The sequence below is a fragment of the Carettochelys insculpta genome, chromosome 13 (assembly GCF_033958435.1).
Source record: "Carettochelys insculpta isolate YL-2023 chromosome 13, ASM3395843v1, whole genome shotgun sequence".
Lineage (NCBI taxonomy): Eukaryota > Metazoa > Chordata > Testudines > Carettochelyidae > Carettochelys > Carettochelys insculpta.
This window is the reverse complement of record NC_134149.1, coordinates 4,782,502-4,926,680: the sequence shown is the minus strand read 5'-3', so window position 1 is coordinate 4,926,680 and position 144,179 is coordinate 4,782,502. Positions and strand designations below refer to the sequence as shown.

Genomic DNA, 144,179 nt, shown 5'->3' with positions numbered 1-144,179 from the left:
TTCTAACCAGCAGCAACCACAAGTCCAACTTGTTACCTTTCTCACTGCAGGGATTGTTTTAGAAGGGGACTATTTGTTCAGCCTAACAGGGCCTTCAGCACTGCACAGAAGAAAGAGAGACAGTCCCTGTATTCAGGGAGAGGACAGCCAGTCTGAAGAGTCAGCCAACATCACTCCTGTTTCTACACTGATGTTAAGTCCCTGGAAATGTTTCACAGCCGGAGGCATACAACACATTCATGAAGACTTACAGACCATTTTCCTAACACACACACACACAGCACAGGCAACGTTACTGACACCTTTGCAAAGTGCATTGAGACCTGTGGATGAAACGCACTATGTAAAAGCTCTCTGATTATTAGTGCATAGAATAGAGGTGGCGTAGGGTAGAAAAGGCTGTATTTGCACTCATTTTGGGTGACCTCCGTCACTTACCCATGGCTTGTGAATAAGTAGCCATGACAAATGTGTGCCAGCATAACAGTTATGTACTACACCATCCTATGTTCCCTTTTACACATACATGCACACCCCTCTGCTGCCCTTGGAAATTAACAAATCACAAAAACCAACTGACTCACGATGGGTCAGAACTGCAAGGCTTACGCAGGTAAAAGTCCCTTTGAAGGAAAGGGGGCATTAGCCAGCTTAAGGACTGTAGGATTAGGTCCCATATTTAGAAGTAGCTACTTATATCTAATGTTTTGTGCTCTTGTGTGCCCTCTTGTGCTCTCGAGGTTTATTACCAGACTACAGCTGGCAATCACAAAGCTGTATTTCTGCTGAACTCAGCTGTGATGCAATTGCACTTACACATCAGGCAGTCAAAACACAAGAAGTTAATTTCAGAGCAATGAGAGAATTCAGTAAAAGATGTTGATCTTGGCCAAACAGAAGAAGAGAAAGGGACATACCCTGGCTTCAGTGGGTGTTTCACCTAACATCTGCAGGGTTAGGTCCCTCACTAACAGAGAATGCTTTCTGTTTCTTTCCAGCAGGTCTAAAAAGTGATCTAAAAACTAAATGCATGAAAATTAAATGAACCACAAAATATTTGGCTGGAGAATAGTTGCATAAGACAAAATAGCTGAGGGACACATATAGGACACTGGTTATTTACCGACCAATAACATTTCAGGCCCAACTCTGCACTGCCTCACGCCTTGTGCCATCACTGACAGCTGTGCAAAGTGGACTTTAACAAGCTGCTGTGTTAGAACGGAAGTGTTTTGCATGGATATGTGGGGTGCTATAAAGGCACTTGAGTGAAGACTCAGGCCCTTGGTCAGTCTTCCCTCTATTTTTTTTTATTCCATTCACATGCAGAATAAATTTTGTTACATGCATGGAAGCATGTGTGAATGTGCACCACCAATAGAAACATATGCCTCTGACTGAGTGTGCTGCTAATCAGCCGGGAAGCATTTGAATCTCTCCTGTGTGGCTGCCCAAATGCTCAGCTTACAGGGAAGACTATCCTTGGGATGCAAAAGTAACAAAGGCCCAAATTTTGCTCTCCTTAATCCAGTAAAAGCTGGGTGAAGTCAATAAGAGCTGACAGAATTTGGGCCCCCATATTTGAATACAAGAACTGATTTGAAGGTAGCCCAGGTTGTGCTCCCTGTTCTGCACCTTCTCACTTTGTCCAGTGAACTTACTTGCTAGCAAAGTCCTGCTGCTTCTTGGTTTGAATTAAATAGTGACCAGTGTAGCTATGTCTAACAAAAAGCATTGCTTTGCTGCAGCCATTGTTAAAGTGTTAACTAATGACCGAGTTATTGGGAGTTCCACTCTCCATTCCGCAACAGAGAGCTGCTAAGATGCCTCCTTGACTAAGGTGAAGCACGTTTATTGCTGGAGTTCCCTGGCCTCGGCCCAGCCTGGGGGAGGGCCGAGTTGGGAATGGAGATGGATCTTGCGCTGATTCTTCCAAGCCTAATGGGCTTTGGAAAAAGGCTTCTGTTGATTTTCTGTTGTGCCATGGGGATTGGACATGCCAGCACCTCTGGGTGCTGCTGTTCAGATATCCTAGCAGTCCCCGGTCATGAGGACTGACTGCCAGGAGTGACTGACAATGCACCCACCATTAGCAAAGCAGTAAAGCAATACCCATGTGTCATTCCACCCCCCACACACTTCTTCTTCCCACAACCTGGCAGCCATCCTTACCAAGTGGGGTGCCTGACTCAGAATGCTGTTGCTCTACGCTCAGCCACTGTTAGCTTGTGCACTGAGCCCAGTCCCAGAATAACAAGGAGGTGTGAAGGGACCACGGGAGAGTGGGAATAATTGATTAGTCCCGCTTTGCAATGTGCTCGCTGTCTGGCGTGGCCAGGCACGGCTGCTTCCTCCCTCGATGGCACATCCTGTCCCACCCCCAACCTCCCAGCACTCCTGCAAGCACCAGTGACTGCAAGTGTGGCTGTTCCTGATGCAGGCTACTCACAGTGGGGGGCAGGAGGGAGTTTGCACCCTCCTACACCACTGCAGAATGGCACAATCCAGCTATTAGAGAGACAGAAGAATTCATGTCCACAAGGCACTGGAGCAGGCCTCCCAGGTGGGGTATGCCAGCGTGGGGCTCTAGAAGCCATCAGACCTAGGCTGATTTATGACAGCTGGCCCCAAGTCATCTGGGTCCCAAGTCACCACAAGTCCCCATGAATACACATTTTCCCTCCTTATGGCAATATTGCTACTTGGTGGGAAAAGGGTTTACCAGCTCTCTCCCCAAAATAATAAAGCCCCCCTCCCAACCTCTCAAATGTGCCAGAGAACCACAGCAGGAATTATTTTAGACTCTTTAAAACAAATGAAGCAAAGAAAGGTCTTGATCCCCACAAAGTCCCTGGCAAATGAGAAGCCCTGTCTCTGGAGAGTAGTTCCAGAGAAACCAATGTTCACCATCAATTGGCTACCCAAGGGCTTGAGTAAAAGTCGCTAGAGTCTCTGTGAAGACTCCCATTGGCTCTGGATCCAGCCTCTATGCCCTAGGGAGTGAGGACTATGTGGGTTTGCAGGACTGAGTCCAACAAGTTACTGCTTCTAAGGGCACAGGTCAATCCTCTCGGATTTCATTTAGGATGCCTGTTGGTGATGCACGAAATTGAACCCTCAGGGCTTGACAGTTGACCTTGGTACTCCTCATTCTCAGGAGGAGTAGGGAAGGTTGACAGGAGAAATTCTATGAGCGAAACTCTGTCCCTCTGTGCAGACAGCCTGATAAGTCAATCTTAGATACATCCACTGCATCTACACAATTGTCGTAGCTGGAAGTGCATGTCTAGGATTGACTTTCAGGTCTAACGTAGACTTCCCCTCAGTGCTAGCCAGTGTTCCCTGTAAGCTGAGCCCTTGGGCGGCCACCCAGAAGAGAGTCAGGTGCCGCCCACATAATTAGCAGAACGCCCACAGCCACGCACAGCTGGCAGCGTGTGTTTCCATTGGTGGTGGACATCCATACATGCCTTGGTGCACATCACAAAATTTATTCCGATCATGGATGGAAAAAATAATCGGAAACACTGGTGCTGGCCTAATCATGTACCTCCCTACTGCCAGGAGTAGGAGGCCTGAGTACTGGGGGTAGGATCAGGCCCTAAAATGGCAAGATGAGAGATTTTCAATTTGCAACATTTCTGATTAGCGGTGCTGGTTGGTTAGTTACTCTTAGTGGTGGCTGCACATGCCAGTGCTTGTGGATTCATCCTTCTGCACACTTTCATCTAATTTTCAAGCTGTTTGTCAGAGCACATGGTTTCTCTTTCAAACAAGAGTAACGTGCTCTGAAAATAACTAATTCAATGGTTCGACTACACAACAAAGCCTCGTTTTCCTCTGTGCTTATGGCTACCTGCCCACTGCACTCCCAGGGGTGGAGAGGCAGAGGCTGCCAAAAGGGAGGTGAGTGCCTCCAGTTTGTAAACTGCAGGAGCTGGAACAAGAAATATAGCATGCTTTTTGGATGGTATAAACGCAGCTGATGTCTCTGCAGACGTAGGCTTTTTATGACATTTCCCATGACAATTCCCATTAGAACGTAGACATGTAAAACACTGACTTCTCCCCACCCCAAAACAGAGACAGAAAGTGATCCCTGTGGCCTGATTCTCATGGTTAGTAACATTCACTTTGTGGTAGTATTCAAAGGCCCCAAGCAGGACCACTTTGTGCTGTACTGGTTCCCATCCCCGGGAGTGATCATTCTCTTCCAGCTGGGCAATGAGCTGGGCTTTGGTGCATTAGCCACTGGGCAGCCCTCTCACTTTGCATAGCTCCACTGTGTCCAGTTCTGGGCCCCCAGTTATAGGAAAGATGTGGATACACTGGAGAGGGTCCAGCGGAGGGCCACCAAAATAATTAGGGGGCTGGAGCATATGACTTATGAAGAAAGCTTGAGGGAATTGGGACTGTTTAGTCTGCAGAAGAGAAGACTGAGGGGGGACTTGATAACAGCCTTCAACTTACTGAAGGGAGGCTGGAGAGAGGCTGTTCACAGTGGTCACGGATGGCAGAACATGGAACAATGGTCTTAAGTTGGGGCTGGAAAGGTCCAGGTTGAACATTAGGAAAACATTTTTCACTAGGAGGGTGGTGAAGCATTGGAATGGTCTAACCAGGGAAGTAGTGGAGTCTCCATCCCTGGAGGTGTTTAAGTCTCGCCTCGACAAAGCCCTGGCGGGGCTGAGCTGATGGGTTTGGTCCTGCTTAGAGCAGGGGGCTGGACTTGAAAGATTTTTTAGGTCTCTTCCAGCTCTACTGTTCTATGATTCTATGATTCTAAGAAGACAGTTGTAGGCCATCTCCTCGCTGTTCCCAGGGGCTACAGACTCACAGGCTAATGCTCGTAGCTCCCCATGATTCCTGGAAGAAGCCTTTCAGTGTGCCAGCTTCCTTGTGGGTCACAACTGTGCCATGGTTTAGGCCTTAGGGCCCTCTGACTTATTCCAGTGGGTTCCAGGTGTAACCAATCCTTGGATGAGACACTCACTCTTGAGGACCACAACCACACACTCTTGGGTTAAGCCATAGGTCCTTCCACCTCTGGGAACCACACCTTACTGCCCTTAATCATGCCTGGATCACACTAGCCGCCCCCTTCTTGCTCCTGCACCCTAGCCACTTACTGCCAGATGCTCCTTCCATGGGGTGCCACAGAGTGCAGTATATCCCACTACTACCATCAGATGTCACGATGTGTGGAGGTCCCCAGTCCCTGCACCCTGCATCCACAGTCAGATGTGACTTTCATTCAACAAATAACATACTGAATCAGTTGACAGAGGTACAGCAGAGAACAGATTTGTCAGTACAAAATAGAAACAGTGAGTACAATCCATTTTGGGCACATGGGGCCTGGCCCCCTTTCCTCCCTCTCCAGCCAGACAAGAGTCCTCACCCAAATGCCCAGTTCCAATTCAAACCAGCCAGGGCAAGACAATCCCTGTCCCCAAGGCATTACATTCCAAATGGTTCAAACTGGAGTAAAGGTGGGGGCTGAGGCTAGAGCACACAAGCAAATTCAGAGGGAGGTGGAATTGGCAGAGCTCTGGAAGTTTTGTATTGTGCTGGTGTTTGGGTTTTTAATGGGGGGCAGGGGAAAAGGGATGGAAGGCAGGCATAGGGAAGTTAGAAACAAGACTGGGCAGAAGAGAACCAGTGCTCACCACCTCCCTAGCACTGGACAGCAGGCAGCATTGTGTGTCATGACAAAGGTGGGCCTTAAGGAGGGATCCAGAAGCTCAGTGTTACCTACCCCATTTGTTCCAATTTATGTGCCAACTTTAGAAGTGCCAGGGAGCGCTCTACCTCCAGCTCTGCCCCAGACTCTGCCCCCACTCCACTCCTCCCACCAAAGCCCCGCCTCTGCTCCACCTCTTTGCACCCCCAGACTACCCACTCTGCACCTCTTCCTGCTCACTTCCACTCTGCCCCTGAACATGCTGCATCCTTGTTTCTCCCTCTCAAATGCCACCAAACAGCTGATTGGAGTAAGTGGAAGGCAGAGGTTGAGGCAAGGGGCCCAATGGCAGTTGGGCTGCACTGGGGGATGTAGGGCAGCTGATGTGGGGCTGACAGTGGCATCCATTGAGTCAGCAAGTATGTGTTCCAGAATCAAGCCAGGACCCCAAACTCATTCATTTTTAAACCCCTAAACATTTGGCTCATTTGATTTGCCTCCTGCCTTGTGCGGCTGTTGAGCACACATGGGGAATGTTTTCAAACTTTTCACCTCATCCCTAGGGCCAGAACCCTTTTAAAAGCAAGCTGAGCTTCTCCTCTCTCCAGAGCACTCCAGGGGTTGGGGCTTTATTCAGAAAAATGAGCTAACTAAATATTGGCAGGCCTGGGATAAAAGTGCAAGAACTGGCAACACTGCAGTTTCCTAGTTTCACCAGATAATTTTCCCCAGTCACACCAGAAGGTGTAGGACATAGCATGGAGGTGCCTGTGAGTGAACCTGACCAGTGAGGTTAGAAGCTGGTGGAGCAAAGTCACAGTTGATGGTGTACTGTGTTCCTGGAACATCTAGGGATGGCAGGCCTGACTTAGGTGAAGGGCCTTAAAGGTACAGCCAAGAAGCTCGTGTGTGCTGCAGAGGTGAAAGAGGAGCCCTTGCAAGGACTCGGAGAGGTGGTTGGTGTGGTCAGAGCTGTGAGCCAGGAAGCTGAGCTTTGCAGAAACCTTTGGAAAAGACGTGAGGGGCCAGGTTGCCATAGTCAATGCCAGGAAAGAGGTGATGGCTGTACTCAAGATGGAAAACAGGGAGGGCCTGGGGAGATTTTTAGCTCTATGACCAGAGGAAGAGCCAAGCTTCTGAGATGTTGCCCTAGAAAAAACCAGCAGGATTAGACATGTGACTGTAGTGCAGGGGTGAGCAAGGTGGGGAAAGGGCGTCAGGCCCCCTCGGGGTGCATGAAATTTCGTAATGGGTAGGGTGACCATCCATCCCATATTGGGCGGGACGGTCCCGTATTTGGGACACTAGAAAGGCGTCCTTATTTTTTAAAAGGGACTCATTGTCCCCTGTTTCGGCCCTCCCTGTCCGCTGACCTTTTCTGCCAGCAGCTGCCAGGCACAGCTGCTGGCTGGAGTCTCTTCCCAGAGCCTCAGGGAAGCAGGGGGAGTTTGGGCAGCTGCTACTTCCCCAGGGCTTGGAGAGCATGGGGGGTTGATGCTTCCCTGGGGCTCTGGGGGAGGGCTGGTGGCTGCTGCTTTCTTGGAGCTCCCAGGGAAGCTGGCAGTTGCCTTTTGCCTGCGGATCCAGGGGATCACCAGCGGCTGCCTCTTCCCTGGGCTCCTGGGGAGTGCTGGCAGCTGTGGCTTCCCTGGGGCTCCAGGGCAGGGCCAGCAGCTGCTGCTTCTCTGGGGCTCTAGGGGAATGCCAGTAGCTTCTGCCTCTGTCCCAGCTCCCCGGGGCTGGGTGGAGCCAAGAAGAACCAAACTTCCCTGCCCCCTGTATCTCCCTGTTCTGTATTTGGGACAGGGAGATATGGTTGCCCTAATAATGGGCAGTGCAGCATGATCAGCTGCTCAATCTCAGGCTCCTCCATCTCATTAAAACTGTTGAAATACGTTACTGGTTTTATGTCTGTGTATTCACATGCATATACCAATTAATAAAACTTTGACATTCTATAGACTTCTTCTATTACATGTGCTGAAAGAAAAAGCAGTCAAGGAGCACTTTAAAGACTAGCAAAATAGTTTATGAAAGAGGGTTTTTTTTTCTTATGAACATAACCCAAATCTCCATTGGTCTGGTTTACATTAGACAAGTTGGGGGGAGGGAGCGGCTCATCGCAGGGATGAAAGTGAAGCCTGTCATAAGAAGGTTGATCACCTCTGCTCTAGAAAGGCCCCTTAGGTCCTAGGTGTGAGTGACTATGATGATTCTCTTGGCCACGGTGACAGGGAGAGAGAGTGGGTCAAGGGGGTGGGAAGTTCCAAAGTGCAGTTTTGGCCACATTGAATTTGAGATGATGCCTGGACATTTCTGACGAGGTGTCAGGTGGGTAGGTTGAGATGATGGACTGCCTGGAGGAAGGCAGCCCAGGAGGGGTTAAAGGCAATATATCTGCCAAACAGGACATTTAAAGTTAGTGTTCGGAGACCTGATGTTTTAAATGGTCTGACCCAGAAATAGCTTTTGAGGTTAAGTTCTCTTCTCCAGCCCCATGCCCAGGGAATAGGCCTCTCTGCTTGAAGAGTGTATTTCAGGATCTGTGACTGACAAGCGAGAGTGAGAAATCAATAGAAGTCGTAAAGAGGCGAGATAAGGACTGGCTGCCACTCAGTTACCAGTTATCTGCCAGAGAACTACGGCTCTCTCTAGTTGTTGCCACTCTAATGAAAGATTAACTCAGAGCTGTCACAGTGGAAATTCAGGGTGTATTAACATTTCAGCAAGAGATCCTCAGAATGCAGTGAGACAGAAAAGATATTTAGCAGCTAAGGAAGGAAAAAATCAACAGCTGGTTCAGAGTGTGAGTCCTTACTCTTTCTTTCAGATGAAAAAACACTAAAATATAAGAAGACCAAGTTTAACCCATAAAACACCCATACACATTTTTTTGAGGCAGGGACAAATGTTTGCACAGCACCTGGCACCATGTGACTGCAAACTCAGTCAAGTCTTCAAGATGCAATTGTGACACAAGCAACAATGACAACTGAAAATGAAGACCTTGGCAAAGACTGTGTAATGGCTGTTTCTGACTCACTCCCTTTGGTTGCCTTTAATTGGAGTTGCTGATCAATAGTCCACTACACCATTGCCGACCACAACATCTTGTCATTTACAGCCATGCAAAATGGAGGGGTTGTTATGGAATTAGAGCCAGACTGGACTCAGCACGACTTTTGCAAAACTTCTCTGGTTGCAATTCACATGGATTTCTACTTCAGTTCACACTATGGAATTTTCAGCAGGGTTTGGAGTTCACATGGTGTGAGCATGCTCTGCACAGACTCCTCATGAAGTCACCTACACCAAACCCTTTCATATTCAGCAACCCTGGGACCGGGAGTTTGCTGGGCATTCAAATATTCTGGATAATAGATAGGTATACCTAGCAATACCTAATGCTGAAGAAAAACAAACAAAAATGTATGCAGAGTACTTCATTTACCAACAACAGTAGTATTGTACACTGTAAATTTATACTGTATTTGCTGTATTTATTTGTATTTAATTTCACTAGACTGTACTTATGGAGAACGTAGCTAGAATGTACTCATGGTTAAAATGTTGGTTATTTGGGAGTTTTGGATGAGAGAATGCCGGTGATTAAAACATTTACTGTATTAGGGCTGCACATGCCATGAGTGTGGGGAATCAGGCCCTTTAGCTTACACTGATTTAGAGCAGCGAGGCATATAAATGTAAATTAGGAAAGGTTCCTTTACCATGACTGGACAGCTGTCAGTATCACATGAGCTAAATGGTACAGGGCAACAGTACAGGGGTCAGATCACGTCAAAGAGTCTCTCTGTTAAAACTAGCAAGTGCGCTTGAAACTGTGGTTGGTTTCTTCACACCATAATCCAATTGTCATTAAATTGATGCCATTTACCTTCCAAGTCTTCATACGCTTTATTTATTTTGGCTCAACTTTTTTTGGTTGACGACGTCTGCTCTTCTTGGGGCTCACTGGGACATGTGGCTACATGTTTTTAGCAACCAAGACTATTGCTATACCTGTCCTGAAATGGATCCTGGCTTACATGTATTTGGCTCTTTTTTTTTTTTTTTTTTGTCTAGAAGATGAAATATGACATCTGAACTGTGCTGAATGGGTCTTTACTAATTACAAGAGCAAGGTTGGCAACCAAATAAAACCTGATGTTTCAACAGCTTTCAAATTCAGATTAGAAATAAAACCTGGACAAATGTTCTTTTCTTAAGAAGCAGACACCCATAGCAGCAGACTTTTGGAGCCTGTATCCCAGGGCTGGACCTGTCAGTAATCAGGCATTATTTTGCAGCTGTAAATAACTATTTTTTTAAAAAATAGTTTAGTTTTCTCTTACTTTGTCTTCTTTTAGCATCAGCATCGTCAATAACACGATAGTAATAAACTGCTTTCACTTTTCCTTTTTTTTTTAAATGAGGACCTTAGTGCAAGAAACCACAAGTGCTGAATTAACTGAAAGTGTAAAAGAAACAGGGCAGTGATGGTAAAAGTTTCCCAGCTAAAGACTTATAAATGAAAACAACATGCACTTTTTACATCATTTAAAATAGTCCCATTTTCTCTTAGAGACGTACACCTCTGTTTCATTCCTCCCAGAAGCAAATGCAGAAGTAGGTAAGTACCCCTAAACTGACAATCAAAGAGCTATACTTTCCTTGGTGTATGTTTTTCTTTACACCTGCATTTTCATGTTGCATGTTATAATAAGATCACAGTGGAAAAATATGTTTATTACGACAATATCGCTGTATATTAAGAAGAAGAAACAAATAACCTTTGGGGAAGACTCTGCAATGAATTTCTTCCCCCAAGTTTTTCCAAAACCAGATGTAGACATGTTTAACTACCCCTCCTTTCTCTCCCGCACTCCATCCCCATCACCCTGGTCTGTGCTAAGTGTGTCCCTAAGTGGCTCAGAGGAACGGGAGAGGTAGAAACCCTGTTTAGTTTCAGTGAAACTCATGGTGGATTTCTCAATGCATAGTATCATTCACTGATACAATGAAACTAATTTGGGCTTTTCCTTTTGTCTCTTTACAATTAGGTATTTCCCCCAGACAGCTAAAATCTCTGACTTTAAGACAAAATTGGCTTTCTTTCCTGTAAGATGTAAAGAAATGCAGATCCTGTTCCCAGAATCAATGTTTCTTTTATTATATATTATTAAAATATATTTATTAGGAGGTGATCATAGTGCTCTTGCAAACAAACAAACAAACAAAACAAACAAGCAAAAACTAACCCCTTTGGTAGGCTAGCTGGCAGGCACTGTATGTCACAAATGGCATATTCAGATGACAAACTTATTCCATAAACAAAGTACAAGGGGTTTATTTCCTGTCAGTAATAATCTTTGTCACTTACCGCTGGCATAGTGCTATTTGTAACTGTCAATGTGCTTCACTTGCTGACATATTTGGAAACAGCCAAGAACCTTTCAGAACAGAAAATACAGCCTTCTGCTAGAGGTAGCACCCACTCTCCTGCATGCTATGAACACCTCGAACAGCCTAACGTAACTAAACAAAACCCAGGGTCGGGATTCGGCAGCTCCCAATGCATGTGTGTGTGTGATGGGGGAGGAAGAATGTGAGCATACGCTGGCAGTTCTGCCTCCTAGCAACAGTCAGGTTGTTCTCGTACAGAGTTGCTAGTTGCAGGTCATTTAATGCTTGATTTATGACTTGGACTTCGTGTCCACATGGGAAGAGGGAATAAATGCCTCTCCATTTCTGTATGGGCTGTCTGGATTGTGCCATGCCCCTACATACTGCCAAAGCCCCTCCAGCCAGGAGGAGTAAGTGGTTTTAATCCCAGCTCCAACCTTCTAACACACTAACCAGTAGAGCTGTGCCATTGCAGGGAGTACCCGAATTTGCTGCTGCTACTTTTTCACCTTCGTCCTCTCGTGAGGCACAACCTGTCCTTTGTAAAGTGAAAAACTACTAAAGGGTGCAAAACTAACTCTGGCGTTGGCATGCTCATTTTCTAAGGCCAGATCCCACTTCACTGAAGTCAGAGGAACTTTTGTCACTGACTTGGGTGGAGGAAGGATTGGGCTCGTATTACTTGCTCACTTAAGTAGCAACCCGTATGTTAGAGTCATTTTTGTCAGTGACAGTGAAATCCTGGAGTCCTGCGTGGATACAAAATTGGCACCCACGTCTGAATCTGTTAAAAGGGGTCCACGGATATCCACAGCCACGGATGCGGATACTCATGGATATCTGCAAATGTGCAGTGTTCTAGATGCAAAATTTATGTCTGCAGCTCTATCCATAAAAATAAGCCAAGGATGTTGGCACCCTCATTCGCAGCTGCAGATATGTGTGAATATAAAGCAGATTTAATTGCAAAGTTTAGAATTTTCATTGCATTGCTTCAATTCCACAAATGTGTTGCAAGTTGAAAAAGAGAAAATTTCATGAGGGCGGAAGGAAAACCCAGGCTTAGGGAAACTCTGCTCCAAGTATTTCACTTAGCTCTCATATTCAGACATTTGTAGTTAAGAGTTCAGGCAACCTGAACAAGATCTCATTGTTAAGGGACCAAATGGCATTTACAGTTATTTTCGCTAAACTTTTATGCTGTTATTTATCATCATTCTTGCATACTGGCATGACAGTATCAAGATCAGGCACCTGTGCAAGGTGCTGTACATATACAAAGTACAAGACAATCCATGTCTACAAGATCAAAACAAAAAGCAGTCAAGTAGCACTTCCAGAAGTCACAATCTAAATCAACTAAGGAAGAAAGAAAGGAATGATTATTCCCAGTTTACAGAATGAGAACTGAACCACAGCAAGGTTAAACTATTTGCTAAATAAGGGAGTTTGCCTCAGAACCAGGAACTGAATTAATATGTCCTGAGTGCCAGTTTAATGCTTGAGCCAAAAGACCGACTCTCTTCCTTGGGACGTTAATATGTGTATTAGCAGTACAGCTCCAAGTATCCGTTTCTGCTGCTCATTACAAAACTAGCGTTTTTACTACGCAAATTCCCCTAACAACAAAACAATGTTTCAGGGAAGTTTTTTTCAAACTAGGCCAAACTATTGAATCACTGTGACTTTTCCTTTCTTCCCTGCTTGCTGTTGTAAAGCTGCAAGTCGTAACGTTGAAGTAAGCATTTCACATACATAAGATCAGGGGAATGACAGCAGCTTCATACTCTCTATATCAGACCCCACTCGTGCAGCAGGAATGACTCGTTCGATGGCTGAAGACAAGCTGAAATGTCATTTTTGCTGGGGAGGAAATGCAGAAACCCAGTGGGCTGTTTCAATATGTGATTCTGCTGGTGAAACCACAGCAGCACAGAGCCTGGTGTTTGCTTCCTTGTACTCACTGCCTCTGAAATGACTTCAAGCGATCAATTAAGCAAACGAGGAAAAAATACAATGATATAAGCACCCTCTCCTCAGTAGGCTTTCTTTCGAGTTGCTGCTGATGACCAAAGGCATAAGTCTATTTGCATAGAGTTTGAGCCAAATATTTTGCTCTCCCTTTGGGGGCGGAGGGGAGCACTCCAGAATTCTGATATACTGCTCGTATCTAAAACTGGTAGGCAATCCCAATATGGCAAATGCCACTTCCCAACCAGCCGTATCTCCTTTTGCTGGATCCCATCCCTGAGTTCTTCCAGAGCATCCACTCATCACACCCCCACCTTTCAACACCTGTTTGCAGAGTCTAGGCATCTGGTTGGGTCCCAGCTTCACTTCTGTGAGGTGAGAATGTGTCAGATTTGAGTGAGTAGCAGCAGCAAGCCTTACAAAAGGAGAGGAGCTGACCCCAGCCCAGCTTCACTGTAGGAACACCAGCCCGCCTCCCAGAAGCTGCCCATCTTCCACAAAAGTCACTCGGGGCCCAAAACTCACAACCCTTTGCACACACAAGGGACTGTGGTACACAGTGCGATGATTTTTTTCAGCCACTCGGGGGGGGGAGGGGGCATGTACCAAAACAGGGTTGAGGCCCATGTCTGGTCACACCTTCTAGACAATTCCCCAAGATGCGCTCCTGAATTTGCTCACCGGGCTCGTGGTTGTTGTTGTCTTTCCACACGCGGACTGATGGTACACATTCTTGAGCTGCATTGCCCTGAAGCAAAGGGAGTGTAACCCCTGCATCAGGCTCCCTGCCTGTTCTCACTCTCTGCCTACCCACGCTGAAGAGCCAGCAGCTAACCACAGGCTAAAGATAGTAAGAAAGAAGCCGAATCTCAAGTGTCTTTCACGTGACAATACTCTTGTCATTTACTCTTCCCACTTCTTTAATCAACTAGGCGAGGACTCTGGGATGGCAGGAAATCCTGTCAACATGCTTCCCACTATGGTCACTGCACCCCAAATTGAAGCAAGTTAGGAGACCTCTGCTGGACCATAAGCTGAACCTGACAAAACAATGTAGCAAAGTGGGGCATGAGCCATGTTGGGGCTACTCTTCATTATTTGTCTGAGCACAACAAGTCTTTCTTTTTTAAAACCTACTTGCTATTTTTGGAGAGAGGCCATGAGGACGAGGGAATCAATGGCAGATATGCTGTTCTGATTACGTGACTGTAGACAGCCATCACATTTCCTCTGGGGAAGGTCAAGCTGTTCCAGTCCAACACCTTGGGGTCTGCAGCTGCAAACAAGTCCATGCAAGAATAAGTCGGGGTTGCTCACCTGAGTAAACCAACTCACATAAGTAGGAGTTAGCAGGATCAGGCTCTGAGCAGGTCTGAGTCTGATTCACGGGGTCAAGAAGGGGTCCTATGCTACTCTGCCCCAATCCATGATTTAGGCCACATGTTGGCGGAGGTGGGGTCAGAGTGGTAGTGGAGCCCTGTGTTTTGGTTGTTTGCCAGTGGCCGCATGTGAGGGCAACTGGAACAGCCAGGCAAAGAATCAGGGTGCTGGCATCAAAGCTGTTGGATCTCGGATTTTTGGTGTCCATACAGGAAGCAAATACAGATGTTATCGGCATCATTTGCAAACGTGAGTTCCCACAATATCATTCCTTTCAAGGATGATCATAACAGTTCCTTCTGGCTCTACATTCTATGACTCTATTAAATTCCTTCTGTGTCTCATTTATTTTTAAGTGTCAGCTTAACCGACAGTGATAAACATAGGACCTCCAGAATCAAACTGAGGCTATGTCTACACTAAGAGATAATATTGATTTTAAGTCAGTAAGCTTGATTTTTACCAAGTGCCTGTCTTCACTGTAAATTCCATTAGCTTGATTTATGGTGCACTAAAATCGACTTAATATCGATATCATAATATCGTAGTAACCTGAGGGGTTCAGGTTCAGTTCGAATTTAAAATTCTGAATGAAGAGAGTTCAGGAAGCACCATATCTTTAAATCGAATTCATTAGCCTCCAGTGATGTCCCGTATGTGTTCCACAATGCCCCACAGTTCTCTGCTCTGGCCTCTTCCATCTCCACTGCTCTCAGGTGTGGAGAAATTAGACAACAGGAAGACCATTTCAGCTTGGCACCTGGAAGCCTGTAACTGTAGTGATGTGAGAGGCTGAAAAATCTTCTTTTTGTTTGCTATTAGTGCGGCTGTGGAGTCCATGATTCTGTTTCTACCGCTGCTAGCTGCCTTTTTATTTTTTCTGCACTGCCTGGTGCCAGCTGCTGCCCCTTGGCACCATATGGCAGGTTAGGCTGTGCAGGGGGATTGTGTTTGTATGATAGGATGAGAAACTTCTTTTCAGCTGTTTACATGTTGTCCTGCCCCCCACATCTCCTCCCTTTCCTCCCCCAGAGGCACCATGCATTCTGGAACGTTCCCTCACCCGCATCATGTGGCAACTAGTCTGTGGGTGGGGGTTGTGTTTGGACAAAAAACATCTTTTCAGCCTATTACACTTTGTCCTGACCCCCACATCCCCCCCATCCCTCCCCTCTGGAGGTGCCACGCAGTCTAGAACTTTCCAGAACCCAGACAAATCATGTGGCTTGACCCCGAACCAATAAAAAAGGATGTGCTGCACCAGGTGCCAGGCAGCTTGCATGCGGTGAGGGTCCTGTAGCCAGGCAGGGGAAGTCTCCCTGGGTAGTCATGATTTTTGGGCAACAGAAGAAAATATTTTGTCACTAGGGTGGCTGTCCTCTCAGAGGAAATTCTTGCATGGGCTTTAGCCAAATGCCAATGGGCTGGCTAGAGTCAAGGGTCTTTTAGCTGCCTGAAGCTGTAACTGTTTCAATGATTCATTGCCGTTTCAGTGGAGCTCCTGTGTCTACGTGAACAAATTCTTGTTCTAAGGGTCTTCTTTTCCAGAAGGTCTACATCTTTGCCAGGTCCAAATCTAGGTCCAAGCCTGGGCATGCTGTTAATAGGGGCGGGTGGTGGGTCTTTCTGGGTAGTCCATATTTTCGGGTGCTGGCTGTAGTCTGGGGCCTTTCAGCTATCTGGGGAAGTCTCCATTGGCAGCCACAATTTTCAGAGGTTGACAGCTGCCCAGGGAAAGTCTCTGGTGGCTGATATAGTCGGGGGGGTGGGGTCAGGGCAGCGGAGCATCAAGTGCCCACAGGCAGGGGCTGGGACTAGGCTTGCCATCCAGTGGATCATTGTTAAAGGATTTAAACTGTACTCATTCCAATCTGGCAGCTGTTTCTCAGGCTCCCTCTCCATAATTAACCCCTGGTTCCCCATGGCACACACAGTGCCATTGAAAGTTGACCAGGCAGACATTCAGTGTAATGTCCGTGGGCACTTAGATGTACATTTCTAAATTATGGATTGGATGCAAGGGTTTTGCAGTAGTTGCAGGGACAAACATTCTTGTTCTGAGGGTCAGACTCCACTTCGAAAAAGGGACATTTGTTTAACACGGTAGGCGAATGAGAGAAATGAAACGTAGGAAATGAAATGTGGGAAGAAGTCATCAGATACCCACATTCACTTGCGGGGCATTTTTTTCCCATGCTGCACCAGTGAAAATAGCCAGAATGCTATGGGGCTCAGGGAATTCTGGGATAGGTTCCCACAATACACTGCTGCATCAGTCAATTTACGCTACTTGTGTGTGGCAGCAATAAGTCAATTTTGTGGGGAGCATGTGGGAATGTTAGGGTGCTCAAAATTGAATTGATAAAACACAGCGTTAATAAATCAGTTTTAATAGATTTGATTTTAGCTTGTAGTGTAGAAGTAGCCTGAGTCTGGGACCAATCCACCATTGAAGGCGACAGGAGTTTTGTCTACAGTAGGATTTCAGGAAACACACATAAACTTGTAGGGGAACACTTTAACCTCTTGGGACATACAATAATGGTCCTTAAAGTGGCCATCCTCTTACAAAAGGATTTTACCACAAGATTACATAGGGAGATATCTGACTTGGAATTCATTTGCAAGTCTGACACATTTAAACCATGACTTAACAGCGATCTCCATTATCTTACACATTACGACATTTTCCCACCTTTGATATTCCCAGAAATGGCACCCATCCCACTTAATTTATTCCTTCCATAGGTCCTGTTAATGAGAGGTGACTCTTCCACCCTCTTTTTTCCCTCCTCTTCATCTTCCTCCTGGCTATATAAACCCTGGATTCTTATTTTTGCTCCCAATCTGAAGAAGTGAGTCTCGTTATCTAATAAATAAAATTGTTAGTCTTTAAGGTGCTACAGGACTGCTTGTTTTTAATTTTTATCTCTGAGCACAGCCACTTCTAGATCTTATCCCAAATTAAAGACTCCGCTTCAAGAAGAGTGTCACACATTTCATGGGACTGTTCAGTGAATGACTACCATAGTTCTGGCCTGTGAAGTTACTGGCAATATAGAAACATATTTTTAATTTTCAGTGTCAAAAGCTGGTTTATTTTTGATAGTCACTTTCTGGAGTTAAAAGCCAGATAGAATAGTTCTCTATATTCCTCAGATTATTTAATATTTGTACATAGCCCTCTAGATCTGCATGAAGATTTACAAAAGGACTGAAGAAACTGAATAAAATTTTCCACAATACCTAAGGGTGTCTTTGCTACCCAGAAGATTGACCCGCTCAGGATCAATCTTCTGGGATTTGATTTTGTGTGCCTAGTAGGGTTGTAGGAAGTTGAACTACCAGGGGTTGACAGTCTACCCCTGTGCTCCTCAATATCACGAGAAGGGAGGTCGACAAAAGAATTTCTCCAATCAACCTCCCTCTGTGTGGATGGACAGATAAGTTGATTGAAGATAAGTAAATTTCAGCTATGCAATTGCCGTAGCTGGAATTGTGTATCTACAATTGACTTTAAGGTCTAGTGTAGACCTGACCTAAGAGATTTAAGCTCTCAATGTCCCTTCCAGTTCTAGTGTTCTATAATTCTATTCTATGAATAATAAAAGTGCAAGCGACATAAATAATAATTAATTAGTTATGAATTAGCTCAGTTAGTATTATGGGAGCTCCCATTTATCTCTTCCACTGTTTCTCTTTTCAGCAGTTGTCTTTTCTCCCCTCCTTATCCCACACAACTTTCTTCTTTTCTTTGCCGAGGGTGGAGGTGTGAATCCTACTGGGACTTATTGTCTGGGTCACAGTTTCCGTCAGCCCCATATTATGCCATCACTCTTGGGTGCAGGTCAAGAGATTAACCACTTTACCAAACCCAGAGTTTTTTGGCTGCACTACATTTAAGCATTGAAAATCAGTGTGAGTGGGGTACCAAAGTCATTTTGGGTGCATTATAATAAATTTATAATGATCCTCTTTCAAGGCACCTGTAGAGTGGATGTGACACACTATGAGGGTGAAATGACAATGGACAGCAAGGTGAGAAGGAGGCTTGCGCCAAATAGAGCTCTGAGGTTGCTGGGTTGGGAAAAGGAAAGCATCCTAGGAGTTCCTTTGTGATGTGTGTTTTAACAAGCTGGGCTGTTCAGGGAGTAACTGTGACACTATCTGATGCATGCAGCAGAAAGGGGAATTGCTCTTGCCTGTTTTTTCCTTCAGCAAAACCCAGGTTTTAGTCTCTTGCCCATACATAAACAGGCTGAGAAATAGTAGGTGCCTACATTATTTTGGCCTATTTCTGGAGGGATTTTTTTTAACAACAAAGATGGTGAATAAGCATTACTGGCCCTGCTTGTTGTTGCTCTGCATGTTTCATAGTTATTTATACTGCTGCAAGATAAGCGCAAAACATGATTACAACCGAACAGGAGACTTTAACGCTCTTTCTACAAGTGATGATAACTTAGACAGTGTAGAGAAGTAATGATTGAGGGCAACATTGCAAATATGCTTTGAAGACATATTTTATATGGTCTCACATGATCTTATGAATAAGCTAGGCAAATACTATTTAGATGGGGCTACTATAAGGGGGGTGCATAACTGGCTGGACGACCATTCTCAAAGAGTAGTTATTAACAGTTCACAGTCATGCTGGAAGGGCATAACAAGTGGGGTTCTGCAGTGATCTGTTTGGAACTGGTTCTATTCAATATCTTCATCAACAATTTAGATATTGGCATAGAGCACACTTATTAAGTTTGCAGATGATACCAACCTGGGAGGGGTAGCAACTGCTTTGGAGGACAGGGTCAGAATTCAAAATGATCTGCACAAACTGGAGAAATGGTCTGCGGGAAAGATGAAGTTTATTACAGACATATGCAAAGTACTCCACTTAGGAAGGAACAATCAGCTTCACACATACAGAATGGGAAGTGACTGTCTAGGAAGGAGTACTGCGGAAAGGGATTTAGTAGTCATGGTGAGCCACAAGTTAAATATGAGTCAACAGTGTGATGCTTTTGCAAAAAAAAAAAAAATCAAACATGATTCTGGGATGCATGAACAGGAATGTTGAGAGCAGGAAATCGGAACTCATTCTTTTGCTCTACTCAGTGCTCATTAGGCCTCAGTAGGAGTATTGTGTCCAGTTCTGGGCACCATATTTCAGGAAAGATGTGGAGAAATTGGAGAAGGTCCAGAGAGGAGCAACAGAATGATTAAAGGTCTAGAGAACATGAGCTATGAGGGAAGACTGAAAGAACTGGGCTTGTTTAGTTTAGAAAATAGAAGACTGAGATGGTACGTGACAATAGTTTTCAAGTACCAAAAAGAGGGTTACAAGGTGGAGGGAGAAAAATTGTTCTCCTTGGCCTCTGAGGATAGGACAAGGCACAATGGGCTTAAACTGCAGTAAGGGAGGTTTAGGTTGGACATTGGGAAAAACTTCCTAACTGTCAGGGTGGTTAAACACTGGAATAAATTACCTAGGGAGGTTGTGGAATCTCCATCACTGGAGATATTTCAGAGCAGGTTAGATAGACATCTTTTGGGGATAGTCTAGACGATATTTGGTCCTGCCATGAGTGCAGGGACTGGACTCGATGACCTTGCGAGGTCCCTTCCAGTTTTAGTGTTCTATAATTCTATCCTATGAATAATAAAAGTGAAAGCAATATAAATAAGAATTAATTAGCTACGAATTAGCTCAATTAGTATTATGGGAGCTCCCACTTCTTATCTCTTCCACTGCTTCTCTTTTCAGCAGTTGTCTTTTCTCCCCTTTTTATCCCACACAACTTTCTTCTTTTCTTTGCCGAGGGTGGAGGTGTGAATCCTACTGGGACTTTTCGTCTGGGTCACAGGTTCCGTCAGCCCCATATTATGCCATCACACTTGGGTGCAGGTCAAGAGATTAACCACTTTACCAAACCCAGAGTGTTTGGCTGCACTACATTCTACTCTGCCTCCAGAGGCCTGTGTTTATAATAAATATAGACTTCAGTGGAGTCACGTCTTATGCATGTGCCAGGTTTGATCATGTCCACAAAAATACAGCAGCATCACAGACGGAAGAAATGAATGCGGCTCTCCAGAGACAGATAAGGTCCCACAAAGAAGTTAAAAACAAATTATTATTGCAAAAACACAGGAGTCTTACAGTGCCATATTGCATTCTTACACTGGCTCTTTCTCTATAGTTTGCATTTGCAGTGGAAAAGTCTAAGCCTCTTATTAGATTTCACTGGAACTTGGCCAGTTTGCACCAGCTGGAAGTCTGGCCCCATGTTCCAACCTTCCCATTTGAAACTGATTTAGAACTTGGTATTTACTTAGCGTGATAAAAAGAAACCTCAATGTGATATATGATACAGCATCTCCTCTTTTTTGGGGTTCCTTAGGTTGCTGCTTTTCTCGGCATTGGAGCAAGATGCAAAATATGTTTTTATTTATGCCTTGCTTTAGTTCTTTGTTGTGCACAGGCCAAAATTTGTTTCTGGTGTGAGTGAGCAGCCTTACAGGAGGGATGAATTTGGCCCTGTGGGGTTAAGCTTTGACTCATTCCTGCAGTCCTTGCTCAGAGGGAAATCCTGGGGGCCACAGCAGGCGCATAGCACAGTGGAGCTGGTGGTTCTGTTGTTCAGAGACAAGCTGGGATAGAGAGGGCATGTACAAGCTGTGTGCAGAGAAGCACTGGCTCAGCTGGTATGCTCCAGGGCTGAGTTCTGCAGCAGCCACTCACCAGGTGCATGGGAGGGAAAGGCTATGGTGCATGGTTATGGCGATGGGTGAGGAGAAAACGGACTCACAAGCCCACAAAGATGCCTACAGGGGCCGTCGCAGGCATAACCTGCAGCAGTGGTCAGGAAGGCTAAGGAATTGTTACCTCAGTCCCTGTGTGGGGGCACCAGAGCACAGCCCATGTTAGCAGTGGTTGGTCTTTTGCTCTTCACACAAACAAATGTAACCATACAGACAAAGTGGGGCCCACAGAACTATGGGTGATGTGCAAGACCCGGCTCCCCACACATGCTGCAGCTTTGGCCAGGTTTCCTGGAAACAGTGAGCGCCGCTGGAAGGCTCAGGACAATTTAAAGAGGTACTACCCCAGTTTCCATAGACTATACTCAAGCTGGCTGCTCTTCTCCCTCAGTCAGACAAAACTTCACTCGGGTTACCCTATTTGAACTTTCAAAAAAGAGAATTATTAATGTCAAAACAAAAAAAAATTATAAAAAGTATTTATGTACTAAATTGGCCCATTAAAAGATTTTTCCTCACCTACCTTATCTCTCTCATCCTGGGACCAATGTGGCTGTAACACCACTGCAAAACTTTTACAATCTAGGCACTAAATTACTATGAGTAGGGATGAATTTATCACTTCTTCCTCTGAAGGCAGAATGTTGCATTATGGCAGGAGCAGCTAGCAGGGGTTCAGCATGGGTTGCACCTTCTCCCAGCCCTTAAATTCACACCCCAGGTGCACACATAGTAGTGAGAGCTGGCTGCCAGCATCAGTGGAATGAATCCTTGTACTTGACCTGGAATCTCAGTACAGGACTGGACTGAAAGCGAAAATCTCCTCAGTGAGTTGCTGGGCGGCTCGGCAGTGAGCTGGACCACAAAACACTTTACTCCTGTAGGTGAAACACTGACCGGTCCTTGGGGTATGGCTAAACTACAGGGATTTTAGGTCTGGGCATCTGTGGGCAAAGAGGGATTCAAACCTGATCCTGTGTCCCGCACTCCCAGTGCTGCTTGGCTCTGAACGTGACTGTGCCCACTGCTGTAGGTCCCTGCATGGTTGTTCTACCTTGAAAGGCCACTGATGGGCAGAATGTTTTCCACCTATGCCAGCTGCAGCTGGAGAAGGCCTTCGCCGGCTTGTGCCACTAAAAGACCAGTAGCTGTGGGCCCTGACCCAAAGAGAGGTGTATCAAAAAGCAGCCATAACACAGTGGAGAATCTGGCTTGAGTCCTCATTTTTCTTCAGAAAGAAGCATTCCACCTCAGAGCAGGCCTGTCCTTCACAAGGGCTCAGAAAGAGGCATGTACTCAGTAGGCCCATTGGCACAGAAATCGTGAAAAAGAGCAGCACACAGCTGTGAAAATGCATGGAAATTATGGTGCTTACTGTCTCCAGTCATTCTGCAATGGCGTTTTCAGGAATTAGATGGTGTACAGTTGAGGAAGCATTTGTATATTTCTTCCTCTCTGCTGTTTTCAGGATACCAGAAATGAGTGGACAAGGGGACGGTAGCCAGAATTAATTCAATTTTAGTTCAAACTCAAATCTAAGGTACTTATATGCTTCCCTGCCCCCCAGCCCCGTCAACAAAATGTCTGATGGCCTTGCAGAGCTCTGACCCCATCTTGCAGACAGGGAAGTGAGGTAGAAGCATGAGTGATATGCCCAGAGTTACACAGGAAAACTGTGTCAGAACACAGAATTGAAAGCAGGTCTCCCAACTCCTGGTCTAGTGCCTTATTCCCTGCCCAGTCTTTATACTCAAGCATCTTAAAGTTACACAAGATTTAAACAATTTAAAAAGGTGCCTTCCATGTACATATCTCTACCCATATCTCCTTACAATGCACGGAACTTGAACTGTAGCAAAGTAGATATGTTTGGGCTGAGCCCATTCATGCCATAGCTTTAATGGCAGAAAATTGTTTTTGACAGTCCTAGCCCTCCGTTGCTCTCAACAAAAGCTTTCCAGTGGAAATCCTGAGACAATGTTAAACTGTAGGGGTGTAAATGATGCTGCTCAGATGGGCTACGTCTACACGTGCACGCTACATCGAAATAGCTAATTTCGAAGTAGCGACATCGAAATAGCCTATTTCGATGAATAACGTCTACACGTCCTCCAGGGCTGGCAACGTCGATGTTCAACTTCGACGTTGCTCAGCCCAACATCGAAATAGGCGCAGCAAGGGAACGTCTACACGCCAAAGTAGCACACATCGAAATAAGGGAGCCAGGCACAGCTGCAGACAGGGTCACAGGGCGGACTCAACAGCAAGTCGCTCCCTTAAAGGGCCCCTCCCAGACACACTTTCATTAAACAGTGCAAGATACACAGAGCCAACAACTAGTTGCAGACCCTGTATATGCAGCACGGACCCCCAGCTGCAGCAGCAGCAGCCAGAAGCCCTGGGCTAAGGGCTGCTGCCCACGGTGACCACAGAGCCCCGCAAGGGCTGGAGAGAGAGTATCTCTCAACCCCCCAGCTGATGGCCGCCATGGAGGACCCCGCTATTTCGATGTTGCGGGACGCGGATCGTCTACACGTCCCTACTTCGATGTTGAACGTCGAAGTAGGGCGCTATTCCCATCCCCTCATGGGGTTAGCAACTTCGACGTCTCGCCGCCTAACGTCGAAGTTAACTTCGAAATAGCGCCCGACGCGTGTAGACGCGACGGGCGCTATTTCGAAGTTGGTGCCGCTACTTCGAAGTAGCGTGCACGTGTAGACGCAGCCATGGAGTGGGAAATGCTTTGTTATATAGTTGGCCCTTGCTATTAAATCCTTTTGGGAAAAAAAATAAGCTATTTATGGTTATACTGCACAGCAACTTTCACCCTAGTTAAAGTTAATCCCTGAGACCAATGCTTTCTGCCTGATAAAACTTGGATGATGAGTTGACTAGCTCAGATAGCCTGCTCTTTCAGTCTTGTGATTTCCTAGGATTATTTTAACACGAGAAAACAACTGGGCTCACATGCAGGGTTCCCTATAAGTTGAACACTTGGGCGGCCAGCCAGGAGAGGTTCAAACACCACCCAGATGATTAGCAAAGCACCCATAATGCCCACAGCTGCCAACCTATGTTTTTACTCATGGTGCACATCCACACATCCTTTTGGGCACATAACACAATTTATTCCACTCATGGATGGTAGAAGTTAGAGGGGACATTGCTCACATGCTTTTGCAGAAAGTAGTGACAACACGTTTGCTACAAGGCCAATTTAAATCTCTGCAGGCCTCTGGCACAGATTACCTATCACTCTGTGCAGAAAAGGAGCTACAATGGTGTGATAACAAAGCTCAGATGATGTCTGAGTGGGATTCCATCTAGCCTGATAATTGGCCTCCATTTTGATCCTCCAAAGAGCAATGACCACAAACTGACAGTGGATGGAACAACATCTTCTGTAAGGGTGTCTTTCACAAAGTGGAGGTAGGAAAAAAGAAAAAACCCTAGAGGTACGGTCAGAAAGGCGCAGACAGAAGACCTCTGCCACTCATTCCAGCAGCAGTCACAACTGTCTTTTGGCCTCTGGTCTCCAGTCTTTGGAGATAATGGACTCACTTAGCAGGGCAGCTCAGCAGACACCTTTGTTACAAGTGTTTCTTCCTCAGCAAATTGAGGTTGCAAATGAAAAATGAGGGTTTAGGATTGTCAGCGATGCATCCAGGAGGTAAGCACCCAAATCACACTTGGAAAATATCAGTGGGCCCTCAAAGTCGAATTTGCAAAAGTGGCAGTGACCTAGGTTGCGAAATCGCCTCAAAAGTCAGTGGAACTTAGGCCAGGTCTCCATGAGGGGTGAAAGTTGATCTCAGATACGCATCTCCAGCTATGAGAATAGTGTAGCTGGAGTCGACATACCTTAGGTTGAGTTTCTCCACTGTCCACACAAGCAGGCAGTCAACTTCCCGCTGTGGAGGAGGTGTTAAAATTCTCCCATTGACTTCCAACTGCAAGGAGCACCGAGTTTACGGGAGCACCCTCAGCATTTGATTTAGCACATCTCTCGTTGACCAACCCCAGAAGATCAACCTCTAGCGTGTTGACTCTCCGGTAAGTATAGATGAGGCCATAGTCACTTCCCAGTGTTGGCTGCATCTGAACCCTCACCTTTATACCAGCTGTATTTCTACTATGGCCTCTATTTTACTTGAACAAACTTCCAGGGACTCAGTCCCAGGAATCTAGTTTGCCAGAGATTTACAAAGGTTCCCCCTACTGGATAGGGGCACCTGATGCCCTGCCTGGATGGGTGGCTTTGAAAGCAGTTATTTCTAAAGTATTCCTCTACTTAAAGAGTGCCATGAAAGATCCCATCACAATAAAAACTACAGCCTAAGACCAGCAAGCACACGAGTTGAAGCAGTTGTGAGGAATAAAGGGATAGGTGCTGTTGGAACTGCCAACAGGCAGACTCAAACCTTGGACCTCCAGAGCTTAGTGCAGGAGCCTCAATAGTTTGAGCTAAAGGCCAGTGGCCTCTCAGCTCAGCCTGTGGTGGAGATTCAGGGGACATCTATATGGAAGAACTTTTAGCATTTGATTTTGCACACCTGGTAGAGACACATGAAATTGATTTATCTGAGGTTGGCAGTTGACCCCTGTATTCCTCAATATCGTGAGGAGTAAGGGAGGTCGATGGGAGAGTTTCTCCCTTCAACTTCCCTCTGCAAAGATGGCCAGGTAAGTGGAATGCAGATAAGTCAATTCTAGCTATGCAATTTCCATAGCTAGAATTGTGTATCTGCAATCGACTTACCTGCCTAATGTAGATCAAACCTGTAAGTGGTCTAAGTGACACTACGTGGGACAGTGATGCACACCCATTAGGGGTGTGGGTTACACTGTCACTGACAGGCAAACTAAAGACACCTGGAAATAAAGAGCTGCCCAGCATGTCTTCAAAAACAGGACTGGTTGGACTGAAACCATGTCAGGGAGGAGTAAAACTCCAGGCCTCAGAGCTGCTGCAGCAAAGGTTCAATCGTGCTAATGTAAGGCATGAAAGACAGATTGTGTCCAGGCAAACTGCAGGGTTTTAGGGGCAGGGCTGGGGTTGGACTGACTAGATCAGAGGTTCCCAACCTTTTCACTCGTGCAGACCTCCAATCACCCCCCCAAAACCATTCACGGACCCCTATTCACCCCCCAAACCATTTTCCATCACCCAATCACTGCCCCAAAGCATTCACAGACCTCCATCAAAGCCAGTTCTAACCTCAATGTGCACTTAATTGAATGAAAAAGGAAACCATAACATAGATTTTCAGACAGCAATTAATAACATTATTTGAAGAGATTTAATTTAAAAATAATTGATTGTAACTTTGCAATGTATTTAAAACTTATTAGCTATGTTCATTTTTATTTACATTTTACATTTTTTCATTGGACTGTTGCAATACCCTCATGGACCCCAAGTTGGGAACTAGTGGACTAGAGAACTGAGCCACAAAATGCCTTGAAATTAACAGGGATTGACTGCGTGGTGATTTTCCTACTCCTTTTTGCTGGTCCCAAGCTAAGCTTTGGTGGGTGCCTTAGCCTTATAGGTAAACAGTGCCTGATGGAGCTTCCCTTCTCTCAACAGCAGTGTCAGAGGTGCAGTCATGAGGCAGCTGGCAATATTCAACCCCCCAGCAAACACAGTACCCAAAAGGGGTGGGGGGAATAGGCAGCTGTAGCTCTGGCTGGCATCCCACAAACAACCATCACAGCTGGAAGGAAAGCAGACAAGGAGCAGGATGCTGCCACCCACCCCCGCAGGGGATCAAACCAGCCAACCCAGAAGACCAGGAGCAACTTTGGCAAAAACTGAGTTAAACTCATCAGGGTGAAAGTGAGCAAGGATGAGACCTAATTCCCAGTACTCCTGTTTCACCTTGCTCTCCCCTGGCACAGATGCGCTGCAGCAAACATCTCAGAGGGCAGTGCTCCACAGCCAGGTGCTGAGCCTATCATGGGTTGGGAATCCCTTTGTTTAGGAAACTGGTATTGTTTTATGCTAATAAAAATTCCCTCCCGCTGATCCTTGCTGCTTAATTTCTGCTGAGTCACCCCACCACATCACAGTCCCCAGTGAACTAATAGCTCTGCCAAATGCAAAGCCAGGAGCCCACTTCTTCCTTGAAAAGAGTACAGCAAACTCAGCCATTGGTTATTTCTAAAGCACCACTCACTATGCAAGAGCCTCCTATGGGGGAACTGCCATGAAACGTGCAGCATGTGCCTTCTTATACAGCATAGTCTATATTGCATGGTCTCTCGCAAGAACCTTTAGGCTGAGTCAGGAATGCGCTACAAGAAATATTAAGTGAAAATATGTAGTGACTTTTCTACATCAGCATTATACACACATTGGCAAAGGCCTAATGTACACATTGATTCATATTGCAGATGTTTCTGTCTTATCAACAACATCTTATTAAACAGCATACTATAATGGCATTTTGCTTTGCTGGTAGAGCAGAATATATTTAAATATTTATGCCCCCCCCCCAAAAAGTTTTAAAACTACAGGTTTTGGAGAAATGTTATGAAAATGAATTGATGCAGCAGCTCTCACAGTGGAGATCAAGCTGTCATATACTTCATAAATAATGTAAATTTAGGTCACAATAAATTACAGGAACTCGCAATTAGAAGAGTAAGACTCATGTATTAAACAATCTCTTGATTCTGCCCAACTCTCTTTTAAAAATAAGGCTGAAAGTGGCATTCAGTTTCTAAACTTTAATCCATAGCCGCTCTGCTGGCCTGTCCTCATTTTAGCTTTGCCAAAGACACAGGCTTGAATTTTTGAAGTGATTTGATTTGTCTGGGCTGGCGTCTCTAGGGGAGAGAGCGTGAGGGTTTCTACACTTTTCTCCGGTTGTTTTAACTGCGTTTCTGTGCTGGTTAAAGGGATAGTAGCAGGATAAAATACTCCCTTGCAGAATTCTTGCTGGGCCTTTCATGAATGATTTGGCAAGGAGACAGGCCAGCTGCTCTCCCCCAACTCCGTGGAACTGGCACACTGCATCTCCTTTGTGCTGCTGCTGCAAATCCACAGAGCTCTGCAGAAGACAGCAGAACCAAGCTAATTTACACCAGGTGAGAACATGGCCCCTCATGCACCAGGGGGTGCATGCCCTGTGCAGGCTCCCTGCAGAGGGGTGATCTTACCTAAGATGAGGCTACAGGAAGGGATTAGTAATGTTATCACAGGAGATGGGTGCCTGCTCTGTGTAATTTACAGCTTGGCTTCAAATAGGAAACTAGCTGGTCCTGAAAACTGCTGTGCTAAGAACTCTTCCCATGTAGTCTTTTTCTTTTTAACTCTTCAGGAAGTGAGGAGCTTCACACTGAAACATGCAGTCCTTCTCCCCTCTGCTGCAGTCCCACCCCAAGCTGTAAGCCTCCCATCCTGCCCCCGCAGTGCTGCCAGCACAGACTCCCTGTGACTCCAATGGCATAAGATCAAGGCCTAAGTCAGTATGTTTAGGGCACGACTGGGTCAATTCAGACAGTCCACAACCTGACCTCCTCCTAACTACCATCTGTTGCAATGCCTCCAGCAGGCAGGAAGCTGGTGCACTGGGACGGCTGCTTATCATGCTGACCAGCCACGTCTGTTTCCTTGCGAAGCTCCCCGGGTTGTTTCACTTGTGGTCTCTCATCTTCTTCTTCAACTGTAAACTCTTTGGGGCAAGGACTGTCTCGTTCTTCGTGTTTGCTCAGCAACTGGAACAATGGGCACCTGGTCCAGGAGAGTGACCTCTAGCATCAACCACATTTCTGGCTTCCTCCCATGCACGTTGTGCTGGTTAGTGTAGTTTTCCTCCTTGTTGTCAGTTTGGGGCGGAGGGGAGGGGAGGTTAGGTCTGAAAAAGGAATCCAGCTCACCAGGAAGTAGAACATTTCCGTTCTCACACAGACAGACAGACAGACAGACACACCCCAAGCTTGTTCCCCTCTATTTTAATTACTGGGCATAACCAATATTCATGAGCTAAGTTCGCTCTAAGCTGCCTGGCTGCACAGAAACCCATTAGATGCCACGCAGATGCTCAGGGCAGCAGCGGGGAGAAATTCCTCTTCCCCAGCCCTGTCATGGTGGCTAGAGATGCTCTGGCCCCAAGCAAACCCAGCTCCAGACCTGCTGTGGCCAGGGGGGAAGTGCCCCTTCTGTGGCCTCAACCTAGCCTGGCCAATACCTGCCACAGCCAGGGGAGAGATGCCCTTCCCCCTGCCCAGCTTGGACCTGCTGTGGCCTGGGTGGGAGAGAGGTCTCTCTCCCTGCAGGCCAGGTGCAGCTGTGGGGAGCGAAATCTGGGGGAATCTTTTCTCCCCAACACAGCCCCAAGGCAGCTTGCACCATAAATCTCTCTTCCACACCCCCATTCCATAGCCAGTACCCCCAGCTGGAGCCCTCCCCCCATGCACTTCAGCCCCCTGGCCCCACCCCCCCATGAACTTTGTTAGATGCACCAGTACGATGTGTTGCATTACACATCCCCCCATATCAGTGCACATAACAAAATTCATTCTACACAGGGGCAGGGAAAACGAGGGATCCTGAGTACGTTTGGCTCCCAGCGGTTTAGGCTTCTCATAGAGCGGAGCATGAGAGTTGCTTGTTATGGATTTGTTCTGTTGAAAGAACAAACATCCAGCGAAGCGAAGCGATGAAAGTTGTTCAGTTTGAGTTGCTTCCCCCCTCCCCCCATGACATCAAATGCTAGCTACTGAGATTATTTTTAAAACAGTTTTTGGAATGTGGCCAGAACCAACATATTTGTCAGAAATTAGGAGAGCGGGAAGGGAAATCCAACTCAAAACTGCTGGGTACGACTACGCCACCACTTGGCCAGGGAGACGGGCAGGGAGGACAACTGATTAAACTATAACATAAAATGTGGGCCTTAATCAATTCCCTGTTTGCTTTCAGGAGCAGACACAGCTTTACTACAACAAAGTAAAACTAATTTCCAGCCACACTGTGCTCTTGCTTGCATCACCAAAATATTGACTTCTGCCTTGTTCCATGAACTATGCCCTCCTTTGGAAGCCCTGAGTAATGGGGCATTCTCTATTTACCTGAGACAAAAACAAATGCACCCAAGTATTAGGTGAGGCCTGTTTGCATTAGAACAAATGCAAGAACAGATTTCCAGGCTCAGTAAGGTTGTTCTCTCGCTTGCCCTAAGGAGAACAGCAGGCTGGCTTCTGCTTTGCACTGCAAAGAAAACAAACTACAAAATGTTTTAGCCCTTTTCTCTGTGACCTTGAATTGTGTGCCTCCTTCCCCTCCCCCACCCCTCTGTTTTGTGTAGCCTGCCACTGTCCCCTGTCTCAAACGGGCTCTAAACCTCAGAGGTACTTTCACATCTCAGCTCACTCAGTAGCACTTCCTCCTCCCTCCCACGAGATGCTGCAACACTCTCCTCTACAGACTCGGTTCAAGCTCACAGGGTGAGGGATTCCCAGCAACCAGGGGGTTTAAGCCCCTCCAGTTTTTACAAATATACACCTGCCCACCACTTCCCTCCCGCTCCCACTTCTTCCTGGCTCCATCAGCCTTGCTTTACCCATCCCAGCCCAGGGCCAACTCGCTCTCTGTTCTGCATTTTTGCAGGGTTTGTTCTCCAATTCTTACACTTGGCCTTTGCAAACAACAAGCAGTCCTGGGGCACCTTAGAGATTCACAGAGACCCACGCAATCTTTCTCCCCACTTCCTTGCAGCTCCCTCCTCTCCTTCGCAGTTCTTCAGTGCCTCATTTCCCCACCCATTTCCTTTCTGACACCAGCCCCTCCCCCCTCCCCCAGTTCCAATTCCCTTGGCCTGTCTCTGTTTCCTCTTCTGTACTTTCTTTCCCCTTCCTTTTCTGGCTTTGCTGTCTTTTCTCACTCTCCTTTGTGGGCTTCCCTTCTGACCCTGCCATGCATGAGAAAGCCTGTCATTGCTTCTGCGCTGACTGTAGAGAACCGTGCCTTACCGCCAATGAGCACGGTTTGCCACCAGTTCCAGTGGCAATATGAGCCAGGGGCAGATTCAAAATCTTCTGGCCTCCCTGAGAAGTAGACCTGGCTGAAATGAGACATGCACAGGTGCCGTCACATTCAACACCTGCACCCTGAATGCTCACGGATTGTCACTTCTTAGACAACCTGGTCCTTTTGCTTCCATGGACTAGTGAAAAGAGACAATGCTCTGGCCCATTTGAATGGTACAATACCTTCCTTCTCTGACTGGTCCTCAAAGCCTCCATGGAGAAGTACCCACCACACTAGAACTGAGCACAGCAAGTGAAAACATGACCCCTGAGGCTGCCTTGGCTCAAGATGTGGAAAATATTAAACCTCTGGGACTGTTAACCAGGGTAATTTTCATGGTGAACTCTCAATCTTCTTATGAAACGTTTCCCTATGTCAGTATTACATGAAAGATTAACCTAAGTGGAAAACTTGATACCAGGAACCAGGCAGACAGATACCAATGGGCTAAATAGGGTGTCCACCTGTGCAGTGAGGCTATGTCTACACTAGAGAGTTTTATTGACAAAACTGGTGTTTTGTCAACAAAACCCAGGAAGCATCCATATTCCCAAGACGCTCTGTCGACAATAAATCAGCAGAATGAAGCACTTCGGTCAACAGTCTTATCCCGCTCCCCATGAAGCATAAGACCTCTGTTGACAGAAACCTGCCAACAGAAAGCTGGTCTGGACATTCCAGGGGCCCTCTGTCAACAGACAGGGCTTCCAGGACACTGAGCAGCCCTGTCTTCTGTGCTTCCAGTTGGCCGTTTTGTCAAGAGAGCGGCCAGGCTGTCTGGCCACTCTTTGTCAACAGAGTAGATCACACTTGCGATCCACTTGGGAATTTGGCAGCAATCTGTCGACAGAAGGTTCCTCGGAAGGTATCTTCCGACAAAAACGTCTGTCAACAAACCCATGTAATCTAGACATTGCTTGAGATAGCCAAATTTACGTAGAATTCAAAAGCTGTTCAGATCTGGGATTCTAGATAGGCCCATGGTTGCATGCAAATCTCTAATGGGGTTGTGTGTCTAAGGCTACGTCTACACGTGCCCCAACCTTCGAAATGGCCACGCAAATGGCCATTTCGAAGTTTACTAATGAAGCGCTGAAATGCATATTCAGCGCTTCATTAGCATGCGGGCGGCAGCGGCGCTTCGAAATTGATGCTCCTTGCCGCCGCGCGTCGCGTCCAGACGGTGCTCCTTTTCGAAAGGACCCCGCCTACTTCGAAGTCCCCTTGGGAATAAGGGGACTTCGAAGTAGGCGGGGTCCTTTCGAAAAGGAGCACCGTCTGGACGCGACGCGCGGCGGCAAGGAGCATCAATTTCGAAGCGCCGCTGCCGCCCGCATGCTAATGAAGCGCTGAATATGCATTTCAGCGCTTCATTAGTAAACTTCGAAATGGCCATTTGAGTGGCCATTTCGAAGTTTGGGGCACATGCAGACACGGCCTAAAGCTGGTTAGGAAATGTGGAATTCTCTCTTTTTCCAACCCTGCCTGGAAAATGTTTTAATTTTTTTAATTTATTACTTACTTGTGTGCACGTGCATGTTTTTAAATCAAAACTCCTCCAAGAATTCAGTTTTACACACCAAAAGTTTCAGCCGGTCAGGCAGAAAATGTCAGTGAAACCAGATTTGAGGGTTTCACCTGCCCCAAACCACCAGGGCTTTTTTGTGCAGCTGGCCAAAAAATACAAATTTTACCATCGCCCCCGATTAATTAAAAGGGACATTTATCCTGGATTTTTTTTTCAGTAAAATAGCTATCTTCCATTAAAACTAACGGGCCTTTGACAAAAATATTTCGACCAGATCTAGTTAGGTTTATAAGTCCATTTCTACTTTACAGGTGGAACTCAAAAGCACATCTCATTGTAGGGACAGAATGCTCCACTAAAATGCAGCCACTTCCAGACAGGAAAACACAGTGTTGACCAAGGACCGCTATGAAGTTGACCTATATATACCAAACAAGACGACTGTATATAAATTGACTGGGAAATGCGTCTACAGTGAAATACAGAACACATTCAAAATATGTGCGACAAATTGCAATGACAAGGTTGTGTTGGCAGGTTGTGTAGTTGGGTAATGAAATCCCCATCCGGACAGTGCTATGCTGCAGACATTCACTGAGCCTGGAGAGGAAAGCGGATGTGCCCCGAAGTGCACAGTGACCACACCCAGCTGCTTCAATTGGATTAGCAGCTAAAACCTTTACAAGTAATGAGAATGCAGGAAGGACAGAGGCTGAGACCTCTAGACAATGCACAAAAGTGAAATAGTGGGGGATGTTGAGACAGGTGCAGGAGGTCACCAGTTAGAGGATGACAATGTAGAAGGAGGCCTGCAAAGAAATGGAATGTGAAAACAATTCTTCAATCAGGCTATGAGGAACTGAAATACAAGGCCAGTGACCGTTTGAGGGGGAATAAAAAGATGGTGTCCAGGATGGGTATGGATTTACTGGCTTATGTGGGAGAAATGAAAAGGTCACAGCACGAGACAAAACTACCTCAAAGACTGGACTGAGCATTAACAAGGGAAAGTCCAAGACAACGAGGAGCAACCAGTTCAACACCACCACCATCGCACCGGGAGGGGATGCTCTGGAAGATGAGGAGCAGTTCACCTACCTGGGGAGTATTATGGGCATAGATGGAGAAACAGATAAGGACATCAGTGCCAGGACAGGGAAAGCAACAGCTTCATTCAAGACTCTCTGGTCCATAGGGAGTTCACAAATAATATATGTGAAGATGAAACTGAGGATCTTCAACACAAATGTGGAGAGTGAGCTCTTGTGTGGATGCGAGACCTGGCATACTAAAAAGCTTTCAAATCACAACTTACAGACATTCATAAACAGATGCCTGAGGTACATCCTTCATACCAAATGGCAAGACTTGTTCACAAATGAGGAGCTTTGGAACAGAGCAGGACAAGGACCAATTGACTTTGAAATCAAGAGAAGTGGGGATGGCTAGGCCACACTCTTAGAAAACCATCATTCAGCATAGTCTGTCAAGCTGTCACCTGGAACCCACAAGGAAAACACAAAAGAGGAAGACCTCGGACAATGTGGAGAAGGTCTACTGAGATTGAAGGACAACAGCTGGGGTACTCCTGGAGCCTGCTAGAAGTTTTGTCCCAAGACAGAGTGAAGTGCAGGAGACTTGTAGATGACCCGTGCCCCATGCGGAGTACAAGGGTTAAGCAGTAATAGTAGAAGTGGGGGAAATGCAAACAAAAACCCATCTCTCCCTACACTTTGGGAAACAAGAACTGCTGCCCTGCAAAGACCTAAACAATCAATTGATACAGAAAACCTGGCAAACATTTCAGCTGCAAACCTTTCCTGTTCTCTGCAGTTAATCTGGCAAAGCTCCTTCTGACAAATGAGAATTTAGATTGTGCAAGGAGAACTTTATATTCACCAGTTTGCACCTTCTACCTTCAGTAGCAAGGTGGTCAGACAGTCAGTCTCCTTCAGGTATCTGCCCTGCCTCTTTTCCTCTCCCATCCTTTCAAGTCATGACCCTCAGTTAGTGACATCAATTATTTCTCCAGCCATCAGTTCTGATGTCGCAGCCAGCTACAGGCCATCATCACTTCAAAGACGAAGGAACAGGTGAGCTCTCAAGAAGCAACAATCTTGCTTTAAACTTGCATCCCCAACACCATGGTGGGATCCAGTTTGGTAATGTGTTCATTGGGCTACCTTTTAATGAAGAGCACGATGATGATGATGATGACGACGACTACTTTGGGCTCCTCATGGAGTATAGGGCCTCCACAGTCATTCTCTTGCAATCCTTGGCTATAGTCTTGATTTGATCCCATGTTAAGCCAGCTGCTTTTACTTCATCCAGGAAACTTTATCACCATGTTTGTTTAGGACATCCCCCTTCCCTCTTTCCTTTTGGATTCTATTCTAACCCTTGTCTCGTGATACATTCTTTGCAGTCCTTACGCAGGATATGGCCTGCCCATCACCATTTTCTCTTCTTGATCTGGACCTCCATTGTCTTCTGATTTGTTTTGGTCCACAAGGTTTCATTTGCCATTCTACTGTACCACTTTAGCTGGAGATTATATCTAGGGTATTTATTGACAAACATCTGAATTTTCTTAATGTTGCTCTGGACAACACACCATATCTCTGAGCCATATAGCAGCACTGATTTCACATTGGATGTGAAAACATGTAGTTTGGTTCTTGTTGAAATGGCTCCCACCAGCACAGCTCTGAGGGTTCCTGAGACACACAAACCGGAACCACGTAAAGGTAGCGATCCCATTGGGCACTGTAAAGGTGGCCAAAAGACGTGAATTAAGAGCATAAAAGCTGAATAAAATGCCCAGGGGCCTGGACTACCCTTTAAACTTTCCACTCTCTAGCCCAGGGGTCAGCAACCCCCAGCACGGCTGCCAAGAGTGGCATGTGAGCTGATTTTCATTGGCACATGAGGCGGGAGCTCCACCTCGCTCCTCCTCCCCCATGCAGCCGGGAGCTTGCTCAAAGCCAGGCTGCCCATGGATTAACAAAAGACCAACCAATGCCACCAACCAGCATCTAAAGGGCTCTGCATCTTCATTTATTTATTAAAGAAGCTGTTGTGAGTAGGACTATTGGCGACTCTAACAAGCATGACTGGTACTTGGACCATACAGAGGTCAAAAAGTCAAATTTTATCCTTTGCCTCGGAAAGGTTGCTGACCCGTTTCTAGCTACAGTCAGAAACTGAGAGGGGAGGGAGCCGACATAAGAATTCCTCTCCCCACAGAAAAATATTGTCATTAGAGTGCAGGTGTGACTGCTGGGCTAGCAGCAGTCAAAAGTTTTCAGAAATCCACCCAGCTACCTCTCAGACATGATCTTTGTCTTCAGGGTCACTGGTGTCTCCCCTAGCAACCTTCACAGGTGATGTAAAGCCACCAAGAGTTTTGCCTTGTCCTTTTCCCACCTGCTGATAGGAAAATATACACCCTCTCTCTGAGCTGGCACAATGAGACATGCTGGCAAAACAGAATCATGCCTTAAAAAGAGGAACATTTCATATACTGTTCCAGGAGACAGCAGTAATTCATCCTAGTGCTGGTTGCAGGGAGGGGTTGCAAAAACTGGTAGTGATGCAAACATAGCCACCTCACAAACACACAAGAGAAGTTTTATCGTTGCTTCAGAAATGATTCTGGGATACATTTCAGACACGTTGGTCATGTTGAGTTTGTGAATGAATGCCACATTCTATTATCAAGATGATAGATATTGCACTATTATGTTATAAATAAACAAAGATCAGTTCATTCAAGACATAGACATCAGTTAATCTCCCATGCCCGGGGGCGTGCAAAAAGTGGGTTGAAACTATGTTTTGGATGTGTCATTTATTATGCAATGTCTAGGACCATAATCATGGACTATGACCCCTTTGTGCTAGGTGCTGTACAGACACTGAATAAAAAGATGGAAAGAACTTGCAGCCCCTGTTCCTCTAGCACCTGTTGGTCCAGGCCTCTGCTGTCTGTATCTCCATCATTCTTTACTCCTGCGGAAACATCAACAGAATCTACGCAGCCACATCTTTCCTGTAATTTTTTCCTCTTTAAATGCCCAGTTGGCAGCAGGATCTGGTTTCACCGTGTTCCAGGTGGCAGCTGTTAAGAGAGATGGAGCAATAAGCTATGTTGAAAGGAAGGAGAAAAGTCTGGCACTTGTCACTCATGGTAGTATCATATGAGTTGCAGATGATTTCTGTAAAGGAAGCATTTCTGAATGCAGGGAACTAAGCAACAGCCTGACTCGACATTTGTATTCTCCAAGGTAGGAAAAATCAGCAGGTCTTGTGCTACATTTTAAACTTCTACTGCGTGAAAAACTACTAGTGCCAACAGTTTTTCTCACAATACTAGGAGAAGCAATTCAGCCTTTTCACCATCCATAAAATGGTCAAACCAGTCTGTCCCAGAACAACCACTGCAGGGTCAAGCTTTTTGCTTTCAGCATGAGAGATCTGTAGCTATTCTCTCTGCTTTAGGGCAACACTCACAGAGCAATCACCTGAAAAACTTGTCCATCGTTTTGGATATTTTTCCTCTTTCTTCTGCTAACGATATTCATTCTTTGCTCTGCGTGTGAATACCACGTGCTGAGTCCTTGCTCCCCAGGAGAATTCTCCTTTTACAAAGTAAGATCATAAAGCAGTGACGTGATCCAAGCTTGGCAAACTCTTTGGCTGATGTTAAGCCAGTGCCTTTCATGGTTCTCACTGCTGCTTTTTAGCCTGTGATGTAGGTGCCGCAACCAACGGACCACATGTGCAAGAGCCTCCCATGATACCATTACATATGAAATGCTGACATTTATATCTGACATCCCATTGGGTCTGCTTGTGTGTGTTTTAACAAATGTTAATACTTGCAAAAGGCACTGCCTTGACTACCCTATAAACTGAAACCCGCTATTCCTCCACTGAATGGATACAGTACAGACAATTGTAAAGACAGCTTCCCTATTTAATCTTCATGCTCATTCAGTCTCTGCACACGTCTATTGAGGCGCTCTCCCCTCAGTAAATGAGATCTGGGACTCTGAAGCTAAAAATCACCAAGGCTTGCATCTACACGAGCAAGTTCTTTAGGGAAAAAAAAACAAAAAAAGGGACTCTTCCGGAAGAACCAGCAGAGCATCTACACACAAAATGCGTTCTTTCAATCTGAAATCAAACGAACACAGCACTTTTTCCCACGGCCCTCTTCCTCTCCCAGCTCCTTCTCTGAAAGATTCTTTCTGAAAGAAATGTGTGTAGACCCCCTGGGGCCCTGCTTCCAAAAGAGCAGTCCTCGTGGCACTGGCTTTTCCAATCCCCTGCCTGTTCTTTCGAAAGAGCAGGGGCTGTGTGGATGCTCACTATCGAAAGAGCGGAATGGTTTTTTGATCTACTTTTTTGTGTCTGGACGTGCTCTTTCAAAAGAAGGCTTTTTTTCAGATGAGATCTTCCAGAAGAACATCTTTTGAAAGATCTCTATAGTGTAGACACAGCCCAATTGTTTTACAAGCCCCATTGTTCCTCCCTTTTAACAGGGCCTCACAGAATCGGCCCCAAGGTCTGTAAAGTGCTTTGGGACTCTCAGATGAAAGGCACTATGAAAATTAAAAGTGCTGTGTACATATAATTATTAAATGCCCTAAAGCAGCCCTGTCCACATTATTCCCATGGCATATGGGGAAAAGGCGACAGATTGATTAAGTGACCTGCCCAAGATCACAGAAGCCAGTGTCAAAGTCCAGTGCTTAAGAACCCAGGAGAACTACTCTAATCACTAGATTATAAACTCCTTTAGGCTTTCCCTATGTGTATGCAACAACCTCCTCCAAAAATGTTACCCACTTGGAGATGTCTTCTTTACTATGAGGTTCCCAGAAATATAAATTTCCCTTGCAAGCCTCCCTCCCTTTTAGCATTTAGCTTCCTCTCAAATTACTGTCTCCCCTGCTTCTCTACTCCTTCAGTCTCTGAAAGCCTGGTCATTCTTCCTTATCACACACCCAACAGTCCACCTTTTATGTGCTCCTCTAAAGTCCCCAAGTCTCCCTCTGCCCATCAGATCTCCCCAAAACTGACACTCCATCCCTCCAAAATGGTTTTTATCCCCCCAGCCCCTGGCCCCCTACCTCCCAGCCTTCATTGTTACTCTTTCACCCCACTCTCAAGATTCTGACTTCAGGAAGCTATGGATTGGACTCCCGGTCCAGTGTGTTCATGTGCTGGGATAGTCCCAGGAGGACTGCTCTGGTGGTTAAAATACCACACCTGGCTGCAGCTTCTTGGGCTGCCACAGCCTTGCTTGGGCAAGTCCCTCTGTGGCCCACTGGGAAAGTGTGGACAGTAATATGTCCGGAGCTTACAGGTAAGGCAAAGGAGGACACAGACACTAGGAACCCTTCCCCCGCAGCTCCTGAGTCAGAGCAGGGTCTGGCTGATGACTGAGCACAGGACCACACACTGAATGACAAGAATAAAATAATCAATTTTGAATGTCTGTCTCATTCACTAAGCACCATCCATTACTGTGCACTGAGTAAGGCAGGAGTCCTGAGGGAGGAGAAACAGCACATGATCCTATAAAAATTGGCTGTGAGATAAAGCATGACCACACATGGGCAGAATTAAGGCCACCCAGCCAACCTTAACTTTATTTTAATGTAATAACTTCCAAGTTTTCAAACACTCTGCAATCTTATTATTTTGTACCTTTTTTGTTGATGTGCAGCTATTTATTTATTCACTGAGGCTTTTGGGCTGTGAGGACCTGTGGCTGACCCAGGGAAACAACCTCTGACTCTTAACCTAGGAAAGTAGACACCATTATAGGGAGAAAGAGAGGAGATAGCTCCACCTGGCATGGATGGTCTAGATCAGTGGTTCCCAACCTTTTCACTAATGGGGATCCCCAGTCATCCCCCCACAAAACCATTCGCAGACTCCCATCAAAGCCAATTCTAGCCGATAGGTAGACTTCATTAAATGAAAAAGGAAACCACAACATAGATTTTCAGGCAGCAATTAATAGCATTTTTGGAAGATATTTAAATTAAAAATTACCTACTTTGAAGGTAATTTTGAAGTAAAGGAAAATGTGTGTAGACCCTCTGCTGGCTACTTCAAAGTAGTGCCTAACTTCAAAGTTAACTTCAGAGTTAGTTCCTAGTGTAGATGCACCCCTAGTGTTCCATCATGGACCAACTGGGGTATTAGCTGCTAGCAGCTACAGTTCAGCTGTGTGCCCCTGGAGGCTGCCTCATCATCCCATCCCCTCCTCTTCCCTCCCCAAAATTAGCAAGCTCTGCCTTGCAGCCAGTTATGGTTTTTTGCCCCCAGTGGCTTTCAGACTGTCCAGTGGTTGCTGGACAGAACATGAGATGAGCCAGTGGTGTCAGTCTGCTTCCTGCCAGAGGAGGTAAGTGTTACTAACTCCACTGGGCTCCACCCCCAGTTGGCTGAGTAAGGGGCAGGACTCTTTCCGAGGCCTAGCGGCACTGCCCTTGCTGCCGTGTGGGCTCCAGCCCTGTCCTGTAGGCACAGTCTGCAAGGCTCGCACTTATCCCTATGCTTCGCTGCTAGGCCCCAGCTGGGAGGAAGGGTGGCACGCCCCCGGTGGGCTTTTCAGAGGAGGAGCAGTGGTTCTCAAACCCCATTTTAATGGGATTGCCAGGGCTGGTGCTAGACTTGCTGGGGCCTGAGGCCAAAGCCTAAGGGCTTCAGCAGCAGGCAGTGGGGCTCTGGCTCTGGCTCCAGCCATGGGTGATGGGGCTCAGGTTGCAGACCCCCTTCTTCCCACAGCCCAGGGCAGCAGGTCTCGGGCTTCCCCTCCTTCTGGGGTCAGGGAGCTGTAACGAAGCTTGAGAACCCCTGGAGGGAAGGAATAAAGCATCCAGGTCAGGAAGCAGCATTCCCCAGTGAGAACACATTGCATCAGGCATGCTGGCATGAATCCTCAGCACCCCGCCTTCCTCTCCCTACAGGGCCTAGCTGCTGCCCAGTTTACCCTGCACCTCTCCAGGAGGCCCCTATACACGATTCCCCCAGCTACTCCCCATGCACAAATGCCCAGCTCTGAGAGCACGATGCTTCCCCCCACACCACCTCCAAGCAGACCCCCCCATTGTACACCCCAGTTCCCCAGGGTAAAGCATACCCCAGTGCAAAATCCCACCAGCTCCCCCAATGCAATAATCCATCTCTCTGAGCAAAAGTGTCCTCCCCATCCCCCAAATGACCCCCACCTCTCTGGAGCCCCGGAAAGAGAGAGCACATACAGTAAAGCCCTACCTCATGGAGCCCGCAACCCCAGGGATCAGCACTGAGTGGCACAGCTTCTGGCTTCAACCAGCTCACCCACCTGGGGGTTCTTTCTGGCTGCAGCTACTTCATGGCAACCCGCAAAGCCAATGACACAGCTCCATTTCTCCACACATATTCCCCCGGTGCACAGCCTCACTCCATGTTATCCCCCCAAAGCACACAACCCCATTGCCTCCTCCCCAAGGCATCACCCCCCAGCACACAGCCCCGCCTCTCCCAGGACAACAATCTCCCATCAATTCACAGCTCTGCTTCCCCCAGGGCATTACCTCTTCCCCATCACACATTCCTGCTCTCCCCAGGGCATCACACACACACACACGTGCGCACGCATGCAATAGTATCTCACAACGATGGTAAAAGCAGCTATGAAAACTGAACAATTTTGAAACAGCAAGTCCAACAAATTTGTATCTAACAGTTTTAAAGAAGCAGGCCACACTGCTCTCTGACCCATACATTTTCATTTCCAACTGGTCTTGGACTGCAGGGGATGCTCCAGAGGACTGGATCAAACAGTGGGGTTGATGAAAAGAATGGTGGTGGCCAGAGCTCCAGGCCCCTTTGAAATGCCAGGTCCTGAGGCAACATCCCCCTTTGATTTTCCCACCACCACCACTGTCAACTGTGGACCTGGGATCAAAGCTTATGCTTTGCCAATATTGAAATGGGATGATCTGGCTAATTATAGCCTGTCAGCCTAAGATATATCCCAAGCAAACTAGAGATTCAAAACTGGGTAATGAAATGTCAATCAATGTTGGTTTGTGGAAAAAAGGTTTTCTCAGACCAACCTGACATAACTTTTAGATGAGATTACAAGACTGATAAAAGTAGTACAGGTTGAACCTCTCTAATCTGTCACTCTCATCCAGCAACATCTGTAATCTGGCATGATTTTATGTAGCTGGACTACATCATGGGTGCCGCCAAACTTCCTGTGGTTCCTTAAAGTTTGTTTACAGCCACCAGTCCTGGCTCTCAGTGTTCTGTGCTGTTATTTGGCTGTAATTTACCCCTAAATGTCTTCTAAGAGCCTAGCAAGCAGTGGAAATGTTGGTAATGCTACTAGACAATATTGACCTCCTGTGGTCCAGCAAATTCTCTTGTTCAGCACCACTCTGGTCCCAGTGGTGGTGGACTAGAGAGGTTCAACATGTAGCGTTTAGGTCATATACTTCAACTACTTTCAGGCGTTCACTTTGCACCACGTATCTTCCTGCTTAAAAGATTAGAATAATACAAACTTAATATCACACATTAATAACCTGGCAAACTGATTTATCCCAAATGTACATCTGTTACCATCATGTAGTGGATGTGTTTTTAATAGGGTCCTGCAGAGAACGGGTTCTTGGTTCTACACTGTTTAACATCTTCATCTATGACCTGGAAAAAAAAATCATTACAGATGAACTCTGCAGATGACAGAAAGATGGAGCAGGGAGAGTGAGGAAGAAGGCAGGTCACAGACACAGAGCAATCTGGATAGTTTGGTAAACCGGGAGAAAGTAAACAATATCCATTTCAATATGTCTAACTGTAAAGCTGCACATGGAGGAACAAAGCACGTATGCCATACTTAAAACATAGGCAACCTCTCTCTGGAAAGTGAAAAAGACTTGCAAAATCACGATGGATAATCAGTTGAATGTGAGGCATGCAATGCTGTGGCCCAAAGGGTTGACATGATCCTTGGATGCACAGAGAAGATAGAGTAGGAGTGGAGAGATTAAATTACCTCTCTGTTAGGCACTGGGGGTCACCAGTGGAACACCGCAGCCAGCACTGCTATTCATACTTCAAGGCTGTTGATAAACTGGAGTAGGTTCAGAGGTCAGAACAATTAAAGGACTGGAAAAGAAGCCTTCCTGGGATATATTCAAGGAGATGGGTTTAGTTTAGAAAGTTGATGGGTGAAGCAGTCAGCCTATAAGTGCCTAGGCAGGAATAAGAAACATGAGGATTGAGGGTTCTTCAGTCCAGCAGACAAAGGCTGGCAACCAAATTCAGACTTGAAATAACATGCAAATTGTTAACCGTGAGGGTACTTAACTATTGGAACAACTTACCCACAGCTGAAGTGAATTCTCCATCACTGGAAATTTATTTCTCCAGCCTGCAGGTTTTCCAACAGCTCTGCTCTAATGCAGCTGCCGCTCTTCGACTGGAAGCAGGAACTAATACAGAGAAGTCCTGTGGCTGGTGTCTTGCAGCACGTCAGGCTAGAAATGGGCCCTTCTGGCCTTAGAAGCTTTGACTCAGGGCTCAGTCCTGCTTCTTAGAGGGGCATCCTCCCACCAGGGCACAGCCTGCTCCCCATGGCCATCCCTGCTCCCTAGGGCACAGGCTTCTTGCTTCATACCAGTCAGCGTCACTCACCCACCACCTGCACCAGCCTGGCTGCCCTGGCCAGTGCCCAGCCCAGATTTCCCTCTCCCTGCACCATCATCTTCTCAGTGTCCCCATCCCAGTTCTTCCCACCACATATCACCTAGCCTTGCCCCCCTCAGCACCACCCATCCCCCCCACACTACACCCAGGCTGGCCTCCACTCAGAACCATCATGCCCCAGTGCTAGCCGGGCCCCCCATCCAGAGTCCAGCCAGCTTTCCCCATCCCAGCACCATCACCCCCAGCCCAGTCTCCCCCCACCACAAGCCTGGCCCCTCCCAGCACCATCACCCCCAGCCCAGTCTCTCCCCCCCCACAAGTTTGACCCCTCCCAGCACCATCACCCCCAGCCCAGGGCCCCCCCCACAAGCCTGACCCCTCCCAGCGCCATCACCCCCAGCCTAGTCCCCCCCCCGCACCAAGCCTGGCCCCTCCCAGCGCCATCACCCCCAGCCTAGTCCCCCCCCCACCAAGCCTGCCCCCCCCAGCGCCATCACCCCCAGCCCAGTTTCCCCCAATGCCATCACTGCGGGAGCCCCCCCCCGCAACATACCAGCACTAGCCTAGCCCACAGCCCCTCCCCGCCGGCCCAGCCGGTCCCGTCCCGCGCGCAGCCCCCGGTCTGGGCGCAGCGCGGGCGGAGCCGAGCCGAGCCGGGCCGAGTCGAGCCGGGGGCGGCGCCTCCCCCCAGCCCCTCTCCCAGCAGCCCTTGCAAACGCCTACAATGAAATTTGCGAAGTTTTTTCGGTTTCGGCGCCATTTTCGAGTGGACACGGAGGTGAGGCGGGAGGGGGGCGCGGGGAGCCGCCGGCCAGGCTTGGGGGGGCGCCGGCAGCCGGCAGCCGGGGCGGGGGAGCAGAGAGCGGCCCCCGCAGCCAGCTGGGAAGCGGCTTAAAAACTTTCCGGGGGACGAGGGAGCCCCAAACTTTCTGTGTGCGGAAAAAATGCAGCCCCTCCCCCCGCAGCCGGGGGGGGGTCGGGTCGGGTCGGGTCGGGTCGCACATACCCAGCGCGGGGGGGGGGGGGGGGGGTCAGCGAGCGCGAGGAGTAAACAACTTCCTGGGGGTGGGGGGGGTAAAGAAAATCCGGCTCCCGCCGTGCAAAACTCCCAGGGGAGCAAAGGGTTAACGTGCAGCCTCCTTGCACACTGCCGCGCTCACACGCAGCCCCGCTTGTGCCCCCGCTTTCCACGCCAACCCCGCTTGTGCCCCGCGCCTTGCACGCTTCCCCGCTCACACCGAGCCCCGCTTGTGCCCCGCGCCTTGGACACTGCTCCGCTCACACCGAGCCCCGCGCCTTGGACGCTGCCCCGCTCACCCTAGTTCCGCTTGTGCCCCGCGCCTTGCACGCTGTCCCGCTCACACCTAGCCGTGTTTTCCACACTGTCCCGCTTGTGCCCCCGCTTTGCAGTCCCGCTCACACCCAGCCCCGCTTGTGTCCCGCGCCTTGCACGCTTCTCCGCTCACACCCAGCCCCGCTTGTGTCCCGCGCCTTGCACGCTTCTCCGCTCACACCCAGCCCCGCTTGTGTCCCGCGCCTTGCACGCTTCTCCGCTCACACCCAGCCCCGCCTTACACGTTGCCCCGCTCACACCCCGCGGCCGCACGGCTCGCCCAGCCCCCACTGCAATTGTTGACACTCGGCCTGCGCTCGGTGCCCTCGCTATTGTATCACCAAATGACGCAGCTGAGCGGTGACAGGAGACACTTTGTAACCTGCCGCTCCGGGGGGCCCGGGCAGCCCCCCACCGCCAGCCGGGCGGGGCTGGGGCTGAGCGGCAGGCCGCCGGGAGGGGAGGGGTTAAAAACGGGACGAGCTAATTCAATCCAAGCGGCTGCGAAGTTGCAACAGGGCTGGGGAGGGAAACTCGGCCGCGTGTGGACACGTTCCACCCGGGGCGGCTACGCGTCGGCTTTTGTCCTCCGCGCGGGTGTGTGCGGCAACCTCGTTGGAGTCAGGGCGCTGGGGGGTCAGCCCCGTCGCCTGCTCGGGTGCACGTTACTGGGGTATCAGCTTTGGGTTTGTTTGTTTGTTTTTGGGGGGGGGGGAGTCTGTTTTTCAAGCTGTAGGGTTTTTTGTTTCATTAAGGGCGAACGTCAGCAATTTCTATTGGTAACAATACCAAAGAGTTTGTAATTATTTGATTGGATTCGGGACTTAAAAATTTTATTTAAATTCTGCAGTTCTGCTTCTAACGTGCATAGAGCTGGATTTTATAGTGTTTTTAAAAGTATTGTGTTTTGTGGGATGACCTGCGGGACTCTGTTAACTTTTGTTTTGACAGCCTGGAAATGGGCAAAGTGACACTTTAATTTTTAGATTTAAGACTCCCATTCGTTCCCCAAATTCAGTTTTGAAAAATATGATTTTCGAATAACAGCCAACTCGTAACCATTTAATTTTTACTGTACTAAAGTTTAGTTTCAAATATTATTGTTTGTCTTGAGATAACATACTTATTGTAGAAATATCAAATGTAACTTATTTATGAACTTATATTTCATATCTAATTGGGTATAATTTAAAATATTGGATTGTTTAGTACACATTAAACTCACAATAATTTATAGAATTAAAATTATATAAAGCAAGTTCTTGGTGGAAAGGTTGATGAAAGATATGACATCCAATAAAATATTAATCACATGAATTTATACAAAGTAGATTATCATCATTTAAGGTCTAAAGTGTCCAGTAACTGAAATGAGGGGAGAAACAGGGAAAAAAAAAGTCCCTCAGTATTTAACAGTTTTCTACCAACCTGTTTCATACAGGAAATATGAATATCCTGGCAAGCCTGTGAACCTCTGTATTTTTTGTTTTGCGTAGATCAACTACTGTCTTTCTGCCTGTATACAGTGAGGAGAGTAATGTGTATTATTTGTGCCTTTTTTTTAAAACTGCATGGAAACATGCAAAAGCATTTTGTCAGTGTATAGAAAAACAACTTTCCAAAGGTACAATAATAAAAGTGCAAAGTAAATATTTTTTAAAAATAATGCACTATTAATAGACATAGGAGGTGTGCCAGTATCTGTCTAGGTTAAGCATAATATGAAGAAATCAAAAGAACTCCATTGCTCATAATTTTTATTAATATTAAGTAATCCATAAAGAGACCATTTTGCTGGTAACAGTGAACTGCTAATACAGTAAACGATTATGGAATATAGGAGGGAAGCTTTAAGCAAAATGACTCAAATGTTAAAAATATATTTAAATTATTGTGTGTTCATTATGCTTTGAATAAATATTCATCTGGCAAAAACAAAAAAAACCCAAACCCCATAGTTTTTCTTTTTCCTTCTCTTCTTAAATAAACATTTAGGAATACAGGTTCCAGATGTTTACCTTATAATTCACAGTTGGACAAGATGATGGTGAAAAAAGTGAAAGCAAGAAGCATCACAAACTGTTCTTCAACTCTGCACTTTGGAGAAAAAACAATCCTGGGAATTCATTGGCATCCTGAAGTACGGTAAGTTAAGATCTGATCTTAACAGGCCTCTTGCTAGCACAAGTAGTCCTTTCTCACATGAATAGACTCATGTAAATAAATGAGATTAGTCATGTCAGGGTTTGCAGGATCAGGCTCTTAATTTTGTAAAACTGGAAGTTTTATTTTTTTTTAATTAAATGTTATGTACTTTATTGTAACAGTTTGGTATCTGATTTTCTGTTTCATACCCAATACCACCTTAAAAGAGAATTTGAGTACTTAACAGTGTAACTTTTAAAGGAAGAATATCCAAAGCTTAGGTTGTAGCTCTGTATGTATGTTCATATAATGCTTATAATCCTTATTTATTTTAAGAAAAATAGTAGAAGTTTGCTTGTGTTGGTGAGAGGATACATATAGTATTTTCAGGACAAATGCACTGGAAAAGATCAGTCTATTATCTCCACCCAGTTTTATAGGTACCAGAAGTTGAAAATTATTTTACTTTGTTCGCTTTTATACGGGCTTGTTGCTACCCAGTAAAGCATGCTTCATAATGATAGTTGCAGGATACTCTGTGCAGAGATTAGTTTCACTAGAGATATTGGTGCAAAGAAAAACAATTTCACTATGATTCATCGAGTCATACAGTAAGCTGTTAATATCATAAGTAATTTCTCTTTATACATCTTCAGCTCAATTTCGGCAGTCTGGGAGTTGAATTGTTTACAAAATGTAATAGTGTGTAATAGTATAATAGGGTGTGTTTCTACCTGTTTTTAACACCTGTGAATATTAATATCCAACACCACTTAAATTCCACTGTTCAATTTAAAACTGAACTGAAAATGACTGACTTACAGGCACAGTCAGTTCTGAACTGTTGAAGTGGGCGGGGCTCACCACCTTAGCATTGTTTCATTATCGTATTCAAAATTAGTGGTATCGTCTTTGTTGGATGTCTGTTTTCAAGTTGCAGTCAGGTTTTAAATATTTTTTAGAAAGTAAATGCCTTGTCTAACATTTTTTCCAAAATAGGAGAAATTCAGTGTTTTTGCTGTGTCAAATGTACCCTAAACAAGCATTTGATAATCTTTTTCACTCTGAGTACCTATGAAACAGTGCTTTTTGGGGGTTGGTTTTGCCTTGTATTGAAATGGAGACAGTGCAAATTAGCAAAGGAGACGGGTGTCTGTTTTTCTTACCACCCACCTCACCCTTGAGCCTAATACTTACACCTTTCTGTCATTTTTTTTAATAGGGTACACCTTGTTTCCACCAGGTTTTATATATATAAAAGAGATACCTTCTTATTTTTAAAGAGAATTTTCATATAACACCCCATTGTACCTTGGCAAGCAGGCATGGTATAGCTGTGGTCCTAGAGACAGCATTATAGTGGACTTCAGCATATCCAAAATGCCCAGTTATCCAGAAATATTAACTGTGCCTGTATACATTGCTGCCATGAATGTGTCACCCACAGAAATTTCTGCCTCAGTATTTTCTGGAGTTTGTTATACCAGTTATGGTCTCCTGCTTGCTGGTAGAAAATGCAGTTGGCAAGTGACCAAACTCTGATAAATCTCACTCTCTCTGTAAAATTAATGGAATATGAAGAGTCTTAATTTGATGAACGATGGAAGGATTCCAAAAGACATCATGTATGGTGAGCTAGCCTCTGGCAAAAGACCCCCCGGACTCCCCTAGTTGCGTTACAAACATATCTGCAAGAGAGACCTCAGAGAGGTAGACATTGAGCTGGACAACTGGGAAGAACTAGCAGACGACCGCGGCAGGTGGAGGCAGGGGTTACACAAGGGCCTTCAGAAGGGCAAGATGAGGATCAGACAGCTAGCAGAGGAGAAGCGAGCGCACAGAAAGCACAATAAGGACTTGCCAGACACCCACTACATCTGCAAGAGATGCAGCAAGGACTGTCACTCTCGTGTGGGTCTTTATAGTCACAATAGATGCTGTAAATGAAGTCTTAAATTGAAACTTTAAAGGGCGCGATCCATAGTCTGTGCAGACTGAAGGATGCCTACTACTAATGTGCTCAAAAGATGGTGGATCCATGAATGTGCTTCTCCCTATATGACTAACTGCTGACTGTCCTGTCTTGCTCTCACAGCTGAGAAGGGCTGAACGAAATTATAAAAAGCAAGAAATGCTCTTCTTGGGTTGGTTAAAGGGTATTGCTAGAGAGCACAGCAGTGCTCACTCTATCTCCTCTTTCCCATCTTACCCTCCCAGTAAGATGAGATCGGGGTTAGGTACTGCATGCCTGCATCTGGCAGCAATCTCTCGTGCTATTCATTGCAGATGAGATGAACTGTATTTAACTTTCTTGTTTAATGGTAATACAGCTTTAAAAATCAACGTAAATAAGAATTTTTCCTTTTAGCTGGTTTGTCCAACAAATCTGTTTCTATCGCTGTTGGGTATGAAGTGTTGATGCTTCCTTTTTCACCATATTTTTGTGTGCTGTATTTATTCTGCATTGGGATATAGAACCATTTCACCCTTAGACTTCTCAGATCCAGCCTTGCCAATATCATTGTTCCGAATGCCATTCTGCGTATTAAAATGGATTGTGTATAATTCCTAATAAACAAAATCCAGGCAACCAGTCTTTGGTGAGCCTGGTATTGTATAAATTTATGGGGGAAGAAGGATAGAAAGGAGGGACACATTGTAGCACTGTTTAAATACTTATCTTTGAATTACAGTGGATTTTGGAATGAAACCACAAGTCTCCTCACTCACCCTCAGTTAATAGGAGGCACGCATCCTACTGGAGCCTTTAACAGTCTATCTTCAGGCATAACTGTCAAAAAAAAATTGATTGTTGTTTGATTAGTCAGTGCACTATAATGTATATGAAGCAGCAACGAAGAGTCCTGTGGCACCTTATAGACTAACAGAAATAATGTATATGACTTGCCTAAGGTACAGTCTGTTGGAACACTTTATAAAACCTACTTTGTGTTGTTTTTTAGGTCATATTGAAAAAGAAGTTAAATTATGTCCAAAGAGAATCCTATTGCTGAACAAACAGTTGCATCTCTGCATTCAGTCAAGGTGAGTTGGAAAGGTGAACCTAATGTAGCCAATAACTCTTAAAAGTGTCCTTAGGGCCTACCCTGGTGGTGCTGGATGTAAGGAATTCCTCCTGAAGTGAACCTGTAATTCATAGCAAGAGAGAGTCCTTAGCCAAAACTTTTTAAGGGAGGATGCACTCAACTTACAGTCTTTACTTCAATACTGACTTATGCAGTGGCGAGAGTCCAAAGTACAAACTGGGTATTTAAACAACAAAACAAAAAAACTAACTGCACTGCATGAGATGATTAATAGCATTATGCCATTGGAGAGAATTGGTCTGCCAGCTTACGTTGGTAAGAATTGTTTCTTAAATCAGTATTATGTTGTGCATCTCTACTCGCCTCCTGTTCATTTACATTGTGAACACTGACTTCCTCTTTTCTCCAGAGAGCTTGGTGGCAATAGATTGGCAGTAGGTTGGAAATATCCTTCTTACCAGCCATGATCTATTTGCCCTCTTGGTTTAGAGGCCTATTTAGTTAACGGGGTTCAGAAGGTCAGTCTCTTGAGATCATTCTATAACTCAGGGTTTCCCAATCTTTGTACAGATGGGGGGCCCCCCCCCTTTTTTTTTCAGGACTTTTTTTGCAGCCCAAAAATACAAACGCATAGAAAGAAATGAAAAATGAATAAATTTTCACTGTTTGTTTATTCACAATAATAATTGTATATTTTCTAAGGACTGGTATTTTTTTTCCAAGGACCAGTACTGGGCCGTGGACCACACTTCGGGAAACGCTGCCGTAGCTTGAACGTCAGTCTAGAATCAAAATAGAGCTCTAGAACCACGAGCTTGTTGTTTTTGCTTATTAACCTAAACCACTTACCCTTTAGGGTGCTGTTTTATTTCCTCTCAAACAGACTAAGCTGGTACAGTCAAGCAAGATATTGTTAGAGAAGTGGTACAAAAAAGGTAAAGTAGGATTTGTCCATGTACGAGTCATTTGGCTGACAATGTCAGTATTAGAGAAAATAAGTTATGTCCGCTTGTGAAAAAAGCACTAATATAAATTCACATGCATTCAGCACAAAACAATAGAGCTTTTGAATTCCTATTTCAAAGTTCTTTTTAAAAAACCAAAGTGGGGAATAACATAAACCCAAAAAATTTATTTAAAATGCTTCGCACAACTAAGTGCATGCCATTATTGGGGGGCATGTCAGTGCCATATTTCTAACATGGTTCCTGTTTATTTTATGTGACAAACTGTAAGAGGGTCATCTGGAAGAATGTGTACCTGTTTGTACTGTTCCGAACTTATTTATCATATAACTGTGAAAATTTCAAAAAGAAATGCATATATTTCAAGCTGTCTTTAAACACTTCTGTCATGGTGCTTAGGCTAACTTGGAATTCCATCTTACATTGCGAAGTCAGAGACCCCACAAAAACTTATTCCGCACTTTTCTTCTTCCCCCTCCCCCCAGTCTTTTCCAAAAGAGTGGGGTTCTCCATCTGTAGTAGTAGGGAATAGTCTGAACATTTTCAAAGCAGCTGTGATAATTTCTTATAGCTGGCTTTGTAAAGGGGAAATCTGGACCCTAAAAACAGAAACGGAGAAATATTTACTTCAAATTATGTCCTGAAAGTCAATCTGAACAATCTTGATCATCTAAATTGAAATAATTCATGGAAACAGTGTGGCATGAAAACTATTTCTTACATAGGCATCATGGCTTTGAAGATCTCCCTAGTACTAAGCCCAGCATCTGCAGCACACCCACACAAAAAGTTGTGGACCGGTAATGGTCAACCTAAGCTAGTGAGTGGGCTGCATGAGTGGCCCTCATCTCTTGCTGCAAGATTGCTGTAACCATGATGGTCAGCCTGAATAGGGTACTTTTGCTAACTGCTTGTGTACCTAGAATTTGTGTGGTGATTGAACTGCAGCAGCACTTTGGGTGCACAGCTCTCAGAGTCAGTGTTGTGGGCAGTCGGCACATACCTCTCCACGTGCGTGTCACTTCAGTAATACTGGTAGGAAAAAACTATCTGGATGGAAGCCAGAAGAATCTGTCAGCCCTGCCGATAAGCAATGGTAAACAAAACGTCTCATGGACCACTTGTAGCACCCACTGGGCTACCCACTGTTATAGACTATTCAGATTTCTCAAAGGGCCAGAAAAGTACTATGGTGGGGGAAAGCAGAAGACCTGGCTGGCCTGAAAATGTAGTTAAGTGCAAGCAGTCTGTTGTATATTTTGGACAAATGAAGTAAGTTTTTCTGTGTTGTGTTTTAAAAGATGATTGCCACTATGATACACTTGTGTAACGATTTGTTTTCTTGTTTTAGTTACAGGCTTTCTGGTAGAACGGGATGGAAGAACATTTAATCTTGTAATGAGTGAATGTTCAGAATCTCTCTGTAATGTATTATGCTCTTCAGTATCATGTTTAAAAGTAATCAAAATACCATTTGGAATTTCAACATTTTTGGGCTTTGAGGAGATGTAGCAGCACATCATGGTTTGTAGGGACAAGGAGATACAGACCATTCTGGGCTGCCTCATTACCTCAAGGATAGACAAGAAAGGGAGCTTCTGGGTGTCAGCCGTGGAAGCTACCACAGTCTCATGTCTCTCTTAGATCAGTTGAACAGGTATGTTTAGATATGTTTTTGTAGTGCTTTTACATGGACACTTCCTTTCCAGCCTGCAAAGAGAAGATCATTGGTTGTATGTATGTGCCCAAAGCAGGCATTTGTGTAAGTCTAACCTGTTGACCTGATCACAGGCCTGTGATTGTTCAATGTCTCATTACTCTCCAGTATCAGCAATAGCTTCATCTTAATACACTGTCAGCTTCAGTGTGATGTCTCCACGTGGCTTATATCCCTTGCTTGACGTAATCCTGCTTCCTGTTTTGTTCCACATTCTTCCCTCCATGTAAGGTAAAGGACAAATAATAGGTCCTGTGACGCCAGCAGGGAACGTGTAAAGGGGGTGCTGGAAGTCATGGAGTCCCTTTGCCAGTGGAAGCATGTCAGCCATGCTCTAGCAGCACGTAAATACTGGAGTTTAGGGTTGCCTAGCTGCTCTCCAGTATTGCATTGCTGCTTTAGTGAGGCTGGATGTGGGTACCTACGTCAGGAACCCCTGCTGTCACTACCAGCGTGCAGGGCCTCGGCCAACAAACCAATCTTACCACTTGAAAGGGGGGAGATACTGTACCATAGAGGTGTTCAGCGGTTTCCTGGTCTGTAGATAGGAGTTCACAAAATAATATGAAGATGGGATAAACTGTTCTTGAACTGTGTATTATTAATGCGCTACTGCCACAGGAGGTGGGAGCCAGTGGCAGGCAGAGGGTGGGTACAGAATGAGCTGCGACCAGAGCTCTCTGATCCCTAAGATGGGCTCATGGGCTGGCCAAAGTGCCTGGTTATTAACAGCAGTCTCCAGATTGAGAAGCGAAGTGCCCTGAGGCTGTAGAATAAGAGGCCCAGGAGTGTTGGGCAGGTAGGCCCTGGGCCCCCCTGGGCCAGCTGCAAAGGGGAGCATGGGGACCAGGCTGAGCTGCTGGGGCTGGCTCCTGTTTTGCTGAGGGGTGGGAAGGGCAGCCGGTGGGTAGCCACCTTAGCCATGCTGGGGCTGTTGGGCTACGTCTACACGTGCCCCAAACTTCGAAATCGCCACGCAAATGGCCATTTTGAAGTTTACTAATGAAGCGCTGAAATGCATATTCAGCGCTTCATTAGCATCTGGGCCGCCACGGCGCTTCAAAACTGACACGGCTTGCTGCTGCGCGGTGCGTCCAGACGGGGCTCCTTTTCGAAAGGACCCCGCCTACTTCGAAGTCCCCTTATTCCCATGAGCAGATAGGAATAAGGGGACTTCGAAGTAGGCGGGGTCCTTTCGAAAATGAGCCCCGTCTGGACGCGATGCGTGGCGGTGAGCCGCGTCAATTTTGAAGCACCGCAGCGGCCCGCATGCTAATGAAGCGCTGAATGTGCATTTCAGCTCTTCATTAGTAAACTTCAAAATGGTCATTTGCGGGGCCATTTTGAAGTTTGGGCCACATGTAGACACGGCCTGGGTGAGCACAGCCCGGCAAGTGGGGCTCATGCCAAGTATAAAAGCTGCAGGGGTCTGGGTCCCTGCATGGGGTGAGGGGGTGCTGTTGTATGCCAGGCTGTGTACTAACCCCTGCAAAGGAGGGCTGGTGCCTCAGCTGGGGCTGGGTGGAGCCCCAGTACCATGAGCAGCGAGAGAGCCGGGCCTGAGGCTTCAGGGCTTGCTGGCCCAGGGGTTGGTTTAGTCCTTCCAGGCTCCTGGCCCGAGCAGCCTCCCTCAGGCGCGGGGCAGGGCGAGGAACCGCGCTGCAGCGCCGCCTGAAGCCGCCAGGGGGGCCCGGCCGGCGACGCTGCCTTCGCGGGCCCAGTCGCGCACGTGGGCCGGGGCGCGGGGTACGGGCCCTGCCACCCCCGAGCTGCAGCGCTAGAGCAGCTAGGAGGGAGGGGGGCTGCTCTGGCCATCGGTAGCTTTGGGGGTCCCGGGCCAGGCGGCAGCTCCCCGCGCAGCCGTCGGGGTCGCGCCACGCGACGCGGCAGAGGCGGGAGCTCCCTGCACGCGGAGCCGTCGGAGGTCGGGCGGGTCCCGTCCCCTGGCTGCGGCGCTCACAGGGCCCCGCTCTGCGACGGGCCCAGACGGCAGGAGCCGGTGCACGGGGAGCGGCACCCGCGGGCCGTGCTCTGAGCTCCGGAGCGCCCCGCCCGGCCTCCAGCGCCCGGCGGCAGGCTGGGTCAGCGCAGTCCTCGTGGGGCGTGGCCCTAGCGCCGAGCCGGGCTCTGGCGGGCGGCCACTGCGGGGGGAGGGGGGGTCTACAGCGGGGCGAGTCCCACGGAGCAGGCTGCGACCTCCGCGCGGAGTGTGCGCTCGCCCGCCGCCAGGCGCGTTGAAAATCCGGCGCGCTTTGAAAATGGGGCCCGGCCCTGGCAGCGCCTGTACCGCCGGGGCTGGGGCAGCAGCCGCCGGTCGCCAGCCTGGCTGCTGGGCCGACGGGGAAAAGCCTTTCGCCTGGGGTGGGCTGCGCTAGCGCCCGCCCCGGCCTCTTGAGCCGCCTCCCCCGGCGGCAGGCGCACCGGGCGCTGGGGCATCTCCAGGGACGCGGCCCAGTGCGCCCCACACCTCCCGCGCCCGTGGCCCCTGGTGCCGCACGGCGCTCAGCTGCGGCCCTGCAGCGCTAGGGGCCAGCGCATCCTCGGGGGCGCAGCGAGCGCCGGGTCAGCGCAGCCCTCTGGCGGCGCGGCCTCATCCCCTCTGGCCGGCGGCACGTGGCTGCTCCCAGGCGGAGCTGCGCGCTGGCGGCGGGCGGGCAGTCCCGCAGGCAGCGCCCACCGCCGGGCCGCAGGTGCCCGCAAATGCCCATGCCCGCGCCCGCTGCGCCCGGACGTCCGCTGGGCCTCAGGGAGCGAAGCGCCGCCCCCGGGCCAGCAGCGCCTCTCACCCCCTCAGCCGGGCGCGGCTCGGGCTCGCGGCGGGGTTCAGCCTCCTCATTGGTGCGTGAACCCCAGAGCCAGGGCGGCTCTAGCCGCCCCCGCGAACACGCTGCTGCGCTCCCTTGCTGCGCTGTGCTTCGCCCTTTAGTCCTGGCTGACGCTTCGCCCCATGCTACTCAGCACCGCCAAGGTAAGCCGTGCGGCGGCCGCCATGCCCCAGGGCATTGGATGGGCAAAATAAGGGTTGCGCAGGAGTCATCGGTTTCCAGCCTGCAGTGGAATAAATCTGTGATGTGCACTAGTCCATGGGCAGTATCCGGGAAACACACACTGAGGGCTGTGGGTGTTGTGCCATTCAGCTGGGCAGCCTCTGGCTCCCTCCTGGGTGGCCATCCAAGCGTGCTCAACTTACAGGTAACACTGGTGGCTTAGCTTAACTGGGTTATACCATTCGTAGGATAGATAACAGTTGCACTTAAAGTCAGCCTCAGTGTTGAGGCTTCATGCTACTTGCTAGTGCTGCTCAAGTGGCATGCAAAAGAAAGAGCCCCTCTGCCAAAGAGTTCCTGCCTTTTACTTTTTCCTGCTGGCTGTAGATCTGATATCCACAGTTTACTGTTGGTTTTCTCTGCAGACTGGGTCCCTGCAGCTGCTGGGGGCAGTTACGTGCCCTCAGCCAGCCAATGAATCGATTGGGACAAATCTGTGGCTCTAGCCACACAAACTCACTGTGCCAGCAGCATAGCTGACTGCTAGTGGCTGAGCCTCCCCCCGCCCCCCAAGGAAACAGGGAAGAGCTCAGGTTCCTCTTTTGTGGGAGTAGAGCTGCTCTTTTGCAGGCTTGTAGTCCTGGGCACTTGTGGGATCTCCTAGGCACTGATGAGTGTTCCCTAGAGCTGCTCTTGAATCACCTGCCCTGGCAAGGTAACTGCGGTCTTTTCTTTCAGATGCAACTCCATCCCAGCCAGCTGTTCCTTTAGGGAGTTCGCAGGCGAAATACAGCAAGCTTCCAGGAGAGGGCACTATGCTAGTGGCACAAAGGGAAGGCCCATGAGTCTGGATAGGACCAGATTTAAGTCCCTCTGTGGATCTGAGGGTAAAGACTTTGTAGCCCGTTTAGAAAGCGGGTGGATGTGTCATGTGAGGAGACTTACCTGCTGCTCACCAGCAGATGGAAGGAGGAAATTGCCTGTTGAGGAAACTTGAAGGGTTAGACCTTGATTCTTCAGATGGAGCAGGTATTCCAGCACAGATGGAAGGGAAGATTAAAGGTTTCCACTTCGCCAGGTAAGTCACCCTAGTAGGAGATTTTCTACTACCTACCATGGCCTGATGGACTTGCTCTGAACAGTCTCACTCCTGAGTTCAATGCTGGCACTTGAAGGGGGTCAGGTCAGGGCCAAATTAGTCTTTGGTGACCCCAGTGCCAAGACTATGGCCTCTCCCCTGCTCAGCATCACCAGCCCCCCAGTCCTACTTGCTAGGAACAGGAGATGAACAAGCGAGCATGGGGTGGTCATGCCCATCTAAGTGTGGGCCTGACCCCATAGCACCGTATTTACCCACTTGTGGGTCAGGTGAAGGGCCCCTAGGTTTGGGTGAAATAAATGTAATCTTCTGAGTTCAGGTCTGGGCAAGGTGGGAGCGGCAGCAGAGGCCCTACTGACAAGTTGGGGTGCCTGCCAAGCCCGGGCAGGTAGCATGGAACGTTGCAATTTCACACGACTGTGCTGATGATGTTCCATGCCTGGAGAATCCCTCTGGGAGGTAAGAGAAATTAAAGAATTGTCAAAGGCGCAAGGTCAGCTGAGCACACATTTCCCATCAGATGGCAGTGGGGGTCTGGCCATATCACTTTGCTGGGCCTTTTGAACACTGTATCAGTTTTGGATGGGGGCAAAGTCATGATGATGTGATCTTCATAATAAGGTGAGATTAATCACAAATGGAGAGGGCTGCTGTAATACAATCAGTACTTGCGAGCACATGAAAACAGCCAGATTCCCTGTACAAAGTTGAAAAGTTAAAGTAGTTCAAACTGGAAGACCACAGGCTCCAGGCAGCTGAGCAGTTAAAATTCAATGGGTCAAACCCTGTGTTAAAGCTGTATTGGTAACTTTAGAATTAAGAAAATGTACGAGGGGCCAAGGTAGGTACTGGTATGGTAAGAGATCCTTAAGCCTAACATAGCTGTCAGCAGTGACTTCACCATAGGTGATTCATGACATAAATATATGGGGGCAGGGGCACTAATCTCTCTCTCAGAATACATGGGAGAAGTCAACAGAGTACTTGTATGAGATAAGTGGTCTTTGGCCCAGGCTGTAATACCTTGATTGATTTTATATATATATAGTGTAAGATTTGTGGCTGAAGTGAAATATGCTTTATGTCAAGAAAAAGCTGTGACCGACAGAAGTAACACAGTACCATGTTCCTTATATAAAAATACAAAGCCTGTAAATTACCGCCATAAAACATTTGTTTAAAATATTTGGCAGAATGTTAATACATCAAGATCAATAATGGATAAACAGAAACCTTCGTAAAGGTAAGATGCAATGTAATCCCCCTCTTTTTTTTTTTTTTTAAACACACACTCCAAGTAGTATAAATTAGATTAACGCTTTCACTCTACATTGGCAGCCTTAGTTCTATTAAGTGTAAACTCTGGTAATGCTCACAAAGCTGTAAAAATTGCTTATAGTACAACAGAGAATCAAAATAAATGCACATGTGCGGGACTCATATTTGAACATTCAGTTTGCTGATTGCCTAACTTGCTGTTGCAGACACGTACAGCCTTTGAGTTTGCAAAATCAGAAACTTTCCTAGCTAGTCATTTCACTTGAGCAGAACAAATAAACAGAAATGACCAGTTTCAAAATTGAATTAGTCAGAAAAGTGACTAAGTAATTCTGAATTTCCTTATATCTTCACTTGCCTGTTGGATTTGTTTGGTTCGCAAGTTGAAGGATGTATTGAACTGGGAGTCTTATGTTTTGGATCTGGGCTTCTTAAATCATCAGTTCTGCAATCAGAACTTGACAGTTTTGTTCAAGATGTGGGAGGAATCCACTTCAGTCTTCCACAGTTGTTTCACAGCATTAAGTCAAGCAACAAATTTATCAAGACAAACAACTGTGACAAACACACAGGGAATAGCATGGTACCATCTTACACACACTTTTCTGACCATCACCAGAATATAATTAACTAAAACTTACATAGAGCCTAGATACTACAAAATAAAAGGGTCTTGTTAGATTATGGAGTCCATTCCCTGGAAGGAACAAGTGTAGTCATCTATAGGGATATCAGAGATTTAAAGTGTGCGGAACAAAAAGGATAAGAAGTTGTTGAGAACTCTGAGCATGCAGGCACTTCTAGTGGATCAATTAAACCAACAGGAAAAAACTATCCTTATTAGTACAATACAGCTCTTGTAAAAACCAGTTTAATAGAACATATTTACCCAGTTAACGTGACAGAAGAATAGTGTGTAATCCAGTTGAAGCATGATTTGTCATGAATCACTGTGCTATCATTTAAGAAACTGAATGTTAGATAGCTATTTTCAGAGAGAAGGTGTGAACCATCTTGAGTGCAGCTAATCAGCAAAACTGCAGCAGAATTCCTCACCATTTTCATTTACATACTTGTAACTTCACAGTGGTCTAGGTACTGTGCAAGCCCAAATGACTATATATAGTACCTACTTCAAAGAACAGAATATTTCCAAGCCTAAGAATATCTGTGTGCAGTCACAGAACTTAAGGGTGTATATCTCTGCCTCTGTTTTGTTGAAAGGGGTAGAGACCCTTTTCCATTGTTCTCTAAAACATAACTCTTCCTCTTACTAAAGGTTAGCAGCTTGGCCTCAGGTCAGCACTCCAACATTGTGCTTGACAGTGACTCCTCCTGTCCAATAACAATGACTCCATTTTTCAAAAGTTACACAAATAAAACAGCGTGAAAGTGAGAGGTGATCCAACACCATGTTTATGAAGGGCCGATGGCCAGGTTGCTGAAGGAGGCTGAGGTTATATAAGAAAATGCATGAGATCTTTAGTTTTATATTTCTTTTTCAATACTGGCCTTAAAGCACATGCATTACAATTAAATCAGGTGGAAGAGACCCAACACACAGTTATGAAAAATGGGTACACTCGATGCCATGGAAACATTTGAAACTTGTGCAACTTTATGGCTATGGGCAAAGATCCTTCAATTTGTCTGAATGATCAGTTTATAAAGTTGAGAACCTGCAATGGTTTATGACAGGTTAAAGTATATCCTACTGTGTTGCTTCCATTCAGTTGCTGGGTTTAGGATGTAAGGTCTAGCCAAGACAATTTCCCATTCATTGTTTCATTATTCTTTGATCCAGGTTGAAAAACAAAAGAACACCCCTCTACCCCCCACCCCCGCCCCCGGGACCTGTTGTAATGAGGTAATGGTTCGAGATCCATGTCAGATTCTCTCCTCCAATCTGCCGAGCTGCCTCTTCCTCCCAACTCCTTCGCCACAGTGCCTACAAAAAATACTTGACGATGGTTAGGCTGCTGGGGTGCTGACACCATTTGACAATCATGCTAGCTAATCTTGTGTCATTGCACCCCATGCATCTACCTGTTTATAGCCATCTGTTTTCTCTTGCCTTATACTTACTTACAATTGTTAGCTCTTCAGGGCAGAAGCCGTCCTTTGTTCTGTGCCTGTGCAGGGCCTAGGATGCTGGGGACTTGGTTAGGGCTTCTTGGCAATAAGGTAACACAAATGACGATTGTAATTAATTGTGTTGTGTTCTTTGCATCAGTGGAGCTAAGAGTGTTGCAAAAGTAGTTGGAAAGAGAATGAGGATGCAGGGGGTGCCTTCCTTTACTACAGGTTGGACCTCTCTAACCTGGAACTCCCTCGTCTTGCAACACACGTGATCCGGCATGAGTTTAGTTAGCTGGACAACCAATTATCATGAGTGTGGCCAAGTTTCCCGTGGTCCCACAAAGTTTGTTTTCAGCCACCAGTCCTGGCTGTCAGTGTTCTGTGCTGGTTGTTAGCTCTAATTCACCCCCAAATGTCTTCTAAGAGCCCAGGAAGCAGTGGTCGTGATGGTAATGTTGCTAGACAATACTGACCTCCCCAAGTCCAGCAAATTCTTTCATCCAGCACCAATCAGGCCCCAAGGATGCCAGATTAGAGAGAGAAACTATACCAGTATCTTCCTGGATTCAGTGGTGACTGCAGGGTTCTTGGAAATTAACTCGCTGTAAGAAAATAAAAGTAAAGGATTAAACTTTACTTCTCTGGATTGAAAACTTCCAAGTACCATGAAAGCAGCAGACTGCACCTACCTTACAAAGTCCCACATTCATAAGAGAATGGTTTTCATGCTCAAAGAATGAAGGCAGGTATTAAAACCTAGTCAACATATAATTCAGTCTTCGAGTTCAATACCCATTTATATATAGAAACCATTCAACAGCTCAGCTCTCAATCTGTGCTCTGCTAAACCAATAAGAGGAAGCAATGTAGCCTTCCCCCATAAAATGAAAGCAATTACCTTGATGTGTATGTAACTGGGAGGAGATGCGTCAGAACATGGAGAGAGGGCAGTGTGGAGGATGCACAAAGAGTGATGCTCTGAGGCCGACAGGAAAGCTAACCAGCTTGTGCTGTTACTAACTTAAAAAGTTAGCGTCAGATATTGCCCATGACATTTCGAATACTAAGTTAAGCTTTCCTGTCAAATTCCTATAAGTAATTTTTGGTGTGTTTAAGAGAAGGAGGAGAGAGAAGAAATGGCAAAAGATGTTTAATGATCAAATGTCTGATAAATATATTGCACCATTTTTTGAAGGTGGCCTTAGTGAGCAGCTGTCTGAGGGTGTGCAATGCACAGTGAAACCTACTTGTCACTGGGTGGCAGCAGCAGCAGCTTCTAGAGACCAAGTAGACACCAAATTGAAACACACACACACACACACACACACACACAGACACCATACTGAAACACACACCCACACCAAATTGAAACACAAAAACAGACACTAAATTGAAATACACACACATGCACACATCAAATTGAAACAGAGACACAGAGTAATAGAGATCAACTGAAAATTGCTTGGCACTGCAGGTTTGGTTTTCCAGCTGGTGTTACCTGGGGGAGAATCATTGCCTGGAAAGCAAACAACTGCTGTTTTGCCCTCAAGCTGTTTGCGGTCGTACAATGAAGAGGGGTTTTCACAAGCACTCAGCAGTGGCCTGACTCCCTTCCCATTTAAGTAAACGGGGGTTTTACACTATGTTGGGGGAGCCGCGTTAAGCGAACACTGAGCATCATGAAAACTCTGTGCAAAGGTCCCAGCACACAGCACTTGAAGATGTTTACAGCAGGTCCTGTTTAGCAGCAGGCATTTGGTGGAAGAGATCGCAGGGTGAAGATGCAAACCTAGACCCTAACCAGCAAGATTCAAAAAGTGAACAGCATTTACGGCACCCACATGATTTAGCAGGCTCCAGAGTAAAGGCATTTAACCATCTGTCCTACAAAACAGAAAAAATACCACAGAAAGAATACACATCCCATGGAAAGTGGTGACTGGAGAGAGCAAGTGTAAAGAAAAAAAAATTGAGCCAAACTCTGGCCCAATGGCTGTCTTGCGTGAATCCCAACAACATTAACTGGGTTTCAGAAGGAGCAAGTTGGACAGTGACCAGGTAAGGTAACTCGCTCATTGCTGCAGCCAATTTGCCATGGAGACTTCTGGTAAAAATTAGAGGTAAAAAGGGACCCAGCAGGACGCTTGTTGTTTGTTTTGTTCTTTTCCTGCTGCAGTTGAGAAAGGGAAAAACAGTCAAGGTTGTGCCTTGTCCCAAGCAGCAGCCCATCCTCAGCAGGGTCCCTTTCTTATGGCACAGTTTATAGCTCACAAATAGGTGACTGACTATTGGCACACTGAAGACATTCAAAAATCACAGGGGGTGTTTTTTCTGATTGTAGCTGGAAACAATGCCAAGAATCTTAAATAATAGCAATTGCAGGGAAAGGAGTGATTCAGATAGGTCCAGACTAAGGCAGCACAGAGGGCCACGGCCTGAGGCCAGTTGTCTTCCTTTCAATGTAACACTAGAGAGGTTCTTCAGCATCAGAGACTCATGAACGGAGAGGAGTCAAGTTTAAAGAAACCCATTCATCTTAGCCACCCAAAGTAGATTTTTTTGTCATCAGCCTCACAGCTGCAGCAGCTACTTTAGTTACCTGACACAGGTAGCATATTCCCTCAGCAGATCCCCCAGTAAAAACTCCCTCATCTTTGTCTGTCTTTTTTCTTCACATTGCTCTTGCTATTCTTCCAGAACTACAGTGTCTTTATTTTCATGCTGCAACAGTCCTAACCACAGTGGAGCCCGGTACCTTTAGAGCGAGGAAGCTATCTCACAAGCAAAGGTGTTTCCTAGACCATTTAGCCTGTGAAATAAAGTGACTTTCAGACCCCCACTAAGAATTTGTGATAACAGAGAAAGAAAAGAAAGAAAGAAAGAAAGAAGACAACTTAAGAACTTTGTACCTTCTCCTTTCATTAATAAAAGAGAGTGCACTTTTGAAATGTAATTCTGCAAGTTGCAAGTAGAATAAGCAGTTTGCAACATACAAGAACAGACCTTTGGTGAGCCCTGTGCATCCAGCTACCTACCGATCAGTGGTATCAGCCCTGCACAACTGATCTACCAATATAGAAACAGAGTGACTTTATAGCATGATTTAAGATGCAATGCAACTAATGTCTATTTAATCAGTTAAATGTACAACTACAAGTCAAGTTAAAGGTTTTTGTTCAGCTGAATCTTCAGACAATAAGTTTTCTAACTGCAAGCACAAAAACTGTAGAAAGACGTAAGTCAGCCTTCATTATGGAATAGGTTTTGTTCAGCCATGTTAATGTTTTATTTATCTAGAATACTTTACACTTCACTTAAAAGCCAAGATCCGAAGGTGCTGGGAAAGAGCAAAAGTTCCATATGGCAAAATTGTAATTTGTAGAATTTAGACAGCTAAAAAAATACGTTGCATGGTTTTAATTATCCAATGTGAAATCTCTGGTGCCCCTGGCACTGCATATCCTCTACTGTAAGCATTCAGAACTAAGCTTTTCTCCTCAGTACGTACATGGCGCCTGTAAAGGAAGCAAGTCAAGCACCCCTGCCCCAGAACAGGTGCTCTGTTTGGCCAATTCAGGAGGATGAGGTGGCAGCTATTTTAAAAAAAAAAAAAAAAACAAAAAAAAAACCAGGGAGGCTCTAGGAAAAGGACAGTGTGCGGGTCAAGTCAGGGAGAGTGGCAAGTCAGCGAGTGATGGGAGTGAGTTGCTGGCCGGTGGCAGCTGCCGGAGCACTCCTGGGGAAGGGAGGGGAGCAACAAGAGGGATTTCTAGCTGACCTCCCCAGTCTAGTGCCAGAAGGATGAGACCAGCAGAGGGTGTTGCCAGAGGGCGAAAGCTACAAGCTCGAGAGGGCAAAGTGCAGGGGAGCAGTCAAGGGGCTTACCTGCTGCCATCTCCGCCATGGAGAGGTGGACCAGAAGAATGTGAGAACCGGGGGGCGGGGTGTGTGTGTGTGTGAGGGATGCTCCCCAGTAAGACAATCTCCAAGCCCTGATATGAGAGGAGATTCCCACTGGGAAAAGTGGGGTTTTAAAAACTACATACACTGGCTATGGGAAACGGCCCCCCCCCGATGAGGATTATTTGAACTATGTTTTGATAACAAACCAACCCCAGGGTGGGGTGAGCCGGAAGTGGAATTGCTGGAAACTCAGAGTGGAATCTGTTGTAGCAGAGGCTGTGGTACCATGGCCGTCACAGGAGGGTGCTCAAGGCCCGGCTTCCCTTTGGCAAATGTATACAGTTGACCCGACTTGCGCATAAGTTGAAATTGTGTTATTTGAAATAACACAGGGTGAAATCATGAGTGGCAGGGAGCCGGGAACCAGGCAGCAGCTTGGCTCCTCACTCCCCTCCACTTGTGGGCGCCAGGAAACTGACCAGCGCTGCTGCACTCGTGGGTTTCCTGGCTGGCAGGAGTGGCGGGGAGCCGGGAACCACATGGCAGCCTGGCTCCTGGCTCCCCTCCGCTTGTGGAAGCTGGGAAACAGATCAGTTTCCCACACCACTCCCCAACTTGCACAAAATTCAACATACATGTGGTTGCCTGGGAACGCAACCTCTATGTAAGTTGGGGGTTTCCTGTGTTTTAGACAGAGATTAACCTACCAAACAAAAACCAACTAAACCCCCCATCCTTTATATCAGGGCTACAAAGTAAACTCCATTTTATTTCTTTTCAGGCTATAAATATGTAATATGTGTCAGTGTCACACATTTTAATCAGTTCTTAAAATTAGACTGCAGTAATCAGAAGTGTTCTAGACCCCGTAAAATAGTATACAGTGAAGTTTCTTACCATGAACAATATTTCTGATGAAAACACACTTTGAGATCAGAGCTGTGGAAAAATGAGTCTTCTGCCTCCCAGAATTTTACATACTGGGAAACTAAACAAAACCAAGTACTCAGAACAAAATGTTTCACAACTGTTACAATGTATCAATCCATACATAAGGACAGAAGAATGATTTTATGGTTAAGACAGTTTAATGGCACTAAGAGATCAGGAGTAATTCCCAGCTTTGCCACCATGAGCATGTCACTTAAAACTTATCGACACCCCAGCTTAGAGGTTAGATATGCCCGTGCTAGCTGGTTAAAAAGAGTGACGAGGATGCCGTGATGTGGACTTTGGCTGGATTAACCCTCTCTGGGTATGTACTTGTTCGTGCAGCTTGCACTGCCACCTCCTCACTGTTGTGTCCAGTGAACTTGGAGTCAGGGCAGGTATGTCTACATGCACTGCAAATCACTCCCTGGGCTGCGGTACAGACATGCCCTTAAATCTTCTGGCAGCACTGGTTCTCATCTGTTAAAAAGGATAACCTTTCCATGCCTCCTGCTGGGGGACTCTGAGGACAGAGTCAATAGTTTGAGGCACTCAGGCACTGCAGGTGCACACAGGTATCTAGACAGGCAGAATACTTCAGGACAGAATGTTTAAGGAACTAACCCTACTATGTGCTAACTGTCCTCGACTTTCATTTCTTGTCTTTTCCTTAGGTACATACATAGATCCTGCTCCAGCCTATGACTGAAGTGTCCGAATACCTTAGACACATGAACGGATTTATTCTCAGAGCACCCCAGTAAATTACTCATGTCAGTAGACCCTCAGTATCCTGAATCATCAGGTCCTAAATGCAGCCAGAACTAAGGCTTTGTCTCCTCTGATGGCCATAACTTTCACCGACGAAAGAGCCAGTGTGGATAGCGCTGTGTCGGTGAAAGACATTCTTACGCTGGCATAGAGCGACTACAGCAGAGACCTTACAGTGTACACTTGTGTGGCTGGAAGGCCTGTAGTGTAGACAAAGCCTAAGTCAAAGGCCAAGTAGGTGAACTGGGAGGATTTTACAAATTTCTCTCTTCAACTATTTGTTTTACTTCTTTCCTCTTCTCGGCGTTGCCAAGTATACCAGATACCACATCTACTCAAAAGGTAAAGCCCACGGGCCAGTGCCTGAGCCTGAAAAGAAATATTCCAGCACCATTTTAGAACCAAAGACAAAATGCTAAAGTCAGCTACTGTATAGTGCAGAGGTCAGCAACCCCGGCACGGGTTCCAAGAGTGGCACTCGAGCCGATTTTTTATCGGCATGCAAGGTGGGATCTCACCCCTGGCCCTCCTCCTCCGTGCAGCTGTGACCTTGCTCAAAGCCATGCCGCTTATGGATTAACTAAAGCCCATCTAATGCTACCAACCACCACCCAAATGGTAAAGCTTTGCATCTTCATTTATTTATTGATTAAACTGTTGTATGTAGGACTATTAGTGACTTTAAAAAGTATCACTGGAACTTGGACCACACATACAGGTCAAAAGGACAAATTTCAGCAGTGCGCCTCGGAAAGGTTCCTGACCCCTGGTATAGTGGATTTAGAGGAACTCTCTGGAATATTAAATAAAAAAGTAATTACATTAAAAACATGCATTTCAGTCACACATGACCAGTATATTATTCTGTGATGACCAGATTCACAAACAAAAGCCGTAACTGGTTAACACTATTAAGGCTCAACTACATTTTGTAAACAATGCATATTGTAGTTATGTCAATTACCTATACAGTTGTACCAGACCACACAGTGCACGGACAGTGCATCTCAGAGAATGTACCCTACTGGGAAAAATTATGAAAACAAGTTCAACTTCAAAAAGAAAAAACAAAATGATCCAGCATATACTAATACATTTAGAGCAGCTTGCCTGGCAAGAAGACAAAGTATATTGTGCCCTGAATTACGTAAAGTGCTGAAAAATAAGGCAGTAATGTAAGCATATTGTACAGGAACCATGAAAGTCAAGAGACTGAAAAATGTGGTAAGAGATGGACTGTGTGGTGAAACACTATGTCCAGAACAATACTAGCATTCTTCAGGGTATCCCCAGCGCACAGACAAGTCAACAAGACAAAACATACAGATCACTCACAAAATATCTGTATGTTTCCAAATGTATATGCTTAATAAGCAATTATCTTCACTATTTACTGTTGTCAAAGGAAACCAACAACAGTGTTTAAACACAATATTCTGTAAATCTAGTTTAGTGTAGCACGTGGAAGTATTTCTGTATTTTTCCTCCAGCGATCTATTATTTCTTTATATGGTATAACTGAAATCTTTGACAACCTAGCAAAGGAAGGAAGGGAGTCTTCCTTCATAGTCAGACTTAAGAGCAAATATCACTACCAGAAAAAACACATTTCAAGAACAATTTAAGGTAGACAATTATGCATAAGTTTTATTTTAAAGAAACAGCCTTTATTTAAAGTACTTTGCTTTATGGACCTTATAAACAGTACAATTTTTTCACAAACAAAAAATATATTATAGTAGCGTAGATTAAAAAGGCAGTTCCCACTGGCTGATAATACATGTATTTTTTTTTTTAAATTAACCTACAATAAAAGCGCAGCTCAGTGAAAACTAGATTTTAAACATTCAGTTTGGTCATTCACCTCCTGTCAGTCCAAACTGACATTTTTCACTTAGACTGCCTTTAATGGCAATAATGGCACTCCAGGAGCCATGGTTAAAGATTAAAGATACTGTAACTGGCACTCCTTATACTTTCCAGCAACCCAAGAGTGCAGTTATCAATAACCACAGTTGTGCAGTAAAATAAAATTTACACCTTTCAAAATAAAGTTAATACACTTCCCTTTCTTAAAATGGCTTACATTAACAGTACTTCGAATTATTTCAGCTGTGGACTGATTAAGTTTAAGCAATTCACCACTTTGAGTTCAACTCAAGCAACACAACCCAGGGAGGGGTAGTGATACTTCATAGATTCATAGTGCAAATGAAAAATCAGAATTGCACACTAATGGTTTGACATTTCAAAAGTATAAATGACCAAAGACAGGTGTCTTATGTTGTACATGCAAAAAGCTATTGTGAGTACTGAACATTAGGCTGGGACATTCTACACAATTAGCTGGTACACCAGAATTGAACCTGTTAAGTGATAATAAAACTCAGTAAACAAAATGCTGCAAAGCTCTGTTGTCACAGCCCTGGAACTATGCTCTCATGCTTTGTATTTCTGTTTCCCAGTCTCACTAATCACACAGATATGCTGAAACAAAACAAAAAGCTCATGTTAGAAAACTAAGAGATGGAAGTTTTAGATCTTATTCAATAATACAATTCTACTCAGGAAAAAAGTGTCTCACAAGTGTCCATGTTACTCATCACTGATTTCATAAGTTCATTTATACAGAATAACTTTCAAGTCTGTTTTTGTATCACAATGTCAACCTCCCACCCCTGATCCCCACCAAGAGACTTGTGCCACCCAGAGAACAAGAGCAGTTCATTCTTTATTCTAAATTGTCAGTTGTGAAAAACCCCGGTAAGACAAGAAAACCTTTTCTGAAGTTACTGTATTTCACATCACGTGCACACCTCCTTGCTACAGACTTAAGACCCATGTCGATCTGACTAATGAGAGCTGAAAGGTTGCTCTGGGACTCAACTTTTCCCCCACCACTACATCACTAACCAAGCGATCATCAGGCTTGTACAGGAAAATACAGTTTAAGGAAAAGAGATTACTTACATTCAAATCTCGGAAGTATTCATTAAAATCCAGAGCATAACCCACAACAAACTTATCTGGCACTTCGAATCCAACGACTGAAAATGACCATAAATCATCATTTTGTTATATTCCACATACTAGAGTTTGTTTTAAAAAAAGCACTGTCATGTTAGCACTAACAAACTTACTTGTTCTCCTCAAGCATCGCCAGTTTCCAAATTAGTCTAAAAGTCATTCTATTATTACTTTTCACTATATAATCTGGGGTGCAATAATTTTTCATGGGGAGCCACTTTAAGAATCTCATAAGTGGTCAAGAGTTGCACTCTTCCATGGTATCAATGGAGTAGGTGCCAGGTATGGGATGGAGGTTGGATGAAGGAGGGGGCTGTGACCTGGGGAAGGAGATGGGGTTCAGGAGAGGATGCAGAGTCCAGGAGGGGATATGCATATAGGTGCAGAGCAGGGGCAGAGTCCAGAGGAATGTAAGAGGGAGTGCAGAGTCTGGGAGGGGGTTCAGGGGACTGGGGCGTAGGGTCTGGGAGGTGTAGGGTATGGCTGCTTGATAACAAAGGAGTCACTTACAGTCAGGCCGGTATCCCACACTTCGAGGAGTTCTTTTCACCAACAAGCTGTCAATTAAAACCAGCAGAAAAAGAATATGGAAACTAGCTAAAAAAGGTCAAAGAAATTGTACTGAGAATTACGAAAACCAAAGCCAGTCTTGGACTTCACAGACATTGAAATTCTGCCTTCAGTTATACTCATTCATGAATTAAATATATGCTGGATTTGCAACACTCAGCAATCACACTGATTGCTTCAAGGCATCTGGCCAAATTGCAAAACAGATGACAGTCTAGCTAAAAGAGCAAGAGTCGAACATGCACCTGAGGCAGAGAGCAGAAAAGGCATCCAGGAGTTATGGTGAAGTTCAGCTCTGAAAAGTGATTCTGTAAACTGGCATAATAAGGCTCCATGCTCATTTTGCCTAAGCAACTTCAGGTGCAGTGCTCTGTTCACAAGACAAGCGGCAGCTGTTCTAGTCATCACATGTGCAAATGATGCCTGTTTGCTGAGAGGCAAACTGGTTCTCTTCCTTCTTAGGCAGCATCACCAGTAAATAGAAGTCCTGTAGGCTAAACTGCATCCACCTTTACAATGGCATGTCTTCAGCAGGTTCGCATGGGCATTCCTCATTATCCCTGCTAGTGGAATTTAATAAACATTCCTGTAGATGAGATGTACAGAGACAAGGAACCCAGCTCCCCTTTCTCAGCAGCGTTGACTTGGCAGAGCTGATGTAGTAAAGGAACATACTTTCTGTCATTTAAGTCAACAGACGTAACGGAATACAAGCAAGGAGCAAAATCTCAAAGTTAAGATGGTGGCATTTTTACTGTCACTTTTCAGAACAAAACTGCACTTCACAGGAAGCAAAGGAGAACAATGAATGCTCTCACAACTGGCTGATGATCGAATAATAAGATACTGTTTCAATGACTCTAGGCAGTCAATGGTGGCTCCTACACCTACATAAATGGCCACTGTGGTGTCTGGTGCTGTGTTTGGTGGTTGTTTGGGGAAGGCTTGTGTGTGGGGGAAGAAGAGAGAAGTTCCCCTGTGCTAGATGGCTTGAACGCTGGGGACAACTCAAAGTGATCATGTTCTCAACACTGTCACCTACTTAAGGAAAGAGACCCTCAACACAGAGGTAGAGGAAGAGGCCCACTGCCTATTATAATATGATGTTTTTTGTCCTGTCTCTCATGGATGCTTGCCCTCGGGTCAACTTTTCACAAGTCTTCTCTCTATTCCTCCACACCTTTTCCCATCTGCAAGACAGTCACATCCCTTATGGGTGGAAGAAGTTCTACCACTGCCTGTTAACATCACACTTCATTCCTTCCTATCTCTGAACCCAGCATTCAGCTGGTTTTCTGGAACCTTGTCAGCTTTCACACTTTGTTGATATTTAAGGTTTCTGGAAGTTTTGGCTGAATGACTTAATTTTGGAGACTGCTACCAGTTTGGGATTTGATTAAAGAACCTCAAATCCTTAATGGGATGTGCTGGAACCTCTGTGCAAGGGATGCATCACACAGCAATGGGCAACACAAACAGGCGAGTCTTTACAGGTATCAAAATGTAAAATATCTTCACCCTTGTGCCATCCCTGGTATTTGCATATGTACAGCTTAACTTTTGACAATTTTTCAATATTACAAAACTTTTTTTTCTCTTCTTTCAAAGTTACATAATGTGACCAGAATGTGGGTTACAATTACTCTACATGTATATGTTGAAGAAAGTAATGGCAAGGCCAGCAGGGGCCTCTTTTAAAGGGCTTATGAAGGACCTCCAGCCCTTAGGCACACATTTCAAGCTCCTGGATGCCTTATCTTGACCTCAGAGATAACAAACCAATTAGAAGTCTATAACAGTTACCCTCAACATATCACTCCAAGATTACTAGCAAAAGGAATTATCTGATACATCCCAAGCAATAGTAACAGTGAAAAAGCCCTGCTAGTCTATATACTGTCAAAACAAAAAAAGCAGCCAAGTAGCACTTTAAAGACTAACAAAATAATTAATTAGCTGAGCTTTCATGGGACAGACCCACCTCTTCAGACCATAGCCATACCAGACCAAACCATGGCTATCGTCTGAAGAAGTGGGTCTGTCCTACGAAAACTCACCTAGTAAATTATTTTGTTAGTCTTTAAAGTGCTACTTGACTGCTTTTTTGTTTTGATCCCTACAATAGTTTTGGCATTAATATGGCGACACTGCCTGACCAGATACCACATTCACCCCTTATTTATCTCTAATTCCTATCAGTCACTGTATCTATATGTAAGATTCAGTTTGACAGTGTAAGAGAACAAGTGATTTGATGCATAAAAAACATTAGGCTTGACAACTAATTTATAGTAATATTAAATTAGCAACAGTTTTGATGGGTTAGTCTTACGTTTAAAAAAATAAATTTTGACTAAAAATGTAAAATTTCTAAAAAATAAAAGCCAGCAGATGGCCAGATTATTCTCAGACATTTAATTGTTATATCTGAGTTACGTACAGTTACTGCAGGCAAATGGTAATTTTAAATACTGCAAACCAGGGTCCCAATTCTGTAGATTGAACAATAAACACTCCCCCCCCCCGAAGATTAATGAGAAAGCTCTGCAGATACTGCATATAAATTGGAAATTTTAATAGCAAAGGGATCCTTATAAAAACCAGCATATTTATAAAATACAACAGGCTTCCTGTAAAAAGAACATATCTCTTTGCAAAAAAAAAAAAAAAAATGTCACTGGTAAATTCAAGTTGGACATAGCAGCAAATGGTGAAAAGGAGCTTCACATGACAAAGCTTTTAAAAAAGAATCCATGGGTAATCTAGATAAACCACATGCCCAACATGCAAAGACATGGATCTCCCACCCTTATTTCCTTCTTCACTACAAACTCCCTTCAGCAATAGGAACACAAACGACAGAAAAGCACTCCTGTCAGGCTACATAAATGCACCTTTTCATAGGGAACAGACCCTCTGTCAGAGAAAGCATGACCATGTATAACAATAAGAAAGGTGTTTTCACCTTTGCATCATGGTGGAGATAATCCTTTCAAATATAAAAGTATTCTATAATTCTATTTTACTATGTTTATAGTTCTTAAGAAATACACAATGCAAACAGCTGTAATCTCATCATCACAAGACAGGACAGAACTCACCTGGCTACTTTCACCATGTTAGGATTGTACTGCTTAACCAGAGACAGCAACGTTTTCATTGTTTTACCAGTATCAATTATATCCTGATGATAAAAAGGCCACATGTCAGAAAACTAAACAACAGCTGTTAAAGTAACACTTTCAGACTCTAATCAAAGAGCCCAAGTCACATTGAGTTGCAGTAATACGAAAATAATTTGTGAAGTGGAAAACAAACTTTTCCTACATGTAACCAAATACAGATGTTACTCCATGCTGCACAGATGGGGCCATCCTTTATGTATAAGGGCTACTATCTATAAACAATAATAATAATAACCACCACCATTAATAACCATTGCAATGAGAAAGTATCACTTCTGAAGCACCAAAAATCACTCTTAGTTTCCTACTTTGGTTGGAGTAACACAAAGCCTTAAGGGGAACATTCCTCCATCTGGGCTGAAGTCTGGTATACACGAAATAAGGAATTGAATGGCATTGAAACTCAGAATTGATGGCTGCCCTCTAAGTATTATTTCAGGGTTGTATTTAAACAGCCTGATGCTTGGTCCCAGGTTTTGATGGAGTTTCTTATGCACAGCTTGGGCATGCTGGGAACTGCAGCTGTCAGGATCCCTTTAGCTGCCTTCCCTTTCCTCTGGCAATGTCTTCTATAGTGAGCATGGCTTCCTCTCTGTTACTATTCTATAGTGAGCTGATTCTGCTGGATCAAACGGCCCCTAGTGGTGGCCAGCAAAACTCAGCCCATTTCTATCAGCAAAGGAAATTCTGTGCACACAATGCTAATTTCTACAAAATTCTTCATGGTGCAGTGATGCAGAATTCCCTCAGAAGAAAACATTGCTTGGATACAGCAAACCTCCATCCATTACTTGTGTTTTACTGGTGTTTGAGTTTGTATGTGATCCTTCTCTCCAGATGTTTTAGTAGGTTTTATGTCCTTTTGAAGCTTTGTATTTTTAAATCTTTCTGCAGATATTTATATTTTTAAAAAAATTTGTAAGCTGCCCCAAATATTTAAAATGGGGGAGGGGGAGGTTAAAATATTTTAAAATAAATAAATAAATGTATAATTGATTTATCTTAGCAACTAGAAAATCAGATTACATTGTATTGTACATATTCATGTGTAAAGCTGCATAATAAGTCACAATGGTGGTAACAGAGAGAAAGCCGTGCTAGTCTACATACTATCAAAACAAAAAAGCAGTCCAGTAGCATTTTAAAGACTAACAATATAATTTATTAGGTGTTGAGCCTTCGTGGGATAGAAAAGAGCCCCGAAAATGACCTAAAAAATTCCCATCCCAGTTCAAACCACATGTTAATGTGTCGAATTAGAATATAAGAGAGTTCAGCAGCCTCTCTTTCCAATCTGTTGCGAAAAATCCTCTAATTCTAATTCGACATATTAACACGTGGTTTGAAGAGGGATGGGAATTTTTTAGGTCATTATAGGGGCTCTTTTGCATACTTGGCTTAATCTTATTCTTGACACACACACCCCGCCCCTACTGCCAAATCTACCCTCTGATTTGCTCACCCTGATAATATTTTTCTGATTTGTCAACCTTGATTACTATTTTTGGTTCTCTGTGCCTTGAATATTGGGTCTGTTCTGGTATGGCTATGGTCTGAAGAAGTGGGTCTGTCCCATGAATAAATTATTTCGTTAGTCTTTAAAGTGCTACTGGACTGCTTTTTTGTTTTCACAATGGTAGGTTACACTTTTTGGACTTGTCTACACTACCTGTCTCCTTCCAAGGAAAGATGGTATATTAGGGTGTTGGGAGTTTACTAATGAAGTGCTGCGCTGCATACGCAGCGCTTCATTAAGCAAATTCCCCGCCATCCGCAGCAACTTTGCAGTTTTAAACTTCAAAGTACCGGCTCGCGTCTAGCCGCAGCTCACTCGCTGGTACTTTGGAGTGCTGGGGCAACTTCAAAGTCCCTTTACTCCTCAGGACTTCGAAGTACCCTTGCCGCGGGGTGGAATTTGCTTAATGAAGTGCTGCGTATGCAGCGCAGCACTTCATTAGTAAGCTCCAAACACCCTAGCTACCATCCTTCCTTCAAAGGAGGGTGGTAGTGTAGACAAGCCCTTTATGTAACTTTCTAAGTTTGTAGCATACAAATGATGTGTGGAAACATCAGGCACTTTTGAGTGTTTTGTATATATTGAGATAGTCTTAATTACCTTTTTCTACATCAATTGCAGTTTCAATTCTTGTCTGCAAGTTAATAAAGTGACAGAAATCCTCAGTTTCAACTTTCTTCATGTCCCTTTATCATATAAGCCAGTATGATTAAAAAGGGTCCCAGCAAATTAAAAGTAACAACTGTAAAACTTGGACATTCTTTCCTGACAGCTAAGTAAGATGTGATGGGGCCAACCTGAGTATTCAGATCTGGACTTCAGATACTGCTACATTTCAGGCTATGAGGGTTGGTTCATTATAAACATTAGGGGCCATTTGCAAAATTCAGACCAAGATTCAGGTTTCAGAGCTCACGGAAATATACACTGCTGTCCAGATTCAGGACTATCTCCTGTTAGAAAGCCATTACAAATCACACATTACAGAATCCAAGGGAAAACGTAATACTTACTTCTACAATCAAGACATTCTAGTGCAAAAGAAAGATAAAAAAAAAATGATGAGTAATTAATTTGAGATTATGTTCATTACATTAGCAGTTAAATTACTTATATTATCAATTCAGTGAATTATGCCTATGTCATCATTTACAGAATTTCATATTCTCAAAAGCTGAAAACTATATGAAAAATCTGCAATATTATTTTATGCAATTCAAGAACATTACGCAACACTGCAAATTCTAGAAGTTAACATTTATGAAGTGCTGGCAAGCAGATTCTCTTTGGTAGCTGTTTATTGGCACATGCTGAATACTAATCGGTCTGTAGAGTTCTTAGACTTTGAAAAACAGCAGTGTAAGTATGCAAAAACAGATCAAAATATAAGGGCCTACTCATTTTTGCATACTTTTAATGAAATATTCTTGACTAAAATGACATCACAATTATCAGGGATTTTTGATTCTGGCATTCTCTCTTTTATTTTAAAATGTGGCATTCATTTTCATTTAAACACACATGCCTTGAAGACTGATTTTGGTTGTATGTTTAGAGGCAGGGCACGGTTGATGAACCTCTGGTCCATGGACTGCACACAATTCATCAAGGTTAGCCACTGGTGGGCCACCAGATGATTTGTTTACCTGAGCATCTGTGGGCACAACAGCCTGCTGTTCCCAGCCACTGGGTGCTGCGGAAAGCAGCGCAGGCTGGGCCACAGCTTCCAACAGATTCCACTGGCTGGGAATGGTAAACCATGGCCACTGGGAGCTGCAGGGCTCTGTGCCTGTGGACCCTTGAGTAAATAAATCATCTGGCTGCCCCGTCAGCAGCTAACTGTGACGAACTGTCTGTGGCCTGCGGTCCACACGTTCCCCACCCCAACGTAGGGAAAAAATGTATTTTACATTAGGCACATTGTAACCTTTTTGGCGCTCCACAAATTCGCCAGTTCATTTTTAAATATGGAAGTTTACAGATGATTAATCCATACACCTTTTAGGTACTGAAAAACACTTTGGAAGACTGCTGTTGCAAACATGGAATCAGTTGTGGAACTATTGTGACAACAAGAATGCTAATACCACAAGAATATTAATATCTATCTGTGAATATCTGTGAAATCACGAGGCAAGAGCCTTATGAGGTAATTCACAGTATCTTTACTGATTACTGACCACATACATAACTGCACTGTAGCCACTATGCAGTATACCATAAAGAGGATACTACTTTTAATCCAAATACACTATCAGAGTTTGTGTTGCTGGTGGGCAATAATCTCTGCAAAACCAGGAAACAAAGAACTGCCCTTGAAACTAGTCATAATAAAAACCACTAATACAGCAGTAGCCTTTGGAATGCCATTACCTTATGTCAGGCCATTAGAATAGTAGTCTATGAACACACAAGCTTTGAAAATAAAGCTATGAAAACATACCTTTCCAGTCAAGGTTGAGAGGTCATCCCCACCAATTACTTTTATATCTCCAGTCGACTGATCGTTCTAGTTAAAAAAGGGGAAAAAACAAAGTATTGGTGTGATTGGAATATTTAAAATAGCTGAATGTCTAATCAGCTATCCAAAGTTGCAAAAGAGGGTACATCCAGCAAATGTTACCATGCATAACTACAGCACTTTCAGGACACATCGACATGTGCAGCTTCTGTTGACAGAACAGTCCCTTTGTCAACAAAACTCACTGAGCATCTACACGGCTAAAGCGCTCTGTCGAGAGTTTGTGGACAAAACTCAGCTGTTCAGTTGGCAGTGTTACCCCTGCTCCCAATCAGGAATAGCACCTCTGGCAACAGTGTTTTGTCGACAGAGCGCCAGTGTAGCCAGTTCTGTCGACAGAGAGGGCTTCCAGTTTCCCGGGCAGCCCTGTTTGCAAAGCTTCCAGTCAGCCGTTCTGTCAAGAGAGGGCAGGGCAGTCCGGCTGCTCCCTGTCAACAAGAGCAGATTGCTCTTTTGATCTGCTTTTATGTGTAGAGACAATCTGTCGACGGAGGTACTGCCGAGGTTTCTCTGTTGACAGTGATTTCTGTCGACAGGGGCTGCTCATGTAGATGTAGCCTCAGAGAGTGCATCTACCAACATCTTGAATTTAAAGGCATCAATCTGACATTTAAATTAATGTTTCTGATCAAACAGTGTTTTATAATATATAAAATAGAAGCAATGGACCCACAGCTCTGCCACTCAAGTTTATGGTTTTATGGTAAATTTGAGTGAAGTGTGTTGTAGCAGAACTGTGTGGATGATGAATGAGAGGTGTGTGCTACAGTGACAAGCTGTGTGTGTTCAGGATTACCTGACTGTGTTAGCTTGTGTCTTAGAGGGTTTGTGATGGAAGAGTGGTGTGGGTGGCAAACAAAGACCGATCTGATTAGGCCTCAACTGGAGTACTGTGTCCAGTTCTGGGCACCAAATTCAGGGAAGATGTGGACCAACAAGAGAAAGTCCAGAGAAGAACAATAAAATAATTCATGGTCTTGTACCTATAAGGGAAGACTGAAAGACCTGGGTTTGTTTAAGTTTGGAAAAGAGAAGACTGGGAGGAGACACGATAACAGCTTTCAAGTAATTTAAAAAAGTTCAATGCAAGGAAAAAATTATTCTCCTTAATTTCTAATGAGAGGACAAGAAGCAATGGGCTTAAATTACAGCAAAGGAGGGTTTTTTTGGACATTAGGGAAAACTTCATGTCAGGGCAGTTTCCTACAGAGGGTGTGGAATCTCCATCATTGTCTAACCTGCTTTTAAAAATCTCCAAACACCCGCCAGAGATGATCTAGATGGTGCTTAATCCTGCCACAAGGGCAGGGGACTGGATTTGATGACCCCTCAAGGTTCTTTCTAGTTCTAGTGTTCTAGGTCTGCAGTTACTTATTGAGTATGCTGGTTGTGGTGCTGTGTGGATGTTTGTGTTGTGTGTTTCACAGGCTGTGCTGAGTGGTGTTCATTTGTATGGGTGGCAACTGGGCGCAAGGGTGTGGCAACTAGGTCAGGTAATCCACCCTCTGTGGAAGCTCCCTTTACTAATGAAATGACTGCATGCAAATCAACTGTTGGAGTTACCTCTGGTTTCACAATGATCAAGAGCTCTTGGCCTGGCACCAGTATCTGCCTTCATGTATCTGTATAGTGCATGGGTGTAATCCATGAAGTCAAAATATTTTACTTAGAAGCTGGACAAGAACACATCACAAATCCCAGTGATGACTGGACCTGGTGACTGTCTGAACAAGGGCTCTCAGCCATGCTTGTAGCTGCTTCCATCACTTTATACTGCAGCAGATATTTTAGGCTGTGGAGTGAGAAAGTGACATGCCTAGAATGTGCTTTTAAAGACATCTAGGAGGAGAATTCATGTTAACCTATGGGCATCGAGGCCCATCACATGCACACAGGCACATCCACCAACGGAGGTGTGGGGCTGGAAGGTGGCAGTTACCCCCAAAGCTGGTGTGGCAAAAGGGCCTGGAGCTGCTACTTTGGCAGAGGTGGCTGGAGCTCTGGTCCCCTTTGAATTACCATGGCAGCACTGCTATACTACTGCACAGGGCTGTGATGGAGCTGGGGGCTGGCAGGGCAGTGCTGATAGCTAAATGCCCCAGGCCCCACTCCTGGGCACAGAGCCCTGCCCCCATCCCACCTTACCCTAGGCCCTTTGGCACCTATCAGCACCTCTCCTCACATTATAAAACAGGGATTCACCTGGTCAGGTAGGGGATGGACTGAGGACACCAAAATAACTTTTTAAAAGTACTTTGATACTTAAGCTTCATTCTGCCACACAGGTCTGGCCACTTACATTTTAAATGGTCAGATGTTATTAGTAAAGAATTACTCCTAAAGACTAAACAATTCAAGCTGGTAACCAGCCCAAGACACAAGGGTGGAGACTAGGCATCAAACACCAATTACAACCACAAGTAGCGATGGAGTGTGACATTAGAAACTCGCAATGTAAGTGCAATACAGCTCCTCCTGAGGTTTGCTCAGGGCACTCAGCTGGAACCCAGTTTTTTTTCCCACTGAGTTGAACTGCCAGCAGAGCCCAAAACCAGCTAGTGGACAACCCCCTGCAACCAGTTTGGAGGGAAGGCAAACCCCTGTCCCAAGACACTGAGAAACCCAATGATGGAATGGAGGCCTGGCTGCCCAAGAATAAGATCATGAACCAGGCCCCAAAGGCCGTGGAAAATCCCTACCAGAAGCCAGCCGAAAGCAGCCCAAATTAGAAAGAGATACTTCTCTTGGTGTGTTGCGGGGAAGGCCCTGTGCAGCAACCCGGCGAAGTACAGTGGGCCCAAGTCACCCTGCCCCGCACTGGGGGCTGGACAGGGTTACCAAAAATAAAGGATTGTTTCCTTAGCATACCTGCACCATACCTTCTTCAATATTAATATTGTCATCATCACCATCAATACTAAAGAGTACTCACCTACATCAGGAAGGAGAATTTCTCACTGCTTTTTGCAGCACCCAGCAACTCCTGATCTCGTGCAAAGCTGAAGAAATAAGGGATGCCCGTTCCATTAGGGGACTACTGGCAGGGTGAGCACTAATTTTTAGGCCAGAAAATCTGAGCAGCTGGTGGTTTATTTTCTCAGCCATCAATCCAGAGCAATAGACTGTGTATTGCACATCCTATGGCCGGGGGTGGAGCTACAGAGTGTGGGTTTGTTAAACCCTTACCCAGAAGAACTGAGCCACTGACTGTTTATTTCCATAGCCCTCACTCAGGAGGTCTGATATATTAGCTGCTCAGCCATAAGCCAAGATGCCCAACAGATTAGTCATCCACAAGCACTGACTCCCTAAGGTCAAAGGGGGCACCCCTAGGCCTGAGATGCAACAAAGGTGCCACTTTCATTGCAACATTCATTAATAAACTGTTGACAATGATTTAACTGTAACCCTACATACCACCATACTAATAAAGAACAAACAAAATGCCATACAACTGAACCCCACGCTACAAAAAAGAACGTAAAACCCAGCATAAAAAGAGGCAGGTGCTCCTCAAGAATGACCCTTGAATTTCATCACTGACATCCAACTGACATTGACCTCCTGACATTTTCCACCAGCCAACATTAAGGATGTGTTACTCCCATTACCATGCAGACTATGAAAAAGACTTGTTGTCACAACCCAGCATTGGCAGAAGAAGGGAGAGGCTGGATCAGGGACTTCCCTTTAGGTTCTCTATTTTTCAAGTCACACTGTTCTTACATAAAATTTATCCATGAGAAGAGTATCTGGAAGGTGTAAACCAAAGGAGAAAAAGTAATTATATAGAGTCGCGATATCCAATGTGCTGCCCGTTTGCCATGTGGTGACCCAGATCACGCGATGTGGCACAGTGACTCATTAGAGCCGCTCACGTAAAGTGGCCTCCGCCCCTCCAAGCATGGGACAAGCACACGGCGGCCACGTTGGAGGCGGCTCCTCCGGAGGGTCACTCAGGGCGGCTCCGGTGAGTCACCAGCACTTTGGGGGTGGGGAGGGTGCCTGGCTCAGGGGGCAGCATCTGACAGGGAGGATAGGGGGACTGTGGTAATTGTTAAATTTCTTTTGGACACCACTGATTTAGGGTGACCAGACCCACTGACAGTGGAGGGGAAGGGCAAAAGAGGCAGTTGCCCCTGCAGCATGATGATGTGCTGTATGCAGAAGTCCCAGAGCATCATGGTTTTGTGGCATAGGGGAGAGGAGCATGCACCCCTGGTTGTTGAGATAGTACATTGCTATCGTGTGGTCTGTACTGACTGACACACAACGTCCCATCAGATTGGCCTTGAAAGTCACACCTGCTAGTCTGATGGCCCTGAGCTCCCTCGTGTTTATGCGGAGCCGAAGGTCTGACACACTCCAGAAAGCCTGCGTTTGTCGCTGGCCCAGGTGTGCTTCTCACCCCCGGTCTGAAGTGTCTGTTACTAGGGAAAGCAAGGCCGACTGAGGGGCAAAGGGGACTCCTGTGAGGATGACCGCCTCGTCCAGCCACCAGTGCAGGGTCGACCGCGTCTGTGTCAGTACTGTAACCACCAAGTCTAAAATGTCTCTTACAGGGCGATAAACTGATGACAGCCGTAGCTGTAGAGGGCGTGTCCTTAACCTGGCGTGCTGTACCATGAAGGCGCATGCTGCCATGTGACCTAGCAAACGTAGGCAGCACCTGGCCATTGTGGTGCCACGAGACTTCTTGTTGTTCTCGAAGCTACAGACTAACACAGCTACCTCTCTGACACCTGTATATTTCTAAACACTGAACAGTCAATGAGAAATAAGTCAATAATAAAGTTCTCTCAGCATTCCAGAATAGTTATACAAGGTTCAGCTGTCTTGCCTGGCTAATCGTGGCATTTCTTTTCCTTTTTATTCAGACTGTAAAATCTGTAGAATGAGGAAGTCTGTGCAGTCTAGTAATTGTATATGTGGGCTCAATGTCAAGAGAGTAGGGCTCAGCTCAGAACTCTGCACTAGTTTGTTATATGATTGTGTGTAAGTTACAGAGCCCATATGCCTCAGTTTCCCCATCATCAAAATATGGATAGTATATATTTGTTTTTGTAATTGAAATAACTGGAAAAAAGCACCCCAAGTGCTGAGTATTAATAAAAGAAAGCCTAGTCTACCAGTTCCATGGATGCCTGTTAGATTAACACACTATAGATTGGAGCAGATTGCCCTAAACACTCTAGCTCTTTAGATTAACCACCACCTTTTAGTGCCTGGAGAAGTAAAGTGCTAGTATATTTTCTATTAGTCCTGTGCACCAGCTACCAGCCTTCTGCACTGATCTAGAGCAGGACATTTTCGTTTTGTATGGCAGCCTGATATCCCCCGACTTCTGTTCTCACTACATCACACACAAAGCCCACAACTCAAGAAAGTATTGTTCTGAAAGCTTCCCATACAGGATATTTGCTGTATTTCTTTTCTCTTATTCTTTATTACCAAGAAAATCTGCATAAAAACAGGTCTTCATTTAGTTAAAATTCCTTTTGATATTTTCCTCTCTTAATAGCAAAAACTGGATACAGCAGAGGATTAAAATTCTGAAATGGAATAAGCAGAAATATAAAAGAAACCGTTGGAATTATGACTAATAAACTAGGGGTACACCTATACTGATAAGGAGATTAAGGGCAGTAGATCTTTCAGGGTTCAATTCAGTGTGCCTAATGGGGCTGCACTAAATCGAACTGTCACGGCACCGTCAACCCTGGTACTCCTAGCAGTTGCAAGGAGTAAGGGAAGTTGATGGGATAATTTCGCTCATCAATCTCCTGTGGTGGAGATGGCAGCACAAATCTATTTTTGATATGTCGACTCCCACCATGCAATTCTCATAGCTGGATTTGCGGATCTAAAAATTGATGTCATCCCCTAGTGTAGACCGGCTCTTAGAAAGTGAAACACTACGTAAAACAATCCACCTTTCAACAGGCTAGTTTTGCAGAAGTTTGCCAAGCGGTGTCACCAACTCTCACTTTTTCAACCACAGGCTGGTTTTTTAAACAAACCACAGAGATTGACTGAAACAGTCTATTGGACAAAATGGAAAATACAGAGGCTTGTGATTTTTTTATTTTTTTGTTTGCTCAGAAGATCTGACAATCATCCATTTGTTCTTCTTTTATATGTCCCACTGTACCTGAACTAATTCAGGAAAATTAAAATATCTCATTCTATACTGGGCTTTCACAGATCGAGTGTGTGCATATACTCGTGGTAGTGAGGAGCTAAAAAGCTTTCCCTGGGTGCTGGAAGAAAAGCAATATAAATGCAGCTTTTCTATTCTATTTCACACAAGGACAGGATAAAAAGATGGCACACCCCCACTTTGCTTAGCCATGCCTCCCCTTTAGGGTATGTAGCTTCACTGGCTGTAGCAGTCCATCCCATCTTATGGTCAGTGAATACAAATATCCCAGCTATTATCTGGCAGCCCCTTGCATGGATGCACAAAGTGGTGGAGAGGGGAGAGAGTGGCGGGGGTAGAGAAAACGCCTTGGGGTCTCTCGCACAACTGTATAATCACACAGGGCATGAATCAAGCACTTAGCTCTGACATTTTCGTAAGTAAGAGTTTAGCAGTTAATGCCACAACAGTACACAAATTCATAAAATTTTTCTAGAGCCAAAACTCCCAATGTTGCAGTTTAATCTCTGGTTTCATGGTCTAATCAAATGAATGACAAAGTTATGTTTTCAATTTAATAATCTCCACGGGTATTTTTTTCTTCTTTTTTGACTGAAACGGGCTCTCGTGTACGATAAATAGTTTGGACTGCTAATAGGAATGCTAAGTTCACTGGACACAGAGCTAACAGAGAAACCTCTTGAATAATTTCTTTTTAAAATGATTTTCAGACTCATCAATTTATTATTTGATTTCCACACTAAATGCAGTGTCATAGAGTCAATCCAAAAAGCACTCTTTTGATTTATTTTGGAGAAACAAAACTTGCCTTTTGCTAAGTCAGAAAACATCTAACGTTATGGAATCTTTCTTTGAACCAATATAGTTTAGTCTCATACTTTCCATGGGTCAAACAGAACTTTGTACAGTGCTGCAGTCTTCATTTTCTCACAAACTTAAATGTGAGAGGGGACATTTAAAAAAATGATCAACACCTACAGCTGCTCTCTACAAGGTAGAATGCCCTTTGTGAACAAGCGATTGCAAATTAAGTTTTGTAAACCTAACATTTTCCCAAAGCTGAAAATGCTACTAATTCTAGTCACATTGGTTGAATCAGGTAAGTAAAAGATAGGCAGGTAGTGTTGTTGCTTTCTGTATATTCAGAGCAAATCAACAGGTAACAGAAGTAAATATTTTTGTAGTTTTCTATTCCCTAGCCAATCAGTAGGGTCCTAGCTACATAAAACTTTCCATAAACAATTCCATAATTTATAACCATGGTCCTGGATTTTGAATAGCAGTGGAGGGCTGGGGAGGAGGAAGTTGGATAGCTGGGATTACTGAAAAGTCACTTAGCTCTGGAAAGAGATTTTCATAAGATGGCACACTGGAGACCGGGGGTTATACATAATGGAACATATTTTGTAACAAGATGTGTGAACAAGAACCCATGTGATGCCTTATTTTTTGGACTCTCCTCTGCCTTCTTTCCAATCTCCCCACTGTCACCAAGTTGCAATATGCTGAAAGAAACTAAATCTTTTGCTTTAAACACATGTAATATCTAGCAGGCTTAATAACTTCGAGCTAATCAATTTTATCCGAAGTCACGTAGTGTCAGCAGATAAACTTACACAATAGCTCTTCAGTCTGATGAAGTCCACAGTCATTGGGATAGATTTGTCACTGTTTCTGTTCAGTGTTTTGATATAGTCCAGTAAGTCAGCAAAAAACTTATAGCCACCCTTGAGTACACAGAGGGCTACAATATGATGTCCCCCCATGCTGTTCATAATTTCTCGTGCCAATCTTTCTGTCCTGTAGAAAGAAAACAGTTACTTACGACTCCTCTCTTGTTTGGAGGTGGGGAAGTGGGTTGTTTTATTTTAAACTACAGCAGCACTTGGTGTTGGAGCCATGTGTGAGGAACACACACCCATCAAATTGAAAAGTATCTTTCTTGCTCAGTGTAACACTTGCATACAGCTTCACAGACAATTTTACTGTTTACTGGTCAACAAGACATTTATTTTTTGCATTTTTCAAGGTTTATGTAACAAGAAGACTGCAAACCTTCTTCAATTTCATAGGACACCACAGCCAAAGCAAATCCTAATGATTGCTGCGGTAATGGGTGTCTGCCAGAGATGTGAAGCATACATTATTTTTTTCTTTTTTAAGATCCATGTGGTTTCTCAGACAAAAAGCAGCTTTACTTTATTTCCTAATACCCCTTGCAGATACAGCAACTCCTAGGCAAATCATGACATTGGTCAGATTTTAAACTAGTCCTTTACTTCATAGTCAAGTTAAAACACTCGTGAGAAAGACTTTCCATTAACTCAAAAAGCAGGGACAATACAAGGAAATCAGATCACGCAAATAACTTATTAATTTTAGCAGTACTTTTTCAAAGAAGTTAATCTTCATTCCTAATTTGTCTTCTCATTTGTTTGGGAAGTGCTCTGTATATTTACATTACATCAGCCAACAACACACTTTGTAGGAAGAATCTATGAACTCGGCACTTCATTTAATTAAAATATTACCCAAATGGCATAGATTTTATCAGGTTTTATTTGGTATTGGAAGGCCATCAATAGTTTATGTTAATGCTGGTGAAAAGATAAAAGACATCCAGCCAACTCATTAGGAATTCAAAGTCACAATGCATACTAAAAGTGCATTCCTATCTTCTCTTCAGGTCTTTTAAAATCAGAAAGATCTTTTCAGAACTACAAAATTATTTATTTAAAGATGCCTTCACTGGTAAACACTTCACTGAATTTGTTGTTCACCCCAAGAAAGGGAAAGAGATGCTCATGCAGTGTTCATTAAAACAAAATGCTTCATGATTATACTACACCCTTTCTCATCAGGTGGGACATACACATTTCATGAGCTCACCATGGATTTCAGGTAATATAAAACAGAAGGACCAGTCTCTTGCAAAAATCAATGGATTTCCCAGAAAGGAAGAGAGTACAGATGTTAAGTTTGCCTACAATACTAACCTGAAAAAAATCTGAGACAACTGTCTCCGATAACTTACCTTACTGCTACTACATTACTCTTTTGGTGAAATTCAACAGGCTCCAACACTTCCGATTTTCAGTCTAAACTAATGTGAAAAACATGATGTGCCTTTTACTTAATTGTTTAGACCGCAGAGGTCCCTGAAACTATTCTGAAGGAAGTCACATTCCACTATATATTGTATAATATCTCCCGATAGCTATGCTGTAATTTTGAAACAACCTACAACAGTAAATATGCCAATTCCTAGGGTTTGCCATAAGGAAGTAGGTTAAATATTTATTAGTGTGTGTACGTCTCTCTGGAAAGGAACACATGGGTTCCAATTAAATGTCTTCCATGTGATCCTGTACCTACACCATCTCCACCACCAGAAATCAAGAGAGCTACAATTCTCATAACAGCATTTTAACCGTTCTGAAGAGAAACATTTTAAAAATATGACTTTTATATTATCAGTTGTTGCAGTGCATTATTTGAAGTCAAACTAACCTGTCCATAATAAGCCCATGAGGAATATAGACTTTTTCCAAATCATCTGCATAATGTTTAGGTATGCAAAACAAGTCCAGGTCATAACCTTGTTCATCATCACTGAGCTAAAAAAAGAAATATAGAAGATGAGACTGTATACAATGCATAAATAGTTGCAGAGAAAAAAATCACAATCTAGAACCATTCAGGCACTACACTGAACGGGATCACTTTAACCTTCCCTCACTATGTTGTCAATCATAAGGTACACAATACAATGTACAGATTTGTAGTTCTCTCTGATGCGTGACAGTCTCCTCAAATGTCAGAAAGGAAGCCATGTTGTTCTGTATCCGCAAAAAACAACCAGAAGTCCTGTGGCACCTTAAAGACTAACTGTTTATTGGAGCATAAGCTTCCATGGGCAAAGACCCACTTCGTCAGATGCATGGCATGATGCTCCAATAAATCTGTTAGTGTACAGGGTGCCGCAGGACTTCTCGTTGCTTTCTCCTCTAATATTGCATGAACAAAAACAACAAGCAGTCCTGTGGCACCTGATAGACTAACAGTTATTTTGGAGCACAAACTTTCGTGGGCAAAGACCTGCTTCGTCAGATGCATGAGTGGGGGGTCTCAGTAAAGGAGGAGGCCAGAGCTGACAAGGTCTGTTCAGTCAGGGTAGATATGGCCCATTATTGGCAGTTAATGTGGAGTTGTGAATATCAAGAGAGGAGAAATCAAGTCAGCTCAATCGGGGGGATGTGGCCCCATGTCAGTTGCTAATGTGGAGGTGTGGATATCAAGAAAGGAGAAATTGCGTTTGTAATGGACAGTTATTTAAAACATCAAACATCGGTACAGCTTTAAAATTCTAGCCATGTTCCTCTGGATTTTGAGCCTCAAATCCCCACAAATCCAAAATATCTTTTTTTTTTTTTTTTTTTGGGGGGGGGGGGGCAGGGTGGGAAGTCTTCATTTCTACCAAGTGCAGTCTATCAGCTATATAAACAACATATCAAGTACACTTTATAACAGTGGTCAGTAACCTTTCCAATGCGTAGAGCTGCAATTTGACCTTTTGCTCTCTAGATAGGGTCCCAGTGCTAGTGATACTTTTAAAGTCTCTAACAGTCTTACTTAGAACAGCTTTATGTATAAATAAAGATGCAGAACTTTATAGTTTAGGCGGTGGTTGGTGGCATTCAAGCTCCTGGCTGCACGGGGGAGGAAGAGGGTGGGATTGAGCTCCTGCCTCAAGTGAAGAGGAAAATTAGTTCATGTGCCACTCTTGGCACCCATGCTGGCGGTTGCTGACCCCTGGTTTATAACATGGACAGGTTCCAAATTTGTACACTACCAAGGCAAACTAAATCCAGGAGCCAACTTCCAATATAAACAAAACACCTTTACAAATATTACTAGTTATGCTCACATGGAGAAAAAGTGTGGCAAACTTCTAAGCCTCTGCAGGCTGGGGCTCAGGGCAGAAAACTGAAGCCCCATATGACCTTAGTACCATGGGCTGAAGCCTGGGGCCCCAGGCAGTTGTCCTGTCTGCTATCCCTTAATGCTGGCTCTGACTTTTGTATGTAGAAACCAGTTGTTTTGGCCCAAGTGGACCATCACACTTAGCTCCCTACCTAGTTCTTGTGTTATTCTTTTGTTGTTGTTTTTTAAGCTCTTTACAAAATACTTGTCTGTAACTAACAACAGAGAATTCCTCATCTCATTGTACCTTCCCCAGAACAATGTCAAGAGAAGTCAAATGCCCTCCAGCAGCATACTGCACATAAACACCTGCTTTAGAAAATGTATAAAGAGATCAATAAAGGGAAAAAGAGTGCTTCAGTGAGACTGACCTGGCTTATAAGAAATTCAAAGATAGGATGACCATATTCCCTACACTGAATACAGAATAGCAGGAAAATTGCTCATATTCCTGCTTGAGTTCAACAGCAATCAATTGTACAAACATTCAAATTCACATCAAGTTGACTGAGCCCCTGTTAAAAAGAAACACTGCAGCCCGCAATTCTTTTTATTTACCTTGGCTTTAAGGCATCAGGGTTCAAACGAGGAGGAACGACACACACATCTCTACATTAGTCTCACATGGGGAGGGAGACTGACAGATACAACCCTTCCTGCCTGGCACTCCCTGCATGGACCTGGCTCTCCAGCAACATGGTGCAGCACATATGTGGGCAGGGGGACCACAAGGTCACGTTCCCCTGCTCCAGATTTCTGCCAGCGTTTCACCAGAATGTGGCCTCTCCCTGGGGCCCCAGAGGCTCCCCACCTCCGGGGCCCCCTTCTCCCCTCCTAGGCCCCACAGGCCCCCCCTGGGGACCCCCTTCTCCCCTCCATGGGCCCCAGAGGCCCCTCCTAGGGGTCCCCTTCTCCCCTCCATGGGTCCCAGAGGCCCCTCCTAGGGGTCCCCTTCTCCCCTCCATGGGTCCCAGAGGCCCCTCCTCGGGGCCCCCTTCTCCCCTCCATGGGGCCCAGAGGCCCCCCTCGGGGTCCCCTTCTCCTCCCCATGGGTCCCAGGGGCCCCTCCTAGGGGCCCCCTTCTCGCCCCAGAGGTTTCCCGCCCGGGCTGCGGGCGACCAGCGCCGCTGCACTCACCACGATGCAGGGCCCGGAGGTCGCCATTGAGCTCGGCCGCGTGCGGTGCAGGCCACGCGACTCCGGGGAGGGCCCAGGCGTCGCCGCTTCCTACTCTGGAGGGCCGGGCCGGGCCGCGCCGCGCAGGGGTAGCCCCGCCCCCAGCGCCCACGCGGAGGTTAACGCCCCACACGGGGCGCCCCCACACCGGGTAATGCCCCACACAGCCCCCCCACTGGCCTAATGCCCCACACGGGCCCCCCCCCACCGGGTAATGCTCCACACGGGGGCCCAACCCCCCACACCGGGTAATGCCCCACACAGCCCCCCCACTGGCCTAATGCCCCACACGGGGCCCCCCCCCACACCGGGTAATGCTCCATACGGGGGCCCAACCCCCCACACCGGGTAATGCCCCACACAGCCCCCCCACTGGCCTAATGCCCCACACGGGGCCCCCCCCCCACCGGGTAATGCTCCACACGGGGGCCCCACCCCCCACACCGGGTAATGCCCCACACAGCCCCCCCACTGGCCTAATGCCCCACACGGCCCCCCCCACACCGGGTAATGCTCCACACGGGGGCCCCACCCCCCACACCGGGTAATGCCCCTCACAGGGGGGTTCCCCACACCGGGTAATGCTCCACATGAGAGCCCCACCCCCCACACCGGGTAATGCCCCTCACAGGGGGGTTCCCCACACCAGGTAATGCCCCACATGGGGCAGGGGCCCTACCCACACCAGGTAGTGCTCCCAAGGGTATGTGACAAACATCCGTTAGCGCAGATACACATATTCTTGGCCACCAGTGGCTGAACGTGTGTTGACAAGACATTATTCATGTCTTTAAGGTTATTTTTCACACCCGGAAAAGGAAGACTGATAGGGCTTTCTTAGAATGCAAATGTACAATCTGCAACACAATTTTATAGCAAGGGACAAATTCTGTGGCTGCACAGTACAAGGGACTGTGCCAATGTATAATGATCAGTATATGTAGTAGATACTGTAACTCATAAATAGATGCTTCAGCTAATAATTGGGCATACGTGTCAGTTAATTATTTGCATGAACCAGGCTATGCTGGAATGACAGAGCTGTGGTGGGTTATCCCAGTGAAAAGAGCATAGGGACATTTGTGTACCCTCACTACCTCTCCAGTAATATAGGAAATGTCCATTGTTAGGTTGGGGCTGAGGGGAAGGGTCGCTTGTGATGAGCAGAAAGCACAAGTCTTGGGTGAGGTATATGATCTTATGTTACAGTTCCTAGGATGCTGGCACCCTGTGTCAGCTTCTTTCCCTTAGACTGGCACTGTTTCCCCTGTTAAATAGCCCAGAGTGGGACACCATCTACTCTGATCGGTGCCTGTAGAGATTCTGATTCCTATGTAAATTTCTTAGGCCAGATCTACGTTACAAACTTTTGCCAGCATAGTTATATTAGTCAGCATGGGATGATTGATGTAGCTATGCTAGCAAAATCCACTAGTGTAGACACCACTATGTGGCAAAGCTAATTTTCTTTTGCCAGGCTAGCTTATTTCAATCAGGAGACCAGAAGAAGCTATCTCAGCAAACGCACAGTTTTGCTGGAATAAGTTACATCTACACTAAAGCTGTGTCTACACCACAGTTGTCAACAGAAGTCACTGTCAACAGCAATTTCCTGATAGAACCTCTGTCTACAGAACACAACCACACCTAATAGGGGCTCACCCTGTTGACACCCTCTGTCAACAGAGTGAGGCCAGACTGCCCAGACCTCTGTTGATGGAACAGCCAGCCAGAAGCTCTGCAAAGAGGGCTGCCTGGTGAACCAGAAGCCCTCTCTGTCAACAGAGGGCTCCCTGGAGCATCTACGCTTTTCCTGTTGACAAATTCTGTCTACGGAGGCGCTCTACCTCAAACTTGCAAGACATAACTCTGCCAGGAAAAAGGTGGCATTCTATTGACAGATTCTAATCTAGACAGAATGCATTTGTAGCATGGATGGCCCCTAGTTTTGTTGACAAAAAGACTCTTCTGTCAACAAAACTTTGTAGTGAAGACACAGCTTGAGTGCCTTGACAATATCCTGTAACAGAATGGCTATGTGGGCAAAGCCCTCCAAATGTAGACCTGTGGGGACCATGATTGGGAAGGGGAAGTAGCCATAGAAGACAGGAGCCTCTTTGGTGGCACTTCACTTCCAGACACTGGCCGTCCTTATTTGTACTGGCCCTTGCACTGTACAGGGCTGTCAGCGCAGGGAAATGCTGAAGCAGCACCAAGACAACTGCTTACAGGGCTTACTGGTAGGCCTAAATTACCTGACATTAATTTTGTCTTTTAGCCCTGAACATTGGTCAAGGGGAAGACTGTCTTGCTGTGGCCTCACTCTGCTTGAAAGTGGGATGGGCATAATGCTGGGTACCTAGAGCTGACCATGGCTGAAGATCTGGTATAACTTCCCTTATGGATGCTCTTATTCCCAAATAGGATTGTCAACAGGGGAACTTGTATCAGAACAACAAGCACTGTAAATATCCTCGCCTAGGCAGGCCCCAGAATAAAAAGCTGCTTTTTGAGAATAAGAGGGGAAGCTAGCATGAGTTTTCAAGAAGGGTGCAGCTGGAGAGGTAATGGTAACAACCCTTTTACTTTCATTGTGCTTTTCACTTCACGCACTCAGCACTTCAGGCTGTCTGCGACTAATGGGAGGTGCAGATCTCTGTGCTGAGCTTGGCCCAGAGCCCCTCTAGATGAAGAGCTGCAGCCTCAGTGACCAACAGAATAACTATTTGTTATGTGCTATTAAAGTTTCTCTCTAGAAACTAGGCACATGGACAGAATGAGGCCTCAGCAATGCCTCCACCAGAGCGGCAACACAGCAGCTGCTGTGTCACCCTGGAAGATGCAACCTGCACTGGATCCTGCTTTATGAGGAGCAGCTCTGATGGGTCCTGAGGGAGCATGACAGCAACCCAATTGCCGCTGTCACCAGCAGAGTTTAGTAGAAACCAGTGTTGCATACAGGGGAATATAAGGAATGAGGCCCATTCTAGTACAGGAACTTAGAAGGTGGAAATAATTACACCTTTAATGTGAATTCAACAACAGGTTTTGGTCCCCAGGAAACAGTACTGAGCCAAATACAGGCTCAGTATGACCCCTTGCTCTAACTGGTTGCCAAGTGCCTCTTACAACACCATGCAACATGGAATAAATTGCTTCTCTTTTGTTATCACTTTCCCTCGCTGTATCTCACCCTTGCACAAATTTTAAATATTGTGGTTAAAAATGTAGTCTGGATGGCTTATGACATTTGTCAGTGCATCTTTGTGAAGATTCAATATATTCATGTCTTTCCATAGCTTTCAAGAGGAAATTATTCATGTTTTAAGGGTTTGAATGAAAATTCTGTTTTCAAAGTAAAGCAATAAAGATTTAAAAAAAATTGTAGAGTTCTGTGGTCTGAAATGAGAATGGATTTTGCAAATGCAGAGCCAGCGCCAACATAATTCAGTGGGTCTGGAAATAAGTGAGGGATCAACTGAGAACTGCTCAACCTCATATGGGACGATTACAACTTTTTAAAAATACTGAACTAAAATATCATACACCCATCAAGCTCTTTAATCATAATGCTTTTATTGGTGAAACAGTCCAATATTATGTTCTTGCAGAGTAAATGTCAGTGCAGGGGCAACAATTTTCAAATGTTTATTAACAAAGGGCCAAAAATCATCCTCCTTCACACCCAAGCCACTCAAAAGGAGAACATGTAAGTATACCCACAGTATTATTACTGTATGGCTAACCATCAAATAGGCAGCAGATACATAGTCCCTAAAGTCCTGGGACTGGCCTGGTTACAAGTACACTAGAAAGTGGGTGTCAGTCAGTGATCATTAAATCACTAAAGGATTCAAGGTGATACTTTCATTTTAGTCACAAATAAAAATGTAAAATGGAACCTTTCTGTAAAACTTGTTGGTGTTTGTTCTGTAGAATTAATCCTCTTTTGCCCTTCTGGTTGAATAATTTGTTTTTCCTCCTAAAACAGCAAATTTCCAGCTCTGTCATGCTACTGGCATAAATCCAACAGGAGAGGACAGCTGTACAAAAGCAGCTATATGCTGAAGTGACAGGGAGTTAGTCAGTCCACACCACTCAGTAGGGGAATGTTTACCATACATGATCCAGTGATAGCTGGTGCAGAGACCAAGCTGCTTTATGACAATAGAGCACTGTGGAAGTAACTTCTTTGTGTATCTTCTCCCCAAGGGCCTCAAGCTCTGGATGCATCCCCCATTCATTTCCCATGGCAGAAGCTGGAGATGGATGGCAAGAGACAGTTACCGTATGGCTGTTCTTATGTACCCAAGGAGCACTACCTTTAAATCAGCTTCAAGGTTGAAATCTGAACAATTCAGTAGGCTGGAAAGTATATTTTTGGCTAGTGTTTTCCAGTCAGAATCCAGCATTCAGCAGCTCTGTTTAGAGACTTGGGCTATGTCTTCATTGCGCAACTTAAAATGGCGTGGCATTTGTAAGGTGCTCTTTGTAGCCACTCTCTCCCTGCAACAATAAAACCACCTCCGCCTAAGACAAAAGTTTCTATCACAAAAGTGCCAGTGTAGAAATAGCCTCAGTCAACTATTGGGCCTCTTGGGTTTTCTAGCTTGCTGTATATTAAAAAAAGACAATACAGTAGCTTTTATAACGTGAAGGTAAACTTTGTGCCTGGTTCTGCTTCAATTTTCACAATGCTCTTTGCTATAAACCTGTGCAGAACCCTTGCTGATACACTTACAGGAACTGCCAGCATTTAGCAGAGAAAGCACATAGTATGCTAAACCCTGAAAAATACAAATGAAGAGTAAAGCCAACACAGAGCATCCTACCCACCCAACTCATCTCCCTTCACAGATTCTAGTTTCCCCTCTATGAATGGCTCACATTCTGGCTAGTCACTGTTGAGTAAAAGAGACCCTTTCCAGTGGGCAAAAGCAGCTGGGCTAAGATCAGTCACACAATATGATAAACTGTACCCCACTGTAATGAGATTGCTCTCACTGCCCCAGTGTCTCCTCTTGGACATTTGCAGAATTAGTTCATTCTGGCATTAGTGCATCTTCCTCTGGTAGTATCTTGCCCTCAATTACTTGCCTCTTCTGACTCTACCATGCTGGGACCTACCTCCCTTCTACAGCGTGGTGCCCCACCTTCTGGGTTACTGCCTCCCAGTGGTGACCACCACAGGATTCCTCCCTTCTAGGGAACCAACCATCTACAATGGTGGTGTGTCAGGCCCCAATGACAATGAAATAAGGAACAGAGGGGATAACCACAACATCAACAGTGTGTACACCACTCCTGGCCAGTGAATCAAATCTGCTGCCTTGAGAAAGAGGGCTAATGACCAGACATGATGGTGGATACATCAGACTTCATCCTATGGTATTTTCTGTTGCTCTGTAGATGGTTCTACATTCTATACATTCTATTATGTATAGAATGACTTAAAACTTCAAATGTTCCCATTCTGGTGCAGGCATACAGACTCCGGAGGAGCTCAGGATCACCTGAGAGTCCTTCAAAAGTGCAAAACCTTAAACTGTTTTCATACTGAGAAGATCATAACCCTCAAATGGATGATGCTCAGTTGTAACTTGTGCCTCATCAAGGATCTGTGATGTCTGAAGCCAACAGAATCCCCTCATGGTAACCATGGATATCGTGCTGCTGCTGCAGCTGCTGCTGGGAGCCCCTCAACCCCACCAGTGTATTTGCTTAAAAGTTGCCAAAACAGGTAACATTTATTTTCAGTGAATGCTTATGCAATCACCTGCATATGCATTTTGCCTGTAATATAGCCTAACACTTAGAAGACCACTGAGCACTCTTGCCATCTTCCTTCAGGCAGTTAATAACTTAATAACCCCTTAATAACTTAATAACCCCTAGCAGTTTGAAAATGAAAATAAATCTGACTACTGGTGCTGCGTTTTGCATTTCATCCTACAGGTGAAATGTGTATTTTCCCTCTGCACTTGGCTAGCTATTAATTTCTTTAGTGTGACAATTACAATAAACGGTCCTCTTATCACCTGATTATGAAATATTTTACTCACAAGATCCATTGCAATTATGTATGAAAGTGACATGCAAAAGTGTGCAGTTGCATTATTCTTTCATAAAGGAGAGCTAAACAAAATTAAATTCATAACTCATTTATTGAATAGATATGCGCAAGGATACCAATAAAAGAAACTAATACTGCAAACTACAACTTTGGAAGTAAAGCCAGTATAACCAGAACAAAATATACATAACATAGCAGATAGGAATGTTTACCTCCTTTATACATTCCTTGTCTTTACCTCTGCTGTAAATGTCTGCTAAAGTTGGTCTAGCTTGACTGCTTTTCAGTAAGCGGTAGTCCTCCAGAATCCTTTCAGGATTGAGATGCTTCTGCTGACTAATGAGTGTGCATATATATGCATAGATAGAAACTGCTTCAGCAAGTATATATAGATCAAGAGCTGTGCTCTGTTAACCTTCATCATTACTATGATGGAACCCGTTTGTAATGAAATGGAGGGAGAGTTACTATTTGTTGCAATGTACTTTCAGCCCTCTAACAAAGTTTCACTGTACTTATAATGAAGGTTAACTCCACTAGAATACTGGTTCAACTTTACTAATGCTCCTGGAGTAAAGCAATCATCATTTCAGAAGTATGACATTTCAAGGTGGGATTTACCACCTCCTCTGCTGTGGTTCGGTATAGGTGAAATTGCCCTTCCCTATATGAAACATTATGGAGCAATTCCCAGCTGCTGGTCTTGCTATAGCTGGTGGCCACTAGAACAGTGGTTCTCAAGCATGGTTACATGTACCCCTGTGGGTACGCTGAGGTCTTCCGAAGCACATCAACTCATTAAGATATTTGTTTAGTTTTACAGCAGGCTATGTAGATGCTCTGGCAAAGTTACAAACAAAGTTCATACAGACAATACCTTATTTATACTACTATGTATACACGCGCGCGCACACACACACACACACAAATGTAAGTACAGTATTTATATTCCATTAAATTATATGGGTTAAATGAGAAAATAGCAATTTTTCAGTAACAATGTGCTGACATGCTTGATATTTGTGTCTGATTTTGTAAGCAAGTAGTTTTTAAGTGAGATGAAACTTGGGGTAGGCAACATAAATCAGATGTCTGAAAGGGGTATAAAAGTCTGGAAAGGTTGAGAACCACTGTACTAGAAACTGACAGGACCAAATTCAACAAAGAAGCCGGCAATGGAGGTGTAACTATACCTCTCCAAACCAGCAAAGTCCTTGCACGCAATAGTGATTCATCTTTGTGGAGCATAAGTGGTGCACTTACTGCTGACTTCTATAGGTGTTTGCAGGTGGAGCTTCCAACCAGAGCTTTAGTAACAGGTTTGCTTGTTGGCAAACACCACCTGAATGAGTGAACTCTAACTACAACTCTAATGGCAATCCCTTTTCCAACTAGTGCCACCTACACTGGTGCTAAGCTTGCCCTTCGTAGCTTTCTTCACATGCCAATTTATGGCCACCACAGCCTAGTGCTCTGGTTGTCACCTGGAACCTCTTCATAATTACATAACCAAGAGTCTCAGGGAATTTTGCCAACAGGCTTCCAAAAACCCTTCTTCCCCCAGCTGCCAGTACCCTGCAACTGCTCAGGTAAAGATAGGTACTGCCAACATCCCCTGGGAAAAGAGCAGTGGACAGGATCTTTTTAAAGGCAAGCAAACCCTTTGACATATAGGGATGGTGCTTCCAGCTGCTTGCCAGAGACTGGTAATGGATGATGGAAGTAATTAAGTGATCCATCCTTCGGTTCATTCCCTCTGAAGCACCAGGCATTGGCTTCTGTCAGAAGACAGGATACTGAACTAGATGGACTGTTGGTCTGACCTGGTTTGGCTGTTTTTATGTGCTTATAAAAAAACTATTATTATTTTGTGGAAAAAATCATCCATTATAGGAGTGTTCCATGAATCTATTGAACAGACACAGTGCTCTTCTGAGCAAGAAATGCCAGAAAGGCCAAAATTAACAAAAGTCAGTGAAATCTGTTTCACAAAATAAGTTCTCTTAAATTCAAGATTGCTTTCTGATCGTGAGATGAAAGCAAAGGGTGTCTATTTAAAAAATGCTAGGAACAACCTTAATTTAGTTAGGTAAACAAATCTATTTTACGTAAAAGCATGTTCATTATGTCTAACTTCTGGAAAGGCAGTAAATGCTGCAGAATAATCTTTGATATATGCTTGCAAAGATTACATTGCTTTACAAAAAAGACAAACTGTCCAAAATGTCAAGCTAAAATGCACATAGAAAAACAATGGCAGTATTCTGTCTTTAAAAAATTATGTAAATGTTTTATACCTATCATACATTTTCATGCGGATTAAAACTACAGTTAAGGACATAGGAGATGTACAGTAAATACACTGCTGAGGTATGTTCCTTCTAAATATTAACACCATGACAGAATTACTCCTCAGCAAATAATGCTACTTGGGAACATATAAATACAATTTTTACATTGTAAGGCACTTTTACCCAGCATACATGACACCATGAAGTAAATTATAACACAAATTTGTGGTTTGTAACAAAAACCATTTTCGGTATTGACTTAGTTTCCATGAGTTCTGAATTAATGATAGTTTAGTAAGTCCATCTCAACACAGTGAGGTAACAGGCAGCCAGCCACTTGCTCTTCTGCTACTCATACGTAAAGTGTTATGATTGCTAGTGATGTGGAAGAATAAATGATTTCACCCATAATCAACTGTTAGACTGAATATTAAATTCAACTACTGACACAATGTGAATTAAAACAGCTTAAAATACAATGATTATATTGGCAAATCTACTCCATTGTACCTTTCGTCCTTCCTTAGCCAAAAATACAGTAGTTGCAAACAATGAAAGTGCCTTTATTCCATGGGAAGGCCATGTTTGAGGAATGCAACCTAGAACTGATCTAGGCAGTGAGACAGACATTTTGCATTCTGAAACCATTCTGCGTAGCTGAAAAATGTTCACATTCTAGAAAAGAGCAAACACCTTGGTAAACAATCTCAATCAATGTCATTGCAATTCAAGTCATGCCTTTAATTTTGAAAGTTACAAATACAAAATAAGAATGATCAATGGCATGTTTAGAGCAGTAACAATATTATCTGTACATAGAAATATTTCTACTAAAACTGCATTCTTCCCCAAAACTTATTCTAACATGGTAAAATATTAAAAACATAATAGGCAACAATTGAGTCCCTTGAGACATTAAGGAAATGCTTGAAGACAACGACATGCTAAATCTTTTAAAAATACAAGTAAAAATGATACAGAAACGAACTGCTTAATAACTGCAGAGGAACCTTCACTGTTTTTTGTCAAAACTGTCAGAGTAGCTTGCTTGCTGTTTTACTTCAAATCTAGACAGTTTACTGGGTATTCAAAAAGATTTAGAATCCTTCCTAAGCAATGACATACCATGGAAGCAGACAGACAGACTTATTAGGTTAAGTTTTTGGTTTTATTTTAAATGAATCTGATAATATGCTTCAATAGTATCAGTGGAAGAAACTATTTACTAGCAACTAGACATGCCAGAGCCGTATGAAAAAGGGAACTGAGCTTTTAGATTTGGTACAATTCTCTAGTAGAACATTGGGCACTACATATTATGAAACGTGATGGCATGATCATTGATCTATGAACAAAATGCTTTTAACATTTGATTAATTTAAGAATGGTAAGTAAATTGTCTGATACAGTGGTCACAAGATTCAAAATAAATATTGATCTACAAAAAATACTGATTCCACCTCATCGTCTTCTTCCTCACTGCATGTGGATCTGTATAGGTATGTTGGACAAAACATGAAGTGTTCCATGCAATACAGAGTACTTGAGGTATGGATGTCAGATAAGGTGGCTAAATTCCATAGTAATTTAAAGCAGTAACTGGCTGAAATCTGAAAAGGCTGGGCTGCAGCTTCCCAAAGTTAGTTTGAGTTACATTTAATGAGAGGTTCTTGGTACATCAGGGATATAGAGGCAGTGGACTGTTGGGGGAAGAACAAACTGCAGCCCTTTGGCTTGAGTACGGAAGCTTGCAGCTTGTAACCAACAGCTGCTCAAGTCAATCTCCAGCAAGGAATGCTAGACAATAGGAACAATCACAACAGGAACAAACCAAGAAGTTCAAGCATGTGTCTGCATGCAGAGAGGTTTGGTTTTTGTTTTGTGTGCTTTAAAAGCAAAAACAAAGAGTAATTTCCCCCACATTTATCCGCTATATTTTGTATATAAAGAAAATTTGAAATTCATGAGTTACCAGCTTGTGGTCACCATAGACTTATCCATGTTTTGCATTAACCTTATTAAGACTTTCCTTGGTTCATGAATCCACTAAACAACTTACACATTCCAAATCTCAGATTTTATTCAGTCCAGAAATATAGAGCTTACTTCATTCCAATGTCTGCCTCAACTTTTGTCAGTGTACGTATTACATCATCATTTATATAGTGTTTCATTTTTTTCCAGACACTGCAGACTACAAACTACATAATATTGACATGTAAAACTCTGCCACTTATTGAAGGCTCACACACATGAACATTTCAGGCAGTTCAATGAAATTTCTAACAGAATTGGGCTGTAAGAAGTTACCAACCCTTTTCTGATCTTAGAAAACAATTAAAAAGAATTAGTAGTTATGGATGTCTTATTCATTCCCAGTTCTCTAACTCTGTCCCTTGAACCTGTTTGAAAAATGATGAAAATAATAGTAAATTTAAAATTATATAAAGAGGAAAAGTATCCAACAAATTTGATGTTACAGCAACATTTACTGACAGATGAGAGGCCTCCCTTCTAATACTGTTACAAAATTAACTGAAGTTAAAGTTCCCCACTCTTGCAGAACACCAGTAAAAAGCACTTTTCCGAAGATACTACATTTAAACATTTTATTTCAATTAACTACATCAAATATTTGCTGTTATCTCAGGCTCAGTATCAGAGCTGCCAGGAGTAACTTCCATACCTAGTTTCCATTGAGTTGTTGCTGAGGAATGCTACTATGGTCAGAGCCTGATTTCCCACGGCTTTTGCTTTCTCTTTCTTCATCCTCTTCATCTCTTTCATCATTTCCACTATGGTTTTTACAATAGAGTCTAAGAGAATAGAAGAAACAGTAGAACATTTACCAAGTACCATAAAGCCAAGCAACAGAGATATATATTTTAAAACTTTCTGGGTCCTCTCCATTAATGAAAAGGCTAATTTTAAAATCGTGTTGCATTAATGTACAATGCACATGTTCAACACCTGACATTAGAAATAAAGACTAGCTAGCCTGAATAGATCACTGGCTAGAACCACGGTGCCCTGTTAAAGGGCCAAACCCAAGATCCTTAACAAAACAAAAAAGGGAACAATTCCCAACTGACAAAAGACACAAAGAGGAGGTTAAACAAAAGGCAGAAGCCCCAAAACAGTCAGGACTGACGTGCCTGTAACAGGAACTTCATGTCCTGAAGTGCAACCAAGGAGAAACATCAGCAGACCACCTGAGAGAGTTGCACCACCAAGAACCTTAATCTGAGATAGCTCTATTGACCTGTGCAATTGACTGCAACAGCTAAGCAGGTACAAAAACTTAGTTTAGGATAGGTTTTATAACAATATGTTAGTACTAGCAGATCCTATTTACTCTTTTTCCTAAAATTAACCACAACCTATCACCAGCAAATTTGTTCCAATATAGATAAGACTGAGAGGATTTTTATTACTTTCAGAGGTTTATATCTTGCCTGTGAAAACTGACTGAAATGTGATTTTTTTTAAATTATTCCATACTTCACACTTTAAAGTAAAAAAAGTTTGATTCGTTTCTAAAATGCAGCATGAGCTATCTAGGTGTTTAATGATCACACATGCAAAAGACCAGTTCTCTCTTGATTCTACTGCCAGAGCGCGAACATAGTTATTAACACTAGTGAAGTCTAAGAAGTTTTGTGATAGATTTTCGGTCCAAAGTTTACATGATAACATGGATCAGAACCTCCATCCTCATGGATGTTTACATAACAAAAACAATGGCATGCTCAGGGAAAATGGGAACTCGAAAATTTGTGATTTTGTGAGTCAATCTGTCATCACTTTCATTTGATCATGGTTTTCAGATGACTGCCAATCAAACCAATAAATTACTTGAAATAACTGAATAATAGGTCTGTTCTGGTATGGCTATGGTCTGAAGAAGTGGGTCTGTCCCACGAAAGCTCACCTAATAAACAATTCTGCTAGTCTTTAAAGTGCTACTTGACTGCTTTTTGTTTTGATAGTGTATAGACTAGCACAGCTCCCTCTCTGTTACTATTACTTGAAATAAGGAGAGGAAATCCAGGCTCCACTGTAATCTTTACAGACTAGCACAGGCAGAATAATTTTAAAACAGATCAATTCTAGTTTTCAAGAAACCGGATTGCTATTAAGCTGCTTGAAAAATGCCCCCTTGTGGCTAAAATGAGATATGGCCCATCAACTTCAAGTGCACTATGCTCATGGCAGCAACTAGGGAAGAAGGTTGGAACAATAGAGAAATAAGATACATCAGTTAGTCCTAATAGAGTATAACATGGCAGGAGATTTCCTGTGACTTCAGCCACTTAAGCAACAGATTTCATGAATGAGGGAGAAAGAAAACAAAATGTACGCTTCTGTTTTATTTTTAAAATATCTCACATTTTAAGAGGGTATATGGCAATTCTGAATTAAGTTAGGATCACAAAATCTTTTGCAAATGTTTGAAAGTTATTTTGAAAATAAGCATGACAGTTATTTTCATTCACAATATTTGTCATGTTTTATAATAAACTTAACAGAAATACTTCTACTTTTGCATGTGTATTTATCCTCACATGAGCTTACATAGCTTCAGGTTAAAAAGAAAAAATATGAAGTCTGTACAGTAGCCTAGTGTTAATGATTGATAATGCCACAAGAGGCCATGGTATAAATTAGTTATGTCTCATTGCTCCTTGGGTTAAGGGCTAGGTGTATTCTGACAGCAGTGTACTGAGCCTCACAGTAGAGAATGAAGCTCAGAGTGGTCAGTCAACTAGCAAGCCCTTTGTCCAATCAAGGATGGCTGTTGACAGGAACATCCACCCAATTCTCTTAAAATGTTTGATAGTGATGATGCAACCCCTTAGAACAAGAATAAATGGAAATTAATATCAGAAGAATACAAAGATTCTCTGAACTCTGTGAAAAGAAATTTATTTTTGCTAGTGTGTTGTAGGACAGAATTGCTTTAGAAAAAGTTCTAAATGTTCTTTACATTTGTAACAGAACTTGATTTATTTTTCTATAACTCTCAACTTGAACAAAATGTTTCAAGAAACAAAACTGACTTTGCACATGATTATAGCTAACTAGCTTTTAAATTGCAATAGTCAGCTTTTAAACTGCAACACAGCTGAGCACTGTGTTAATCAGCATGGCCGTGTCTACACTAGCCCCAAACTTCGAAATGACCACGCAAATGGCCATGTCGAAGTTTACTAATGAAGCACTGAAATGCATATTCAGCGCTTCATTAGCATGCGGGTGGCCGTGGCGCTTCAAAATTGACACGGCTCACCGCCGTGCAGCTCGTCCCGACGGGGCTCCTTTTGGAAAGGACCCCGCCTACTTCGAAGTCCCCTTATTCCCATCTGCTCATGGGAATAAGGGGACTTCGAAGTAGGCAGGGTCCTTTCGAAAAGGAGCCCCGTCTGGACGAGCCGCACGGCGGTGAGCCACGTCAATTTCGAAGCGCCACGGCCGCCCGCATGCTAATGAAGCGCTGAATATGCATTCCAGTGCTTCATTAGTAAACTTCAAAATGGCCATTTGCGTGGCCATTTCAAAGTTTGGGGCTAGTGCAGACGTAGCCCATTACTGCATGATCAGAATGTTTTCTTTGGAAAGAAAAGCAACCCAAAGTTATCACAGAGGAGACAAGGAAAAAACTGTCATTACAGACTTAACTGTTAGGTTTCTTACTTGTAAATTCCTCGTGACATATTTTCAATGTATTTAGCTTTGTCTTGTACTCCACAGTGGTAATGGTAAGTCTTGATACAAGCTTTAATTTCACATCCAATTGTTGCTCCAAGCTGACTGCAAAGAGTGCATTTCTGTTCAGGGGAAGAAGACCATACTCTTAAATTGAGCTTTTAACCTATTTGATTTTTTACCACTTACCTTCCTGACTGCTGTCCCCAAATTTTAGCATAAACACGATGAAGTAATTTTTCTTGTAGTACAAACTTACCTTAATTTATAGTAAGCCACCGTTTTAAAACTGCCTATATATAAACCGTACTGTTTTATCTATCTGATGCAAAAATAAGCAAATGCAAAATTTGCACACACTGCTGCAGTTCTAAGTTGTACTTTATTGCTCTTACTGAAGCTGAAGCTATCTTTTCCAAATAACAGAACTCAATATAAACTGTTTTAGGTAATGATATAGTAAAGTATTACTTTTTTCAGAGGGTAACAGAGTTCAATATGTTAATGAATTCTTATATCCATGAAACAGAGTGCATCCTATTGTACATATAAAACATATCTGGGCCCCTGCCACTTACTTTGGGTCCCTTATATGATTTAATTTTCACACTAAAATGTCAATATACTGTTGAGACCACTCCAAGATTAAAAAAATGAACCAATAGACACACTATGACAAAACATCTCCCAATAAGGAATCATCATCATGAAAAGATCCTCCAAGATTCAGCGTAGTTCTGCCCAAAGGCATGGGAGAAAAGATGGACCTTCCAGATGCCCAAGTGGTTAGCAAATCGGGCCCTGAACAGACCAAGGGGAGGTGTGAATCTGAATCCAAAAGCCATGCCCTCGTAGCTCCCTCTTTCTACTAGCTGAAGAGTTTGCTACATAACACATTTGGGCCATGACTACACTAGCCCCCTCCTTTCGGGGGGGGGGGGGGTCATGATGCTAATGAGGCGCTACCATGAAGATGCAGTGCCTCATTAGCATAATGACAGCTGCACACATTTCCAAAGTGCTGCTTTTGAAACGCAGGCCACCCATGTAGACAGGGGCCTTTTGAAAGGACCCCCTGATTTCAAAAGCCCCTTCTTCCCATTTGGTTTTGGGAAGAAGGGGCTTTCAAAATCAGGGAGTCCTTTCAAAAGGCCCCAGTCTACATGGGAGGCGTGCGTTTCAAAAGTGTCACTTTCGAAATGCGCGTGGTCACTATTATGCTAATGAGGCTCTGCATATTCTTGGCAGCACCTCATTAGCATCTGCCGAAGTGGCTCATTACCATGCCCCTTCTGAAAGGAGGGGGCTAGTGTAGCCATGGCCTTGGAGCATTTAGCCCCACAAATCAAGTATTTCAAAAGATGCAATACATGAGAGATATGTAGGGGATTCATCTCCCTTCAACTGGCAATGCAAAAGAACACCAAATTTTCAAGCGTGTTATGAATGAATAAACCATCATTTAAAAAAAAAAAAGCAAGTTTCAAATATGTCAATAATTACAAGAACTGACTCCCACAACCTGTTTAGCAATTTCAGGCCATACAGAATCCAAGGTCTGGAAAACTGTCAATTTCTTCCTTTCTAACATATTGCATTCATAAAGTATGCTGTAGTTAAAAAAACAAAACAGTAATTGTAAGGCACTCTGCATTCCGATACCTAATAGTGACAATGCATTTCAACTGTTTGCTAAGGAATTAAGTGAAAAGATTTATTTGCATAAGGAAAAAAAGAGAATTGTATACTCTCAACAGAATCACTGAAGCACTCCTTGCAAAAACAGACATACCATTCTTTTCCCCCTCTTGATCTCCTGAAGTACAGTTTTAATATCAAAATCACCAAACTCTGCCCTTGATGTTGTTGTTAACTGGACAGTGCCAGAAGAGAACAACTGTAAAGCAAACAAATGCACAACAATTTTAGGATGCTTCAGATATCTGTTCACAAAAAAGTTACTGAGGAGCCAGAAAAAAGGCTGAAGTCTGATGCACTCCATGTAGATATGCACCAGAGGACACTCTTGCTGCAGAAAAGGCAGGTGTCAGGAGACTCTTGTATACTATGCCAACTCCTCACCTGGGCTCACACCAATGTGAAAGAGCTGTCAAATCTCATTATCTTAAGGTTGCTGAGAGACCAGGCTACATGACAACCTGGCTATCAGAGTTCCCAACCACGTCAGTTTGCAGAAGATGCTATCAATTGGCATCAGAATAGGACATGAGGGAAGTAGACAGCACAAATCACAAGTATATCGAGATATTAATTCACATTATGGAGGTGGACCAGCTGGATGGTGCCCAGCCAACTCAGGTGGTATATCACAGACTTCTGAGAAAAGTTGATTTGCAAGGCAGGAGCCTGATGACAAGCTCTAAAGCACTGGTGGGCAACCTGTGTCCCACTGCAGTTTTTCTGTGGCCCATGAGACACTTTGTTTATTGTTGCCTATGCACAGAGTGGCCAGGTTATGCTGGTTTCCATGTGCATAGGGTTACCCCCACCACCATCAGCATCGCAAAAGTGACACACACTTAAAGCAAAAGCACACAAACTGAGGTGCATGCTGTTTTCACAAAATATTGAGCGCGACATGGGTTCCCTCTGCATCCAAAGACCTGCTATGGTTCAACTGGCACATGCCGCAAATTTTAGGTAGGCAAGTGCAGTTAGCAAAACTATTCTATCCTGGAGGATTGTCTTGGTTACAACACTCTCTTGGCCCCCTGAGAGGAAGAGGGGGTCACTCAAGCAGCCCAATCAGTAATGTAGGTTGCTCCTCACTGCTCTGTAGGGCCAGGAGTGATGGGTGCGGAGCATCCTCCAAGTAAGAGAACTGGAAGGGAGGGAGCGGGGAGAAGGGCATACCCAGGCTACCTTTACATCCTTAAGCACAAGACAGAGATGCAGAAGGTAGGCAAGAACACATGCTGGCTAAGCACCACAGGCAATACCCATTTTCTCTGATTGCAGACCCTGTGTCTTAGTGACAGCATCTAGGACCACACTCTGGTGCATCAAGGGGGACTTCAACACCTGTACATGAAGCTCTAGGTTGTATACCATACGTTCAAAAGCCATAAGGTATTCCCCCTCAGTAGTTGCTATATACCCGGCCACTGAAAGTAGCTTTTAGGTCCTGAGATGGCATCTTGGAGAGGTCTTGGGGAGACCTCTCGGTTTAGAGAAGTGGTCTTAAGTTTAAGGCAGCAGAATGGGAGGCAGCAGAATTCAATTCATTTCCTATCTCTGCCACAAACTAACTGACACTTGGCAAGTCACATCATGACTACCTGCCTCAGTTTCCCATCCGTGAAACAGGATAAAACTTATAGGGATAAGAGCAGGGATGGCTAACCCATAGCTTTTTGAGCACCTAAATGCAACTCCTGCCCCAGTGCCTGGAAGGAGAAGTGCATGGCGGCAGCTCTGGTGAGTTGCCAGCCTCGACTTTGAGTGGAGGACTGGGGATGCCTGGCACTGGGGGAAGGAGAGGGCACTGAGTTAGAGTGAGGAGGTGACTGGCTCTGGGTGAGGGCATTGAGCCATGTATTCTATATTTTTCTCTCTCTATTTAGATAGATAGATAAAAAATAAATAAATAATATGTGACACTTCGCACTTTGGGGCTCTGAGTCCTTAACTGGTTGCCCACCCCGGATAACAGGTTCTGATTCTCTGGCTGGTTATGGAGACCACAGAGCTACCTAAACAAGGGTAGTCAAAAGGCAGACTGCAAGCCAACTATGGACCACCAGATGCTTTTAAACTGACCAAAAAATCTTTTTATTTATTCATTTCTCTGGAATTTGGACCTTGGCAAAAAACTACAAAATCGATGTTCCCTCTAACCTTTTCCATCCACTTGTGGAATGAATTTTTTATGTGCACCAAGGCACGTGCAAATGTGAATCAATCCTGAGCAGCCACACAGCTTAAAACAGGGAACACTGCTGCCAAGTTATCCCAAACTGTATTGTCTAATATTACAGTATGCTATTAAACAACTGTTTTCACCCCACAGACGAATGTTTTGAGCTGTTTTGTGATCTTTTTGCATGAAACAAGCTGTATTCTGGAGTCACCAGTTTGAACTCCACATTTAAATGTGAACTGCACTTAACATACATTATTTTCTTATAAATGTCAACTCTATTATTGTTACAGTACTGCTGTATTCTTAGTTCAATCTGCTTCTCACCATTGCAGTTCTTCCTCCCCAAACTCATAATACTCAAAGGCTCCAAAATACGGAGCTCTCTGCTTTCTGAAGCTACCCATATGGAACAAACAGTAGCAAAAATCTATTAGCTGCACTGGCTGTTCATTTCCAGGTACAACAAGATTTGTAAGTTTGTGCAGCCCCACCTAGTTCAGGCACCTAACCATATGAAAAAACTGCATTCTCTGCTCATGTTCTTTTGGAACTACTGAGCTCAATGGATGCACATGAATTAATATCTCCTTTGCTAGGAGCACTTAGAAGTAAGCGGTTTCCAGTGGGAGGACCTCTGATGCCAGAGGTCAGTTCCCCTTCCCCTGCTCTTTTGACACAGCCTGAATCAATTCATCTTCAAAGCACTATGCAAAGCCCATCTGTTTCAGCAGGCATTTTTTTTCTGGAGGCTCTGAAGGCATTAGTGGGATTTTATTCTGAGGTGTGATCTGCTAGTTAAAATTCTTTAATGCTATTAGAATTATATTTTTTATTTTTTAAACACTGTACACACACCTACGTGCAACTGGAGTATTTTTAATAAGCTGAAGAGTCCGCCTGAGCTAATGCCGCCAACTCTGAACATAGTCAACTTTCAATAGTGCCTCTGGTGAAATTAAATGAATTGCTTAGCTCACAATACTTGAGTGGTCAGAGAGATTACTGGAAGTACAGGCTATACAAAAGACCTCTGACTCACACCTTTCTTGCAACAATGCAAGCCGAAATAGTGAATGGCAGGGAGCCAGGAAGTGACCAGGGCCCGGTTCTTGGCTCCTAGCCATTCGCTGGAGCCAGGAAACTGATCAGCAAAGCAGCTCTGGTTAGTTTCCAGGCTCCTGTAAGTGGAGGGGAGCCAGGAGCCAGGTTGCAGCTGGTTCCTGGCTCCATGCCACTCCTGGAAGCCAGGAAACTGACCAGCCCTGCTGCACGTGGCTCTGGGCTCCACACCACTCACAGGAGCAGGGAGCTAGGCACAGCCAGAACTGTGGGACCCAAAGGCAGCAAGGCCCCTGCCCCACCCCATCCCGACTTCCACAAAATTTGACTTTCATATGGTTGCCCAGTAACACAACCTATGCATAAGTCAGGAGACTAGTGTATTAAAACACAAGTACATGTTAGGGCACGATACTAACAACATATAATATAGCAGGGCACACTAATCCAAATATTCTACTTACCATGCACTTATAATGTGCTGCTGCCTTTTTGGCATTAAATATATGAAGCTTTCCTCTAGCTTCATTTTCTTCTTCACCTGCATGACAGAATCCACATTTAGGTTTTGTATCACTGGGACTGCTTCTGTGGGGAGACCTGTCTCTCTGAAAGAAAAACATTTTACTACAGTATACTGTTGGGATCCAAGTAAGGTCATAATTTAACAAGTCTCTGGCCACCAGCTGGAGACAAATGCCAGTTTTAATCAAAATCTTTAAATTCCAAAGAAAAACTTTCTTCTAAGAAGTTTAGCATATGTACATTTATTACTTACATAGGAACTGCTTTCTATTTCATCTGTGCCATGTGAGGATGTAGATCTAGTGTCTTCTGACTGCCCTTTGAGATTTGTTTTTCTTGGTTTCCCCTTCCGACCCCTTTTTTTCCCTTTGGGAGGTGAAGGCTCCAGTTCATGTTCATTCACGCCTTCTTCTAAATCGGCTTAGAAATTAGAAAACACCGTCAAGTAAATCTCAAAAATGATAATGGTTTTACAAAAAATTATATAAGAAAAATGATAATGGGCTCTTACCATTTCTTAGCCATGTTTGTAGCAATTTATTTTCAATTAATTAAAATTTTGTCCTACAATCTTTAGCTATCTACCACTTTTTATTTTTTATAAATAAAACAAATAAATACATGTCATCTAATAAATTTCTGAAAACTGTCTAAAATGTTTCAAGTTGTTTTTTTTTTTTTGCAATCATACACAATACGCTCAACGTCCATTATGTCAACATTATATTTCAGGGCTAAAATATGATTTCACACACACGCTCATCTCCCACTGAAAGTAATGGGAACTAGGCAAATATCTGAGAGCAAAAAATTGATCATCTCTAGGGGCAACCTAATTTCTTCTGTGTAAGGTGCTGCCCTGTGTTAAACATCTGAACTTCTATGTTGAACCTACAAGTGTTTTTTTGCCATAGTGAAATTTGTTTTTTTAAGAAGAAGAAGAAAACACCAACGTATGTTACATTTTATCTTAAGCCAGTCACTTAGGAATACCCCTCTCCTTCCTTTAATGCTTGAGATCCTCACAGATTGTTTAAAAGGCAATTTCACTCATTTTGGTCGTCCAGTGAAAAGAACATTTAGAACTACAAAAATTACTCACTTCTCCATGAATAATAAGGCAAATTTGAAAGTAACATTTTGATTACAACGTATTTTTAAAGCCTACTGCTGGTACAGGTTGAACAGCTCTAGTCCACTACCCTCTTGCCTGGCAACATCCATGGCCCAATATGATTTTAGTTAGCCGGATGACCACTTACGTGTGTAGCCAAGATTCCTACAGTCCCATGAAGTTTGTTTACAGACACCAGTCATAGCTTTGTGTTCTGTGTTATTTAGCTTTAATTTTCCCCTAAATATCTTCTAAGAGCCCAGTAAGCAGTGGAAGTATTGGTAATTCTGCTAGAGAACACTGACTGCCCATGGTTCAGCAAATTATTTCATTCTGCACTGGTCAGGTCCCATGGGTGCCAGACTAAAGAGGGTCAACCTGTAGTAAAAACCAACTCACTTGACAGTAATCTCCTCCTGACATTGGAAATATTACAACTCAAAAACTTATGTGGTCTGATCTTTTGTAGAAATTTAGCACACTATTTAAGACTCTAGAGACATTTTATTACATAGAAAAACACAAATACATTAAAAAGTTAGTTAATATTATTAGATTATTAAATATTTGACTCTTTCTTGACATATGGGTTCTAGTTTTTCTCATCAGCTCAATCCTATACCTACTTTACCAGAAGAACTTACAAGGTTACCTTAAAATGATAATGGGACAAACACTTAAACATCATGTCTTAGTCACCACAGGAAGCCTAGATTGTCCAAAGGGGCCTAAATGAAATAGCCAACCAACTTCCTTAGGCTCCTTGGAAAATACCAGCCCAAATGTTTAATTGATTCAGCCAGCTGTAGTCAAACATTGAACACCCCACTTGATTATTCAAAATTTCCAGTTAACAGACTTAGGGCAAGCCTTTCAGGCTTGTTTACTCTGTTGTCCAGCTGACTTGCATTTGATACTAAATGGCTAGTTCTTGCACCAAGTTGCTAAGAACTTCCCTGACAGACATTTATAAGAGATCAAAATGCAGATTCTCCAGCTGAATTTTTTCTATAGATCCATTCACTCTGCAAACTGCTAGATAGGCTAATCTTCATAATCCAAAAAGCAACGACGGAGGTGAATCCCTAAACAGAATAGTGCTCTAAGAAAGAAAGTCTGATCTCCCCCTTTTTACAACAGTGACAAATGTAGTGTCTTTTTATTTTGGCATTACCAGGGCATTTATCACCAGAGTGACCTGTGCTCAATATTTAAGCAAGATATTCCAGTTTCAGAACTGAACACTACCACAAATCAGCAGATTCAACTTTACACTTCTGTAAAAAGATTGTGTGTTTCACCAACAAATGCTTGTTCAATAAAAGATATTACCTACCCCCAACCCCCATCCTGTATGCCTCATATTTTAGGACCAACACACCTACAACACTACAAACTACTCTTTAGTGAGAATATGTGCCACATTCCATAGTTTAACATTCCATAGTTTAACATAACATTTAGCAGCCCATTTTCTTTCTTATTTATATTTCTCTCAGGACCTAGACTGTACTGAGAAACACAATTAACTTCACTGCTGAAGAACAGTTTGTAAGCCTTATTAGCCTGGATTATTTTGTGTTTCAGGATAATTGTTGAATGTCCACTGTGAATATGGTTATGCAGTGGTGAAACTCAAAGGAAACAACCTGCTCCAGACTGGATGTGAAACAGACATAATTTGAAAAGCTATTCTAAAGAGTAGAACCCTATTTTATCTTAGTGCACATTACATGCATGCAAGACTGGGTCCTCTGCCAAAACACTTGACTTCTTTCAAATCCTAGCCTTAGATCTTTCATTTATAGTCACTGTAAATGCTTCCTATAGAAGTTAGTCAAAACCAGACATTATGATTTGGTGTCCATTTAATAACATCAGTGTTTGAAAAGTTCAAACTATTCTTTCCAATGTGCATTTGTTTATGTTAAATTTCACTGTTCTTCATGCTGTCCATTTGCCTACCTCAGTATTTTTCAGGCTCAACTTATCCTCTATAATTACTTGGCAGCCACAATTTTCCTGCCTCTTAGTCCATGCTCTGTCCCTGATAATTAACATGAACACTTGTCTTAAACCTTAGGACAGCGGACTGCTCATTATTTTTATTGCTGAAAATAATTAGAAGAAAATGAACACACATGAGAGCCAACTTCATAAATAACTGCCACAGGCTCCTGACAGAATCCTTTCTGAAATACTGATTTTGTACTTTACTCACCCTCTTGTAAAAGTTGTTTTAATAATAAAGGCTTAAACATAAATAGACCATATGTTGAAAAATTATTAATATACCATAAGAATCCTTTTGCTTTGGCTTTCCTCAAAGAACAGCCTTTTCTGCCCCAAAATTAGTATCTCCAACAAAGTTCAGAATTCACTGAAATCCACACACTGTTTCCCTTTCCTGAATATGGATCTAAATAAATTAAAAAAAACAATCCAAAACAGATTTAATCCCCAATCCTACAAACAGTGATTTCAAAGAGACTCTACAGACTCAGAGACTTGTGGTAACCCATCTATTTCAGGACTAATTCCTTGGAAAATAACAGTTCCTCTCTTATCAACAGTACTGTGATCTAACTAACTTAAGAGTGAAGAAAATAAAAACCTTCAAACCAGGTTTAATACAACAGTGGCTTGGACAGTCTTTACTATTTAATAGACATCTTGGTTTGTGCCCTATCCCTCCCCTCAAGCCCACTGCCAAGCTTACCCTGTTTCCCTGGCATCTGATGGTTGGGTGTTTCCAACTTCTCATGTCAGCTTGAACTAAGGGAAACACAAAAAGTTGTTCAACACCTCCCTGACCATATGAAGTGTTATCATGGGCCCCACCCATATTGTGAAATCCCCTAAGGTTCCCTATATGTTCTTCACCTGCCCCCCTCCCTGTTCCCATTAGCTGTTCATAACAAATTCTTGTGACTTACAAGCTGCTCAAACCTACCTAGTCCTAGAATGCTCTATCTAAAGAAGTGAGTCTTACATGCCTGGTCCAGTGTGTGCTCTCAGAACAACATTCTAGAGAAGACATTTTGCATTTTCAGAAGCACATGAAATGTTTAATCAAGAACATACTAACTTCAGATCAGCCATGACAAAAAAACAGGAAAAAGAGTTTCCCATATTTGTAGCTCAGAATTCTACCACCATTATCAAGCTGTATAAAAGCTGACATATATCAGTTCAGTCCTAGAGTTGTCAACCTGGAGGTCCAACTCTTAAAGGAATTGAAGGATTGTCCCTTTTGTTATGGGTAAGGAGGAAAGAGGGCCCTACATTTTTTCCTGTTGTAATGTGGAATCATGCTATAGAACAGATTGAGATCCATTAGTTTAATCTTTATTGTGTCAATCTTCATTATACCCTTTAAAAGCCAGTGTTAAAACAGGTAACACTATTAAAACAATTTTAAGATTGTGAGACAAACCAATTAAACAGAGGGCATAAAAGTGGAGGTTAATGCTGCTATATCTAACTACTGGAGGTGTCTCGGATCCACAATACATAAAAATAGCAGTGCAAGTTACATAGGAAGAAAAGAGGCTCAAGAGAATAAAATAATGATGGCACTGAACAAAACTAGTAGTGTTGTAGCACGTGGTATTACAGATACATGGTTTAAGTATATATATGTTGGAAACAGCAAGAATGTGCTTACTTTTATTAAATGTACACAAAGCACATACATTTTGGTTTAAAATTGTTAAAGTGTGTTACAAGTAGAGAACGATTTCTAGAAATCAGAGCAAGCCAGAATGAAATTTTACAAATAAAAGGGGTTTAAATTAAGGACAAAAAAAGTGGAAACTAAAAAACAGCTAAGGATAACATCTTATTCCTTAAAACACCAGTACTGAAAAATAAATTAATCACAAGGTAGCAATGTAATTGTTTTTACTGGAAAAGAAAATGGCAGAAAAACTAAACAGTTTCTTTGTATCTGTACTTGCAACGAGAAAGGGAATACTAGTGATGATAAACTAGGAGAGACTAAGAAAACTAGTGGAAAGTAAGTATTACCAGACCAAAGTAATTTATATCTACAAATAATTCAAAATTACAGATGAAAATGTTCAACTGTTTATTTTTGGGGAAATTTTTTTGATAATGGAAAAAGACCAGATCAGAGAAAACTATCACTATGATTCTCAATCAGAGAGATATTCAGGCGAAAAGGCTTAAAATTCCATACCTGTAAGCCCAATTACTATTTTGGTGTATTTATGGTTCCAAATGACAGGAGTAGTTAACTGGTCAAAATCTGTAACTCTGCCATTTGTTAGTCTGAGCTTCTATTATATCTAAAAGACTGCCCAATGCTTTGGGATTAAGACCAGGATAGGTACAGCTGCATTATAGCTTCTCTTCTCTGGCACAACAGACCTCTCACCAGTAAGAGTATAGCTCCCCTGTGGGGGAGAGAGATCCTTTACTAGGACTGGTCAGAGCCTTTAGAATGAATTCCCATGCAAAAGAAAGATGATCACAAATCTCCCTCTTCCCAATCCAAGTGCAAGGCACATTTGACCTTGCCTTGCCTAATGCATATATCAAAAGGTACTTTTTAAAAATATTTTACTCTGCTACTAAAACAAGACACTCCATTGAGCACACCTGTCCCTGTCAGGGGAGGATAAGAGTACAAACAGCATGCAACGTGCAGTCTCACTGCTTAATGCATTACTTGAAGGTATTCAGATACTACAGTGATGAGTATTGTATACAAAGGGTCTCAGACTCAAACCAAAACAATTACGTAAAATCTTCCATAAGCACAATAAATTGTTCCAATATCTAGTTACCATAGGAAGAAGTCTTTCTGAAAGAAACTATTGAACCAGACACTATAAGGATTTTATTCAGACTTTTATGATGGAGTAATTACTTTTTGACATAAGAACATACAGACATCTGGGAGGCAGTTAGAGGAATAGTCTCTGAAAGATACAAAACAAGGTGGCTCCCAGTTAGTTGAGCTTAATCTGTCTTCCCTGAAACAATATTCAACCTCTCTGCGGTAGGAATGGAAAGACAAGAGAAATAGATGTGCCACGGTGGTTTGTACATGTGACTTCAGAAATCTGTGCGTAGGTGAGACAACTATATGGGATGAAAGGTGCAGTGTGCCTGATGTTAAAGAAAGTGAGGCCATGCCAAGAAATACTTCAGACTAAAACACAAATATCAAACCAGATAAATGAGAACATTGCCTAAATCCAATGCCAATGTATCTTTGATATTTTATGCAGAACTTGCAGTAAAATAATTGCTCTGGCACAGAACGTACCCTTTCTGAATGCGTTTTCTAGAGACATGTCCTCACTAAATTCCCTGATTTTCATTAAATCAATTCCATACCTGAGCTGCATGACGAAATAAGGGAATCTTTAGATTTCTCTCTGTGGAAAAACCATTCCCCTTAAATTCCCTAAGAACTTTGGGGGTAGCTGCTGTGGCAATTAAGGACTCTTCATTTTCTGACCCCACAGCTTCCAGGCATCTGTTCCAAACACTAACCATGTGTACAGTCACATGGCCTCTTATTATTTTCCAATTTATTACTATGAACCAGCTGTAAGTGGCATGAGATACAGCATTACCCAGTTTCTTTCTTGAACTATTTCTGATCAGTAAAATAAGTACAGTTTGGAAGTGGGTAAGATAAACCCATTTGGGGAAATGAAGGACACCAGAGTTAGTTTTTGGCCATCAATTAGTCCCAATAAAAATACGTTTAAACTCATATCTAAGTAACTTAAAGGTATATGAACAGAATTTCATAAGAGCTCAACGTGCAGCAGCTATTTTTCTAATTAGGATGTTGAACACTTAATCTGTTCCATATTTTGGAATGAAGAGGTAAATTTACCATCTTTATAGTAGTAATAGCAACCAAAGCTATTGGAAAGAAAATTTTCTGAGAAAACTGTTGTCTAGACTCAAAGGAGAGCAAAATTACTATATGAATATCCTCCAGAAAAAGAGAAGAACAGAAATCCTTACTTTAAGAATATACCTGGAAAAGAACCTAAGCACCTCAGATAAGAATAGTCTCCAGCATTATGAAAGAACAAGTACTTAACGCCTCTGCAATAAAGAGGAAGTGATATCTGAGGGCTAGTTGCATAAATTAGAATGCCAGTAGCATACAAAAAGTGAATACTGACACTAATGCTCTGAAAGTTTTAGATTCTAGAAGTAGGCTGTCAAGCATTTTACACCGGGGGGGGGGGGGGGGGGGAAGGAGGAATCAGACAAGGGACAAATCTGTAGGAAGATAAGACTGATTAACTAATATAAAATATAGAGTATTAACAATAATTCAGCTAATTTAAGACTGATAAAGTTAAAAATTTGAGGGATCTGTTATTACCCTGAGAGTAAAGTATAAAACGGGCAATCTTGGTCTATACTTGTCTTTGACATTGGCCTACTGAGTGACCTTGAGTACATCACCAATTTTCTGTCTTAGCTTCCCCAGTTCACCTGGAGGAAAAACAAAAAAAGTTTTTTGAACCATACCAGAGAAACAACCATATGACTGACAAAATGTCATCTAATGAAGGAAAATATGTATGACTGAAGTTCAGCCCCGAACTTCCCAGAACAAATACAAAGGCCTTACGGTGCCCAACAACTGAACTCATGAAATACTGTGATAACATTTACCACTGAATAGAACAATAACAGCAACTCCTATATGGATGCTGGGTGCTTTAAAACACACACACACACACCCTCTACTTTCCTGAGAGAAACACAGGGGGTTGGATATGTGTGTTTTACTTTCTAGATAAGATTTCTAAGTAGTGAAAAATGAAAACAAGAATCTTGACAGCTTAGAGGACGGCACACTTCAAATAGCTCTCAATCTGCTCTTCTGAACAACTACCACCAAATTAACTTATAAGCTCTTCTAATTAGTAGTAAGGATGTAAAATCCCATTTAATTTGTTAACCACAAGGCATCCCCAGCACCCCTCCTCTCCCACTGGTCCAATGTACCAGGGCTGCTGTGCCCTGGCTGGCATGTCCCCATCTGCAGCACCCCAGGGACTGGGGCTACTCTGGAGTGCTCCAGTGCCTACCCGACAGACTCATCCATTTAGGATGAGACTTACTGGTTAACCATTAACATCCCTAGTTAGTAGGAATACAGAATACAAGATTTCAGCCTGGTCTCTATGCCTATAAAATGATATCTAGTTAACTCTTGCACTGTGTAGAAGCATGCATCTGTCAGGTGTACTGTTAGATTTTATTGTGATTACTTCTGCATCTGAGTGAAGAGAAGAAATATAAATTCACCCCATGCAACTCTGATGTCATGTGATTGCTGGACCATAAAGAAATATTAAAGGAAGTCCACAATCCAAAAGACCAGAGAATGACTAAATGTACTTTCTTTTGCTACTAAGCTAAATTAATTATATTTAAAAATAAACAGACGACAATACTCCTGAGGAAATTCTGCACCACTGTGCACATGCAGAATTTTTTTCTCCACTAATTTTTTTTTTGTTTTTGCTTCCCTTCAGAAAAAGGACTTTTTGATGGAAAAGCAGAAGAAACCTATATGAATAGTCATGCAACCCTTCCCAACGATACATTTTAAGTGCCCAGAGCAGCCATCATAGAAGTAAATCACTGTGGCAGGACTAGGAAAGACCTGGCTGCTGGCCCCTACCCTGTGGCTACCCACTAGTCCCAGCTGACTATAGAGAGTAAGACTTCCTGCTCCCCTACACAGCATCTGGGGCCCGGTTAGACTTACCCCAATATTTCTCTTCCAGCTGCAGGAAACCGCAAATTCCACCCCCACTTCCTGCATCCATTACTACTTAGCTGCAGAAGGAAGGATCCCTGAACAGGGAGCTGATCCCCCATCTACTCAAACCCCTTGCATTCAGACCTACTCATACACAGACCCTCCTGCTGAGCCTCACCTCTTTCCTCTGCACTCAGAACTGCCCACAATGAGCCCTTGGCACCTGAGTGCCCACACAGCTGCACCTGGATCCTCTCCCACTGAGCCCCACTCCCCTAAGTATCTGGATCCTTCTACAGCCAGACCCTCCAGCTGAGCGCTATGCCTCGTCACACCCAGACCTCCAACTATCTTCACCTGGAACCCCCTGCAGAGTCTCATTATCATTCCACCCAGAATCTTTCAACAAGTCCTGTGCATCAAGATTCCCGCACTGTGGTACTCACAGTCAGATACGGTTGAGGTTTTGTGTGGAGCATACTTGAATCCCCACACACTCAGCCCCTTCACACTTGGATCCTGCTTTGCTGAGACTGCCTACCCATATCTGATGCACCTGCAACAGGGTGGCAGAGCCTTGAGGAATTTCTAGGGCAGGGCTGGTCATTGTACTGTGTCAGGATTGTGTGTAGGCTCCCCACTAAGTCTGTGTTGGGGGGACAAAGTGGAAGCAGCAGAGTGATCTCATATCTCTGTGTAACCAGTGGCCTGTGATCCCCAGTTCCATGCTGGAATCTCTATGTTTATTTGACAATGTTTTCTGAATTTTAAAATACTGTATTTTCAACTTCTTAATGCTGAAAGCCCTCAGGATCAACTTCAGCATCTCCTCCCAAACATTAAGCCTACGTCTACACTAAAGAGATCTTCCAAAAAAACTTTTGAAAAAGTCCATGCACACACAAAAAAGCAGATCAAAAGAGTGATAAGCTCTTCCGAAAGATGGCATCCATAAAGACCCCACTCTTTAGAAAGAACAGGCCAGGAATCAAAAAATCAGGCCCCACAAGAACTGCTCTTTCAAAAAAAAGGGTGGGGGCCTGCGGAGTGTCTACACAAGTTTTCTTTTGAAACACACTTTCAAAAGGGGGCGCTCTTCTGAAACGGGAAAGGAAGAGTGATTTTGAAAGGTGCACCATATTCTTTTGATTTAGTTTTGAAAGAATATGTTTGGTGAGCAGACACTCCATGGGATCTTGCAAAAGAGCCCTTTATTTTGAAAAATCTTTTGAAAGAACTTGCTAGCGTAGACGCAGCCTAAATGAGTGACATCTTGCATTAACACATTCAGCATCATGAATTCTTGCCCCTCGTGAGCTCCATGACAGATTTGGATGACGTAAGGTAAACATTCATTAGGGGAAACAGTTTTGTTGCTGTTCAAATTGAATTAACGTTCAATGTAAGTGATTTAGCTAAATCTGTGCAGCACACTGAAAGCCTGCCCCGACACATATTGGGGAAAAAGACTTGGCATGCAGTTAATGTAAACCGGTCTCTACCAGACACCACAATGCACACCTCTCAGGCTTTAGCAAGAGCTTCCAAAAGAACAACCATTTTCTAAACAAAATAGCAAGAATAAATGCTGGTCATAATAGATATTTTGGGGCAGCACTGACCACAGAATTTACGTTCTGATGATTCTTGATTCTCTGAACCTAAAGTAGCCCAAATGAGACACTGTTATTCTATTAAAAATATTCTATTCCAACAGTTGCCCCAATAGCCAAAATAACTGAACTACTGCTTTCAATTAGGACATGCAGCCAGAACTGCTCTACACTAATCAAACCCTCTTTACCCCAAAAACACAGCCACCAAAGGGCACCAAAACTTCGAAATGGCCATGCTAATGGCCATATCAAAGAATACTAATGAGGTGCTGAACTGAATATTCAGCACCTCATTATCATTAGGACGCTTCCATCTGCAGCACTTCAAAAGCACCACTTTCGAATGCGCGCGACTCGGCGTGGTGATACAGGAGTACTTTTCGAAAGGACCCCGCACATTTCGAAATCCCCCTATTCATCTCAGCTGAGGGGAATAAGGGGATTTTGAAATGTGTGGGGTCCTTCTGAAAAGGGCCCCCATGTACCCATGCTGTGGCCAGAAGCATCCTAATGTTAATGAGGCGCTGAATATTCAATTCAGCGCCTCATTAGTATTCTTCAATATGGCCATTAGCGTAGCCATTTTGAAGTTTTGTCTTAGTGTAGACAGCCTCAGTCTCAATGATTCACACTAACTGTTTGGTATGCAAACAAACCCAAGAGTGGAATTTGTGGAAACAAATTACAAAAATGCTATTACAAGAGCATCTGGTCATTCAGTTCAATTTGACGACTCCTCTATACTTGCCTTTTCTAGCATGTCAAACCCTGATTTCCCCCTACACATTCAACTCCCTCTTTGACCCTCACTTTTTTCCATGCTGTCCACAAAAACCGAGCCAACAAAACATATACGACTTCTGGGCTTCTCATTGTGCCATGTCTTTTAGGTGACACTCCACATATACTCATTCTAATATTGAGTACACTGTCAGCACCTAAATACGTAACATGGGATCTCCTAAGCCCCTTCCCAGAGCACTGAAGACCACCTGGTATCTCACTCCTTTAAAGACATAGAAACGATCTCTCAGAATGTAAGTACCCAGCAGCATAATCAAATGTTGCTGCTATTAATGACTTAAAATGTTTCCTCACCAGAGACTAAAGATGTTTGCTCTGTTGTATTAGTACACTGCCTAGGACAACTGACCCCCGGGTCTGTATGTACCGCACAACAGGAAATGATAGCCAGCACACTCTGTCCTCAGAAACCTGAGAACAAAGTGACAAAGTCTAACTTCAAACTAGCTAGAAAGAGTGCTCTCCAAAGCAACATACTGCTGTCCCAAATCCTCACTTTCAATTTAATGGAGCGAGGAATGAAAAACCGGAGAGAAACGCTGGGATTTTGTCGCCAACTACTCAGATAGCTTTGGTTTTTAAAACAGAAGTTCCCAAACTTACAAACTCATTGGCTGGGTCTACACTTGCCCCCAGCTTTGAAGGGGGCATGTTAATCAGGGTGATTGGAGACTACGAATGAAGTGCTGCGGTGAATATGCAGCACTTCATTAGGCTAATTCTCCCCTCAGCAACTCTGAAGTGCTGGCATGCATGTAGCCACAGGCACTTCAGAGTGCCCACATTACTTCAAAGTGCATCTATTCCCCAAAATTTTGGAGAGTAAAGGCACTTCAGAGTGCCTGTGCTACTTCAAAGTGCCCGCAGCTACATGCACGCCAGCACTTCGAAGTTTGACACTTTGAAGTTGCTGCGGGGAAGAATTAGCCTAATGAAGTGCTGCGTATTCACCGCGGCACTTCCTTAGTAATCTCCCATCACCCGGATTAACATGGCCTCTTCGAAGTTGTGGGCAAGTGCAGACAAGCCCATTGTGTTCCAAATGTTCATTTGTAAGTTGGCTGTTTGAAACTTAGAGCATATTTTCCAATAGAAACAATGCTGTAAAATGGTAGTTATGTTCCCAGGCTAGCCCACAGAAGCCCACTTAACCCATAACGTAGTGGAAGTAGTATATACATTTGCAAAGAAAAATAGTAGAAACAAAGAACTATTTAACTTTGAACGCTGGTACTTGAGGAAAGGCAGGTTTAATTAGAGGAGAATGAAGAAGCAGGTGGAAATTCTGAAAGGGACTTCTGGGGATCTTCTGGATGCCCCTGTAAGCTACACCCAGACCCTGCTCACCATCAGATGGCAAGCAGCATGAACATGGGCTGGAGGACTTCAGACGAGCAGGAGAGAGCAGTGCAGCTGATGTCTGGAGAAAAGCAGTAGTTTCCCCTTCCAAGTGCTGCTTCTCTCCAGATGCTGGCTGCATGATCACTCCCTGCTCCTCCAGAGTCCTCCAGCCAGCCCTCGTGCAGCTCACCAGAACCTGTGCCTCTTGCCTGATTTCTGAGTCTGCAGTTCAGTTTTTGTTTGTATGCGTGGATATTCATAAATCAGATGTTTGTAATTTGGGGAGTGCTTGTAGATTTAAGTCTGTTATAGAGGACAGTTGTTTGGGTTTTTAAAAAAACAAAAACAAAACAGCTCTTGCTCTTCCGAAGTAATTTTTTCCATGATAATTTCCAATACAAACATCCATATTAAAACAGTGTCTTGCAGTGAAGAGTGACATGAAAATAGGCAGAATAGCTCTTGCAGACTGGCAAATACTAGCATAGAAACTGGCCCTACTAGGAGCTCCTCAAAGAAGCAGAGGTCCACTCCCAGGGAACTCTTCGCAGGACTGAGACTAGAATTAGGTTTTTCAATATATAGCAATAGCGTTGAATCAATGGTGAGAGTATGTACATTGTCTCTTGTTAAAATAACTATTTACATAACAGAGTAATATAGTCCTTCACTCCAAAATCTTTCCACAAGAATTTTTACTCTACAGTGCTACTTACAACAACTTCAAAAAGAAATTAAGACACCAAACTACACTGAAGTAACTAGATCTAGTCTATTTTAAATTCATTAACTATTCAGACAAATTCTAAAAAATTTCTCCAGTCTCCTTTAATAACACCTTAATAGCTACAGAACTCATAGTGCAGTGCATGTTGTATGCAGAGTACACTGCGATATTTAGGTATAACTAGATAAAACTCCAATTTTAGGCTGGAGTTTCTGATTTATATGTGCAAAGAGATTCAAGGAGATTAAACTGAGTCACGATGTTACTATAATTTAATATAAAATGGCACAATATACATATGCTAAATAAAAGGCATTTAGCAGAAACAAATGACAATAACTTATAAAAGACTCAAAAACATCACTAAGACACAGAAATGCATTTGTTCATTGTTTCAGTTTAAGGTTATATTTCAATTTAGAATGTTGCAAAGTAAACTGATGCCTACTTACCCAAATTCAAATACAAGAGGAAAAAAAGGTAAGAACTACGACCACGTAATAGTGCAACTGATTTTGATTGTCAAAAACCCAAACAATATAGTAAAGCTATTTTTAATGTATTGCCCACTTATACTACCCATTCCAACACTATCTGCTCAGTTCTGAGAAGATTGCATCAGTGTTTTCATACAACTGCTTGTTTTAATCAACTCAATGGAACAGCCAAAGGGAGTGTTTCAAAGGGTAATTTGATCCTAAACTCTTATACGTAATGGCCGTGTTTACACTGGCACAAAACTTCAAAATGGCCATGCAAATGGCCATTTCCAAGATCACTAATGAGGCACTGAAATGCATATTCAGCACCTCATTAGCATGTCATTGGCCACGGCTCTTTGAAATTGCTGCGTTTTGCTCCCGCACGGCTCATCCAGATTGGATCCTTTGCGAAAGGACCGCACCAACTTCAAAATCCCCTTATTCCTGGGATTTCGAATTTGCAGGGTTCTTTCAAAAAGGACTCCCGCCTGGACAAGCTGCACAGGAGCAAAACGCAGCAATTTCGAAGAACCGTGGCCGGCTGCATGCTAATGAGGCACTGAATATGCATTTCAGCACCTCATTAGTGATCTTGGAAATGGCCATTTGCGTGGCCATTTCGAAGTTTCGTGCCAGTGTAGATGTAGCCAATGACAGATATCTTTCCTCACTTGGGACAAAACTATCAGGAGTATTATCAAAGGGACGACCTTAAGTTTAACCATGCAGCAGTTAAAGAATTACTTTGGTTTTGTAGGATGTTGTTGCAATCTGCAAAAGATATAGCCATTGCTCAACAAAATTAACATTTAAAATCTAGAATACCTCCCTAACATACAAATCAGATTCTTTCTAAAGTGGACCCTCTCTCCCCACCAGAGCACACATTACCTTTGCAGAATCTTTGTTATGAGACAGCATCAGAACTCCAGAGCATTCCAGGATGTAGTTTTTTTTTTTTTAAACCTGATGTCTATTTTTTAGCATCTAAATATCATGTGCAAATTCTCTATATGTTCAGCTTCTAGATTCAGTCTTTCAAAAATGCATCTAGTTCTAGTCCAGTCTAACTTGCCCAAAACATTTATACCTTCCACAAAATTTAAACTGTAATCAAAGTATCTATCTAAAAGGCGGGGGGGTAGACATGAGACTTACAAAAAATAATTTTACCTTCAGAGTTATGTGTAGTTTTCTTGTGTTTTCGGCATAAAATCCTATAAATAAAAGTTAAAAACTGTCAGATAACTTGTGATTCAGAGCTCATTTAATTTAAATAGCAACATGTTTCACCCTGTTTTTAAGTCTCTCTAAAATTCCAAATTGAAGTTCACTTGCACTCTCTAGCACCTGGTTATAATAAAGCCCGTATTCACCATTATCACTTTTCTGTAAAACCAGAAATATCTGTATTCAAATGATGGTTTTACAAGGAAGGTCAAACAAACACAAACAATGCATGGAAGATAAATAGTAGTTACATGTAAATGCCTTGTGAAGGTTTCTCTCTTATTTGAGCTTTATCATGCAATGCACAGTAGTAGTGATATGTCTTGTGACACGTTTTCACATCACAACCAATGGTTGCTCCTGGACAATGGCATAAAGAACACATCTATAAGAGAAAGAGGAAAAAAAACAGAATTCATACTAGCACTAATTTAATACTTTTGGCTTGGGAAATAACTGGAACTAACAGGCATAAAGTAACTCCGCTCCTCACCAAACACATGGCACTACTGAAAGCAATGTGTTCAGTCATACTGTCTTTATCTGCATTTTTATCCCTCAAGTGTAATTTTTAATTAATTTTAAAAGTAGAGCGATATATCACAGCTACTCATTTATAAAGCATAACAGTATTCTAATAATTTTATTATCTTAATTATTAATGTAGCAGAAAAAATAATCTTACTTCTTAGCTAAGTGAGAAGTGCCATACTGGAACAAACAATTTTTCACTTCGATGCTATGCTTCCAAGAGTGGGCTATACCACACACTGATCAACAGTGGATTATACCATGAAAGGAGGAAAGAAAAGGTACTTTCTTGCAGACCTCAGCTGGCAGATCAGTTTATTCCCTGAAGCATAAGGACTGAATACTGGAAACTTTACCTTAGCTAACTGCAGCTGCCTTTCTTTTTTTCCCTACATTGACCTAATCCTTTTTCAAATAATTTGCCTCAGCCATATTCCATGACATGAGGATGAACAAAAGGAATTTCTCTTTTGTATTAATACCACCACTTTTTGTTGTTATGCTTTAGAAAAGGCTACACAGAGGGCTACTGCTTTATTCTCCCTTGAGTAATGTTTTCTTATTTCTCTTATACTTCTAAACATTTTCACAGCTCTTCATGTTTGAGATTATATGTCTTCCCTTTTAATTCAGTATTTGCAATCAATGTACATAATGACATTAATATTCATTTTTTTCTAGCTTCCTCACACTGCTCATACTGTTACAGGATTTTTGATTCTGAGGTATGATGACTGAGCTATATGTGTCTATCAGCAGTAAAATTGCCCATCCATCAGGATCACTCACTGCCTTGCTCATGGGGTCCTCCTACAGTTCTTCTTCTTAGTCTTAACAAGTAAAGATGTCCCCAGCAACTTCTGTAACTCCACTATTTACTCCATCTTTCCTAATATTAAGAAAGCTAACTGAGCAAAACAAAACAAACCGAACCTTGGATCATCCTGTTATTTACTTCCTTACAACCTCAGAACTGCTCTATTCATATTGCTCCATTGCTCTTGCTCAGTTTTTAAATCCATCATAGGCATATTTACTCAACATTTTGCACTTCCAATTTCCAAAGTAACTTCTTGTGAACAAATTTACTAACTTTACTTTGAAAATGGAAATAAAATTGATCAGTTCCCTTTTATCCACTGTTTTAATTCTTTCATATATGTTAATAGGTTAGACTGGCACAATTTACTCTTTTATAAGCTGTTGAAATCTCTCTGGTGAAATGACAGACTGGAAGAATCTTTCTATTTGCTTATTTATCTAATATTTTCTTTTGAAAATTATTTTTAATTTTTTGAGTAATCCCTATTATCTGAGTGGCTTGCAACAACAGGTTTAATTCTTTAGGAGTATCAGGCACATTAAAAGTTCTAAGCACAGAAAGAAATCATTTTAAGGGTGTCTCTTCACACAGAGCTAATATAAGAAGAAATAACCTCAAATCAGAGCACTACTGGGAATTAAACTGATATTACTGGCCTCTCATTATGGCATAACCCCTTAATGATCATCAGAAATATTCTGTACTTCTTTCATCATTGATTTAATATGCAAAACTATCAAAGTCCTCAGTGCATGTAACAACATTTACTAAAAGTGGACAACTATTTTAACTGTCTGCTAGCAAACAATTTAGTAAAAATTACCAATGTGACTATAAGATTTGGAGCACGACACTGAGTGTATTAGAGCTTCTCCTATAAAGGAACAGTAAAGACCAGAAAGCAACTGTAAGTGCAAAATGTCTGAAGAGAGTGTACATCCAAACGTATGGACCAAACTATTTAACCTTCTTATATAAAACCTGGACCTTGTTCAAGTGTCTCGTTTCTCTAGACAGCACGCTTTAAAAATCCATCCTCTTCCAACATATTATTGACAGAACAAATAAAAGAGTCTATATTCTCATGAATCCCAAACATATAAATCTTCTAAAACTATTTTAATATGCAATTATCAAAAAGTTTCTTGTTGGCTCTTATAGTCATATGATTCCACGTTCTTTACAAATATCAAATCTCCAATCACACCTATTGTCTCCAACTACTATAATTCACTGAACACATTGTATGATCATAGCAAATGAAACTCCACCCTGAGAAAGACTGAGCAAAGGCCCGCACTGTTTAGTGATGAGCCTGCAAGTATAATGAAGCACATCATCATATAATTTCAGCCTCCAAATAAGGCAACCCTGGTAGAACTTCTTTTTTACACACCCTATGCACAATAAAAAAACGTAAGTGGCTAAGCACTGTTTTGGTTATACTGTACCACAACTTAAGAATATTTGCAAAACCAATCATCTCCCAGATATGAAAGAATCATGATAATGCCTAGCCTTTCTATCAAATTGGAATCAGCCTTAGAAATTGAGTAGTGTCTTGCAAACAAATAGCAGTTCACATCACATAGTCCCATGGAAGTTCGGTGAAATTATAATTTCACTAGTTTGCAGTATGTGCAGTTTATGAAAAAAAATACATCCTGATATGCAATCTCTACTGAATCATTTTAAAATGGAAGCAATAAGTATCTTGGCAATAAAGGCCAGTGTTTGGCAGCAAAACCAAACGTTGGTAAAGGAGCCGTGTTACACTTGCTTAGTTCCCTGGAATGAGTTTTCATTGTGATATCTGTCAGAAAATATTAAGTAAGTAGTAATGAATTAGAAAAAGTAAATTTAAGAAATGCTTTTTTCTCCTTGTATGCGGCCCATTAAAAAGAAGCAGCTTATTATGATGAGTTTTTAAACTTAACTGGGGAAATTATTTCACATTCACTGTCATCTTTATTTGCTGATAACAGAAGGACAGTGAAAGTAAAAATGAAATTTACATCTTGAGTAATTCCAAAAATAATCCACAGTCTCCAAAATACCCTACTGATATATTTGAATGAGATCATGTACTATGATAAAAATAAAAATTAATTGCCTTAAGAAGCTTCCCCCAGTCAATTATTTGACATTTAGAACTCAGTCCTCTTCCTATTGAAATCAACTGCAAAATTCCTATTGACTTTAAGAGGTGATCACACCTGCTGGGGACTATTCCTCTGGCTACCACTCTATGCTAAGATTTATCCTTTTTTTAATCATGACCAGTTTTATATTAATGACTCCTCCCATGGGTTAGTTACCCATTATACTAGAATACACAAGCAAAGAGACAACTTTTTTTAAAAAATGCAATAGATGCCTTCAGTGGTATATTGAATTATTTCATTACTTTGCAAAAGTTAAGAAAATGCTACTTTTCCACTTCCAAGAGGCAAAATTACAGACTTACCAGTTTAGTGCCTCTTTTTATTTCTTTTTGAACATCTTCGATAGAAAATCCACCAAGACTTTCATTATCAGTGTGTGAAGACACCAAGGCAGATGAAAATAGCTGCAAGTTGTGTAAAAATAAAACTTAATTTTTAAGTGTTTCCAGTAATATGGAATATTTGTAAAAAAGAAAAAAAATTCAAAATATAAACAAACAATGGCATTAGTAATTTATATGTCCCTGTCAGAAGATGGTTGACACTATTCAGAATTTAGTTTATCTATGTACTCTAGTTAACAGCTCAATTCATTTACTTCCTTTTTCTGTTACTTACCATACATTTGTGATGTGCTGCCACCTTCTGGTTTTCAGACATCAATAACTGTCCACATTCATTATCTTTATTAGACCTACAAAAACCACACTTCCGTTGTCTTGAACCTTTTTTCTGTCCAACTGAGCTTGTCATGATTTTTAAAATGGCTTTAGAATGACACTTCAATCCTCACAAATGCTACAAAAAATAAAAATGTTCAATAGTGATGTTAACTTCAACTTAATCAATTTACATATTTGCTAAGGTTACTTTGTGTTTCTCTTAAAATAGCTCAAATTTCACTGTCTCAGAGAGGAAATTAATTTGTCTCATATGCACAGCTAGAGTGCAATATGAGTAAACATTTATATTGCAAAAGCTGTATTTCCTCCCAAATCTTTATAAGAATGTGGCAAAAAGCCATACAATGGTTCCCAAAGTAACAGAAGTTAGAAAATGTATTCAAATGTAAAGGCTTATAAAGGAGAGGCAAAAGGAGAAATGAAAGAAAACATAACCAGTACAGCAATCATTAGGGTTCTTAGGGAAGTCCTGATGCAATACTGTCTCATTCCATTTTCTTCTTTTTATTTATTCCAGAAGCACATTGCATGGGGAGAGCTTTACCTCAGCATACAATAAAAAACAAACATTCTACCAAACTCCCTGAGTAGCAGCAATAAAAAACTGGGTTATGGTCCATAAAAGCTAACAAATATTGGATTTAAACACTCATATTTGTAAAGCTGAAGATGAGTAACAGCTCTTATGAGATGAGAAGATAAAATGTTACCATTTTAGGTATTACATAGATACACTGTGGCTAGTTAAAGTCAGGAACAAAGTTTTAGAGCTTAATATTTGTGACTAATATGCTGCAATAGAAATCCTTTTAAGACACATGGTTGTTTTTCACAACCATAACCTAATTCTTAATAAGTGCATGACAGCAGCTGTTCTTATCCTACAAAAAGTAATTTAAAATGAACGTTCATATAAATCACACAAGAAGCATAGTTTTGACTAAGCTGCTTGTAAAACATAACACCAAGACCCTAATTCAACAGTGATATTTACATAGGTGGCTCCACTTCAACAAGGCTTCCTCAAGAAATCTGCCTATGTGGATCTCATTGCAAATTTGGACCCTAAAATACCCAGGATGCAAAGATACACACTTTTCGGACCTATTTTAAAGTTGAGGTTTGTATCCACTTCCCTTTACATCTGTAAAGGAAAAAAATAAACATGCTATAATTTATATAATTAACATGGTCTAATTTAAAGAACCTAAATAACATGTTTGTTTACTGCCTTTCTTCTCTGAACACCTGGGTCTCAGTAACATTCTGGTCAAACATACGGTACAATGAATATGGCTTTTAGACTCACATCTAAATTGAGAAGACCACTGTTGCTAATGTCCTTGGTACAGTAGCAGAAGCTTTATAAGTCTGACTTGAGTTGCAGTGGTACAACTGGTAAAATCTTAACTTTCACAGCCACTAGTATCACTCCCTATTTTTATAACAAAGTTGAGGAACAGAGCTGAATTTATATACCTCTAAATAACACAGTTAAAGATCCTTTTAATTCTTGAGTACTGTGGTGTTATTCACAAATTTTCATAGTTTAAGAACATTTTTCTTGCCATGCTTGATACAAGATTTGTACCTCAAATGATAAATACATGTCTTATGTTCAGTAATTGTCATTTACTTCCATTTTTTACTATAAAGCATTTCATTAGATCGGTGATACATTCTTGTAAAAAGAATGCACATATTCTAGAATCTAGAGCAAGATGATTCACACACACACAAAAGTGCCAATGTGAATAAATTAGTCACACTCTTCTGCAGTTGCAGAGAGCCGTTAGATGTTCATGACACAAAAAATTACTTACTACAATTTTCTAAATTTCTACCAAAATAAGGTACTGTAACTCTGCCTCCATTTATTAAACAGCAAGAAGGTCTAGCCTGCGAAGGAAGGACAGAAAGACTTCTAAATGAGATTTTGGAAACAGGAAAAGGGGCTTCAGAAGACTAATGGAAAATCATATAAAAAGATTTCTTGTTCTTGAGTTATTTTCAAAGGTTGCAAATAATCTTGCAATAATGGGTCAGAGACACTGCAACAAAATTTTAAAATACAAAAATAAATTCTGTGTGGCTATAATTAACATAATAGCAAACAAAAAACAAGCAGTCCTGTAGCATCTTAAAGACTAAATTATATTTATTAGGTAATGAGTTTTCAAGGGTAAGACCCACTTCATCAGATTTCATGAATTATAGCAAACATGCACACACAAATGTACATGAGGCTAAGTGCATTCACTCTGGGTTAAGCTTTAGTTTCATTTTATTTTACATTGCATTTAACTTTTCTTACTTTATTTTCTTATTCATGAGCTAATCAATCTAGCAGCAGCAATGACAGTCCTTGTAAGAATAACTAAAGAAATTTAAGGTCAAATTCTGTCCTTGGGGATGAGAGTGCACAAGTCTCATTGTCTTAAACAGGGTTAAACAGGGTTAAACAGGGTTCCTACACACAAGCATATGGAGAATTTAGTTTTAAATGTGTCATTCAATCTTATCTGCTACATAAATAAGCTCTTCCTTTAATCTCAATGGTAAACTAAGATTTTGGAAAATTTGAATTATTTGTAACAACTATGGAAGTAAAAATAACCACTTTATTAGTAATTTCCAAGTAACAAAATATTAAATAAATATGTTCTTCCACAGATAATTGAAGTCACCTGACCTTCAACTTTATGTTATACAGTGCATCCTTAATAGGATACGTACTAATATTTATATGACCTCACTCCTTGAAGTAATTTTCTATTTTTTATTTCTAATTTTTAGAAAATTAGGGTAATGTGCACTTGAGTAGGCCTCTGTTGGCACAGCAATGAAAAAATGAAACTAACCAGCTGAAAATGTGTTTACCATGATTATTCAAATATTTTTAATTATTTTTAAAAATGAAAATACAGCAAAAAATAAAGATTATGCCAGAAAGAAAACATGCATTACTACCACCCACAGATTTTTATTATTCACAAAGCATTTTAAAGGAAACCTAAAAATGCTCTACTTTTTGCACTCTTTGTGTTTTCTGCATACCTAGGTATTTGTACATTATTTACAGATTTTTAGGACTTGCAGAAAAAAATGTATTAGTGACAAAAGTGTTTTATTCATATTATTGACTTTATATTTGTTCATGCATAATGTATTTACATGTTGTCACAGCACACACCAATCTGGTATATACTGGAAATCCTAGATATCTTCAAGCGCACATGGCATCCTTTTCACAGTGGCACTTTTTGCATAAATTCACATCACAAAACACCATGGCTTCTATGAATGTATATTAATATAGCCTAAGCTTGAGCAAATTATTTCAAAAAATTGCTAGATTTAGATTTTCAATAGAATACTTAAAAACATGTATCTGACAGTATTTAGAAAATGGAAACCTTTAATTTTCTCTCTCTCTTTTACATTTTCTGAACACCGTTAGTTTCCCTGCCACATTATATATCCATAATCCTGAATGCAAACATTTAAAATCTTTCAATTTAATTTCTTATTGAAAATATTTTAAAACTGTCTAATCAAGATTACTGAATAAACACCACTATTTTTTCCACCCAGACAGCCAGTTGAAATTCAAAAATCACAAAACATTCTTCCAAGCCACTTTTAAAAATAAACTATAAACTGAATTTTTTTCCAATAAACGTGACAAGTACATATATCCTTCAACTGAAACCTTACTTGCCAAGCTTCAGTGAGAAGCAAGATTTACAGTTATGCTATAAACCCTATAAACGGCATAGAATTGAAACACTGACCATGGATACAACTATCTACATCAGCAGTAGCAACTGGGTTGGTGGATCACATAATAAACCCTAATGAATTACTTTGTTCATCTTAAAAGTGCTTCATGATTCCCCCCCCTTTTTTTTTTGGTGTGTGAAGACAGACTAACACCGCTTTCTCTGTAAGTATTAACCTATTTACATGACAGAGATAGGTATATTTTTATCTTACTGAGCTGCATTTACAATACAATACTTCCAAGTCATCCAATACCATCCAAATAATGCCAACATCTTCCAAGATCCTATCTAAAAGGGTACCTAATTCCACAATTAAATCTCTTATAACATGAAACCTGTCAAAAGATATTCTCAGCCGTTTTTTTTTTTTAAATTCTCTCCAAAATCTGTTCACCTGTGCAGTTTAACTGATGAATATTAAAACAATAACCAAGGTCATCTTTTCCTTCCTGATCTCTTTATTTTTGTAAGAGTTTTTCACAAGCTGTGGTAAATCCTGCACTCTAGTTTTACTGACATCATCTACAGCAGTGTTTCGTAAACTGTGGCCCACGTAACACTGGTGCACAGCATGTGTGACACTTTGATAACATACACTGATGGCATATACTTTGTTATTAAAACCACATACAATGTTATTCCTGCATTGTTATATCATCTGATTACATTAATTCATTTTGTTTTTGCTGTATATGTTGCTGTTGGTTTTGTTTGTTTGACAGCAATTTTTTGAAGAAAATTTTCATATATGTTCTGCTTTAAAAATATTGTTTGGTATTCCATGATCTCAAAAAGTTTAAGAAACACTGGTCTATAGGACTAATCCTAAACACACGACAAATTGACATAAGCCTCATCCTGGAGATGAAACCTTTCAAAAAATGATTTTGGGAGCCTGAATTTATAGCTTTGCCAAATGATAAAAACAGGGTCTTAACATTTGACTTACTGCTTGCTACAATAATTTGTAACTCATTTACTCCCTACCACCACCCTTTGTCCTATGTTCACAAGGATGTTAACGGGGCACTTCACCTTGATTAGTCCCTTAGGATGCATGCTAATGACTTAAACTACCCTAAAAAAAAAAAAGCCACAATAAAAGCAGTCCTGTCGCACCTTAAAGACTAACAATTTTATTTATTAGATAATGAGCTGTCATAGGTAAGACCCACTTAACTACTAACTCAATGTTGCATTTAGCTGTGACAAGAACGTACCTTTCCCATATCTAAGAAATAGCTTTGTGTAGCTTGACATTTTGTGTCCCTCACCAAAGGAAGTTGGTCTAATAAGAAAGATTCCCTTGTATACATTCCCTCTCCAATATGCAACATCTCACAGGGATGAAACAAGGCTGGCTCCTTCCCAGTATATGAAATATTATGCAGGACTGGCGGAAGTAACATGAATCGTATTTATACTAGCAGTAAGAAAGCAAGCACAAGAATTTTCTTCATGCTCTATTTATTAGCAAAACTCAAGTTCAAACTTGCCATTTCTTATGTAGAATACTGGACTATGGTTTATATGCAAGCCCTTCTGAAGTTTAATTGTTTTACTAAAACTGTGCATTCTTCACGATTAGAGGTGCTGTGCAAACTCAGGACCATTTGGGTTTTGTTTTTGTTTTTAAGGCTTGTAACAGAATTTGAGACATCTGAAAAAAGCACAAGAAAACATGCCAAAGGACAATTTTATTTAAGTTTGGTAGAAAAGAGATTCCAAATACTTTGAAGTAAAAAACATGTAAGTAAGTATTTTTTACAAACCCCTGGTGATATTGGGTACTCAACTTGACTATTTTAAAGTGGCCTATTAGCAAAGGATGAGTAGTCTGCAGACAAGCACCTTTAAAGTATCTGAACACACAAAAGCATTAACTGTACGAAGACCTTGGCCTTAAGGCATATTCAAACTAGAGTTGACATATACTTCATAACTATAGAAACCCCCAAAGACTGAAAGAGAGGATGATAAAACAAGCCTTCAGAAGATACTGAGGGTTTGTCTTCAGAAGAGTATGGGGCTCTCACACAGGAAGGGGGCGTGGAGGATGGATCAATCCATGTGAAGTATCCACCTCTCAGGGAAGAGGCGAACCGGGGCCGGCAGAGTGTGGTGAGGAAGGCAGCTAAGCCTTGGAGCTACCTCTGCCGTAGCCTGCAGTGACCTGGGGGCGTGGCAGGGGGGATCCGAAGCCGCTGAAGAGGAAATCGATCCCGACGGCTCATTGCAGGCGGGAGAGGGTCCCAGCGGGACGATTAGCGCCAGGGAAGAAGGGACAGAGACAGGCTTGGAGGCAAATAGTCCCCATTCCTAGGGTCTCCTCACCACAAGGGCGCGAATCCCCCCGAGCGCGGGGGGACTCGCCGGGCCCTTGGTGAGGTACCCTGACAAGCTGGGGTCCGGCGCCTCCCCCGAAGGGCGAGCCCCCGCGAACGCAGGGAGCTGTCCCCAGGCAGACCGGCTCCTCCAGCTGAGCCTCGGCGGCTCCGCAGCTGACGGGGCGCTCCCCAGGCGGGCTGGGGTCTCTTCTCAGGCGGAGGGGCCGGGTAACGGCTCCGCCGCCGCCCACAGGCGGCTGGGCCGTCGCCGAACGGCGCCTCCCTCAGGTGTGCGCGGCCGCTCGCTCACTCACCCAGATGGGCGGGGCGCCGGGGACCGAGGACTCAGGGCCCTTCGCCGCCGGGCACTCAAAGGCGCTCGCTCGCTGGGACCTTCCCTTTCATTCGGGGCAGGGGACGCTGCGCCGCCGCCGCCGCCGCCGCACGCACGCACGTACGTCTTCCCGCTGGCGCCAAGACGTCACGTCGTTCCAAACGGCGCCTGATTGGTGCGCGGGGCTGCGAGGCGCGGCCGAGCAGGACTGGTCTCGGAGCGGACTGAGGTTTCGGCGCACGCGCGCGCCAGCGTCCGAAGCCCAAGAGTGCGGGGTGGCGGGGGGGTGGAAAATCGACGGAACTCGCGCGTGCGCAGTTTTCCCAGAGAGCGGCGGGCACGGGAAGGGGCGGAATTTGCGGGAAAATCGCGCATGCGCAGGATGCCCTTGGGAGGAACAAGGAAGTTGACTCGCGCGTGTGTATACCTCACGTGAAGCCTGCTGGGGGTAGAACTGCAACTCGGGAGGCTGCGCATGCGCACGGCTGAGTGTCGTTGCGGGAGGGCGCTTGGGGGAGCAGAGCAGCTCATGCACTAGGGCAAGGCTTTGTCTGCTGCGCTCCCGGCAGGCCCCCACTGGGACTCCAGAGCAGGGGGGTGGGTCACTCGTGTACCGTGACCTGCATAACCGTGCCAGGTGCTGTACCTACACAGAAGAGACAGACAGGAGTGTTATTTCCATCTCCAGTCAATAGCCACCGAAGAGCAGCGCCTACCTCGGTGCCGTCAAACTTGCACTCTGAAGTGAACTGTTACTAGCGACCTCAAACACTCTTGCATCACAATCACACTTGCTGGGCACTTGGACAGTTATTGTGCCATAACATTGCTGACGTAGCCACTAATATCGTGCAGGGTGAGCACAGGTCCCATTTTTCACCTGGCCTGCAGGCGTCCTGTCTTTTTTAACAACAAACAATAAATGAGCAAATTGTCCCACATTTTCTGTCTCCCGTGAGTACTGGCGGGTGGTGCACCTGGCTGGATCCCTGCTCACCAGCCATCCACCTACCAGCAATGAATGGAAAGTTCCCAGTGGCTGACACTGAGTAGATGGGCAAGGCTGGTAGTAGTAGGCATCCTTCAGTCTGCATAGACTATGGATCGCGCCCTTTAAAGTTTCAATTGAGGACTTCATTTACAGCGTCTATTGTGACTATAAAGACCCACACAAGAGTGACAGTCCCTGCTGCATCTCTTGCAGATGTAGTGGGTGTCTGGCAAGTCCTTATTGTGCTTTCTGTGCGCTCGCTTCTCCTCTGCTAGCTGTCTGATCTTCAACTCGCCCTTCTGAAGGCCCTTGTGTAACCCCTGCCTCCATCTGCTGCGGTCGGCTGCTAGATCTTCCCAGTTGTCCAGCTCGATGTCTACCTCTCTGAGGTCTCTCTTGCAGACATCTTTGTAACGCAACTGGGGGCGTCCAGGAGGTCTTTTGCCAGAGGCTAGCTCACCATACAGGATATCTTTTGGAATCCTTCCATCGTTCATCCTGTGGACGTGGCCAAGCCAGCTGAGTCGATGCTGCCTGAGGAGGGTGTGCATGGTTGGGATTCCAGCTTGCTCGAGGACGGCAGTGTTGGTCACTCTGTCCTTCCATGATATTCCAAGGATGCGCCTGAGGCAGCGCAAGTGGAAGACGTTCAGCCTCTTTTCCTGGTGGGCATACAGGGTCCAAGTCTCGCTGCCATAAAGGAGGGTGCTGAGGATGCAGGCTCTGTAGACTTGCATTTTGGTGTGAGTGTACAACTTGTTGTTATTCCACACTCTCTTGCTGAGTCTGGACAGAGTTGTGGCCGCTTTTCCGATCCTCCTATTTAGCTCAGTGTCCAACGACAGGGTGTCAGTGATGGTGGACCCGAGGTAAACGAACTCATGGACGACCTCTAACATATAGTTGTCAATGCTGATTGATGGGGATTCAGGAACATCCTGACTGAGTACGTTCGTCTTCTTTAGGCTGATGGTAAGCCCAAAGTCCTTGCACGCTTTGGAGAATCGATCCAGCAGTTTTTGAAGCTGGTCTTCTGTGTGAGACACTACAGCAGCATCGTCTGCGAACAGCATGTCTCTGATGAGGACTTCTCGCACCTTAGACTTAGCTTTCAGCCTTGCAAGGTTAAACAGTTTCCCATCAGATCTTGTGTGCAGCAAGATGCCCTCTGTTGAAGATCCAAAGGCATGCTTCAGGAGGAGTGCGAAAAAGATCCCAAACAATGTCAGAGCAAGCACGGCAAGATGGGCAAGGCTAACAGCTGGGCAAAACTGCAATGCTCGGGACCGGCCACTCCCCCTGCTGGCTTATCAGCACAGCCTCCCATTGTGCCAGCTCTGGGTCGTCAGGGCCCACTGCCCTCATCCCATTTCCATCTGTCACAGGCTGCACACTGCAAGGTGTGGTGGCTGGTGAGTGTGGTCAGGCAAGTACTGAGCTCACCAACAGCCTATCCAGCAGACTCCTTTCTTCCCTACAGCCACTGGCTGAGCCAACGCTCTGGGAAAAGCTCAACACCCTCCAGCTCAGGGCGCTGGCTGGGAACTCAGTCAACTTGATGTCAGCTTTTTAACAGAGGCACAGTCAACTTGATGTAAATTTGAATGTTTGTATTGCATAGTTTTGATTGACATTGAACTCACCGGAATACAAGTAATTTTACCAAGTGTCCTACATTCAGTGCAGGGAAGTACCTTCAGCCTGCTAAAATTTAGTATTAGAGTGCAAACTTCATAAAGATGGAGTAATAATATTTTTGGTATGCCAGTGAAGCCTAGCTTCAGACCTGCATTTTATGACAAACAAGTTAAATTACTATTTTGGTGCATCACACCATATTACACAGATTATAGTGACTTTCTGGTTTAAAAAGAAATGTTTTCTTGCTGCATGAATTAAATAAACCAAACAAATTCTAGTACATACAACCTTAGCATCCCCCACTGTGACCTACTAGCATGGTTTAACCCTGGACCTTGAGACTCAGATGAGTCCACTTGAACTATAACAGTGATTGCTAGGATGTGAACCATCACTAGAGGAGGACTTTCACAATTCCGGTGGGTTGGTTGCACAGCTATTTGTTGGTAGCAGAATGGAGATCAGGAATCCCAGGGGAAAAGCCACAGCTGGTACACATTGCAATCCATGGAGTCAATCGAATGATGACAGTTTACATCAGTTAAGGATCTGGCCCCTGGACTGTAGCCCTGGCTCTGGGAGGACAATGTGGTGAAGTCATCAAAGAGAAGAGAAGCAAAGCACCTACGTATGGAGGAACTGATCTGAAAGGCAACGTGGCTATGAGTCAGACCTAATCCCCTTCAGGGCTCATTTTCACTACAACAGTTAGCTCAAGTTACTCCATTTGAGCTGGCTTAGTTGGAGTGAGCACATCCACACTGGGAAGCTACACAGTGATTGGATATTAGAAGCACAATGTGCTAGCTCATATCATAGCCAGTAGGTGCATCTTTACCACATTGCTAGCTAGGACATCAGCAGTACTCAAACCTCAGTCGGTATCTCTTGAATAGACCAGCTAGCTTGCATCTAAGCAGCACTTCATTAGAGCTAGAATGTTTTGTGTGTGAGCAGGAGTCAAACTGGGGTGATACCCTAATTATATCTTGAGCTGATATAAGAGTGAAGACAGGACATCAGAGACCTGAATTCTGTTCCCAATCATGTTTTCTACTATAGTGCCTAAGGGAGCAACATAGAACGGGTCCCATATTGCTAACCACTGCACATAAGTAGCAGATAGTCCCTACTCTGAACAATTCACAAGCAAAACAGACAAAGAGTAGGGGAAAGGGAATTAACCCATTGGTCATGTTTTCTAGACATTTAATACTTTTTCTTTTTGCTCTTTTTTGTACCTTCTCTCATTTATCCACATCTTTCTTAGAACATGGTTCCCATAACCCAGCACAGTACTCCAACTGAGGCCTAATTTGCACAAAGTAGAGCAGCAGAATAGTTTCTTCTGTCTTGCTTACAACACCTCTATTTAGCATGTGGTCCACTATAACCCCTAGATCCCTTTCTGCAGTACTCCTTCATAAATTGTCATTTCCCATCTTGTATATGTGCCATTGATTATTTCTTCCTAAATGGAGTCCTTTGCATTTGTCTTTATTGAATTTCATCCTATTTACGTCAGGCCATTTATGCAGTTCGTCCAGATCATTATGAATTATAACCCTATCCTCCAACGAAAATCCAAACCTTCCCATTTTAGTATCATCTGCAGTCTCTGTAGGTATACTTTCTGTATCATTATCTAAATCACTGATGAAGATATTGAACAGAACTGGTATCCAAATTGATCCTTGTGGAACTTCAGGTATTATGCTCTTCCAGCATGACTGTGAGCCATCGATAACTATTCTCTGAGGCTATGTCTTGATTAGAGCTATATGTTGATACCTTCTGACAAAACTTCTGTCAACAGATCACATTCAGACCACAGAGCAGATTGCTCTTTTGATCCACTTTGTCGACAAAGAGCAGCCAGACTACCCGGCTGCTCTCTCAGCAAAACAACTACATGGAACCACAGCAGACAGGGTTGCAGGTCACCATTTCCTTCCAGGAGCCCCAGCGAGATGCACCCTTAGAGAGACCCACAGATACCTGTGCCCTGCCCATGCTGAGGTGTGCCCACCTCTGCGAGGGACAGTACAGCTGCTAGAGCAGGGTTCCAATGCTTTCTGAGAGACACAGCTCTTTCAAGTGAGCCATGGTGTCAGAGCAGCCCCTGGGGCTTGTGCTAGCCCCAGACAGAGGTGTTTCAGAACATGCTGCACCTCCTGACAGCCATCCTCCTCTTCCTCATACAGGGCAAGCCCAACACCAACTTTGAGGAGGACCTCACTGTTGCTGCTGGATGGTCATGCCTGCGCCCACCCTGCTTGAGTGCATGGGTGGATCTGGAGGCACCGCACCAGTTCCAACTGGTGGGACTGTCTGGTCGTCGGGGAGTGAGACGTCCAAAAGTGGCTCCAGAATTTGTGCATGTGGAAGGCTCCATTCCTTGAGCTCTCTGCCTGACTCTCCCAAACCCTCTGGAAACAGGACACCCATCTACAGCCCACCATCCCCGTGAAGAAGCGGGTCTCAGTTACTCTGTGGGAGCGTGCCACAGCTACTGCTCGGTGGGAAACCAGTTTGGTGTGGGGAAGTCCACCATCAGGGCCCTCCTTATGGAGGTAAGGCACTCTCAGACTGCAGTCCCTGCACACACGTGTGTGTGTGTCTTGCCAAAGGGGGACCTTCAGGAAGTGGGGTCAGGGGTGCGAGGGATGGAGTTGGGGTTGGGGGGAAGCCATACCCCAGGGGGACCATGCCATCCCACCCTTGCACAGCCCTGCTGCAGCGAGGGGGCAGCCTCACAGAGGGGCTCCCAGAGAGCTTGGTGAAGAGGGCAGGAGAGGGACAGGGCACCTCCCCACCGGGGCCCATGCACTACCTTCCTCAGTGCCTGCCAAGTGTGTTTGGTCCCCTCCCTCTGCAGGTCATGATGGCCATCAACACCATCCTGCTGTGGAGGGTCATCTATATGGGAGACATGGAGGCAAGAGTAGCCAGATTTGCTGCCTGGGGTTCCCGAAGCCTGTAGCCCTGCTGCTTCCACTCTCGTTGCTTCCTACCACAGGGTGTCCTGGGCTCCCTGCAGCTTTAAGAGGGCCAGCAGCAGAAACCATAGAGCACTGATTGCTGTAGACAGGGTGTCCCCTGGGACACCTGAATGGCACCCTGGAGGCTTTTTCTGTCAGCAGAAGGTCTCCCCCCGAGAACATCCAGACCCACCTTTTGTCAACAGATCTCCATTCACAGAGGTGTTTTTCATTGTGGGGAGTGGGGCACGGCTGTCGACAAAAGTGCTGTGTTCTGTTGACTTACTGTTGAGAAAAACGTGCTTCGTAATCTGGATGCTCCCCAGGTTTTGTTGACAAAACCCTGTAGTGTAGACATAGACTGAGAATGGTTATCCAACCAGCTATGCACCCACCTGCTAGTAGCCCTGTCTGGGTGATGTTTCCTGAATTTGTTTATTTATAAAAAGGTCATTCAAGACTGTACCAAATGCTTTACTAAAATTCAGGTATACCACATCTACTACTTCCCTCTTATCCAAAAGGTTGTTATTCTATCAAAATGATTGTTATTCTATCAGGTTGGTTTGACATGATTTGTTCTTTACAAATCTATGCTGATGGTAACTTATCACCTTATCTTCCCAACATTTATAAATCGATTACTTAATTATTTGCTCTATTACCTTTTCTGGAACAGAAGTTAAGATGACCGGTCTGTAATTTCCTGGGATGTTCTTACTTCTCTTTTTATAGATGGACACTATATTTGCTCTTTTTTTGGTCTTCTGGAATCTCTCCCATCTCTCATGACTTTTCAGTGATGATAGCCAATGGCTCAGATATCTCCTCTATGAGCTCCTTGAGTATTCTAGATACATTTCACCCGGCGCTGAGGACTTGAAAACATCTAACTTTTCTAAATAATTTTTAACTCCTTTTTCTGTTTCCACTTCTGAACCTACCTCCTTTTCCCCCAAATTCACTCTGCTAGGCATCCAGTCACCACCAACCTTCTTGGACAAAAGTGCACCAAAGAAGTCACTAAGCACCTCTGTCATTTCCACATTTTCTGTTATTGTTATCCCTCTTCACTGAGGTGTTGGCTTACCCTGACCTTGCTCTTCCTCTTGTTTCCAGTATATTTGTAGAAAGTTTTCTTGTTACCCTTCTATCTCACTAATTTGAGCTCATTTTGTGCCTTTGCCTTTCTAATTTTGCCCCTACATACTTGAGTTATTTATTTCTATTCATCCTTTGTAATTTCACCCAGTTTCCAGTTTTTGTAGGACTCTTTTTCTGTGTTTAGATCATTCAGGAATTCCTAGTTAAGCCAGAGTGGTCTCTTGCCCGACTTCCTATATTTTCTCCTGGTGCAGTCTCCATGTTTTGCTGTCTGGGTTCTACACTCATCAGTTCCTCCAACTCTCAGATGGAGGTTCTCCCTCAAACTGACGTTGCAATATCTGCCACAGGTCGTTCCCAACAAATATGGAATCAATATCGTACTGGCATGATAAGCACATTTAGGATCTAGTCAGGCTGTATCCTCTCCATATGGCTTCATGATTGTGAAACATGGATTCTGTGCTGTCCAGACTGGACAACCTGGAGGTTTTCCACAGAAAATGCCAGCGTTGCCTATTGAGCATAAAGCGAAATGAATTCATTTGTAATGCAGATTTTCACAGTAAACTCCATCTACAGACCATGGAGGCCACTGTCCACAGAAACTATCTGATGCTTTTGGGACTCATCACGAGAATGCCACAAGATGTTCTAGAGCACTCTGTTCTTTGGATAGTTTATAATAGTCAGGATAAAATACCACTGCATAGCAAGGTGGCCCAGAGGCATGCCTCCTATTTTATAGGTACATCAAATCTGTTCAGATGGTGACCTCTCAGCCTGCAAAGCCATTGCCATTGCACAGGAACAGACTAAATGGCAAACGATAGTGACAGCCAACCATTCAGCTAAACAGTGAAGAAGAGAAACACTCCATTCAAAAGATTTTAATGTGGTAATTTTGACATGTCATTATTACGATTGGATTAATACCAGGTGCATCAAATCAAGATAAAAAAATATGATGTGAATTTTCATGCCCATGTTTCATCCACTGCCACTTTAAAGCATTACCTGGAAATAAAGATTCAACCCTTCTATCAATGTGAAAATTATACTGCAGTGTAACCTTAACTGTGGCTTCACAACCCTTCCACCATAATACTCTTAAATACCCGAGGTGTAATCCCCAGCTTGCCATCTCCTTCCAGAATGAGCGTGAAGAGGCCTGGCATAATTGGTTATAATCAGGCAGAAGAGCTTTGGAACTAGCTGGTGCTGCCTTAAGACAGGCCCCAGCTTCCCTGCACCCGTTCCCTGAAATAGTTTTCTAACGAACAACACTAACAACTCATGTCATGAAGGCAGCCCTCTTGCAATTGGAAACCAGTGCTTCTCAACCTTTGTTTATAAAGTACCCCTTTCTCAAATAAAAGAAAATAACATAAAAAGTAAAAAATAAAAAAAAAATTATAAGTACCCCCAGTACCTACAATTTTCATATGCACATTTTTTTCTACGATTCCAACACATTTTTTTAAACAGCTTAATTGTAACTGGTTGGTTGGAAGAAATTGCCTATAGGCGATAAGCTTGCCATTGTAGTTATGATTGTGCACAAAGGCTAAATAAAAAAATTAGATGAGTATAAAATAAATCCAATTTTTTTAATTCATACAAAGGTTGAGAAGCACTGAGTTAACATAATCTCTAGAAAAGCTCTGTGTACCCTAGGGGCACATGCACTCCTGGTTGAAAACCATTGTTGTAAACAATAACCAAAGAAGAGCTGTGAAAAATCAATGAAAAAAATCCTTTTCCTCCTTGGCCTTGCCTCATTACGGATTGTTATGATCAAGAGGTGCTAAAGGCCTTGTGTGTGGAACTGTGGCCTTGAATATGATTATATTTACAGCTGCTCCTGAAGCAAAGCTTGTATGATCCTGGATTATTTTACTCTGGTTCTTGAGATGCCTTTCCTACTCCAGTATTTCCAGGCACTTTGGAGAAACACGTGCAACTCCATTGTGTAATTACAGCCACTGAACCCAATAATGTTACACCAACTGATGCTAGAGACTTGTAGTGATTAGATCGGGGTGTCCAACATGTGGCCCGGGAGCCCAAATCCGGCCTGCAGAGCCTTTTAATCCGACCCACAGAGCCAGCAGCGGCACCATTTTTAAAAGGCGGCCATGCAGCTCTCAGGGCTGGGCGTGGTGCAGCTTGGCACGGTTCCCACAGCAGAGCTCCGGCGAGTCACTGGGGGTGGGGTATAGGGTGCCTGGCTGTGGGGGTGGATTTAAATCTAGGGGCATCTTGGGGCTGCAGTGGGGGTTAAGTCTGGGGGGCCGCTTGGGGCTCAGGCAGGGTGGTTAAGTCTGGACGGTGACTTGTGGCTGCCGGGGGTGGGTGGAGTCTGGGGGGTGGTTTGGGGCTTCTGGGAGTGGGTTAAATTGGGTGGGCTGCTGGGGGCAAGTTAAACCTGGAGGCAGGGAGGCGGCGGTTTGGTGTTGGGGGGGGCTAAGCCTGGGGAATGGGGGTGAATTTCTGTGTGTTCGGCCCGTGGAACATGTAAAAATTGCTGTGTGGCCCCTCATGAAAAAAGTTTGGACACCCCTGGATTAGACAATTGCCTAACAGAACCATTCTACATAGCTTCACAGTGGTGAATGCAAATACCATGAGACATTACTTGAGGTCACGCTTTATTTCTAACTCCATCAGTGAAATGCAAACCTTTTTTTTTCTCTTTTTTTAATTCCTCCATGGTCTGATTCCTAATTACTTACTCCTATCCAGAAATGTATGTCTTTCACGAGGACAGGTGTTTATCATGTGCCTACAGACTTTGTTTTATTTTACTGTGAAGGACTGAATCTCATAGACCAAGTTTGTTTTCTGCCCTTTTACAGGCCGCCCTCTGCTCTTATGAGGGAACAGATCCACAGTGTGCTTGGTTCAACCTGTTTAAAATTTCCCCAGGATACTTTTAGATGCTTGATTATGACAGTCACACAAATCTCCCAAAGAGAGGGAGAAGCAGAAAGTTAATTTTGCTGAGGTGGGAGGAAGTATACTTGAGCAGGAAGCATAGGAATCAATACTGTTGGTGGGGGAAATAAAGGGGAGCACTGCTTAGCACCCACCAGCAGCCTCCTCTATCAGCACCTTTTCCTCCCCGCTTTGATCTGATGTGCAGGAGGCTTGGGGGCAAGGGGTGGGGCAAGATGGTAAGAGGCAAGGTTGGAGTGGAACAGAGGTAGAGCAGGGGGAGTTTCGGGGGAATGGATGAAGGGAGACAGGGCCAAGGGAGAGTACTCCCCAGCACTTTAGAAACTTGGTACACATGGATTATCA

General features: G+C 43.6%; 2 protein-coding genes and 2 long non-coding RNA genes across 12 annotated transcripts; 1 reads left to right on the top strand and 3 right to left on the bottom strand.

Annotated features, from left to right (window-relative positions):
* Positions 1–26,483: 26,483 nt before the first annotated feature.
* LOC142020216 (uncharacterized) lies at positions 26,484–44,164 on the bottom strand. Of its 7 annotated transcripts, XR_012647308.1 has the most exons (5): positions 43,170–43,571; positions 42,839–43,037; positions 42,403–42,486; positions 39,487–39,582; positions 32,686–36,889 (listed from the first exon to the last, which is right to left on the bottom strand). It is a non-coding gene; the product is annotated as an uncharacterized LOC142020216 (long non-coding RNA). The 7 variants fall into 7 exon arrangements; XR_012647306.1 differs by lacking the exons at positions 32,686–36,889; positions 39,487–39,582 and adding an exon at positions 26,484–29,064 and having other exon boundaries at positions 42,366–42,486; XR_012647309.1 differs by lacking the exons at positions 32,686–36,889; positions 39,487–39,582 and adding an exon at positions 26,484–29,064.
* Positions 44,165–45,417: 1,253 nt separating this feature from the next.
* On the top strand, positions 45,418–50,929 carry LOC142020217 (uncharacterized). Its single transcript, XR_012647311.1, has 4 exons — positions 45,418–45,497; positions 46,820–46,969; positions 49,933–50,014; positions 50,740–50,929. It is a non-coding gene; the product is annotated as an uncharacterized LOC142020217 (long non-coding RNA).
* Positions 50,930–67,368: 16,439 nt separating this feature from the next.
* Positions 67,369–88,963, bottom strand: HPRT1 (hypoxanthine phosphoribosyltransferase 1). The gene is made up of 9 exons (XM_075007781.1): positions 88,845–88,963; positions 86,235–86,341; positions 84,341–84,524; positions 76,487–76,552; positions 75,057–75,074; positions 72,444–72,526; positions 69,283–69,329; positions 68,716–68,792; positions 67,369–68,232 (listed from the first exon to the last, which is right to left on the bottom strand). The coding sequence occupies exons 1-9, from the start codon at positions 88,869–88,871 to the stop codon at positions 68,185–68,187; spliced, it is 657 nt and encodes a 218-aa protein (XP_074863882.1). The 5' UTR covers positions 88,872–88,963; the 3' UTR covers positions 67,369–68,184.
* A 6,071-nt stretch (positions 88,964–95,034) lies between these two features.
* On the bottom strand, positions 95,035–134,293 carry PHF6 (PHD finger protein 6). Of its 3 annotated transcripts, none has more exons than XM_075007954.1 (11): positions 134,140–134,293; positions 128,809–128,857; positions 127,649–127,828; positions 127,333–127,434; positions 123,763–123,896; positions 123,455–123,498; positions 108,674–108,840; positions 108,360–108,503; positions 104,746–104,850; positions 102,942–103,075; positions 95,035–100,063 (listed from the first exon to the last, which is right to left on the bottom strand). In XM_075007954.1, exons 3-11 carry the CDS (start codon positions 127,781–127,783, stop codon positions 99,934–99,936), a joined length of 1,095 nt encoding a protein of 364 aa, XP_074864055.1. In that variant the 5' UTR covers positions 127,784–127,828; positions 128,809–128,857; positions 134,140–134,293; the 3' UTR covers positions 95,035–99,933. The 3 variants fall into 3 exon arrangements, with proteins under 3 accessions (XP_074864055.1, XP_074864053.1, XP_074864052.1); XM_075007952.1 differs by lacking the exon at positions 128,809–128,857 and having other exon boundaries at positions 95,035–97,922; positions 99,934–100,063; positions 134,140–134,292; XM_075007951.1 differs by lacking the exon at positions 128,809–128,857 and having other exon boundaries at positions 95,035–99,649; positions 99,934–100,063; positions 134,140–134,291.
* Between the last annotated feature and the right edge of the window lie 9,886 nt (positions 134,294–144,179).

Bases quoted from the DNA above. Each gene is read 5' to 3' on its own strand.
- PHF6 (XM_075007954.1), bottom strand. From the start codon at position 127,783: ATGACAAGCTCAGTTGGACAGAAAAAAGGTTCAAGACAACGGAAGTGT. The intron at 108,841-123,454 runs GTAAAATTATTT...CTAATTTCTAAG, and splicing joins AACTACACATAACTCTGAAG to CCGATTTAGAAGAAGGCGTG. The intron at 104,851-108,359 runs GTAAGTAGAATA...TTTGCTTTACAG, and splicing joins CAGCACATTATAAGTGCATG to TTGTTCTCTTCTGGCACTGT.
- HPRT1 (XM_075007781.1), bottom strand. From the start codon at position 88,871: ATGGCGACCTCCGGGCCCTGCATCGTG. The intron at 86,342-88,844 runs GTGAGTGCAGCG...TTCTTTTTTTAG, and splicing joins CCTCCGGGCCCTGCATCGTG to CTCAGTGATGATGAACAAGG. The intron at 68,793-69,282 runs GTAAGTGACTCC...GGTCATTTTCAG, and splicing joins TGTGGGATACCGGCCTGACT to TCGTTGGATTCGAAGTGCCA.